The sequence below is a fragment of the Balaenoptera musculus genome, chromosome 16, assembly GCF_009873245.2.
Source record: "Balaenoptera musculus isolate JJ_BM4_2016_0621 chromosome 16, mBalMus1.pri.v3, whole genome shotgun sequence".
Lineage (NCBI taxonomy): Eukaryota > Metazoa > Chordata > Mammalia > Artiodactyla > Balaenopteridae > Balaenoptera > Balaenoptera musculus.
Window position 1 is genome coordinate 56,709,429 of NC_045800.1, and position 144,179 is coordinate 56,853,607.

Genomic DNA, 144,179 nt, shown 5'->3' on the forward strand with positions numbered 1-144,179 from the left:
ATGTGTATTTTATCACAATTTAAAATAATAATTTTTAATTTTAAAAATATTCAACTATTTAAAAAAAGAGTCTACCTCCATTTGGTGCTGAGAAGCAATAAACTGATACTTGGCATAGCAGGGGAGTGGGAACTTGCCCTCTGATAGTCAGAATTGTGTACCTATGCGGGGGAAAAAGTACTTTCTTATGTTTGAGCTGAAATCTGTTTTCATGTAACTTTTCTCCATGGTGGTCTTTGGGGCGCTAAAGAACAAATGAATCAGTAAATATCGTGGGCTCACTGGGCTAATTTAGTGTACTGTTTAGGTTAGGTTAGGCTGTATTATGCTGCAGAAAAAAAACCTTTGGGGCTAACACAGCAAAAATATATTTCTATCCCACACTGTTGAGTCTATGATGTGTGTGTGTGGTGCAGAGGTGGGGGAGCCTATGCAAGACCCACACGCAGGGAGTTTTCACTCTGTGGGCCACCGTTCCCAGTCGTGGCCGTGGGAGAGAGCCTGGGGAGTCCTGCACGGGCCTTTCCCTACTACAGCCAGCAAGGGGCACCTTTCCCTCCAGTGGACTTTTCTTTGGCCAGTCACATGACCTTGCCACTTACAAGGGGACCAGGAAATGTCGGGGAGCAGATGGCCACTCCAGGGAGCATTGCCGTCTCTGTGACTGATAACTGTGGGCTGATCTGGCTGGGATCTTAGACAAGGTGCTGTCCTCAGGCTCTGGTGCTGGCCTGGGTCCTGCAGGCAACCCCCATCCCGTTGCCAGGACTCAGTTTTCCCACCAGAGAACAAAGTTATTAACTACCACCTTGGCTATAGATGGGGGATAGAGCTTGGGTGTTTCACACCCCGTGGTTCTCTAACATGTGCCCCCGTGGGCTTGAGGCATTTGAAAGCACAGCTGGGAAAGACCCCAAAGAATATGGGAACATATGAAAAACAGAAATCTGTCCAAGAAGCCAGGGCCCTTTTTCAAATGTTTGGCCCTAGATCCCCCCGAAGCAAATTATGAGTATGAAGAGAGAACGCATTTCCGTTCCTATTTTACCCCAGCCTGTGATGCCTACAGCTTACAGAATCGCCCCACTTTTAATAGTGCCTGGGGTGGAAGGAAAGGCCTGGTCTGTGGCCACAGAGAGAACTTCTGTCTCCAGGGGTGTCTGACCTGCCTCCATCCTGAGGGTTACTATAACTTTTTTAATTAAGGCAAAGTTTGTAGGGAGTTTGCTCTTTTGATGTGGCAGCTGTAGCTGGAAAACAGGCCTATGTATAAGAGTTTACTGCCTGCCGGTGGCCCAGCAGCCTGCCACCCACATATCAGAGCCCACACCCCATAAACAGCCCAGATCATCTTTCTTTAGAACAGGGTGTGTGAGATGGGCCTGGGACCACCATGGCATGGAAGGACCACCTGTGCTGACAGTCTCATGGGGCCTGGACCACCCAAGGGTCCCCCCCCAAAATGGGGGTAGTGTTTTGAGGTGGCAGAGGAGTGGATAAGGTGACCTCTAGAGGCCCGTGACTAAGTGTTTATTCTTGACCTTGATGTTCTACAAGACCCAGGCAAGAACTGAGTGAGGAGGGGCATGGAGCCAGAACGATATTTCAGCATCATCCAATCAGAGCACACGTTTCTGGCCCTGCTCAACGGCGGGAGGGTAGGGGGGGCTCCTTCGGGCATCTTTATATCCCAGAATCCCACATGCAGTAGGCTGGTAACTTAGATGTGAACAGAACTGACAGCTGTATCTTTGGGGAGAGTGATGAATAGAGTGAATTTTGAGCATGTTGTTCTGTTATATTCAATACCCATTTAGGAGCCCCTACTATGTACCAGGTATTTGTCCTAGGCACTGACAATTCATCAGTAAATAGTAACCCTGTCCAATTAGAGCTCATATGCTGGCGGATCTGAAGTTTATGGCAGCCAGGTCACACAGTTAACCAGTGGCAGACCTGAGACAAGAATGGGTTTGCCAGCTCCCATGAGAGCAGTGCTTCTCAAGCTTTCCCATTAAAGAGACCCCCATGGGGTGTCTGGAGGCAGAGCCCAAAGCAGCCAAATACAGATGTGACATTTCTTTGACTTTCCAATGCTTTACTTTAAAAATTCATACAAATGGTGACGTCTATGCCATTTCATATCCATGTTTGTTTTACTATTAAGTAATGGTGTAGGTTACTTAGTATATACATGTATATATATATATGTATATATATATATTTTAAGTTTCCACCTTGTTGATCCTGCATCTCTGTATTTCCCTTGGCACACAAACGTACACTCCTGGGGATCCACAGGGAGGGAAGTACATTTCCAGCTCACGTGGACTCTTCTAAATGTCTACAGGCCTTATGACCTGGCTCCTCTTTGCTTTTGTTTTTAAAATGAATTGCATCATAAGCAAAGTTAAAAACAAATGACACACTGGGGGAAAAAGTTTTGCAAATTATATTGTCTTGGTCTCCCAAATATATACCCTACAAATCAATGAAGAAAAAAGACCACCAGCTCAATACCATCTATAACCATTTACATAGAAAGATATACAAATGGCTGTTAAACATAGAAGACTGTGCTTAGCCTAATTCATAATAAGTGCAAATTTAAATTATGTTGAGATACTAATTTTTAGCTCTCAGACTGGCAAAAATCCAAATGTTGGCTAACACACTGTATTGGTGAAAGTTGCAGAAATGGTCGTGTTCACCTGCTCCCGCTGTTGGGATGGAGAATGGCTCAGGCCCTGTGGAGGGCAATCTGGCAGTATTATAGAGCAAGCACATTCATGAACAAGATTCTTGTATTAAGTCAACCACTTCCTTCTGAGTGTCAGTTATATTTTTAGCACTGGCTAGAAACTTTATGAGAATAATGAGGTGTACACACCGAGCCTGACCCCAAGGAGCTTGTGACCCTACTTAGAGGCATTGGAGATAGGACATAGTAAAAAATAACAATATTTTAACTCTTGTTTATCAAGAACTTCCACATGTAATATAGGTCATTGAGCATCACAGAAATCCTGCAAGGTAAGTATTTTTCTTTCTATTTTTCAGTACAGAAAACTGAAGTAGAGCATAATTTGCCCAAGGCCACGATAAGGTAATCCCAGAGCTAAATAATCCCAGAGCTAAAGTAACCCCAGAGCTAGAGGAAGATTCTGGGATCCCCATGTTCTTTCCACTGGGCCAATAGCCGGCCCAAAGGACGACATGGCCACCAGCAGTACCCAGTGTGTGAAGCGTCCTGAGAAATGGCAGGGAAGGTGAACCCGTGTAGGGGCATGTTAAGAGATGGCATTTGCATTGCTCTAACCTGAATCTGAGGTTTCTCTCTATTACTTGCTTACGGTTATGATCCTAGATGAGTTGCGAAACCTCTCTGAGCCCTAGAACTTTCCTCCATAACGTGCAGGTGATAAGATTTTTGTGGGGATTAACTGAGAAAATGTCTTTAAGGTACTTCACCTATTGCCTGCCACGCCGTTTGCACTCAATAAATAGTGGTAACGAAGGAGGAGGAGCTAGTGGTGGTGATTACAGGCTTCATGAGCAGGGGCAGACCTGGATGGAATTCAAGTTTGTGGCACACACGTGAGCTTGTGCATCAGGAACGAGAGGCTCTTCTCTGAGTTGAGTCCCTGTTGTTGCCCAAACACAACCCAAGAAGGAACCATTCTGTCACCCTCAGCAATGTTTTAGGAAGGTCATGGCAGTTGGTCCATGAGATCAAGGAATCACAGTGTTTCCAAGCTGGGAGGACCGAGGCTCTCAGTGCTAGTCTGGTCAGACCCCTGCTTGTCACAGATGGACAACGTGAGACTTCGCCCCAAGTGGCATCGTCTCCCCCAGCCAGCCCTCGGCCCGCTTCCCCCAGCTCATCCCAGGGCCCACGGGCTGCAGACGGCCTTGGCCTTGATGCTGGAGGAACAGCTCCGCATTTGGAAAGCTGATTCCCCTTCACCCTCAGGTCTCCTAGAGTCCAGCAGTTGAGCTACTTAGAGGGGAAGTCACATTATTGTTAGGAGAAAGGGGGAAATATCTTTCCTTATGACTTCCCACGGAGGGTTAAGCGCTAATGCGGATTCGAGAGGCTTCTGGTGGAGTCCCCTGAATTGCACTATATCCCTGAACCTCTGCCTCGAGGTGAACTTTTAACTCCCAGAATGATCCCTGAAAGCTCTTTTTTCCTCCCTGTCTCGGCTGCCAAATTGACTCCCCAAGTCTGCCCTCCACGTAAAAACACAATGAAACCTTATACAATCAGGAAGGTATTCAAGGCTCGTAATAAGTAATTGCCCTAGGACCAGCAGTTTGGATCCCCCGGCACACCCTCAGTGGGCCTTTTTCTTTAACAGAACAAGTAAAAGCAACAGACGCAGGGCCTTCCGTGCCAACACCGCAGTGGCCTCGTGCGGGCCTGACCAGGGTCCCTGGGAGAGCATCATTCCCACGCTAACAAACACACATGGGGAACAGCGGCACAGCAACCGCCCCAGAACGCTGCTCTGGGGACACCAACGCACCTTTGGCCAGTGGCAACACTTCCTTCCTGTGTGCTCCTGACCTGTCCTCTTCCCTTGCTGATGGGGGAGCATGTCCACAGAAGAATCACCATGGCCCGAGTGGAATTCCGATATTCCATGACTAACTCCTTTTTCCCCTTAACACCCCCTTTGATATCTTTTATCTCTGTCCCATTTCTGCCCCCTCCTCTTCTTTCTGCCTGCTTCTTCCTCTCTCTCACCCTCGTCAGACTGTAAGCTCTTCCCAGGTGAGGTCCACACCTGATTATACTCGGGACCCTGGCATAGTGCCTGGACGCACTAGGAACCCAGTAAATGTCGGTCAGATCAATACATGAAACGAAAAGCACGGTGTTGTTGAAAAATAGGAAACAGAAGTCTACCTTACCAGACGCCGGGATATTCTTTTCGAGATCAATTTCGCTGCGTTTTGCAGATTTCGAGGTCTTTGCTTCTATTCCCCAAGTGGTTGGTGACAATGTCCGCCAGCCTGGCTCTTCCAAGAGGAGTCCTGTGAGACAGAGGGCAAGGCATTTCTGAATCTGCCGTTAACAGCACGTAATGATTGTGAGAGGACGCATGTTGGCTCTGCCCACCCAGAGCACAGCCCCCTTCTGCTCAGAGCACCTCTGCTTTCCTCTCTGAGGCTGGCCCCCTGCCCCTCACATGCAGGTCTGGAAGCACCTGACCTTTGGCCAGCGTGGGCCCAGCCCAGGGCAGCCAATCAGACTCTCTCTCCCAGGCATCTACATCCCCTTGCTAGTGATGAAAGGGCAGGAACTGGTGAACCTTCAGTGGCACTTGGAGGAGACTGGCCTGAAGTCCCTTCCTGTTCCACACTGGAGAGGCCTCATCCCTACTCTTTGCAAGATCTGGTACATCACCACTTCCCTCTATTCTGTCTACTAACCCTTCCCCTTCCAGTAAGTTCCCTTTTATATTTAGGTTGGCTGGGGTGGTTTCTGTTGCTTGGAACCCCAGCACTCTAATCAGGTTTTCTCAACCTCGACATGATGGACATTTGGGACTGGGTACTTCTTTGCTGTAGGCATCTTGTTGGGAGCCAATGTGGCAGATATCCAGTGGACGGTGGGTCACATTGGTATCCTAATGCAGCCTAAGCCTCTACCCTGGGTTTCTCAATCTCAGCACTACTGATATTTTAGACTGGATAGCTCTTTGTCATGGGCACTGTCCTGGGCACTGTAGGATGTTTATCAGCATCCCTGGCCTCTAGCCACGAGATGCCAATTGCAGCCCCTGGTTGTGACACATGTCTCCAAATACAGCAATACTGTCCCTGGGAGGTAAAACCACTGCTGTAAACTGATTTAGTGGTTGAGAACCAGTTCGATGAGGCATTGAGTCAGAAGTCAGAGGGTCTGGGATTTATCTGGCCCTGAGCCCCTTGCACTGTCCTCCTCCCAGGTCCACAGCCCAGCACCAGCATAAGCTTGAAGAAATCCAAAGAGCTGCACAAAAGATGACGTTGGAAGATACGTTACCACCTCACGGTGGGTCTTTACTTGTCAAAGAAGTTAAAACCTGCTCCTTGGCCAGCTGGCTGAATTTGATGATAACTAAAGAAAGTGAATAAATATCCTGACCAGTGGAGTCTGAAGTATCGACATTTCACTTATCATATTGGGTGGCATTCTACAGACAACAGAGAAATTGTTCTTGCAGGGACAGACCTGTCTTTCTTCCATCAAGTGCTCTTTTTGCTATAATGACTAGCATGGCCGGGGTGGGAGGCAAAACAAGGTGAAATTATAAACCTTGGAGATATGAAGGCTCAGAAGCTGCCCTTTCAAACAAAACCAAGCTCCGACCCTTTCTCACACTTCAAATTGAAACCTCTTTGAGCTTTGATAAAACGTCAACTGACATTTTGTTCCTCCCTTCTCGGGCAAGGTCTGCTCACCTCCATGCTTTCTGAGACCACTAGAGCACAGGTCTGCCAAGGACAGCCTGGCCGGTCCAGCTCCAAACAGGTAACACTTAATATGCTGATCTTTGAGCTCCGTGCTTTACCAGCACTGGAGGAACAGCTCAGGCTAATGTGGGGGACAAGATATAGTGTAAACTGGGAGTCCGGAAACTGGAGAAGGCTTCCAGCTCCACCACTCACATGAAGCTTAGGAACCCTTTTTTCCCGCCTTGGTATCAGTTTCCCCATTTACGAACTGGTGTTGGAATAGATCAGTGAGTCACAAGCTTATTTTGGTTTCTCTTTGTTAATCTGAACCCACCCCCAAGAATAGACCCTTGGCCACACTCCCATAGAAACATCATTTCATAAAATGTATGAAGGTTCTTGGAGTCCTCCACAGCCATGAAGTCCAGGGTGAGGCCATCAGACCAGATGGTCCTTAAGGAGCCAGCCCTTTCTTGACCCTACTTTGCAGTAGCCCAAGCCCACGGTTAGTTTCATGCTAAGACAGACATGAATTCTAAACACATTTGGCTTGGAATCCCAGCTCCTTCTCTCATCAGCTGTGAGATACTGAGCAAGTTTTCTAAACTTTCTGAGTCTATTTTCTTTGTTTACAAAACAGTGAGATAATATCCCCCAGTAGTTAGTTCTAAGCATTAACTACGCATTATATGACACCTAGAAAACGCTCGATTCATTTTTGCTTTCCAATCCTCTCCCTCTTCCTCTCTTGACCCCTTATTGGTATTAAGTTCCTCTTAAAACAGGAGCAGAAAAGCAGTTCATCAGATTATTTTGGTATCTGGGCAGGTCTGGGGGAAGGCATGATTACATATCAATTGTTTATAGAGAAAAGAACTCCACAGTGGTCCCCGCAGAGATGAATTGAGATCGTAGGAAGCAACTCTTTATAGGCTGTGTGGCTTTAGTTAATTGGCTTAACCTCTCTGAGCCTCCCATCTGTAAACAAGGATGAGGATAACACCTCCTTGATTACCATCCACTCCACTCAGAGAATCTCTCCTGGATGCCAGGCAACGTACTGAGCACTTCACATAGAGTCCATCATGAACGTCAGGTCTATTGGAAAATGACGTGAAATAACATACTTGGAAGGGCTTTATAAACAGTGAAACATGAGGCAGACACTTCATTTTCACCATGATCAGGGAGTCTCAAGAGCTTGTTTTCTATTGTGAAAATAGGAGTGGCTTTTCCAACCAGAAAATCAAGCACATAGAGCAGAAAGTGACAAGTGACATGGAGTTAGGCCGTCTCAAAAACAAAAGGTGAGCGCCAGTTGTAAGCTTCTTTCCTGGAACCTTGTTGAGAAATACAAGGAGGACAGAAGGCAATGCGATTTCTTTTCCTGTGTGTTTCACATGACATACGTCTCTCCTCACTGAAGCTCCAATTTGCCCATTTCTCATTTAGCACTTGATTTATTGGATGCTGCAGCAAATGCCGGGTGAAATGGTAAATCTGGTAATAAAATATCTAAATGATTTATAAATATGGTTTAGAGAGGCTTGGGTAGGTAAGGTGGCACACGGCTAGTCTAAGGAAATCCCTGTGCTTCAGAAACCCTCCCCCAGACACCTACATCCAACGCACAGAGTTTTTTGTCTCTATTGAGCGGAGCTGACAACTCCAACGTGTGCAAATACAGACTTAACAGGCAAACGTGCAGCCAAGCCCAGGACTGTAAGTGTTTGAAAAGGCAGATCTGTTTGATGAGCAAATAATGCGTCATCAATAAAGACTTGTCGAGATGAAATGAATGAGAGCAGCTGTCCCTGAACATCTAGTCTGGGGTAGAGAGGATGCAAACTGAAGGAGGAAAAGACAGTGTGGGTGGGGGTGGGGATGGGATGGGGGAGGCCTAAGCAGCATGTTTTAGAAAGATCATGCTGGTATTCTTGACAAATGTGGGCCACCTGGACTGAGTGGGTAGGCTGTACTAGAAGAAGGCCCTACCTGGAGGCACCCGGTGTCTTACTACCAAGGAAAGAAAGATGATCAGGAAGTGCCAAGAGAGCAAGGCCAGGCTTTGCAGAAATTAACATCTTAATTCATATAATATGATATCTCTTATATGTGGAATCTTATAAAATGATACAATTGAACTTACTTACAAAACAGAAATAGACTCACAGACATAGAAAGCAAATTTATGGTTACCAAAGGGGAAAGGGGAGGGGAGGAGTAAATTAGGAGTTTGGGGTTAGCAGGTACACACTACTATATATAAAACAGATAAACAATAAGGACCTACTGTATAGCACAGGGAACTATATTCAATATCTTGTAATACTCTATAATAGAAAAGAATCAAAAAAGAATATAGGGCTCCCCTGGTGGCGCAGTGGTTAAGAATCCTCCTGCCAGTGCAGGGGACACGGGTTCGAGCCCTGGTCTGGGAAGATCCCACATGCCGTTGAGCAACGAAGCCCATGCACCGCAACTACTGAGTCTGTGCTCTAGGGCCCGCGAGCCACAGCTACAGAAGCCCGAGTGCCTGGAGCCTGTGCTCCACAACAGGAAAAGCCACCACAATGAGAAGCCCGTGCACCACAACGAAGAGTAGCCCCCGCTTGCTGCAACTAGAGAAAAGCCCATGCGCAGCAACGAAGACCCAACACAGCCAAAAATAAAAACAAATAAATAAAATAAAAAATAGGAACATGAGGACACGAAGAGAAGGGGGTTGTCTGTAAGCCAAAGAGAGAGATCTCCAAAAAAAAAAAAGAAAAGAATATATATATATATATATATATGTATATATAACTGAATCACTTTGCTGTATAGCTGAAACTAACACACATTGTAAATCAACTATGCTTCAAAAAAAAATTTTTTTTAAATAAAGTCTAGGAAAGAGCTGAAAAAAAATCTTAATTCACAACAGCCAAAAGGTGGAAGCAAGCTAGGTGTCTGTGGATGGATGAATGGATAAACAAACAAGAGGTGGTATAGTCATACATTGGACTATTATTCAGCCCTAAAAAGGAAGGAAATTCTCACTCATGCTACAACATGGGTGACCCTTCAAAACAGTGCTAAGTGAAATAAGTCAGTTACAAAAGGCCATTTATTATATGATTGTACTTATATGAAGTACTTAGAATCATCGAATTCAGAGAGACAGAAAGTAGAATGGTGGTTACCAGGGGTTGGGGGTGGGAGAAGTAAGGAGTTATTGTTTAATGGAGACAGAGTTTCAGCTTGGGAAAATGAAAAATTTCTGTGGATGGATGGTGGTGATGGTTGCACAACACTGGGAATATACTTATGCCACTAAACTATACAATTTAAATGGTTAAAACGGTAAATTTTATGATATGCACATTCTCCCACAATAAAAAAATTAACATCTTTTAGTATTTGTCCCGTTCGGACTTGGATTTCAGTTGCCAGCATTTCAAGCTCCAACAATAGATGATGAATAATTTGATGTCGAGAACTGGATCTGCCTTATCTATGAATCCCCCACTGCATCTAATACAGTGGTTCTCAAAATGCAGTCTGTGGGCCACTGGGGGTCTCCAGGACCCTTTCAGGATGTCCACAAAGTCAAATGCTTTTCATAATGTTACTAAGCCATGGTTTTCTGTTTGCTATGATGGTGTTACAGTTTGCACTGATGCTACAAAAGTAATGGTGGGTAAAATTTCTGGTGCCTTCACGAACCAAGGCAGTGGCACCAAACTGGACCAGCAGTCATGTTATTCTGATGCACTCACAATTAAAAAAGAAACTGTGCTTACGAATGCCCTTGATGAAGCAGTACAAATTATTAATTTAATTAAAGCTCAACCCTTGAACATACATATTTTTAACAGTTTGTATGACAAAATGGGAAGTCTTTAAAAAGCACATCTGTTACATACTGAAGTACAGTGCCCACATCAAGGAAAAGCACTTGTGTGATGGTTTGTGTGTCAAGCAGAAATAGCCGCTTTTTTTTCATGGAACATCATTCTTACTTGAAAGCACAACTGACAGACAAACAAAGGTTATTCAGATGGGGGTATCTGGTAGACATTTCCTCAAAAATGAATGAAGCAAGCCCGTCACTTCAAGGAAAACAACTGACCATATGGTTGCCAAATCTAAAATCCAAGCTGTCGAATGAAACTTAGGAATTTGGACAACGCATCTCCACCACTTTGAGTTCGAACGTTTCCAAATACTTAACGGCTTACCAATACATCATACTCCAAAATCACATGTAGGTAAAAGATCTATTTAAAGCCCAAGACAGATCAATGAATTTTAATGTAGCCAGGTACCAAAAGTTCACTAATATGGTTTCAGATTCCACATCACAACTAAACTTTAAGAGACTTCCACTTGTTAAGTTTTGGTGTAGGATCAAAGAAGACTACCCACAATTATCCGAAAAGGCTCTTCTCTTTTCCAACTACAACTCTGAGTGAGGCACGAGTTTCTCCACACACTTCAACCAAAGCAACATATCACAACAGACTGAATGCAGAAGCAGATACAAGGATACTTTGTCTTATTGCATTTGGCAGATATTGCATTTTTTATAAACTGAAGGTTTGTGGCAACCCTGCATTGTCAAATGATGGTTAGCACTTATGGGCAATAAAGTATTTTTTAATTAAGGTATGTAAATTGGTTTTTTAGACATAGTGCTATTGCACACTTAATAGACTACAGTATAATGTAAACATTAACTTTTATATGCACTGGGAAACCAAAAAATATGTGTGACTTGCTCTATTGCAAAATTTGCTTTATTGCAGTGGTCTGGAACCAAACCCACAATATCTCCAAGGTAAGCCAGTATAAGAATCCAGCTGTCTTCTATTAAGCCAAATATCAAAGAGATTTACAAAGGCATCAATGCCATTCTTTTTTTTCTCAGTTTTTAAAAAAAATTTATTTATTTTATTTATTTATTTTATTTATTTATTTTATTTATTTATTTTATTTATTTATTTTTGGCTGCGTTGGGTCTTCGTTGCTGCACGTGAGCTTCCTCTAGTTGCAGTGAGCGGGGGCTACTCTTCATTGCGGTGCGCGGGCTTCTCATTGCGGTGGCTTCTTGTTGCAGAGCACAGACTCTAGGTGCGCGGGCTGCAGTAGTCGTGGCGCGCGGGCTCTAGAGCGCGGGCTCAGTAGTTGTGGCACACGGGCTTAGCTGCTCCGTGGCATGTGGGATCTTCCCGGACCAGGGCTCGAACCCGCGTCCCCTGCATTGGCAGGCAGATTCTTAACCACTGTGACACCGGGAAGCCCATCAATGCCATTCTTCTCACTAATTTATTTTTTCTGTTTTGGAAAATAGTTGCTTTTAAGAAAAAAATGTTTATGTTAACATGCGATAGATTTTTTTATTGCTATTGTTAAATGCATTCTTAGATAAGTATTATTAACATTTCTCAGTATTCATTTTCCATATCAATAGATATAACCTACATAAGCAAAAGCTCTTTGGGTTCCTTGGTAATTTTTAGGAATGAAAATGGATTCTGAGATCCAAAAGTTTGAGATCCTCTGGTCTAACACAAAGTCTTTAATAAACGTCTTAATAAGAAAATAAATGAACGAATGTACAAGTGAATGAATGAATGAGGATGTTGCTGGCAAAAAAATATGGTTATGAGCGGTGTAAAGGAAAGAGGTGGGTTGATGACCCTTCCAAAGGGTCAACCAAGGTAGGAGAGTTAGTTGTTCTTGATTTGAGCATTTCACAGGTGGATAAAATTTTCAAACCATTTTGGGAACCCACATAGAATGGCCAACTTTTTATTTGGTCAAGTAAAAACATTTGGAAAAATAACTGCAGTTTACCATCACCATTATTTTGTAAAAGTTAAGGCATTTTAACAGGAAAAAAAAGAAAGGAAGGATATAATCTTGGTATAAAGGGCAGTCTCTATATTGAATAAATTGAGCTTTTTTAGAAGCTCACCTTCTGGTCCTTGATTTTCCTGCTTTGCTCTGGACCAGTGGACACTTTTCCCTGCACCAGACTTTGTAAGCATCAACCTAGAGCAGGGGTTGGTACAATTTTTTACAAAGGACCAGACAGGAAAGATTCTAGGTTTTGCAGGCCATTACATTCTCTGCTGTTGCTGCTCAACTCTACTGTTACAGCATGAGAGCAGCCACGGACAGCACATAAATGAATAAGCACGGCTGTGTGCCAAGGTAATTTTATTTACAGAACCCATGGTGGCCGGATTTGGCTCACTGGCTGTTGTTTGCTGACCCTGATCTAGAGAGCTGGGTAGAGATGCGGGGGAGACTAGGGCGAGGCCATTCCTGCCCGTTCACCATGGACTTTAGAACTGTCAAGATGACCAGCATTGCCATTTCCCTGACCAGCAGACCAGGAATATCTGCTCAGAAAGCTGGCTGTCCTACGGGGATACACTGAGCCTGTCCTTTCCGGCATCTAAGCAGTAGGGGGGTTGACAAAGTCATCAAACCTCCCCTGCAAGAGCAGTATTGAAGCACAGTGACACAGCCCACCACACTGGCATCTGGGGACAATAGCCAAATAAAGAAATGGAAGAAAGGCAGGTGAGATGTCCACAGTGACACGGGAAGGGAGGTCAGTGACAGACCGGCACTTGAACCAGAGCTCTCTACCACATGTCACCATAGTTCTAGCAAGGGACACTTTCATCTTGCTCCACAGTGTGGGAAACAAACAGAATCTTAGCTTGATTTAGAGGTGTGTTTAAATGCCCTAATCTCCAGAAAACCCCAAATCCTTTCTTTCAGAATAGAGGGATGCAGTTTTAGAATGGAATCTCCATTGCCCATCTTCTCCCTTCCAAGATGTCAAGATTTGCCAGGCAGCCCTCTGCCAGCCATGGGCACATCCTCCGCCCCCACAGCTGCCGATCTGCCCGTCAGATTAGGGGTGTGCGCATATGGTGGCAAAGGCAGGGAGAATGAGCTCCATCGCTTCTGACATGTGAACACCAGAGCTGTGAGCATATGGCCTGGAAGACTCTCCAGGAATTTCACGGGACATTTCATGCAAGTTGAGACTGAGGCATTCAGGAACCCGGATCCAGAGAGAAAAAGAGAAACTGCAGAAAATATTTTCCTCTGAAATATTTACAACAAATGTGACAGAGAAGAGTTAATTTCTGTAATGTACAAAGCTCATTTGAATCATTTAAGAAAAAGGTGAAAACCCCAAAAGAAAATCGGAAAATGACACGAACCAATCATTCATAAAATAACCACCAATGGCCACTAAACTAAAAATGAAATTTATCTTTACTGGTAATAAACAAATGCAAATTGCAATGTGACACATTTTTACTTATGTTTTACAAGGATAATACTTAATGCTGGTGTGAGTGCAGTGAGAAGGACAGTCTTTGCATATTGCTGGTGGGCATGTAACTGGGTCGGGGACACACCAGCTAGAAATCAATCTGGTAATACAGGCAGAGAATTATAAACACATTCATAATCTTTAACTCAGCAATCCCACTTCTATGAATATGCAAAATAAACTAACGTCATCACTTCCCTCTGATGGAATATCTACCTCTATTAGCAGAATCCATACTGCTGATAACTTTTTCTGACAGTTTCACAAGTCATTCATTTTGAACTACAAATTAAAACTTGAATGCCTCCTTTTTTCCCTCCAAAAATGTTGCTATAAACTCATATACTCATAGCTGCCTTCCTATGCAGGTACAGGTTTGGGAGATTTCCCTGAATAGAACTCGGCCTTTATTCTTGGTTGAGTCAGCCCATCACTCAATCATTGGGATCCACACCTGTCATACAAAACAGCCTCAGCTTCTCCCAGCTAAATGTCACCTGCAAATGACAGCCAGCCCTCCTGCTCCCGCACTGCAGTCCACATTCCCAGGAGGTGGTGTGGCAGGACACGGCTGAGGATGGAGCCTGGTGGCCGGCCACTAGACACCTCCTTCCGTGTTGTTTCTGATCCATTACCAGCAGTTGGAGTTGTTCAACCCGTTACAAATCTGCTTTGTTTAACTGGGATTTGGACACATTCTTCTGTCTTATCCACCCAGTAATCATGAAAGGTAATGTCAAATGTCTTACAGAAGTCTAGGAGAACAACTGCAAAGGGGACGAGGGGATAGTGCTTCCCTGGGAGAAATCTCCCCAGCTCTGCCTGACTCTGCGACACCGGCTTGTCTGTGTCCCCACCGGCCCAGAAGCCCCGCTTCCTCTCTCTCCAGCTATCACCTCCTGGCCTCCCCTCTGGGCCTGGCTCACAGCCCCCTTTGCCATCACCATAATTAGCTCACCCTGGCTAGATGAGCAGAAGCGTGTCTGGAATGGGGGTTCAGGCTCAGGGATGAGAGACCTCGTTTTACGATTTATTACCCATACGACGTGTCACTTCACCTTTCTGATCCTGAAGTTCCTCACCTGTAAAATAGACATAATACACCCTGTGCACCCCACCCCCAAGGGTGCTTGTGGAGCTCAATGAGACAGTGGACGGCAACGTGCCTTGGAAACCAAAGGCCTGCACAGGAAGACGCTAATTTGTCAGGGTACCGCTAGTACTACTAATAAATTGTATTCATCCTATTTGGTGCAGGGAAAGGGCAAAGCTTCTCTAGAATGCTCTAGGACATGTGATGGGATCCGACCAGTGGTGCAGCAGCCGGAGACTTCCTGGGGATTTCCTAAACAAAAGGGGTCAGACACCTGAGAAATGACTGGGCCATGGTTCTGGAATCCTCGAAAATGGGCCCCTCGAGACCCAGCCTAGACCCCAGTCCCTGTAGGTGTCTCAGAAGCGTGAGCCCTAAGGGAGGAGGGGACGTGTCAGAGGACACACCGCCAGTAAGTGGAAGGTGAGGCCGGGTCCTCTCACAGCGCCCAATACTGCTCTCCCTGTCACCCGCCTCCTACAATACTCATTTGAAGGACCTGGAAGGAAGTTCTGGGAGATGAAATTAGAAGCCACTAAAATGCTGATTTAAAATATGTGTGTGTATATATATATATATATATATATATATAAATATAAAATCCAAGGGAACAAAGCCACCCTTGCAGCCTCCACTGGCCACTCATCACTATTCGCCTGGTGGCCTGTCTCAGGAGATGCCATCCTGAAGGTGGAGAAGGGGAGGTCTGTGCGGTGCGTTTCCTGTGAACCCAGCAATCTTGAATTTGCCCGGGAGACCTCCAGCCCTGGTCCTATTTCCAGATGAGGAAGCTTCGGGTCGTCCTATTTCCCCCTTTTTCTCTCACACCACAAGGCAGGGACCTTGGACTGTTGTTTTGACTGTTGTGTTTTCTGAACGAATGAACTAGTCCTAAGGGTGAGCTGACTTTCCCAAGAACGCCGGTACCAGGGGCAAGGGCTGGGATGAACTGCTCCCCGCTCCCTCCTGTCTCCCGCACTCACTTTGTAGAATCACAGGCTACAAACAGACCCAAGGAGAGCACATCCTCCCCCAACAGCCTTTGAACCCTTGCGTTTCCACGGGTACTTTTCTTGGCCGCCACACCCAATATATTCAGCCTCTCATCATTCAACGATGAGGACTGCTTATTTTATACAAAGCAGCGAGTTAAGGACTATCACATCTCTGACCTCCAAATCCCTTCCCACCTCCGATTCTGAGGTGGAAATCCCACTGGACATGGCAACCTGCCCTTGGCAACCAGGCACAATACGGGACTCCCAGCAGGCATGTTGTTCTGTCTCTTGTCAAGCTCCCATTTTCCAGGGAGGATATTTTGACAAGAAATCCCCCCTTGGCCTAAGATGCCAAACCACACATAGGGACGAGGGTGCAGCTGTGTCACAGCTATCGGAGTTTTAGAGAGGAGGAGATGGGATCCGACAGACCTGTCACGGGTTCAGCCTGGGAACACAGCATCCCCCAGGACTTGGGAGTGTCAACATAGGTGCATTGAATTCCTCACAATAACACAGCTCACGCCACAGAGGCACCTCCTCCTGTAGCCTGGCTGGCAAGCCAGGTTTAGCTACCAGCATCCTTCAAAGAGAAAGAACTTCAGCAAGCCTTCCTGTCTTAGAAAGGAGGAAACTGATGCCCGGTGATATTAAACAGCACATGCTGGGTCACAGCTGGAGCAATGACAGTGACAAGAACTTAGACCTCTGGGGCATTTGGGCCACTGCTATATCAAATGCCACCAGGACACACACGTTTCAGAGTTCATCTGCTGTATGGTTTCACCCCAAATTATGTGAGTCACTTCTCTCACATGTGTGGTTGAGAAATCTTGTTCTTCAGTATGGAAAGGATTGAGTCCAAATGGAGACATCCTTAGGATGGAATATTATGTAGCCAGTAAACCTCATATCTTCAGAGCATATTTCAAGGCATGTGGCAATATTCATAATGTAATGTTAAATGAAAGCTGCAGGAGATCGATTATTCATGCACAAAGAACCCTAATATTCTAGCTTTATACTACAGTATTTCCTCTACAATGGTAGTGATTTTAAGATGCACCACTGACTTAAAAATATTTCAAAAAAAGGAAACATTAACTATAAGAAGCACATTGATTTCAGAAACATTAAAGATGAAGAATGTGTATCCAAGAAGAAAGGAAATGTGACATAAATTTAACACACAAATGTCGTGTGTGTGTGTGTGCACGCACACACATGCATATCAGACCAAGAAGTGAATTAAACATTAATACTGGTTATCTCTGAGGGGAGATTTTAATTTTTATTTTACCTATTCTTTTCAGTATTTTTCAATTTTGTCTCTAATGTGGAGATACTAATTTTATAATCCTAAAAAATAAACACTGTATGTAGAACATTAAAAGCAAATGTAAGAAAAATGCACGTTACTTTTTGACTCACACAAGGACTGCAATTTCCATTCCCCAGTCTCGACACATTTTTAGCCCTTCTTTGTTTTGCTATGTTTCTCCCCTCTGGTTTCTAAGCACAGTTTAACATTCCATCTTCCATGAACCATTAGAAGGCTGCCGTCATGCTCTCCCCACTCAGCTGCATTTTAATGGGATGCCCTTGGTCTTCAGGGAACGGCTCTCAGGAAAGTCAGGTACAATTTCTTGGTGCAGGTGCCATAGGCACGTCTAAGATGCCACCCTGCGCTGCAAGCAAAGATCTTTGTAAAAAATGCCTCCTGGGAAAAAACTGTTTAGACTCTAGTGCTAAGAGAATCTTTGCTTTCCTTTGAGATAATGGTATGCTTCGGTTTTTTACTCTAAAAATCATGAATATTATCTTAACTGTATATTATTTCCCTTTTTCCCTACCTGCTAAGAAACTCAACTATGATAACTCTGTTGGTCCCTAGGGTGGGGCTTTGCATGCTCTTTTTTTCCCTTTGGTTCTGATTCTTCAAATAAAATATTTGATTGTACTGTTGGTGTTCTTTTGTAAGAAGTCGCAAATCATTGGTGGCAGCAGCATAGAGTAAATAAATACGTGCACTCAGTGAAATCCTTTTCTGAGTTCACCTTTGACTTCTCCCCACCCTGTACCCACTGTATCCAATCTATCAACAAATCTTGTCAGTGATGCTTCTAAAATATGTCCCACATCTGTCCGCTTCCCCCACCTCCACTGTCACCTTCCTAGCCCAAGGCACTGGTCAGGGACAACAACCTCCTGGCCTTTCTGCAACTTCTCTCATCCCTCCTCTGTTCCATTTACTCCCTCAAAGTGTACTTTTGCCCACTGAATAAAAGCTGCCCTCTCCCACTCATCCTCCATCTCATCACCTTATTTTACTTCCCTTACAGCGCTTAGGATGCTGGAAATAACCTTCGTGTATTCACTTGTTTGTTTTTATCTCTCCCCTTCCCCATCCCCAAAGTGAAAGCCCCATCTTGTTCCCTGCTGCATCGTCAGGGCCTGGGACTGCCTGGCACATTGTAAGTCCTCAAAATATGTTGGAAAAATGAAATCCTGGCTCATCTCCAACATGCTCCTAACTGCTGGTGCTTGCACAGGGCCCTAACTCCCCATGCCGGTGTTTGCATTTTCAAACAATGAACATATGCCATCCTGCAAGCCCCTTCGGCTCTCAGCATGGGGCTCACCTAACCTGTGCGCCAGCGGTGAGGGGGTGGGCAGCTGCCGAGATCCCATCCACCTCCTGGGAGGTGGGAAGGAAGGGCTGGGAGGGAAGAAGACTGCAGGGGTGATGAGAACCTGCCCAGGACGATCGTCAGCAAGATCAAGGGTCACTGCTGAAAGGTCCAGAGAGTCGTGCAGCCCCACAAGTTGTCCCAAGGGTTATTCTCTGTCCGTCCCTTTGGATTACTTCATTTGCCAGACATTCAAATACCACATTAAAATTCTTTGCCCTGAAGGAGCAAAGCTTCCCAAAAAGCCCTCACACGCTCTAAGAGACTTGTTCCTGGAGATGAATTTTCTCCTAGGCAATAAGAAACCACGTTCTTCTTTTCTCTGGCTGTGTCCTCCCTACAAATTAGACACATGGATCCAACTGAGGCCAGAGCTCATGCCTTCACATTCTCTTTTTTCCAAGAAGTCTTGCTGGCTCCCCAGGCTGCAGGAACCCCTCTCTGCTCTTCATGCCTTGGCCCCAGGAAGGTCTCACTGGCCCCAGAAAAACATTTATCGGCATGCCGGGTAGAAGCCCCCACCCCTTTCAGAAGAGACTCTACCCAGTTATCCTAGGCACTGGTGACAATCCCTAATTCCTTGTTCCATCACCATCTAGTCCGGTCACCAATGTAAATCAAGGCCAAGGAATAGCCCCTGGGAACCTATGGTTTTTAAGCTCAATAAGCAAATCGCTCTGGTTTCTCCAGATGGGTAACTTCATTGAGAGTTTGCTGGGGCAGGGATAGGTCTGTGGGGTGCAGGCCCTGGGAAAATGCGCCATCCTCCGTGCTCCAGGAATATCATCACTCAGAGCAAAGCCAGAGCAGCTGGAAGGGGAAGAAAGTGCTAGATGGCAGTCCGGTGAGGGTACAAAGAAGGTGGGGTGGGAGAGGGGCACCTCCTCGTCCTGGTGGGATTAAGGCTTGGAGAATTTGAGTCTCAGAGACTTTGGTTTATGTATCCCAGTCCCACTGGGAGCCCCCCCCCACCCCCTGCCCTCAGGCCCCAAACACTGCCCAGAGCTCCTGGGAATCTGGGAAGGGGACCCCAATCCAGGCTGATATGGGGGGACTTCCAAAAAATTCTAGGAGACTAGTCATAAACACCCTTTTTTCCATTTTACAGCTAAGGAAGCTGAGGCAGAGAAGGTTATGCAGCAGCATGTGAAATCAGCCCATCCTCTGGCCTCCATCTGCCACATTCCAAGGCTACGCTGATTCTGGGTATAAGATTCCCTTTCCCTGCCCGCTTCCTGCAGGGCCCAGGTGAAACCTATGTCATACACACGGATGACATATTCAAGCCTCTCCCGAGGAGCCTCGTGTCACTTCTAAATCAATTTATTCTAATCTAATCTTCATCTTCCATGGTTTTCTGGGCCAGCGCCATCAAGGAAACTTCTTGGCAGGTGAGAGAGACTGAAAACACAGAACGTTTGTTTTTAGCAGTGCCTCCACAGCCAGCAGTTTCCAATACGGCAAAGTCCACGCAAACCATGAAATATGACTGGTCCTTGGAAATGACCCCTGATGCACTCTGAGATCCATGCAGATGGGTGCTAGCCAAACTGCAAGCATAAAGTTGTCAGGAGCCCCCGAAAACTCTAACAGGCACCGAGGTGAAGTCAGGAAGGTCCAAGAGCCAAGGGAAGGCCGGGAGGAATCCTGGCAGGAAGGCAAGTCACGGCCAGCCATCGTGTTCTTAAGTGGACTTTTAATAGCTTCAGCCATAAAAGGCACAGTTTTCTCCATCTCTGCCTGGGCTTCAACAGTATTCACTTTCCCCCAGCTCCTTTTATTTTGATATCAACAGTCCAAAATGCAGAAACTGGCCTTCCCTTGCTTTTCCATCAGGCTCAGCTGTGGAACTCCAGAAGAAAACTCCAGAAGAAGGTGGGCACAGGGCCCAGGAAGCCTCAGGAGTCCTTCTGGTGGCTGCAGTGCCCAGACTGTAATGTGCCAGGAAGGGACGCATGGAAACCTCTCCTATGGGACACAGGAGCCTCCAACCTCTGTCTGATGCTTTCCTGCCATATCGAACTGTCAGCTTCCTGCTTGCTGCCAGGCCCTCCCAGCCAGAATTCCCACCAGGCCCCCTTCCCTGGGCCAGGGCAGGAAGTGCATCCACAGCTCTGCTCCAGGGGGCCTTGGCCTCCAACCTGAGAGCCTGGCAAAAATAAGCTGGGACTTTTGAGTCCGACTTTCCACCCTCGGTCAGTCCTGCCCAAAAGTGGTGGGGTTTCTCCCGCCCTTAATTCTCTACCTCTGGGCTGTGGAGTGAGGTCTCATCTTGAACCCAACCTGAGGGAGTGGCTGTGTCTCCAACATTCACTGTTGCAGGCTCAGGGACTATCACAAACGGTCAGGAACCCGATGCTTCCCATCTGCCTGGGATTTAGTATTGGAGAATGCAGGCTTGAACAGAGTGGAGTAAGGCAGAATAGTGTTCAAATTCATCTCTGGCACATCCTAGCCATGTGACATCAGAAAATCAGTCTACCTCTATGTGCTTTAGTTTGCCTATCTGGAAAATGGGTATAATAATGATAATCCCTACCCGAGAAGTAAATGAGATTGTTCACGTAGAGCATACTGCACACGTCCATATACGGCAGTCGTTGTGGGTATCCCTTCATGGTCCTAGATGTGGTTCTCCTTTTTGTAGGCACAAGGAGGACATTTCTGCCTCTTACCGTCAGTGACTATTGGCCAACTGGCAGTGAGCAGAAGCGTAGGACAGGTAAGAACAGGCTTGCTTTTAACAGTCTCTCCCCTTCTTTGGTGAGCCCTGAAGGCTCCTGTTGCAATGGCAGCTTCGCTAGATGATGGGGCCTTCGCCAGCCTGGGTCTCTGAGAGCATCTGTGGAGCAGAGCCCTCCACCAGCCCCTGCAGTGCCTGACGTGTGAGCCAGAAACAAACCTATATTGTGTTAAGCCACCAAGACTGGTGACCTCAGTATAACTCAGTGCATCTTGACAAATACACCATCCAACTCTCCCCGCCCCTGCATCAGCACCAGGCCTAAGGTCTTCATTCTCCATTTCGGACATGGGGTTTGGATTTGGGATGCCCTGCACCTTCTCTCTCCCGCTCCTGGCAGTGAACGGCAGCCTTCAGCCGCCCCCAACCCCACCGCCTCCCATCCCTCTGGCCCACAGTGCTGAGGACTGTGGCCCAGACCAGGGTGGGGGCAGTAGGAAAAGCCAGGGAGGGAGAGAGCTGTCTGGAGCTCCAGAGGGATCTGCCCCCTTGGGGGCCAAGGTGGCCTGCTTTGACTCAAAGCCCAGGGCAGCAGAGGTGCCCCACACAGACTGGCTGTAGCTGCAGCCCCCCTGACCACTCCCCCAGCTCCATGGCCCTAAACTCCTTTCCAAGGAGATTCGGAGAAAGGGCACCCTAACATTGGGTTTCCTCTGACTCGGCCAGATTTTCAGGCCTCTGGAATGAGAATCTGGAAGCTAAAGCAGGCAAAAATTTCCATAGGGTTGTAGAAAGTCAGAGCTAGAAGGACCATGCACACCAGCTTCATCGTACAGAGCAGGAAACGAGGACTAGTCTTGCACAGCAGCACAGCAAGGCAGTGACAGCGGTGAAACAGAATCCTGCCGTCAGCTTAGATACTGAGCACACATGTCATCACATCTGACTCTTCTCGAATCTAATGTCTCCTGGCCCCAGCTAAGCAGTCTGGCCAAGGAGGCAGCCTCCACCGATCAGGGATGTTCATTCCCAGAGACCAAAGATTCCTCCTAGACAGAGAGAGGACCCAGAGGGGCTGCCTGCGTGGCTGTGCCTGCCTGGGTATCCAGCAGGGGGTGAGATATCTGTGTGTGCAGAAGGGAGGCCTCCTGGCAGGTCCACGGCCCTCCCCTCCCATCAGTCTCCACCCAGGCTCTGACCCTGACCCAAGTGCAGAAATCAAAGACCCCAAGGATCCAAGAGTCTGGGGCAGGGAGGGGCCTTGAAGGCTGTGGATGGATGACCACACCCAGGCCCTCTCCCTGAGGGATCATCCGGCCCCTGGTGAGAGCCCCGTTGTGATGCTGGGATGGGCGGCACACCACCTCCTACGGCAATCGTTTTTCATCTCCAACTTTGTCTCAGTACTTGATGGTACAGTCTCCTTCTACCCCAGACCTGCCCTGTGGGGCCATGCTGAACCTCCCTATCCCACGGTAGCCCTCTACAATGGGAAGTTCCCCTGTGAATCCTCTTCTCTCTGGTACGGACAGTCCAAGGCAATCATGGAGCTTGTGGTCCTATCCCCTCACCTCCCACTCCCTTACTACTCAAAGTGTGCTCCAGCACGTGGACATCACCTGAGAAATGCAGAGAATCAGTTCCACCCCAGACCTGTGAGAGTTCCAAATGAGTTGGCACCTGCATTTTAACAAGATCTGCAGATGCTTCCTGGGCACTTTAAGTTTGGGAAGCTCAGGCCTAGACATACCTCACACTCTCCACATACCTCTTAGAGGAGAGGACTCAGAACTCAGGTGTGTAGGACAGGACTCCCACCTTTCTCCTCCTAAGGCTTCTTTACATCTCGAAGACCCTGATAACACAAAGTATCCTGGGTCCACTCAGATCCCTGAGTCTCCTTCACAGGAACTTCTCTCAAGCCACATCTCCCAGAGTGGGAAGGAGCTGGTGTGTGCCAATTCAGGGACAGAAACTTCCATTTAGCCAACTTAATCATTGTTCTTTCAGCTGTGTCTGGTCTACTACTTAATCCACGAGTTTTCAAACTTGCCTGCACATCAGGATCACCTGGTGGGCTTTTTAAAAAATGCTGATGCCAAGACCACATGGCAGAAGAATTGAATAGACCCTCTGGGGAGAGTTCTGGGTGTCTTAGCTTTGTTATGCTCCCTAGGAAATTCTAATATGCAGTCAGGATAGAGAGCCACTGGTTTAATACATAGAGTAAGGAGTGGATTTTTTTGGTCAACTTGAGGCTCTAGGGTCCATTGGTGTGGGCAGCTCACCTCCCACAGTGACTCTGAGTTCATGGCAATGTATCTGTTAGCTATTGCCACAATACTGTTGTGTAACAAATAATCACAAAGTCAGAGAGGATGCAATAAGAAACACTCATGTAGATGACACATCTGTGGGTCAGCTGAGACAGCTCTGCCTGCCTATGCATTGCCCAATCAAGGCTGTAGTGGCATGGTGGCCCTCTTCAGATTGCAGCTGGGTTGGCCATGCTTCTCTTGGCAAGTGTGTGGGTAGGGTGACTGGCTCGTACTGGTTTTCCCAGGACTGTCTCAATTTTGGTGCTGAAAGTCCCACATTCCAGCATACCTCACAGTCCTGGGAAAACTGGGACTGTTGGACATCCTATCTGTGGTCAGCTTGGGTAGCCCTGCTCTCCATTCTCTCATCCTCCTCAGACCAGCAGAATAACTGGGGCAGGTACCTTTCAAGACTTCGGCAGAGGCTCAAGACAGCCAGCAGAAACAAGGGAGACTCAGGCCCAGACTGGCATGCTGTCACTTTCCATCATGTGTCAGCTTTGTCCACCATGTTGGACAGAAGTCTCCAGTCCCAATTAAACTTCCTCCTATTAGATTTAGCCTCACTCCAGGCCGTCACCATCTTTCTGAATCTTTATTCAGGCATCTGGTACATTGGCCAAAACAAGTTTCACAGCTGAGCCCAAAGTTAAGGGGCATGAAAAAATACTCTTCCCACGATGAGGCCATGGCAGGCGTCTGGCTGCAGAGAGGGGTTCATAATTGGGGCCAATCATCCCACCTCCCACAGGATTCTGGCTTCCAAATGCAGATGACCTAATTCCTTCCTGGCTACTGACTCTCCCCAGGGAGCCCGGTTCCAGGGCCCATGACCCTCTCAACCCCAGTTTGAATCCAGCTCCTAAAGCGCAGATCTGCTCCGGTACCCAATCTTCTGTGGCTTCCCCTCTGTCTCCCCCTTCCCCTCCTTCTGCTCTTCCTCCTACTCCATCAAGCATCTGGAAAGGGAGGGATGATCTCGCATCAGCCTCGTCATCCATCTTGACAAGAAATCTCCTGTGCAAATAAACTTCAGCTTCCCAGGCTCAGTCTCACTTCACCCTGGCAGGATCTCTTAGATCCTGATTCACTATCCAATACATTCCCCAGCCTCCAGCTCTGCATCTTGGGCCATATTTTTTGCGTATCCATAACCCAGATGTCAGCTAGGGCCTCCGAGCCCTGAATATTGAGGCACGCTTGGGTGGAACCCCCAACTCCAGCATCTGTGAGCACACAGATCCCTGCCCTTGGCTTTTTCTGCTCTCTCAACAACTTCATGCAGACATCTGTGAACCAACCTGGTGCCCACACATACACAACCAATGAGTAAGAAGTTAGTGACTTTGATGAAGCCATCAGGGGGCGGGGCGGCTCACATCACAAACCTCACAGTCCGCACGATGCCCTGATGCCTGGCCCCCCACCTGCTCCCTTCCTTCCTCCTCGTCCCCCGCCTCCCCACACACAGCCCTGCCCTGTACCTCTTGTTGGGTCCTTCTGCCTCCACTGGGACCCATAGGGATCTAAGCTTTTGCCTCAACAGGAATGTAGGAGAATGTACCCCCATCTCATTGCATGTTAATCATTTCTGACTCAATTTTAGGTCCCAGGGCTCTTTCTTTCCCCAGCCACCCAGCAAGCATCTGGGCTCTGATCCCAGTTAAGTGCAGTAGAGCACAAAGAATGAGTAGGGCTTCAAGGGACAAAATTTAAAACACCTTCATTGCTTGAAAAATTATGTGGGCTGACTCACCCCGCATCCCTAAATGTATGACTGCAGGCTCCACAAAATAGGAGAAAGAGAACTCCTGACCTTGTACCCAGCCTCGCTCTGCAGCCCACCCACAGTCTGGCCCCCCTAACTGGTCAGCCATGATGGGACTATAGAGCTCCAGGGGCCAGCGTGGGGCTCTGTACCTGCTAATGGGATTCAGCTCCTGGCGCTGACACTTAGAAGTTGACTGTGCCTGGACACCTCCCTTACCTCCTGGGCCCCCGCTTTCTGCTGGGCTGACACCCAGGGAGCAGGGATGCTATGGAAAGTGCATCAAAGGAAAGCATCATTGGGGAGGTGCCTCAAATCCAGAAGACACTGCCCCAAAGTGAAGCGCTGTTCTTATTTGTGGAGCTCAGAAAATGCTGCTGATTTCGACACACGTCTCAGTAAGTCTCTAATTAGAAAGGAGATCCACTGTCACGAAAACCACGTCTCATCCCCAAGCCAAATGGAATGGGTTTCTGCATGGGTCCCACCAGTGGAATATGAAGGGTTGCCTCCCTCTCCGGCAGAGATGACCTCCGGAGGCCCGGCTTTGCCACTCGCTCCCCCAGCTCCCTTTCTCAGCGCGTGAAGGGGGACTGCGGGCGGCAGGCGACAGAACAAGAGGGCTGGAGCAGCTGAGCTTGGGTTAGGTGCAGGGGCTTGGGCTCAGTAGAGACAGCCAAATGCACAGCCCAGCTGCCACCGCCCCATGCTGGGGCCCTACGCTGGGCCAGTCCCTCGCGGCCAGGCTGGCAGGCTCCCCTCTGCAGCTGCGAGGCTGCCTGGACCCCGCCTGCCACCTCCAGCTTGTTTTCCCTCCCCTCCCCTGACCGTCTCTTGCTTTGCCTCTCTGCCTGTATCTCCTCACTCTGTTTTATTTTGTTCCTTTTCTCTGTCTTTCTTTGTCTCTCCATGTCTGTCTGTCTCTGTCTCATCCTATGTCTCTTTTTGGCATTTTTCTCTTCTTTGTTTCTTGGCCTCTCTCCATCTCTCTATCTATCCCTCTGTCTCTGGAGTAAAGGGTCAGGGAGAGGAGATGGGGCAGGGCTCGAGAGGAATCCCAGACAAAATTGAGCAGGAATCTCATTCCCTCCCATTCGAAACTCAGGCAGGAAGGGGGTTGGGGTCCCGGGAGCAGACTGAACTTGAGTTGGAAGGAATATGGGGCCTTGGGTCTTTTAGACATCCTCACAGAATGAGGCCAGAGCCCTGCGCCGTCTTCCAGGGCGGCAAGGGAAGCCCAGCACTCACTTCTCACTGATGTCACAAGGATCTTCCCTGCAGCAAATGTTCTTGGGGCTGGGGCTGGGGAAAAGGAGGACTGAGGCAGGGAGGCTGCTCTGATGGAGCTCCACGCACGCAGGTAAAGGGTTAAATAAGCTACTACACAGTTCTGCACCCTGCAGCCAAGGGGCACCCAGAGGGGAGGACCGTGGGTCCAGCAACTCTGCTCACTGGAGAGGCAAAGGTGGAGCTGCGCCTGGAATAACTTAGAGCTTCCTGGGCTAAGGAGGAGGGAGGATGCCCTAGAGGGTGTGTCTGGGAGCAAAGGGCATGCTCCAGCCTAAGCGCAGGAGGAGCGCGGGGATATGGGGAAGGCGACACTGCACTGGGAAGGGAATCAAAGTCCATCCTGCATTAAGAGTTTCCTGAAACAGCGGCATGGGCGATCCTCCAATGCTGGAAGGCTTTGTCCTTCTGTGAAATTGGGAAGATGACCCTTCCCTCTCCCCTGCCTTCTGTGGAGAAGGGGAACTGGAGGAAGAGGTCATGTGGACAGCGCTGTCTGTCGGCCGAGCAGAAGGGGGAAGGCGTCTGCCTGGCTCTCAGTGCTGGGAAAGGGCATCACGACGAGCTAGTTGTACTCATAAGGGAGGCTGTGGTGGACCACACACTGGGGCTGAGTTTCTAAGAGCAGAACCTTATTTAATGCAATTTCTTCTGTAATGGGGCAGAGGCGGTAGCGGCTGTGAGGCCAGGGGACAGAATATTAGTGGAGAACGAAATAAAGTGGTGCCTTTGGCAACTGGAGTTGACGCTCACTTTGGGGTCATTAGGCCACCCTGCCACGCCTTTCCCAGCTCAGTCACACCCTCAGAGTGCTGTGAGACTGAAGATATCCAGCTGCCACTGTGCAAGTGGGGAAACTGAGGGCAAGGTGGGGAAGGTGCTCACCGAAGGTCACGGCATCTGCTGGAACTGAGTCAGGCTCCTGGCTCTGCAACGCCCATGTGCACCCGTCCACTCCTGGCTTCCCTGGGGGGTTGGAGGTGTGCAGCCCGCAGGTGGATCCCGAGCGTGAGCTGGTGACCTGTACGTCATCCATGCACAGGAGAGGCTGGGAAATCCAATCGCAGGAGAAGAGCAGCTTCTGAAGACCATCTCTCACGCCCACGGCAGGCCCCCTTTGCTACCACTCTCACTGCCACTTTGGTCTGTGAGGATAGTCAACATGTCTGCATCCCCGATGAGGAAACTGAGGCTTAAGGAGGGCAGGGGTCCTGATTAAATGCTGAGGCCCAAACCAGAGTCTCCAAGCTCTAAAGCTAATCCTTTTTCTCCATCCTGTCAGACGTATGTAGATACTTGCACTTGAACACTGCCACATGATGTGGGCGTGGATGGTGTGTATGTATGTGTAGTATATGCTCACACACCTAGGCACACACAGGCACAGGCAACATACACGTACACAATTTTTTTTTAATTTGTACTGCCTCTTCTTGCCCTGTGCTGCATGGAAAATTAGTATATTGCTGCAGTCACTAATCCCTTTCATTTGGATCCAAGCAAATGACAGGATCAGTCTCCATCACTGCCATGGCTAAACCCCAGGGCTCTCCCTGGTGCCTTGAATAAGAGTCAAGATGACCCACTTTCCCCAGCTATCCCCTGTCTCCAGGCTGCTTTGTCTGGGAAACTGTCAGCCTGGTAAATATCACGGGCTTAGCAGGCTGGTTCCAGCTTCCAAGCCTGCCCTCCTTTTGGCTGCCCAGCCTGGCTTATGGGACCAAGCCCCGGGGTCCTGCTCCAAATGCCAGGGTTCAGCTGCCCATACACAGACAGGACCTGTCTGTGCAGCATGCCAGCATCCACAGAGCTGCTGTGCCCAAGCACAGACCAAGGGCACTCACTGCCTCAACCAGCATTTCCTGGGTGCCTGGTCTGCATCAGGCACATGATGAGCCCAGGCTAGGGGCTTACAAAGACGCAAGCTCTGCCCTTGTGAAGATTCCAGTTTGGAAGGAGCTGGTCATGAAAACAAACCCAGAAATAAATAGCAGAACAAGCCAAGTTTTCTCTGAGCTCAGAGAAGGGAACAATTACTTCTGCTGGGAGGATCAAGGAAGGCTTTTAAGAAATCTCTAGAGTTGAGACTAGAATGAAAATTAGAATACACCACATTGAAAAGTGAGGTAGGGCCCTCCAGGTGGCAGGGACAGCATGAGCAAAGGCAATGTAAACAAGAGTGGCAGGAAGGTCAGCTGGAGCCAGACCCCGACTGACCTTGGATCCCAGAGCAGGGGACACCTTTGTCCTTCATGCCAGGGTCAGAGGAAGCAAAGCAGAGTTTTAAGAGAAGGCACTGCAAGATCCAGACAGCCTATCAAGCGGCCTTGCCCTCACTTTGGACCATCGTGCCACCCCATACCTGAGACTTTTCCACCTCCCAGTGATCTCACTCCCTACTGATGGGTGCCCTGCCCCTCTCTTCTCTCTTCCTGGGATTTTCCTTCCCATCGAGTGTAGAACATTTTCTCCAGACAGCAAACACCACTCAGTGTGAATGTTGGTAACTGCAACCTTCCTTGCAGGGCCAGTTGCTGGAGGCGGGAGAGAGGGAAGGATGCTCAGAATCCACAAAGGCTGCCACCGCCAGGGGCACAAAGCCAGCCTTGCAGGGAAGCAGACCCTAAGGCTGACCTTTGACTTTGCCCTCAAACCTCTAGGAGCCAAGGCTGATGGAGGGCTCTGCCTGCCCCTGTGTTGCTGGGGCCCTCTGGAGCAGGGTGCAGCTATACCTAAGAGCCCAGATTATTCAGGGCATGGGCAGCCACCTCTGAGCCTGGAGCCAGAGTAGTCTCAAAGCAGGTGACAGGAAAAGCTGTTGCTTTCTGCAAGGCCTCCTCACCAGGGTGGACACGGGGACGTGGAAGTACAAATGGGAACAGGCTGGGAAGGCAGCCACAGATACAGCCTCAGTGCCTCCCTGGCTCTGAGATCCTCATACACAAGCAAAGCCCTAGAGGTGCTCTGGGTCAGGGCTTCCCACTCCCAGTTAGGTGAGTGGCCATGGGCCCCACTCATCTCCCTGGTTCTGGGGGCCACAGGGAGCCAGGATGAGATGCAGGTGGCCTGGAGGAGGAATCAGTTGATCTCTTACATTGATGTGATGGGGAGATGTACTTTTAGTATAATAAACCACAGCCACCCAAAGGTATACTGTGACAAGTTTGTATAAATGCAACCACTAGCACAATTAGGATTCAGAGCATCTCCATCACCCCCTAAAGCTTCCTCTTCCCCCTTCGCATTTGCTCTCTCTCTACACCTCCAGCTCCAGGCAACCATGTTCTGCTTTCTGTCATTATAGATTAGACTTTTCTAGAGTTTCATATAAATGGAAAAATATGCTATAGTTTCTGTCCTTTCATATCTGGCTTCTTACACTCAGTATTCTGTTTTTGAGATCCATCCTTTTTGCCTGTATCAGTTACTCACTCCTTTTCATTGAGAGACACTTGGGTCGTTTATAGTTTTTTTGGCTTTTATGAATCAAGCAGCTATGAACATTCATGAACAAAATTTTGTGCAAACACATTTTAATTCCTCTTGGGTAAATACTTAGGAGTGGATTTCTGGAGCATATGGAAACTGCCATGCTGTTTTCCAAGTGACTGTGCCATTTTACATACCCACTAGCAGCGTAGGAGAGTTCCCTTTCCTCCACATTCTTGCCAACACTTGTTATGATCAGTCTTTTTAGTTCTAGCCATTCTATTGGGTGTATTTCACTGTAGGTTTGATTTGCATTTCCCTGATAACTAGTTATGTTAAGTGTCTTCTCACATTCTGATTTGAGTCCTGAGTCTGCCACTTGCCAACTCCACCCTTGCATAAGGCACTGCATTCACCTCTCTGGATCTTAATTTCTGAGTCTGGAAAAGCTGAGTACCATCCCTGCCCTGCCCCCATCCCCAGGCCTTTGTAAAGATGGCATCAGATAATGTACCTGTATACCAAAGTGCACTGCAATATTTGCAAGATGTAAAGCTCTAAGTTGCCACTTCTCATGGCCCTCAGCTCATTGGTCTTTCGTTTTACCTTCATCATTTCATTGCAGCAGCCTCCTTACTAGCTCTCCCGACTCTAGTCTTCCCTCCGTCTCATCCTCCACGTGGCAGCCAGGTGGTTCATCTAAAGCACCACCAGAACCTGACCTTTTGTGCTTAAAACCATTCCCAGGTCCTGCCATAGGATCCATTTCATTCTTTCAATTAATAATAACCTTGATCAAAACCTGTTACATGCCAGGCACTGCTTCAGGGCTGGGATTAAGGGCTAAACAGAGCAGACAGTCCCTGCCCTTACAGAAGGAAAACCCATTTTCCTTATTTTATAAAGGCAACAGAGGCCCAGAGAGATGAATAGACTACCCAGAGTCACACAGCAAGCTAGCAACAGAGCAGAGATTAGAACCAGAGAACTTTCTATCACTTCCAGCAGCCTCCCTCTCCTCGGGTTGTTTTCTCAGAGCCTCATTGCCCAGAGCTAAGGGGAGGCAGCCTGCAGGGGACACCACAGACATCCACCCCCCTCCTTGTGGGGAGCCCAGGAGAAAGCTCCACTGGGGCCCTGAGCCCAGCTGCCCCTTTCTTCAGGAGCCTTGTCTTGAAAAACTGCTTCTTGTCAGAGCCCAGACCTGTGACTAGTTGGTAAATGGTGCAGTTTGCTCCTGCCTCCCTTTCCCAAGGCACCTCTTGATTTCCAGCTTGTGAGATGCTCTGTCTGCTAAGAGGAGGAGCAGAGCGGCAATCTTGTTAGGTTGCTTGTGGCTGTCAATCTCCCTTTAAATGGTAAAGCCTTGCACCGTGACATTTAAAGAGGGCTCTGCTGAAAATCCCAGCCTGCGTCCCACCCCCTACAAGCTCCCTCGGTTATTTCAGACCCAATGCCACAGAATGTCAGGGTTAAGAGTAAGACCAATGGAGACGCCTGAGTTCAAGAAAGAGTAACAGACTCACCAAAGTTCACACATCGAGCAAAGAGGAGAGAGGCAGCTAGGGACTCAGATCTTCTACCTTCCAGCTCAGTATCTTTTCTGTATCCCATCGTGGCTCTCAAGAGAAATACTGGCGGCGTTCTCACTGCCCTACCCCCGCAGGACCCCAGATCCCTGCCCACAACCTGCCCCTGGGCTGGGAAGGAACCTCCCCCAGCTGCTTCCCCCCCACCCCCTTGCTCCCCTTCCTTGCCGGGCATGTATCAATCAGCATGCCGCAACAGATCATAGACACCACTCTGGCTGGGTTAAGCAGAGAGGGATTTAACACAGGGATTGGTGCTTACAACATCCTGGAAGGGCTGGAGGAGAGGCTGCAGGCTCAGCTCCCAGGAACGAGTCTCAGACGCCACCACTGACAGAGGAGCTGCGCCCCACGCCATAATCAGAAAGCTGGAGGCCCCAACTGCTGTCTCAGTGAACCACACTCTCTCTGCTGTGACCTGGAGATCACAGGCCACCGTCCCACGTGTCTGCTCCAGGACTGCACTGCCTCAGAGCCCAAGGCTGGGGGGCCTGGGACGGAGGTACATGAGCCCATCTGTGACATCTGTCCCAGGAGCTCACGGTGGCTTCCTCTAGAAAAGGCTCATCCCTTTTGCTACGTTAAACAAATCTCTTTGCTCTACCTAGGTTCAAGCTATGGTGCCGGGCTTTCTTTTATTTATTCTCAGGCTGTATCTTGGGCTGTAAACTTGTAAAAGGAGATGAGGTACAGGGCAGAGCTTAGGAGAGAGTTTAGGACAGAGCCGGAAACCTGGATTCACACCCGAGCCCCTCAGAGAAGTGCAGCCTAGTGGTGGAGAGCGCAGGAGCTGGAGACTCTTGCTTGGTGTATACCCTGGTTGCACCCCCATACCCTTGTCATCCCAGGTAAGTCACTGGCCCTTCCCTTCATCTTGATTTCCATGTCTGTCATGGGGTGATAATAACAGCACCCATAAAGTCCTCAGAACAATGTCCGGCACTGAGAGAGCAATTGATATGGATGGATTTTGTCTCCCCAAAATCCATATGTCGAAGCCCTAACCCCTAATGCAACTGAATTTGGAGACGGGGGCTTTAGGAAGTAATTAAGGTAAAACAAGGTCATAAGTGTGGGGCCCTGGTCCATAGGATGAGTGTCCTTGTAAGAGGAGACACCAGAGCTCTCACATTCATGCTCATGCTCACCATCTCTCTCTCTCCCTCCTCCCCCCAACAAGCACACACAGAAGAAAGGTCATGTGAGGACACGGTGAGAAGGTGGCTGTCTGCGAGCCAGGAAGAGTCCTCACCAGAAACTGGCCGTGTTGGTACCTTGATCTTGGACTTCTAGGCTCCAGACAATGAGAAAGTAATTTTCTGTTGTTTAAACCACCCAGCCTGTGGAATTTTGTTATGGCAGCTCAAGCAGTGTAATACAGCTATTAATCAATGTGAATTATCATTGTTATTCCTAATTGTCCAGCTCTGCAAAGTAACACAGATAATTTGAAGTCTCTAAGCCTCAGTTACCTACCCTAGATCAGGGTTTCTCAACCCTGGTACTATTAACATTTGGGGCTGAATAACTCTTTGCTCTGGGGCCTGTTCTGAGCATCACAGGACGTTTAGCAGCGTCCTTGGCCTCTACACACTAGACACCAGTAACACCCTCCCCCACCCAGGTTGTGACGGTCACAAATGCCTCCGCACATCAGCTTACATCCTCTGGAGGTCAAAATCACCCCTGACTGAGAACCGCTGCTCCAGAGATGAGGACAGTTTTATTTGTTCAGAGCTCTGTCACGTAGATTAAACAAGGCAAGAGATGTGACTAGCTGTGTGTGAACTAGAGGTCACTTCACCCCTAGAGTAGTAAATAAAGTTAGCTCAAACCTTACCTCATGCCCTGTGGGAGCTTCAATGTCCTCCCCAAGATTTCAGAAAATTCTTGGGAGTCGACATTCAGTTTCCTGCTCCAGTTTTCTGTTTCTGAAATATTATTGACGTTGCTACTTTTGTCTTTGCATTTCGGGTGGCCTCTAATGAGAAAGATGGACCCTTTTCCTTAATTTCCTCAAAATACCACTCAAAGAAGGCAGTTGAGCACATCAGTTCCTGGAGGTTCATGGTAACCACAGCCCAGTTGCATGGATGACTGGGGTTTGTGTGTTAGCCGTCCCCAAATCGACCCACCGTGCAGAAGTTCTCATGTCCACTATGTCACTCATCCCTATCCCTTGGAGTCTTCTCCCAGGTTCCCCTTCTCAGGCTCCTCCAGGACGTCTGCATTTAGCACCCTTGCTAGCTGCGCAGGCCCGAGGACCAGCCCCTAGAGCCAGAATCACCACCACCTTCTGCTCTCTATGGAGCACGAAGCTGCTGCGGAAAGCATCCTCACCACCTTCACCAAAACCGTCACACCCCCTACAAACATGAAGAGATGCTGGCTAAAATATAACACGAGCAAATTTACAACCACATCGATGAACTCGAATGCAAGAAGGGAAAATCCTCCCATGCCAGAAACAAAAGAAAATTCAAAGCCAGAGCAGTGAGCAGGAGCTAACACGAAATAGCCCGCAGGGGCGTAAGAACTGGACGGAATTGCTCATGTTTTAATACCCAGGAGGGATGAGGAGGTGAGGCACCAGGCCCTGTGCACAAAAGAGGCTAGGAATGATCTTTCTGCTTAGAGCCAGGAGCCTGGGAGAGCCGTCCCTTCAGTAAAACGAAAACAAGAAAACCACCACCCATCCACTCACAAAAGTGGGCCCACCTCCCCAGGCCATGAATGAGAAAGGAGACACCTGAGGCAAGTCAGAACTCTAAACCTGCTCCATGTGCAGTGTAGGGTCCCAAAGCTGCACCACTCACCAGGTACAAGACCCTGAAGAAAATATTTACATCAAAGCTTGCCCAGGCCCAGGGAAATCCCTAGGCTGGGGTGGAGGCAACTGTGAAACCAGAAATTCCCATATGGGAAACAGCACTTTCTGGAGATGAACTCGGAATAAAACACAACAAAGCAGGTGAGGAAAGTGGAGCCCATGACCAGCATCTCCCACCTGGTCAAACAGGAGTAACAGGAGGAGTAAAGAGGGTGGGGAGAGACAGTATTTGAGGAGAGAGCCGATGGTCCTCGAGAATTGAAGATATCTATTAGGTCGTAGGTCAAAAATGTAGAGTAAGTTCCAAGCAGGATAAATATGAACACATACTCACGTATGAAGAAAAGGGTCAACACATCTGAAGCTGATAAACCAAGCAATTGATGTACTGTAGAAGGATATTATGTAAAGTATAAAAGAACTAATAATAATAATAATAGTAATATACCCAAAGAGAAATGGGAGAAAGTGAAGTAGAGGAAGGAAACTAACTTGCTTGTTTTTTATGGTGGGAAAACCTCTTAAGTTATAATTCGAGAAGTAAGACATAAAAGAATATTGTATATAGTTACAAAGTAACCACTGAAGGAAATAAAAATACTCCACAAACCTTCCAAATTATTAGAGGGAAAACTAATACGCAAAGCAAACCATGGAAATACAGACCATGAAGTAAAAGACTTTTAAAGGAAGCATTAAAATCAGAAAGCATGATATAAAATAATATGACAGAACTGAGACCAAATGTACCCTATAATATCATTAAATATAATGGGATAAACTCATCTATTATTTATTTTAAAAACTCTCATTTTTGGATCAAAGAGTGAAACAACAAATATAAGCTTGTTGAAGATACCTCTGATTCCCCAACTGATATCTTCTCAGCGTCTCGCCTGATTTCAGCCATGCCAGGGTAGACAGTTCTATGGGGCTTGGGCTGACTTCAAGCTCACAGAATCTGGATGTAGCTGGCATGTGCATCTTTTTCCTCTGACCCTGAGCTCCTCCAGTGTAAGTGGGAGCTCTCTGGGTCCACACATATGTGAAGCTTGAAAGTGCAGGAAAATCAACACCTTAGGGAAGCACCCACCCAATTTTAAATGAAGCCCATTTGTGAAAAGGTGTTTAGCCCCATTAAGCCATCAGGGAAATGAAAAGTAAGCCCCACCCAAGATGTGATATCATTTTATACTCATTTTAGGGGCAAAAATCATAGTCCATCAGTGCAAAGGGATGGAGAGAATATACAGCAACAAAGCCTTTTATATGTTACTAATGGATATGTACATTTGTAGAACCACATTAGAAAACAACTTGACATTATCTTATAAAATTGAATATTCCCATAGCAAGTCCATGCCTAGGTGTATTCCCAAGAGAAATTCTTTCAAATTTACCCTAAGAGATATTGATAAGTATAATCATGGCAACGATCTTCATAATAGCAAAACCATGGAAACAATCAAGTTATCCATAGATGGGATAATGGTTAAATAAGTTGTGTCATATTTATACAATGAAATAGTATATAGCAGCCAAAATGAATGAACCACAGCCACATGCAGCAATATGGCATATCTACAAAATAGCACATCAAGAAAAGTAGGTACCAGAGGTGATATACTGCCTGATACCCGTTTTATAAAGTTACTAAAAGCAAATACTGAACAATATAAGTTTTAGAAGAATATAGATACAACAGAACTACATTGAAATAGGTCTGGACAGCTAAAATTATACTTAATGGTGAAAGACTGGATGCTTTTCCTTAAAATCAGGGACAAGACAAGGATTCTCCTTTCAACACTTCATTCAACATTGTACTGAAGGTTCCAGCCAGAGCAATTAAGCAAGAAAAGGAAATAAATGACAGCATATTGGAAAGGAAAAAGTAAAATAATTTCTATTTGCCTATGACATCATCTTGTATTTAGAAAGTCATAAGGAATTCACTAAAAACCTATTCGAATTAATAAATGAGTTCAGAAATGTTGCAGGATACATGACCAATATAAAAATCTATTATATTTCTATAAACTAGCAACAAATGATACAAAAATGAAATTAGGAAAATAATTCCATTTGCAAGAGCATCAAAAAGAACAAAATACTTAAGAATAAATTAAACGGAAGACTGTAAGACTTGTACACTGAAACTTCAAAATACTGTTGAAAGAAATTAAAGATCTAAATAAATGGAGAGATATTTTATGTTCACGGATTCTAAGATTTAATATAGATAAGATGGCAATATTCCCCAAATTGATCTACAGAATCAACACAATCCTTATAAAAATCCTAGCTTTTTTTTGGTAAGGGACTAAGAATAGTCAAAGCAATCTTGATCAACAATTTATTTCTGGACTCTCAATTCTGTTCCACTGATCAAGATTGCTTTGACTATTTTCAGTCTCTTGCATTTCCATATGAATTTTAAGATCAACTTTTCAATTGATTCCCAACAAGTTTACCAAGACAGTAAAGTGGGAAAAAAATAGTCTTTTCAACAAATGGCACTGGGACAATTGGATACGCAAATGTGAAAGAATGAAATTAAGCCACTTGCTGACACCATACACAAACATTAACTCAAAATGGATCACAGACCTAAACGTAAGAGCTAAAACTATTAACCTCTTAGAATAAAACATAGGAGTAAATCTTTATGATCCTGGGTTAGGCAATGGTTTCTTAGATATACTACCAAAAGCACAAGCAACAAAAGAAAAAATAGATAAGCTTTTGTGATACCAATGATAACATCAAGAAAGTAAAAAGACAACCCACAGGATGGGAAGAAATATTTTCAAATCATATACTTGATAAAGGACTTGTATCCAGAAAACAAAGAACTCTCACAACTCAACAATAAAAAAATAATAATAACCCAACTAAAATTGGGCAAAGGGTCTTAATTGACTTTTCTCTAAAGAAGATACACAAATGACCAATAAGCACACGAAAAGATGCTCAATATCATTAGTCATGAAGGAAATGAAAATCAAAAGCACAATAAAATACTTTACATCCACTAAGATGGCTAAAATATAATAGATAGAGAATAATAAGTGCTGACAAGGACATGGAAAAATCGGAACCCTCATACATTGCTAAAGGGAATGTAAAACAGTGCTGCCACTTGGGGACACAGTTTGGCAGTTCCTCAAAATGTTAAACATTGGGTTACTGTATGACCCAGCAATTCCACTCCTAGATGTATATTCAAGCAAAATGAAAACATGTCTCCACAAAAATTTGTATATGAATGTCCATGACAGCATTATTCATAGATGCAAAAAATGAAAGCAACTCAAATGTCCATCAACTCATGAATGAATAAAATGTTACATATCCACACAATGGAGTATTATCCATCCATAAGAAGAAATGAACTTCTGATACATGCTACAATATGACTGAACCTTCAAAACATTATGCTAAGTCAAAGAAGCCAGTTATAATAGGGCACATTTTGTATTATTCCATTTACATGAAATGTTCAAAATAGGCAAATCCTTAGAGACAGAAAGTAAACTAGTTGTTGCCAACTAGTGAAAGGAGGGGAGAACTGGGAGTGACTGATAATGGGTATGGGTGTTCTTTCTAGGGTGACAAAAATATTCTAAAATTAGATTTGAGTATGGTTGCACAATCCTGAATATACAAAAAGTATTGATTTGTACACTTTAAACTGGTGAATTGTATGGTATGTGAATTATATCTCAATAAAGCTTTTTTTAAAAAAAAAAAAACAGGTGGGGAAGCAAGAAAACATCCGCACGAGATTTATAATGATGGATAACTGAGGTGAAAAGAAGAAGGAGGATGTCTATGACAGGACCGCAAAAGTGGATACAAGTTATAAAATTCTAGTTTTTCACTATGTAATAGATCCACAGATCTTTATTATTAAAAGCAAACAAACAAATATCCAACAAAGAAATACAGAATAGAAGAGAGCTATGCATGGACCAATAACGGAGTGTGTAATAAACCAAGGAGGTGACTGATCCACTTCTGAACACCTATAGTCCAAGCAAAAAAATTAAAATGAATATCTAGGAAATAGCAATAGTATACACATTGCCAATCATTACGCATGGGTACAGCTCAAACAGTGCCCATAAGAAACTTTACAGCCTTAATGAAGTTATTTTACTAAATAAGAACAAATGAAAATAAGTCAATGTAAAAGTTATGCAAAGAACAAAATATTGGGCATGAGAAAAGCCGAAGGAAGAAATTAGTAAAGATAAAAGCACAAATTAATCAATTATAAAATAAGACACAGAGTAAATAGCACAGACAAAAGTAGGTCCTTAAAAAAGCAAAATCTAGTTTTTTAAAAAATAAAAGCTAGCCAGACTAATAAGGGGAAAAAAGGAGTGAAATCACAAATACACAAAAGTAGAAATAAAAATGGAGACATAACCACAGGTACAAAGAAATGTAAACAAACCATAGAGATTAATGTCAACCCTGGTCCCTCTTTGCCTGTAATAATTTCCAATGCTCTGGAGCCTCCTTTATCTGATATTAATATATCAATAGCTAGTCCTGATTTTCTTTTTTTTTTTTTAAGTATTTGTTTATTTATTTATTTTTATGGCTGTGTTGGGTCTTCGTTTCTGTGCAAGGGCTTTCTCTAGTTGTGGCAAGCGGGGGCCACTCTTCATCGCGGTGCGCGGGCCTCTCACTATCGCGGCCTCTCTTGTTGCGGAGCACAGGCTCCAGACGCACAGGCTCAGTAATTGTGGCTCACGGGCCCAGCCGCTCCGCAGCACGTGGGATCCTCCCAGACCAGGGCTCGAACCCGCGTCCCCCGCATTGGCAGGCAGACTCTCAACCACTGCACCACCAGGGAAGCCCTCCTGCTTTTTTAAATTAATATTTGTATGGCATAACTTTTCAATTCTTTATTTCCAGGCTATCAGTGTTTTTGTATTTGTGGTCAGTTTCTTCTAGGCAGGATATTATTTGATCATGTTTTTTAATCCACTTGCCAATCTCTGTCTTTAATTGGTATATTTAGACCATTTATATTTAAAGTAATTATTAATACATTAGAGTCCAAGTCTTCCATTTTATTAACTTGTTTCCTGTTTCTCATGTCTCTGTTTTACTTTTATCACCTTCTTGTAGATTATTTAAACATTTTTTAAATTCTATCTTGATTTATTTATAATTTTTTTAGTGTCACTTTGTGTAGTTATTTTAGTGGCTGCTCTAGGGATTACAATATACATGTATAGCTTATCATATACTACTTGGAATGAACTTACAATTAGGCCTATTTACCATCCCCATTTTTAACTATATTTTTGTATTTCTTCTGCATACATTGATCCCCACATCAGATGGAATCATATTTTTTGCTTCAAATGTCAAACATGACTTAAGAAACTCATGAGAAGTAGTATAGCCTATTTTTACCTATCCAACGTTCTTGTTTCTTTTCTGAAGTTCCAAAACTTCCATTATTACTTCCCTTCTGTTTAGAAAAATTCCTCTAGTCATTCTTTATGGGTAGGCTTGCTACCAAAAATTCTTAGTTTTCCTACATCTGAGAATCTTTATTTGCCCCTTCATTTCTAAAGGATACTTTCTGTAGATACAGAAGTTGCTGATGACCATTCTTTTCTTTCAATACTTGAAAAATGCTGTGCTCTTCTGGCCTCCATGATTCAGATGAGAAATTCTCTGTTGTTCATATTGGTGTTCTCTTATACATTGTTTCCCTCTGGATATTTCTGAGATTTTGTTTCTTTGTCTTTAGTTTTCAGAAGTTTAATTATCATGTATCGTGTTATATATTTCTTTCAGCTTCTATTTGGGATCCACTCTGCTTCTTGAATCTATACATTTCTGTTTTTCACCAAATTTAGGAAGTATTTGGCTCTTTACTTCTTTGAGTTTGGTTTTTCTTTTTTTTTTCAGGTCTTATCTCTCTCTCTTTTCTGGGACTCCAATGAAACAAATATTAGTTCTTCTGTTATTGTCACCCAAGTCCCTCAAACCAGACTGTTACTTTTTTTCTCCAGTCTATTTTCTCTCTGTTGATTAGATTGGGTAAATTCTATTGATCTGTTCTCAAGTCCTCTGATTCTATCTTGTGTCATCTCGACTCTACTACTGAGCCCAACTAGTGAGTTTTTACTTGTTATTGTATTTTTCACTTCTATAATTTCCACTTAATTCTTTTTTATATGTTCTATTTCTTTAATGCAATTTTCTATTTTTTCATTTGCTTTAAGAGAATTCTTAATTGCTTGTTGAAGCATGTTTATGACGGCTGCTTCAAAATCCTTGTCAGATAATTCCAACACCTGATCATCTCAGTGTTGACAGTCTATTCTCATTCATAGTGTGGTTTTCCTGGTTCTTGGTATATGAATGATCTTTTCATTGTATCCTGAATATTTTGGACATTATGTTATGAGTCTCTTTATCCTATTAATCTTCTTTGTTCAGCAGGCAATCCCTCTGTTAAGGTGCAGCAGAGGGATGGGTGGGTGTCTAGTTCAGCTTCCTCCTGTGCCCCACAGTCACCAAGGAGCAGGAAAGCGCAGGGCTGACTCATACTGTGTTGTTGCTGCAGGCTGGGGGAGGAAGCTTAGTTACCCCCTCGGGCTGGGCCCTCCTGACACGATGACATCAGGGAGGGGAGGGAGAGAATGGAAGTGCCACGTAGCCCCGCCTACCACTACCTCATTCTCCCTAATGATGCTGAGTGGCCATGGAGGCTCACCTCCTCACCGGACCCCACTGACACCCTCCTGGTGGGAGTTTCAGAGCACTGACTGCTTCTACCAGGCAGGGGATAGAAGACCAGCTCCCTGCTCTGCCCGGCCAGCACGGGAGCATGGGAGTCCCACCTGGTTCTACTGGGGAGAAGTGGAAGATTACCTGTCTACTCGGCATCACGAGGAGGAGGGATCGCGTGCCATCTGCCTCAGTGAAGTGGAGGGGATGCGTGGGTGTGTGTGGAAGTTCAATTCCTGGCTCAGCCCTGCAAAAACCACAGCTGTGGGTGGGTAAGGTTTTTTCACTGGTGTTTAGCTGGAATAAGACAAGTATTGCCAAAAGGGTTTCCTGTTGTTAGGTCATCCCTATCCCGGGCGGGGCTACGTGGCACTTCCATTCTCTCCCTCCCCTCCCTGAGTCCTTTGGCTAGGGATAACAGTTTTTCTTGGAGCTTTTTTTTTTTGGCCTATGTCTGTTGGTGGTTCAGGGTTGGAGGCTTCTGTGGCACCCTGATGGTGATACATGAGAGGCAACAAGGAAACCCAACAAACTCTCTGCCATGTTGTTCCTCAAGTCCCAAGGATCCATCTTCCTTCCACCTTCCAGAGTCTTTCTGTGCTTCTTTGCTATGTTAGGGCAACAGATTTTAGTTGTAAGAGGGAGGACCTGGGAAGAACAGAACTACTCTATCTTGACAGAACTGGAACTAAGGGATTTTTTTTTTTAAATGTGGACTTTGTTTTGAAGAATAATCTACTTATGGAAAAAGGTACAAATCATAACTGTCCAGCTGGATGATATTTTGCACACTGAACACATCTGGGTAACTAACAGCCAGTTCAAATAACAGAGCATGACCGCACCCTCCGAAGTTCATTTTCTGTCCCTATTAATCACTACTCTTCCCCAAAGCTAACTTATCTCTTGACTTCTCATAGACTAGTTTTGCCTGAGAGCTCTCATCCTTTCTTCTAATAAGCAATAGAATAGTGACTGATTATTTATTTCAGTCCAGGGTGAAGGCTGGATATCAGCTCTGGTGTGGCTCAGTCTGCCTCTAGTCTGCCCTTGCTCCTTGGGAATAGTTAGCTCTCTGTATGAGAGGCTTTTCTCCCTGACACCAAATACGTGTTGTCTTTTCCACCATCAGTTCTCTGATTCTCCAACACCAACTGGGTATCCAATGACTCAACTCAATTCTGACGCTATCTGGACTTGGCGCAGGCCCCAGAGGTCAAGGGTTCAGTTGCACAGACTGCCGTCACTACAGAAGCCAGTAGCAAGTCCCAGTACTTCTGACCAAATGCCTGTAAGTGTGGGGATTTCCACAACCTACTCCTTAAGGTTCAATAACTCGCTTGAACAACTCACCGAACTCAGGAAAATGCTTTACTTACATTTTCCTGTTTATTATAAAAGATATATCTCAGGAACAGCCAAATGGAAGAGATGCATAGGGCATAGTATGGGGGTGAGGGCAGTGGTGTGGAGCTTTCGTGTCCTCCCCAGGCATGTCACCCTCTCAGCTCCTCAATATGTGCCACCTGGCCGGATAGAGGTCTGCGGGTGGGTGGAGCTGAAAGTTCCAACCCTCTAATCAAGGCTCGATCTTTCTTGACCAACCCCCATTCTGAAGCTTTTTAGGGGTTCTCAGCCACCAGTCATCTCTTTAGACATAAAAGACACTAATATCACTCAGGAAGTTCCAAGGGTAGTAGGAGCTCTGTGTCAGGAACTGGGGACAAAAACAAAATATATATATATATATTTTTAACACACCACACCATGGTTCCCAACTAAGAGCTGCCTGATGGATCTCAAACGCTCATCTTCGTGTTGCAAGACTGGCAAAGCTCTGCTGCTCTGTATAGCCTTTCTACTTAGGTTCTTAACCTAGTTTTTACTAGCTTAAACCTCCTCCAAAGTCTCTGTCAAACTTTCTTTGCTTTCAGCAGTATCCCTCTACCTAGATTACCAGCCTCCTGTCCATACCCAGAATTAGCAAATGCCCCTGCTGTAAAAAGGATGAAAAGAGTCAGCTCACTTTTCCAAAACCATCCCTTCTCCAGAGCTTCAGCTTCTCTACTTTTGTTGCCTCAATGTCCTCTGACACCTTTCAAAGAAATTATGTCCGTATTTTTCAGCCATTATTGATGTTCTTGGTGAGACAAGAACATGTTCTAGTTTGCCACAAGTTATTTCATCCCACCTGGAAGATAATCCCATTGCTATTTCAACTGCTCCAAAATTCTTCATTCATTATAATAGGACATAACTAAAGCGGCACAAAACAAATACCAGGTAAAACTTATTTATGAATTTTGATGTAAAACTACTACTAATATTTTCAAATAAAATCTAGCAGCACATTAAAAGTACAACACAACATGGCAAAACAAGAATAATGGCAGGAATGCAAAGGTGGTTCAAATTTACCATAATAATAAGTAAGTTAAGGGAGAGGAAAAAAACATATGTTTATCCATACAGATGAAATAATAATGATTATTACAAAGGCAGCATCCAAGCATGAAAAAACTCAGTAAAATAGGAATATTTTAACACTTCCTTTATATAATAAGCCAAAAGTCAGCATTGTACTTAATGTATAAAGTTGTGAAAAAGAAATATTCCCAGGATCATGATATTATTTACTATTCTACCAGAAGTAATTATGCATTGAAATTTTGTTAGAGAGATATATAAAATATAAAACTCAGAAAGAAGAGGTTTAAAAATTAGCCTTTTTGTATATGCTATAATTTTTTATCTGGAGATCTCAAAAGAATGAACTGAAAAACTATTAGAAAGAATAAGAGAATCTGCAAAATGGCTGGTTACAAAGTTAATATGTCAAATCAGTAGGTTTCCTATATATAATCAACAAACACTTAGAAAATATAATGGGATAATAGATCCCATTTACCAAACAGGAAAAATGAACATATAAAGGAATAAACATAACAAGAAATTTTGAAGATCCATATAAAGGAAGCTTTAAAATAGCAGAAGACATGAAAGAATGCTTAACAAATGGGAATATATATCTTTTCAGTTCATCAAAATTGCAGTATTGTAAACATGTCAATCCTCCTATAACCTATAAATTTAACACAATTCTAATAAAAATGACCATGTGATTTTTTTCCTGACTAGACAGTGTGACTTTTTTTTTTTTTTTTTTTTTTTTTTTTTTTTTAAATTTTATTTATTCATTTATTTATGGCTGTGTTGGGTCTTCGTTTCTGTGCGAGGGCTTTTCTCTCTAGTTGCGGCAAGTGGGGGCCACTCTTCATCGCGGTGCGCGGGCCTCTCACTGTCGCGGCCTCTCTTGTCGCGGAGCACAGGCTCCAGACGCGCAGGCTCAGTAGTTGTGGCTCACGGGCCCAGTTGCTCCGCGGCATGTGGGATCTTCCCAGACCAGGGCTCCAACCCGTGTCCCCTGCATTGGCAGGCAGATTCTCAACCACTGCGCCACCAGGGAAGCCCGACAGTGTGACTTTTATTTTGTATTTTTTATTTTTGAAACAATCTCAAATTTTCAAAAAGTGAAAAGTGCCCTGCAAAGAACTCTTATCTTAACCATTTGAAAATAAACTGCTGAACTTATGACCTACCACTCTTGAATACTTTGGTGTGTTTTGTGTGTATGTATTCTTGTAAAAACCACAATAGTGTCACTCTAATCAGGAAATGAACATTTTTCATTACTACCATCAAACCCTCAGATCCCATTCAAGCTTTACCACTTGTCTCAATAATATTCTTTACAGCAAAAGGATATAGTTCAGAATAGCATGTTGCATTTAATTGTCATGTTTTGTTAGTCTCTTTCAATATAGCATTGTTCCTTAGTCTTTCCCTGAGTTTGATGATCTTAAACTCTAAAAGATTACAGGCCATTAATTTTTTTAGAATATTTCTCAACTTTGGTTTGGCTGCTTTTCCTCATAATTAGATTTAGATTATGTATCTTTTATATGAATCTTCCAGATGTAATGCTGTTTTCTTATTGCATCTTATCACATGGCATTTAATTTCAATTTGCCCCATTATTGAAGATATTCACGTTGATCACTTGATTAAGGTGGTGTCTCCAGGCTTTCCCACCATGAAACTACTTTTTTCCTCTTTGTAATTAATACATATTTTGAGGGAAGATACTTTGAAACTATATAAATATTTCATTCCTCATCAAAGCTTATATTTATTCAAGCATTTATATCAGTATATATTCCTATTTTATTTAATGCATTATAATCTGTAACTGTCGTTATTTATTTTGGCCTTTGGGAGTCCCTTCAAGCTGGCCTATGTGTCCTTTAGAAAAGCCCCCATTATTCTTTGAATCCTTTCTTATTTTCTGGCACAAGATGCTCTGACCCTTCAATCAATCATTTCTCCAAGGACCCTAATTCCTTTAGTGGAGAATGGTGTGGTAGGCAGAATACAGTGCCTAAAGATGTCCACATCCTAATCCCCAGAGCCTGTGACTATGTTACCTTACATGGCAAAGGGACTTTGCAGATGTGATTAAGGATAATGAAATGGGGAGTTTATTCTGGACTATCCAGGCAGGCCCTAATTGTCATCATAAGAACGCTTATAAGTGATAGAAGAAAGCAAGAAATTCAGAGTCAGAGAAAGAGGAGTGAAGATGAAAGCAGAGGTCAGAGTGATGCGATTGCTGGCATGAAAGATGAAAGGGGCCGTGAGCCAAGGAAGGCAGGCAGCCTCTGGAAGCAGGACAAGCAAGGAAACGGATTCTTCCCTAGAGCTTCCAGAGTGAACTGATGTCCTCTAGCCCTGCCGACATCTTGGTTTTTAGTTCTATGAGAGCTATTTCAGATTTCTAACCTCCATAATCGTAAAATGATAAACAACAGTTTAAAGCCACTAAGTGTGTGGTAATTTGTTATAGCAGCAGTAGGGCACTAATACCAATGGATGTACTCATGGCTATTGGAGTGTCACTGCTCCCGGGCCCTTTCAGTAAACAGAGCTAGAGTACAGTCCCTATACACACATTTTCATGTATGTTTATTTCCATAGATCGAGATCTAAAAAACCATGAATTCACAGCGATACCTTCAATTCTGTCCAACACCACAAGATCCATTCTAGTTTTCTCCCTTTCTGTATTTGCAACTCCCTGCTCCAACAGACAGAAGCCTGGCTTCCGTTATCCTAAATATTTCACTTCTTTGACCAATCCTCCTGTGTGTAACCGATCTCTTACTTTGGCCACCACCTCCTCCCTGCATGAGCACCTTCCTCGCCCAGCTTGAGCAGTGCTCCCCCATGGCAGGCCAGCCTCCTGCATGGATGTCCTCCTCACATTCCTTGAGCTAAACAATATGATTTGAAAATATATGGGAAAATAAACTTTCAAGAAGAACCACAAAAATTATGAAACTAGGAGTGCTAAGAAGGAACTAATCTAATTATACCATAAAGCTAGGATGATTAAGTATTAGATATGGGTACATTAACAAAGAGACAGATCAATGATAAAAGAATAAAAATTCCAATTTTTAGAAAGCTCCCAAATAGTTTAGTATATAGTAAATGTGACATTCTAAATCAGCAGGAAAAAGAGTAATACAATAAATAATTTTGGGACAATTGACTAAATATAAGAAAACATAAAGTTTCTGGATCTCTACTTCTTAACCCAAAGCAAATTCCAGATAGATTTAATTTAAACTTAAAAATAAAACCATGAAAATTGTATATAAACATTATATTGTTGATAAAACACAAGTGATCTAGATATAGACACAGTATAAAAAGATAGAGATATATCTAGCTAGCTTTAGACTTATAGAACATATGGAAAAGAACTAACATTCTTAATAAGTAAAGATTACTTGCAAATTAATAAGAAAAAGGCCAACTGCCAACAGTAATATGAATGGCTTATGATCACATGGAAAAAATATGCAAAGCTACTTATAATTAAGTAAATAAAAATTTAAATCATGAATAAAATTTTTCATCTACCAGCATAGAAAAAATTTTAAATTTTAATAATATACAATGTTGGCAAGAATGTGAGTATAAATTGATGCAGGTGTAATTTGACAATTTCTCTTTAAATATATATATACATATCACTCTAGCAATGCTACTTTTAGGAATATAACCTACTGATATACATTGTGCAATGATAAATATACAAGAATATCCACTGCACTATTGTTTATAAGAAAAAAGGACATAGTGAACAATCTAAATACCCACCAAAATCTGACTACTAAATATACTATGATATAACTGTAAAATCTAATACTATGTACATGTAATGCTATCCAATGATACAGGCTCAGTGCCTTGGGAAGTCTTCCAAAGGCATAAGAAAATGTCTGAGACCTGGGGGGGGAAAAAAGGTTTTTTAAATGTATAAAGAAAACTGCAAACTCAAAATTAAAGGTTCAGTTGTTTATGAAACATGGCAACAAACAAATCAAGTTTAACTCATATATAAATGTAATGACATTTAAATCAAAGAACAAAATGAATTATTCATCTATTGATTGATTTCTCGCTCCTCAGGGGCAGAGGTTTGAGTTTATCACACTCCTCAGATCAGGACAGACTCTCCCCATTTGCCTGGCCATCAAGCTTCTCTTGTTTTGTTTTCCATCCATAATGGGTTCCCTTCCCATTACCTTTTCCACAGTAGGAGTGCTTCTAACATGTTTGATGTATCACTCTCCAGTAGGTAGAGAATTTTGTGATTGTATGTGTTTTAACTGTACATAAAAGTTAGCATGCTAGATACCTCATTCCTCTTTAATTTTTATTCGCTCAACGCTGTTTGTTTAGGATCTATCCATGTTGCTCTACGTACATTTCGTTCATTGTTTCTAACAGCTGCATAGCATTTCTTAGTAAATCTATTCATTTCCCTGGTGGTGGATCCCTAAAGAGCCTCCACCACCCCACTCCCACAAACATACAGCAATGAACAGCTTCCAGGATGAGTGGGAGCTCTGGAGAGGATTCTAGATAGTGAAGTATCTGAACATTGAATTTCCCTACTACCAGACTGCTCTCCAGTCACATTTCCCAGAACAGTGGATTAGAGGTCTCAGTTTCCTGTGTCTTTGGTCAAACTTAATGATGGCCAACTTTTGACATTTTGGCCAGCTCACGTGGATGAAGTCACACCATGTTCTAATGTGCATTGTGCTGTTAGGAGTGATACACACTTCTTTGTCTCCTTCTTTGTCTCCTGGATTTCTCCTTTTGTGAGTTGCCTACTCATAGTCTGTGCCCATTTATTCTTCTTGGATTTCCTATCTTTTTCGCAATGATATACAAGGATTTTCTTGTACAGCCTTGATATTGATTACTTGTCAGGTGTTGTTAATTTTGTCTATGGTGACCTTTATTGAACAGAAATCCTTAATTTTGATCTTGTCACACCCGTGCATTTTTTTCCCTTGTGGTTGTGATTTTCTGGTCTTGTTTAATACATCCTTCCCCATCTCAAAATATATAAAGATATTTGTCTATATTTTTATTTATATTTTATCTTTCACATTAAGGTCTTTAATCTATTTTGAATTCACCTTTGTTTATGTTGTGAGATAGAAATTCAATTTTATTTTTCTCCACGTAATAAATAATTTTTCCCACAGTCACCTAATAAACAAAAATCTTTCCCCTAATTTGTAGGCACCTTTATCATGTATCATTTCCACATACATGGGTCTGGCTTCTGAGCTCTGGGTTCTGTTCCAATGCTTTGTGATTATTGTCACTAATATACCTTCTTTCCACTTGTTACTACAGCATTGTGACATGCCTAATCTATGGTAGGGGAAATCCCTTCTCTTTGATTTTTAGTGTTCAAAATTGACTTAGTTCTTTGTATACCTATACTCTTACACATAAATTTTTGAAGAAGGTTATCAGTTCCTTAAAATCTGTGATGAGTATTTTTATTTGGAATTGTATTGAATGTACAGATTTATTTGAAGAACACTGACATAATTATAAAGCTGTCCAATCTATGAATAGGGTTCACATATATAATTGTGCATGTTTTCATTTACACCTTCTAATAGAATTTTTACATTTTTTTCTCCATTAAGCCCTTGTACAACATTTTGAGGCCAAATTCTAAATATTTTATAGTTATTATTGTTATAGTGAAAATTATAATATTTTATAACCGGTGATTGTAGGAGAACATTATTTATTAGAGTAAGTTGTGCTATTTATTTTTGTAAGCACATGTATAGACTGTGTCTGAAAGTATACCTAAGAAGTTTATTGGCATTGTTGCCTGTGGGGAGAAAGGTCTGGGGATCGGGTATAAAAGGGAGACCTACTTTTAATTGTATATACTTTGGGACTATTTGAATTACTCTTTCAATGAGAGATTAGAATATATATTATTAACATATTAGTGTATATATTAAGTATAATGAATGTGCATGCACTGTATCTATCTCTCTATGTATGTGATATATCTATATCTGTATCAGTATCAAGAGGGAGAGAGAAAGAGATAAGAGATCCACAATGGGTGAAAGTGAAAGTCTGCATACCCCATAAGTTTTCCCCGTCGGTGCAAAATTCATCACCAGCTACACGAAGATATAGAACTGTGTGCTGTCTGTCATTCGCTTGAATTCGAGAAGCCTGCATCTTATTCTAATCTGAGTGACCCCTTTTGCTACCTACTTCATTTTTTTCCCAATATTTCTGCATCTGGCAAAACAACTGAGAAAATGTATGTGAATAGGAATTACTCTCAAATCTTTTGTCTTAGCAACCGCCAAAGAATTATTTGCATACTTTCCTTCTCTAATTGTCTCCGTGTCAGAGATGAATAGTTTTTTTTAATAAAATTTATATCATACATGCACTTAAGAATTGTCAATCCATCTCACCTGTTAGAGTTTCACACTGGAGAATCTAGAATTCCAGTTCATATATGTTGAGTGATATATATGGTACAAGGGATGAGGGCATGAACTGAGACAAGGTTAGAAAGTGCTCATGGGTCATCTATTCTTTTGGAAATGAGTAATGGAATATCAGTGCTCTTGACTATTTAAAAAAAGGACTGAACAGATATGACACCATAAAGCTTCTAGAGGAGAACATAGACAAAACATTCTCAGACATAAATCGTAGCAATATTTTCTTGGATCAGTCTCCCAAGACAAAAGAAATAAAAGCAAAAATAAACAAATGGGACCTAATCAAACTTAAAAGCTTTTGCACAGCAAAGGAAATCATCAACAAAATGAAACGACAACCTACGGAATAGGGGAAAATATTTGCAAACGATGCTACCGATGATAACGCAGATGTTGACAACATTTGATAACTCAGATGAAATGAGCCAACTCCTTGAAAGACATAAATTACCAAAACCCACACAAAGAGAAATAGATTACCTGAAGAGTCCTATATCTATTTAAAAATTTTAATCTTTCTAAAAAGAAAGCTCCAAAGGGTTTCACTGATGCATGCTTCCAAACCATTAAGGAAAATATAATATTAATTATCCAGAACCTTTTCCAAAAATAAAAGCAGATTATACATTACAAGAAAAGAAAGCTACAGACCCATCAATACGTTAGATGAACATAAGTGGAAAAGCCTCAACAAAATATTAGCAAATTGATTCCAACAATGTATAAAAAAGAAGTATACACCACTACCAAGTGGGACTTACCCAAGATATGCAAGGCTGATTCAACATTTGAAAATCAATCATGTACTCCACTACATCAACAGGCTAAAGAAAAAAATTCATATCATACCAATTGATGCCAAAACATTTTGCAAAACTCAACACCCATTCATGATTTAAGAAGAAAAAAAAAAAACTCTCAGCCAACTAGGAACATTGGCAAAATTTCACAACTTAATAAAGAACATCTACAAAAAACCTATAGCAAACATCACACTTTATGGTGAGAAACTAGATGCTTTCTCCCTTAAATCTGGAACAAGCAAGAATGTCCTTTCTCAGCACTACTATTCAACACTGTACTGGAAGTTCTTGCTGGTTCAATAAGACAAGGAAAAAAAATGTATGTATTGAAAAGGAAGAAATCAAGTTGTCTTTATTACCAGATGACATGATTGTCTAGGTAGAAAACCCCAATGGATCTACCAAAAAACTCCTGGAAAAAATAAGTGGTAAAGAAAAGTCACAGGACTCAAGGTCAATGGACAAAGTCAATTGCTCTTGTATACCAGTACTGAGTGACTGGAATTGAAAATTTTAAAAACACAGCAGGTTCAAGAATCTCTTTGCATCTTTTAGTTTTAATACTCCATAATGCTACATTTTAAATATCCCAGCACTGTATATTCTACGTGTTTGATTTTTTTGGCATCCCAGAAATCAGATAAAGTTGTCTTATATCCTTTGAGATGCAAATAAATTTGGCTGAAACTCCTTTCCACATATAGGGTTCCCTGCAACCTTCTTGATATGTCTAGGAATTCCAAAGAAGGGGTGTACTAATCTTGACTCTTTGGATTGCATGTGAAAGAAACATAACTCAAAGATCAAATACTACGGGGCTTAGGAAAGGACCTTTGGATTTAGCAAGGGCACTGGTGACCTTGACAAAGTGGTGCAAAATGCTGAATGAAATCCTCCAGGACTCAGTCTCTTCTCTTTTGTTTTCAGTCTACTCTCAGTACCTTAGAAATCTCAGAGATGGAATTGAAGAAAGCCTCATCTCAGGGTTTTAAAACCCTCATCTCAGGGTTTTAAATTCCATCAATAGGTTAATGATTCCCAAATTCATATCTACACCCTGGAATTTTCTCCTGAATTCCAGACCTCCACACCCACTGCCTACTTGATATTCCATAATAATAATCTATAACCCTATAATCATGTTACCCCCCTTCCAAGTAGCCTACCCAGGATATAGGAAGCAATAGCTTCCTAATTGGTCCATCTGCTTCCACCCTTATGTCCCTCACAATCCATTATCATGCTAGCATCCAGGCAGATCCAGAACTGCAAGAGCAGCTCCTTCCTTTGCTCAGACCCCTGCAGTGGTTCCTCATTTCACTCAGAACAAAGTCTTAATAAAAGCACAAAAGATGATGTAGGGACACCATCCGCCTGCAACCTCTGTTGCTGCCCTGACCTCATCTATTACCTTCTACAAAGTAGTTGCTCACTAACTATTTCTTGGAAGAATGATTCAATGGTTAGGCAGGCAATTAGCAACAGTGCCTACATCACAGAATTGCTGTAAAGACCCAATGAAATAACAGATGCAAACACTTAGAAAAGTGCCTGGTACACAGTGAATACCCAATAAACAGTAACCATGGTGACCTGTATCAGTTCCTCGGACAGGGTTGGGATAATCATAGAGACTCATCATATTTGGCAAAGGTGAGACATCAGCCCCAGGTCCTCCCACACTAGCTTTGTGCTTTTCTCAATGCCAAGTAGCATATGTAGCTGAAACGCCCTGCCATGTCGTGTTGATTTATCTCTGACACCTCTATATGATCTCGGATGAGCTGCTTTCCTCCTCTGGGCTTCAGTTCCTCCATCTACAAGATGAGCAGTTGGGACTAGATTAGCTCCAAGGGTCCTGCTAGTTTTGACCTTAGGTATGTACAACCTGAAAGAAATAAAAATTGGTCTGTGCAATATCTCTATAGAAGATGTCTCCATGCAGAGCCTCGGGGCTGACGGGATGGCTCTAACACAGGGATTTTGTAGGGCTGGGAAGACTCTTCTGGAAGAGTTGGCATTGAATGCAAGAGTGCATGTTGCAAAGCGTGGTACAGCCTGGTGCTTCTCAATGTAATGTGCACCTGACTCACCTGGGGATCCCAGGTAAGGACTTAGTGTTACCGGGACTTGGCAGCTGAGCCTGAACTGGGAGAGAGGGGGTGTGCTCTAAGCGGCTCCCTGGACTCCTGGACTTCAGAGCCCCTTCTCATAAGGTCCAGGAACTGGACACTCCTCGTAAACCCTGCAGCTCGGGAGCCTACTTCAGGACCAGCGAGGTCCATGCAGCAGACAAGGCTGAGCTGACTGGTGAGAAGTCACTGCTACATCACTGATCCCACCAGGGCAGGCTGAAGGCAGTTAAAAAGCCCTGTGCCCTGAAAAGATTATGGTTCTCCCCTACATAACGTAACATGAAGTTAGTTCTAATCTGTGAAGTATATGCAAGGATGTCCAACAGTGTTACGATTTTTAATTTAAAGACTACTTCAGTGTTTTTTGTGAAATTAACAAACACCAAATTCTTCCCAAAATGGCTTCATATTTTTCTAAATTTGTTTCTTTTGGTTTTGGTGCCCCTGCTTTGCTGAGGCCCTGTTAAGTTCTAAGTCTTCTATTCAGTCAAACAGTTTAAAACAGAATCAAAATGTGCACAACGTATCTTAGAATTTGCACAACGTATCTTAGAATTTAGCGCTCAGAACAGGAGTTCCTATCAGGATTCTTGGGCCTGGGTGAGTTTCACAGGCTCTATGAAGCTACTAAAATCAGATGCAAAATTCTGAGTTTATTTCTGGGAGAAAATTCTTCAGCTTCCATCAGATTATCGAAGGGTCTATAACATCAAAAAGCCCAGGACCACTGACAGAGATTCACGGAATTGAAGGCACTCCTACAGAGACCTGAGTCTCCCAAAAACTAGTGATAGAAATTAGTGCAACCACTTTGGAAAACTGTCTATCAATAGCTCCTAAAGCTGGGCATACACAGATGTGATGTTTCCACTCCAAGGTTTATAGCCATCAGAAATGTGTACATAGGCACAAAAACAACATGTACAAGAACATAGCAGCTTTATTCATGAAAGCCCACAACTTGAAACTGGCCAAATGCTCATCTATGATGAATGGATTCATGAACTGCAGTATCTCCATGCAATGGAATATCATGCACTAGTGAAAACAAACAATCAGCAATCGCATACATGATATTGATAAATATCAGGCATAATACTGAGTGAAAGGAGCCAGACACAAAAGTGTACATGATTCCATTCACATAAAATACAAAAGAGGCAGCACTAGTCCATGTTGTTAGAAGTCAAGGTAGTGGTCACTGAGGGGGAAGGAGGTACAGGGGGCCTTTTGTTTCTTAATCTGGGGGCTGGTTACATGGCTGTGTTCAGTTTGAGAAAATTCATCGAGCTGTGTCCTTACACAGCTTATATAAGGTGCCCTTACACCTTATATGCACACACTTCAACGCACAGTTGAAAGAGATTGTGATATCTGCGATGAAATCCAAACTCATCAAAATGGCATTTCAGACCTTCCCCAAACTAACCTCAACTTTCAAGCTGAGGGCCTCCCAGCCCGCACTGCCTGGGGATGAAATGAGTTGGCTAAGGGCCTGTCTTCACCCTCTGACTTGGAGCCAGGTGAATGTGAAGAGCCCATCTTCTCCCTCTGACATGCCCAGAGCCTGTCCCCAGAAGGTGCCTGGCCACATCTGCTGGAAAAAATGTGTTGCTAATGTTATCCCTTCTTGAGGACATGGGAAAAGCAGAACCTGGGAGTCCCGGGCTGGCCCCTCCACCCCAGCTGGGAGTCACCGGGCCTTTGACCTCCTCGGATTACAGACAAGGACTCAAATGAAAGCACAGCTGGAAAAACACTTTGTGCACCCACTGTAAACCAACCTCCCGTGTGCGGGATTATTGGTATTGTTATTGTTGTGGCTAATGATAATAATAATAATTATTATTATTATAATAAATTAAAACAGCATATTTTGTTCCCCTAACTGTGAAAACTATTTGGAGCCCAAGAGGAATAGCATGCAGATGACTTTCATTTTTTTCCAATTTGCCTTTAGAAAAATTCAGCATGAAGAGATAGATTGGTCTGGGCAGTGGTGTAGACATCACCCCCCAAAAAACAGAGTGGGGGCTGAGGGGAGGGCTGGGATCCCTGCTTGGTTTTCAATCATCCTGCTGCTGCGGGCCCAGAAGCCAGCGCCTGATTTCCAAGGGCTGCAAAACCTGCCCGCTCATTAGCGCAGGCATCCAAGTCTGGCTCCAAGGCTCAGAGTGGACTATTGTTCTCTGCTCTCCGTGCAATAGGTAGAGGAGACTGGTCATTACTGGGCTCAGAAACTGGCCCTGAGTGGCCTCCGATGGATGGGCAGTAAGCTCGTGGTCCCTGGGGTGCTGGGGTGACTCTTGGCTGTTCAAGAGCCATTTGTTTTGGTGATGGACGTCAGTGGAAGGGGACAGGCCTCAGGCTGCCCTGTATGAAGGCCTGGAAGTTGCTTGTCTCAGAAGACAGATCCCAGGCCCTGCTTTCCCTCTTGAATGAGCCAGAGGTGGCTCTGAGTGTGGGGGAAGGGAGGAGGTGATGGGAGGAGAGAGGGACAAATGGGAGGCCCAGACTCAGCCTCAGACCCTGGCACAGGCCAAGAGGCTCAGAATCCAGCAGGTTTACTCAGGCTGCCAGGGCCCCAGTGATGCCGTGAGTCAGATCAGAGCAGTGAGCATTGCACTCAGGCCCAGGCACCAGGAGGGTTTCCTGGGGTCGGCTCAGGGGTGGGACGAGGTTATCAGTGCTAGGAGACAGGGAGGAAAAGAGGGAGGGAAGAAAAGAAGGAAGGAGGAAGAAAAGAGGAGGAAAGGAAGGCAGAGGGGAGGGAAAGAAGGGGGAGAAGAAAAGGAAAGAGGGGAGAGGAGGGATGAAGAGGCTGGACTTTCAGTCTTGTGGACTATATGACTTGAGACAGCTCACTTATTCCCTCTGACCTTCATTTTTTTTTTTTCATCTTTAAAATGAGAGCTGGAGTTTACTGAGCCAGATACTGCCCTACATGTTCTATGAATTACCTCATTTAATGCCATAAACTGGATGCCAGTCATTCCTATTGGACAGGGGAGGAAACTAAGGCACAGCAAGGTGAAGTGATGTGCTCAGGGTCTGGCAGTTAGTAACTTACAGGGCTGGGATCCAGCCTGGGCCCAGGCACCCTGGTCCCAGACCCCTCATCTTCACCACCACACCACACCCTCTGTCAGCACAAGGCTGGGGAACAGCTCCCCGCCTCTGCCCAATTCTCCTCCACGGTGTTTCTGCCACAGAGCACAAGACCAAGGCCCTCTGCCTGGAGCGCCTTCCTCTGGCGCCCACCCCTCCACCTCCTCCTCCAGGACCCAGCTCACCTGACGTCCCCTCTGCAAAGCCTTCCTTGACATCCCAGGCTCAGGCTCTGTGCCCACGTGGCCCTTCCTCACCTTCTAACAGTGCCCTCACACTGCAGGACGGTCATTTGCACATCTGGTCCCCCGGCTGGATTAGGAGATGCCGGAGCAATGGATCCTGTCTTGGCCTCTTTAATATCCCCAGTACTAGCACAGCAGTGAATTAATGACTACACGCCCAAAGTCACAGAGCTAGGATAAGAGCCCCAGGCCTGCAGATGGCCAGTGTCCATCAAGCTGCTCCTCCCTGCCCTCTCCTCTAGAAGCAACAGCAGATTCTAGAAGTGAAAAGGAAGCAGTAGGTCATCGTGTTCAACGCCTCAGGTTTGCAGATGGAGAAACTAAGGCCCAGACAGGGGAAGAGCCATGCCCAAGCCCTCCCGACGGCCTGCCCACCCTTCTGCAATCTTGTGGAGCCAGATCCCGATGCTGCCTGCAGGGGACTAAGGAAGTGCCTGTGTTTGGCTACAGCTGTGTGGTTTTACAGAGGATGCAGCTAGAAGCTGGCCGCTGTGGCCCCCGCTCAGAAGGCTCTTTGCTCGTGGGTAGCTTCGTATGAGAGTGTTATCAAAGCGTTTGACCTGGACTGAACCAGTGGCCAATTACAATTTCCCACGGTGGGCTGGGCTTACTCAAGGCAGACAGGCTGGTGGGAAAACAACAGTGCATGGGCATGCGATCCAATGACTACACCTATTCGTGCCTGGCATGTGTCCAGGGATCCATTAGCCGTGTTACTCGCTGGCTCTCCTTCAACTCTGACAATAACTCTGGGAGGTACACATTATTACCCTGGTTTTAAAGATGAGAACAAATACAATTCAGAGTGGGTCAGTAAGCTACCTGAAGTTACACAGCTGGTCACTGGATAAGGAGGGATGTAAAACCAGGCCTGTCGATTGCAAACCCATACTCTTCCCACTTGACAGAAACCCCCACATTCTGTAAGAGAGACACTGGCCCCCTTCATCTGAGCTTTATAGATCATATTGCCGTGAAGAATGCCATGAGCTTCCTTGTACCAGATCTGATAAGGGTCTCTACTCACTGCACAGATGAGAAAACTGAGGCACAACAGAATGGGAGACAACTCCTTCTGGAGCCAGCAGTCAAAGCTGAGACCCCGACAGGCTGAACAGTGTGCCCCCAACGCTCACCACCCTCTCCTGCCCGCAGCAGTATCAGTAACACGTACCTCCGGTCCATGTAGAACCAAGGCACTGACCTGCCAAGCCCATTCCTGGGGAATCCTCTCCCCCAGGAACTGTTCCCCAAGGCTTCCCCTTCCTCAGGGCACACAATCTCTGATGGGTCCCTACCTCTGTTCCTTCCCTCACCCTCGCCTCCCAGAAAACAGGGCTCAGAGCTCTGTAACCGTAGCTCCTGTTTGTGTAACTCTTCATAGGTGCAAACCACTTGCACACACATTCTCATTTAACCCTCAGAGAGCCAGGTGACAGAAGCCATAACTCCATTTCACAGTTGAGGCTGCCAAGACCAGAGAGGTTAAGTCATGTGCACAGCTGGGAAGTGATAAGTGAAGCTGGGCTTCTCTAAACCCATTCACATCCTTCTCCCATTTCAATCCACTGCCCTGCCCACCTCTTTGGGGGGCCCTCCCTGGATCATACAGCCCCCTCTGACCTTCCTTCTCAGGGAGAAGAACCATGCCAACATACTTCTTCTACCCCACCCTACAGAGTTACCCCTGACGGCAGCCATGGCCCACGAGCCTATGGAATGTGAGCTGCCCTTTCCAAGCAGGGACCTCTCTGAGAGATATGGGTGTTCCCACCACGAGCCCTGGTGCCAGCCCCATAGCCCACTGTAGGAACGGTGGGCCGGACGTTGGGTACCATCCCAGACCCTCTGCGCCTTATTCTGCTGAGAATGTCACAGGTTTCACAACAACCTTCCCCTGTTTGGAAGAGAGCCTCTCCTCGGAGTCACCTGTGAACTGGCTCTTCTATCAACCGGGAAAATACTCCTGGCCAGCCACGGCAAGGCACTAGTGGGGGCTGAAGAGGCGTGAACCCCCATCAGAAGCCCTCCCTTCATCTCCGAGGGGCGCAGTGTCAGCTACCACGCTCAGCGATCATTTGTCCAACTGAAAGCCTGTTCACCAAGGCCCAGTAAGGATCTGGATGCCCAGGGGAAAACCCAGCCTGGATGGAGGAAACGCTGTGTCAGAGAGTCACAGAACCAGTAAGCATGGAATGGCAAGTCAGGTGCGAGGTCCCCCGTCAGCATCGCCAAGAGTGCATGCAGTGGAAATATCCAGTCCTCCAGTGCTAGGTAAAGGGAAATGTAGATGAAATGCAGATTCTGTGGACAGTTGGTTTAGGGAAACCCTGAGCTGAATAAAGCTAAACAGGTGACTGCAGAACTTTTCAGAGCCTTTAAAATGCTAATATGCCTCACAGCTCTCCAAGACAAGGATAATGTGCAATATTTTCTGAACGTGCAGTTTTCCAGAAGATTTCAAAAGAACAATGTGGAATTCCCTTTAGAAAACACTATGCCGTGGGTCCTCTGAGGAGGAATAAAGCAGGACTAGCTACGTGGGAAGGTGGCCTTTAAAGTCTCTACTTAATTGATGGTGCTGGGACAGGTGACTAAGAGGAGGTCATACATTACCAAATGGGGGTTTGGTGTCTGCAAAAATGCAGCATTGAAAATGCACAGGCTGCGTTCAGGCAGTAAGGGTTCCTCCGAACATACCCTCCTACAAGCTGGCATCCCCAGAGCAGCCGCACTTGTTATTTGGTTTGCATGCCTGGCTTCCCAGTAAGATTTTACTTGACCAAAGGGTTCTGCGGCAGAAGGGGACATCTGTTGTTTTTCCTGCCCAACATCCATTCTCCCTGCTTCTGGTAATAGAACTTCCATTTTCTTTGGGGAACGCACCCTCTTCTGCTCCCAGCACATGTGGTTCGGGGGTATTCCAAGCCCCAAGCTTCTGGCGCTGCCAGTCAACGTATTACATCGCTTAACACCATCTGACACCCACCTCGGTGATTGGCTTACAGGTGGGCAGATGATCAGTGGTCCAATGAGACCCAAGCCAGGACTTCTGCTGGGATTATTAGGAAAGAGGTTCGCTTATTGCCCAGGTTCCTAAACCGGGAGCTGCTGGAGGCCGTCTCTGCCACCTCTTAGGGAGAGCTTGCCTGAAAATGAAACCATCATAAAGGCAAACAGAGCCTAGAGATGGACTGAAATGGATTTCTATCAACATCCTATGGGTCCCTGCTCCCAGCCACACCTGAAGCTTGACTGTACCTCTGGGGCCTGGACTTTTTAGTTACAGGCAATAATAAATTACCTTGTTTCTGAAGTCAATTTGAATTAGGATTCTGTCACTTGCAATTCACAGAATTAACAATAGTTGAAACCTGTACAGATTCTTTTGCTATTAAACAAATTATTCTTCATGCATGTTTTTCATTTAGTTATTCAAAATAAGATATATTAGGCATATATCACGTACATGTAAGCTGTACAGGTAAGGCTGCCATGTACAGCCCTTCAGCTTGTGCACTACACAACTCCTCAAGTGGTTCCCTTTCACATGGCAGCGCCCTGGGGTGACACAGTGCAGCAACCTAGGGTCTGTGGGATACAAGAAGATATACATCAGCCCACAACCCAGAAGGGTCCATGTCTCACTCACACCCACTGTCCCTGCCACTCTCTGAATGACAACAATCTTCCTCCTCTCCCTGTGGAATCCTTCCCACTCTTCAAAGCCCAACACGACTGCCACCTCCTCCAAGAAGCCTTGCCCGATTGCCTCACTGATCACAAAGTGGTGACTGTGGAGGAAAACAGAGGGGAGGAAAAGTACATCAAGAATGAAGAAATGGCCTGGGAAGCTGAAATCCGAGCCCAGCTAATGCAGCCTATTTTTCTTAGTATTTTCTCACAGCGGGGTGGAGGTAGGAGGAACAGGTTCTGAGCTCTCTCAAGGGGTGATTTGCATAGTGCCTCCCGACACCCCAGAGCGCTGCCTTGAGTTAGGGAAGGACAGCTGTGCTCTTGTCTACACCTCCAGAGTGACAGGGAGGCCTCTCTGTCACCTGTGCCACCAAAACCCAAGCACTCATCAACTCTGGCGGCAGTGCCTGTATTCGCCACCCAGACAGGAGCTAATTCCCCAGGGCACCAGCCTGCATTCTTCTCATTTTTGCCTGTTTTTCCCATGGCTGGGGGAGGGAGGTGACCTGTGGGGGGCAGAGATGTCACATCTGGCTTGTCATTCTCCCCCAGGTTTCAGGGTAGAGGGACTCCCCCAGTCACCCAACCTGCATTCCCCCTGGGACCCCCTCCCTCCCATCCAGGCTCACCAGCTTGCTTCTGGGCAAGACAGAAAACACCATTCCAGTCCCTGGGATTTGTTCCTTTCCTTCCCCCTCCATCGGGACACAGCATGCCTCCAGTCCAGCTCGTGTTCCAGAGCCTTCCAGACTCCCTGATGTCTGCATTTACATGGAATCCAATCTTCCACACCCCCTCCCTCCCAACCCAGTCCTTTCTTCAAACCCCCAACCTAGGTAAACAGCGAATAACCCTCATTAACATTTCGTAGATGTTGTATTATGCTTTTTTCCCTTGTATAAAACATGATACAAAAGACATTCTAAAAAGAAACAAAATGCCCTTCTTGTGTGTTATTTACAGCAGGGCTGCTTCTAATCTAATCATCTTTCTTCTCTCCCCCTCCACCCAATACCCCCCCCCTCCCAGGGCACTGCAACTTTGCAGGCGTGTTATTAAAATGAACACGTTGTTTCTGCAGCCCAACTCCCTCCCTTTCAGGCCTGGCATAAATAATTTATCTGAAAGCTGATTGGGTTGGCTACGCTTCTGTAATTGAAGGCCGTCCCCCGCAGTTTACTGGCGAGCGCCGGGCCCAGCCACTCAGAGCTCAGGCCCCAGATGGAGCAATTCAAAGGCCCACCGTGGGCCCCTTCAAAGTCTGCTCATTGATGCTGGCTCCCGCCCCGCCTCCCTCTGCAGCCCACTCAGCCCCAGAAGCCCTCAATCTATCAGGAGGTCAGGCTGCCAGGCTCCTCCCCAGCCAAGCATGCTCAGCTGGCCACAGACCGCCCTGCGTCGTGGACTCCCGTGGCCCACAGTGCAGCCCTGCCTCTGCATCATCCAGCCTGCGGGCACCCTCGGTGGCCAGCATGTGCCACGAGTGAGCCCTGGGGCGCAGGACAGGCCTGGAGACACTAAGGAGAGGCAAAGGAAAAGCAATCTAGACTTTGAACTCATGGCCTCGAGTCTTAAGTGGGCCCTGCGCTGCCAGGCAATGCCCCAGTGTTTCCCTCCTGGTCATGGAGCATCTCCCCTGCAAACTGCCAGCAACCCCTCCACCCCCTCACTCAGGGGAGGGCTGTGCTGATCTTAGGAACTGGCACACCAGCCTACAGCATCCTACCCTGTGCCTGCCGGCCTGTGCTCCCAGCTAGGACAACTCCTCCATTTGCCCACCCAGCCCCATCCATCTTGCGTTTCTCAAGGACGACATTCCAGCAAGCCTCCCCTCGCTAGCCTGTGTCATCAATTTTCCCCTCTCTCCTTGAATTCCTATCAGGTGGAAAGATGCACGTAGCAAGGTGGTTAAGGTACAGCCACAGAGTCATATGCCCAGGTTCAAATCCTGGCTCTGCCACTAAACTGTCATGTGACCTTAGGCAAGTTACTTAACCTCTCTGTACCTCGGTTTCCTCATCAGCAAATTGATGAGAAGAAATAGTAACTACCTCATGGTGTTGGTGGTGGATTAAGTGAGTTAATATGTACGAGGTACTTAAGGCAATGTTCGTCCATAGAAAGTGGTCCATAAATGTTTACCATCCACATTATGTCAAAAATAAAACTGCTCTTTACCCCACCTTCCCCTCCAGCTATCACCCCAACTTTCCTGCTATCCATTCATAGCAAAACTCCTAGAAAGAGACATCTGTATGCCTGTGCCCAGCTGCGCTCCCCTCATTCCCTCTTGAAGCCACTCTGATCAGGCTTCCCACCTCCACCACAGCTCCAGAGCACTTCTCCTCACATCCTGGTGACCTTCACCTTGCCCAATGAACCCCAGGCTCACGTGCAAGTCCCCTCCGTTCAGACCTGCAGCAGTTACCTGACACGGTGGGGGGGTCAGTCTCCTCCTCAAACCTCTAAACGTCAGATGCCACAGGGCTCAGTGCTGTGACTTCACTGCCTGGGTCAGCACTGTCCAGTGGAAATACAGTACAAGCCACAGATGCGATTTGAAATTGTCTAGTAGCTACGCTAAAGGAGTAACAAGGAACAGGTGAGATTAATCGTGATAATAGACTTTATCTAATCCAATATAGTCAAAATACTGGCAGTTCCACATGTTAGCAATCTAGTTATTATCAATGAGATATTTTACATTTTTTGTTCTAAGTCTTCCAAATCTGGTGTGTATGCAACCTTTCAGCACATCTCCATTAGGACCAACTATGTTTCATGGGCTCAACGGCCAGGTGTGGCTAGGAGCCACCATAATGGACAGCGCAGCCCTAGGGGATCTGCTCCATCCTCATAGCATGAATGCCATTGGTACTACCAGGACTCAAGGATTTTTTTTTTCACCAGTCTGGACCTCTCCCTCAAGCTCCAGATTCTTGGATCCACTTGGGTGCCTCAAAGACATTTCAAACACGAAGGATCCCCATAGAACTCTTCGAAAGACTTTTGAACCACCCTGACTCCTCTGGTTCTCTCAAAGCCCACATTCCATCCAAATCCTGTGGGCTCCACCTTAAAAACAGACCTGGAATCTAAGCCTTGATGCCTTCCCTCCTCCTCTCCTTTGTCCACGCTCCCGCCATCGTTCCCAGGTTTACTGCAATAGCCTCCAGCCTCATCCCCCAGCTTTCTTCTCAGCCTGTGGTCCATCCCCCATCCTAAGCCAGAGGATCATTTTAGAGAAGTCAGATCCTGTGCTTCCTCCACCCAGACCCCCAGTGGCTTCCTCAGCTCTCTCAGACCAAGAACCAAAGCCTCGCCTGGCTCCCTCCCCCACCCCTCCCCATTCCTCGGACATGGACGGGCCAGACTCACGCCCAACCCAAGGTCATTGCACCTGTCCTTTTATCTGCCTATAATGCTTTCCTCCCAGACATCTGCAGGGCTTCCTCCCTCCCTGCCTTCATGTTGTTGCTCAAATATCATTTTCATCCAGTGTCCTTCCCTGTCCACACTACAGAAAATTACAAACCCAGCCCCACACAGTATTCCCTACTCCCCTTCTCTGCTTTCTTTTTCTTGATGGCATTTAATACCAGCTTATATACTGGAGGTTTGTTTGTTGTCTCTCCCCCTATTAAAACATAAGCCCAGTGGAGGCAGGTCTATTTTGTCCCTGCTGTTTTCTCTTGCACCAGAAGAGTCACTGGCACATAGAGTGTGCTTGATAAATTTTGTTGAATAAATAAATGAGTGAATGCTTGGAATAGTAAGGGAGGAAGGAAGAGGAGTCAGAGGCCTTTTCACCACTGAAAAAAAGATCACAGCTATCTTTGCTCTACCTGTAGGGTGTACCTTCCCCCAAAATGTCTTGGGAGCTCAATCAGCATCTTCAGTAAGATAACCGATGAATACTCCTGCTGAGGTGTCAATCCCTGCCCTGCCCAGTCCACTCCACCTCATGGAATAATGGTGATAATTGTAACCACCAGCACCGAGATGCTTACTGAGGGCTAAGGACTTTCCATGCTTTTTGAGTCTTCACAACAAATCTCTATCATAACCTAGGCCAGTAGCGGGGAGAATCTGAACCACCACCCAATCCCATCCTCCCCCAGAGAGAGGGGTCTGGAGTCATCCTGGGCTCCCCAACACTGGCCTTCTGCCCAGTCTTTGTCCTGTTCCTTGGTTTGCAGCCCTTGGACCAGCCACGTAGAGGGAACAGTAAATGTTAGTTCTCCTTGCTCCTCCCCAGCCCTCCCCAGAATCCCATCCAGCTCGCCTGGAACCCCACTTAGTCTTCGCTACTCCTTGCCCTTCCCTGGAGAGCTGACCCTATCCTTGGCCCTCTGATTGCTGTTTGGAATCTTGTTTGAACTTAAGGAAAGCCCCACCCCTCTCAATTTCATTTCAGAATCAGGACCCAGTTTCCAATCTTGTGATGATATTCATTACACGTGAAGGTGTGCCACCTACATCTCCCTGCAAGGAAGGACTCTGTTCCAGCTGTTGGGAGTGCAGTCCTCAGCTGTCAGCCCCCTCGGGGCTGCCTGAGCTTCAGAGAGCTGCCTTGCCCAAGGTCACCACCTTTCCGGGATGCCCTGTACCAATGACTGATAGAGGTAAGGTGCAGAAAGCTGGCTGTTTGAGCCCACGCGGATGACTCTGGTGGGCATCTGAGCTCAGATGATTCTGGGACTGTCAGGACTGTCACCAAGCCTGCATCACAGCTCAGCTTCTCCCCTGCCCTGGCCTGCCACCTGCTTTCCTTCCCACAGGAATTTGTCACAAGTGCCCCCTGAGATGCATTCCACACAGTAAATCCCTTCTCGGAGACTGCTTCCTGGGGAACCCAACCTACGTCACCCACCCCCCACCAGATCCAATTCACAAATCCTCCTGGACAAAGCAAAGGGGCAGTGGGCCTTTCTCCCTGGCCCCAGCACATGGGCCAGCCAGGCCCTGACACCCACACAGTTGACTCCTGGCTCTGACCCCCTCCTTTTACCAGAGGCCCACATATGCTGAAGGCTTTGGAAGCAATGATCAGTAAAGACTCTTAAAACCTACCACCTTGGCTTTTGTCATTATCAACTAAATTTCAGGGGCCATGATGCCCAAGGCCTATGGACACTGAGGGCCCAGAGATAAGAGGTCCCCTGTCACTGTGCCCCAAGAACAACTGGCCCAAGCCCCAGGCAGCCCCTCTTCCTCCAGCAGAGACTGTTGCTGCCTTTTGCCTTGACAAAGGATATCATCTGACCCACAGAAGTGCAGGAGGCCAGACTGCAGCATGGCCAAGCAGGACCTGGAGACCACAATGAATTTACATTTCTAACGAGTGCTCCCCTCCTGCTGGAGGAGAAGCTTACACTGGGATTGCCAGTAAAAGGGTCTGCTAAGACCAATCCGAGTGAGTAATTGCATCTGGGAATCTGTCCAGTCTTCTAGACTTTCTCAGGAGACAGCACAGGCTTGTGTTGAAGAAAGAACTGAAGACAGAAGAAGTTAGACAGGGCCCTTGCTGGGCAGATGGTGACTTTCTGCCAGCCTTGCAGTCCACAGAGAGGACTTCCATGAGACCAAAGGGCCATAGTCTAGGGGCAACGGGCAGCTAGGCCAGGGAGGGGAGGCCTCAGTGAGTTAACTCACAGATATTCACTGGCCATCTACCCTGGGCCAGCAGCTGCTCATGGGGGAACTGCTGGGGGGAGTGGGGATAAAGGTACCTCTGCAAAGAGCAGGGCAGGGGGCTGGGATTCCAGAAACCATGGCCAATTCCCAGAGCAGAGCTGAGCACAACCTATAAAACACAAAGAGCAAGAGAGCTGGGGCCGGAATGCTGAGTGAGGCAGGCCTGCTGTTCTTGAAAGCCCAGGCCCCTGGGGACCCTATGCCCAGTGATACAAGACCCCTGTCACTCAGGACCAAGAACAACTGAATACAAGCCCTGGGCGGCCCCGGACAGGACAGATACTCTGGGCTTTGGCTATCAAACGAGGAGTGACACAGAGTCCCCAGGAGTACTACGGCATCCTTAGGGTGCCACCTTAAGGAATCCCTGTGCGATCTTTCCCCCTCATCCACCCTCTACACATAGTAGCCCATTTTAAAAAGTGAAAGCATCCAGTAGGCTATAGGACCCAATAATTGGCTCGATTCATGGACCAGGAACCCCTCAAAAGCAAAGAAGTGTCTCCCCCTTTGTAGCTCCAGCAACTAGCAGGGTTCTCTTGCAGTTGAACAAGCATAGCCGGGCTTGCATTCACCTGCTTGTTCCCGAGTTCTCCAGAGACACAATGTTGGACTGGTGGGCACTCGTATATTCTATGCACAAATGCTGGAATAGCGCTATTTCAAACAGCTTAATGATAGTTGTACATGTGCCCTGAGCAAGGCTGCATGAATAACTAAAATGTCACATGTCTTTGTTTTAGCTGCTATTCTATCAACTCTGCAGGTCTCATAAGCATGAGCCACATGCCAGTTAGAAACTCTGATGGTTAAGTATAAATGTCTTTGTTTCATAAAAATGAAAGAATGAGTTCATTATTACTTAAACTCTCTCTCGAAGAAAAAATCTTTTAAAAACTTAAGATCCATGAGTAGTAGGAGGGAGGGTTGTTAAAGGGGGCCCTTCCTAAAGATTATTTCCTTGCATTTGAATAGAACAAATCCAAGGGCAGAGTTCCCTAGGTCTGAACTGGAATTCCCCTCTGGAGCCCAAACCCCAGAGAGCCCTGGACATCTCTCTATTTGTCAAAGCTGCAGACGCAGACACACATCAAGCCTGGAGAAGGGAGGATCTCAAGAGTGATGGTGTCCACAGGGGCTTCTGAGATAAGACGAGGAGTCTTTATGGTTTCCAAAGGGAGGAAGCCCAGCTACAATCTCCCTGGCACCAAGAATTGGAGAGGTCAGCAGTCAAGGGCCCAGGGAGACAGCTGCTCTCTGAAGACCCTTCCCTAATGATCTGTGCCTCAGCTACAAAAAAATACAACCACAAATCCTGTGTTTCTAACACAGTTCCAATTCCAGGAAATTTCATTCTCTTTAATCAATGAAAGTATATATGTTGCACATACATACATGTATGCATTTGATACACATATATGTGTGCATATATGGGTACCATCCTCTTTCACCAAGGGAAGTCTATTATATACATACAAATATATACATGCATATACAGGGATATACTTGTATATACAGACACATATATACATGTGTGTGCATAAAATGATTTGAGTTATAGACTTATACCTGTCTTTTCACCAAACAAATAAATAAGTAAACATGAATTGATCCATCGGGAAAATTCAGTTGTCAGGATCCTTGTTCAGCTTTTACTTGGGAAAATACCACTTGTCATTTTGTGGGAGGGGTGTTGTCTAGAGCTGAGAAGAGGGCTGATGTGGGTCACTGGAGGCATGGCAAGGATGAATCAAGGCTGTTCTACTTTCCCCAGGACTCTGCTCTGTTGCCGGGTATGTGTGTGGGTGAGGGTGGGGAGAGGAGGTGCGGGTCCCAAGACCTGGGTCCCTCAGGGAACTGTGGCGCTCCAGGAAAAGCCTCAGTCCTGCGAATCACTGCCATGTGGTGCCTGTGGGATCAGACCGCCTGCCTTCTAGGCCCATCTCCTCACTCACTAGCTGTGTACCTGGGTCTCAGTATCCCCATCTGTCCATTGAGGACAGTCATACTGACCTCGTGGAATGGTCAGGTGAAGTCAGTGTGAAAATGACCAAAATGCAAGACAATTAGTGGTGATGATCAGATGAAGTCTAGAGGGAGGCACTGACCCACAGAACACAGTTGGTCAACAAAGGACCTACAATTGAAATCTACCCTTGGATTCTCAGAACAGAGCTCTTTTAAATGTACCAGGGATTTCAAAGTGGGATCCACAAACATACCATTAGAGGTTTCTCGGTGGTATGAGAAATTTTTTTAATTTGATGTTTTCATTTCAAAAATGGAACAATGTTAGTGTGACCTTATTGGGGTTGATGTGGATGATCATGTAACCAAATAAAGCCTTGGGAATTCAGAGCTCAAGTTTACATTTGGGTTTACCATCACGTTTTTGCAAAATGAAGGCCAAATAACTTCAAGGGCTGCTGTGCAAACAAAGGTTTAGAGATTGTTCAAATAGAGACAAGTAGAGGGAGGATTGAGTCATCAAACAGTAGAGGGGACGCTGACAGGCCACGTGCAATCAGCTCTGTGTGCTGAAGGGGGCAGAATCATAGTCACCACTTTGCAAGCAGGTGCTGGAGCGAATGCCATCTTAGTTTATAATGACCTGCAAGACAGCACTAGCAGTAAAGGTACACAACTGAAACTGTCTTGCTAAATGGGATATATTTAATATTTTTAAGTTGTTATATTTTCGGGTGCTCTATTAAATTGATGGGCCCACCAAAATCCTAGGTCTGTGGTTAAAAGTTTCTCCACTGTAACATATGAGAAATAATAACATTGATAAAATTTCTATATTAAAATACTAATAATATTGACAATCACTCTAATGACAGCCCAGCATGTTCAAACATAAGACAATCTAGTTGATAACAAGCAGAACTTAAAATGGGAAGACATCCTCCTTCTATTATTAAACCCAACATTGGTTATTTTACTCTCAGCAAAACATCATCTGTCACATTAAATTAATGCCATTAATTTGAATTTTAATAGTTTTGTGGTTTTGTTTGCATTAAATCTGTAATTGTGTTTTGGTTTTATAGCTGGGTAAGAGCTAAAAGCATAAGGAATTTATACTTACTTTTATGTTTATATATATTTAACTAACAATATGATCAAAATAATTTTAGTCAACACTGGGGGTCTGTGATAATGTTTTCCCTTTAAAATGCATATATTAGTCAATTTTAAGAATTACTGAGCCTGCACCATAGCACACTGCTAAATGCACAAGAACGATTTAATTTAAAAAGTCATGGGTGAGTGACTTCCCTGGTAGCGCAGTGGTTAGGAATCCACCTGTCAACGCAGGGGACACGGGTTCGAGCCCTGGTCCGGAAAGATCCCACATGCCGCGGAGCAGCTAAGCCTGTGCACCACAACTACTGATCCTGCGCTCTAGAGCCCGTGAGCCAGAACTACTGAGCCTGCGCTCTAGAGCCTGCGCGCCACAACTACTGAGCCCATGGGCCACAACTACTGAAGCCCGTGTGCCTAGAGCCCGTGCTCCACAACAAGAGAAGCCACCACAGTGAGAAGCCCACACACTGCGATGAAGAGTAGCCCCCGCTCGCCGCAACCAGAGAAAAGCCCACGCGCAGCAACGAAGAACCCAACGCAGCCAAAAATGAATCAATCAATAAATAAATTTATTTAAAAAAAAAAGTCCTGGGTGAGATTGGATTTGGCCCAATGCATTGTGGGACGGGGGTGTGGGGCAAAAATTCCTCAGGAATTTAGACGTGAGCTTTTCAAAGTGCTAAGCAAGTTAGTCCTCATCTCAGATGGCTCAAGGATCCTAATAGGCTACTGATATCTTTTTGGCCTCTTTCTGCTGTTCCTTTCCTAAACAGTTCGGAGCAATTCCATGCAATTTGGTGATCAGCTGTAGAGTGCCCAGAAACTCATAACCTGAATCATATATGACAAACTTTGCATACATGCACTTTGCTGGAGGAGAAGGTCCACAGCACTCGCCAGTGTCAGGTCCACACTTCCAACATCCTTGGAGGTTGGTGACCAACCCCAAACACAGAGGGCAGTGGCTGGGCTCCCCTTGCCTGACTCCACCACAGACCTTTCTTCATTACCCTCCATTCCCACATGAAAGCTGAGGAAACAGAGGTTTGGAAAGGCTGGGTTGCTTACCTGAGACCCAAAGCTGACTAAGTGTGAGCAGGGACTTGAACTTGTGTCCCTATGATTCCAGAGCCTGGGCTCCTAGCCCCTTGGCTTCACTGCCTCCCTCTCTCCCAGTGGCTGTAGGTGAAAGTAGAAAAAAGTAGAGATTGGGGCCCTTGTGCTCAGGAAGGAGCTAATCTCATGCACACACAGTACTTGCTCAACTATGTAAAGGGTGGTAAGAGCAGTCCTTCAGCTGAAACCTCAAAGCCAGGGGCCGATGACAAATACCCCCATATTCCAAACGGAAGTTGCCAGAGTCCCGCCCCCATGTTTGTTGAGAAGTGTCTACCATGTTTTCCTCCTCACTTCCTCAGCCCACATGCAGCCTATTTAAGGGAAGAAAGGGAACTGGTGTGAGCATGTGAGGGCAATTCTATGTTAGGTAAGCTGCCACGACATTACTGCTCCCCGCACCTCCGTAGCTTTCAGCAGGGGCTCTGGAGAACCTCTTGTAGAGATGAGGAGACACAAGTGCATTCCCCAGTTGGAGGCCCACGGCGCTGAGGAAACCCCAGCCCCAGCCCCGGGCACAGATACTTCCCAGAGAGTTTATCACACAGCCCCCCAGGTTGGCGTGGAGGGCACCTCTCTGAGTAGGGACTGAGCCTGTCCTGCTGAGAGCGCCCAGGACAAGAGCTTGTCTGGAGGACGGTAAGGTCAAGGGCAAGCTGCACGGCCCGCAGGCCCCCCTTGGCCTGTGGAATGAGAATGTAAGTTTCTCCAGGACCAAGAAGAGGCTGCAGAAGGTAACCCAGTTCTAACAGTGTGATGGGGACCACCCCAGAGACAGCAGAGGACCACCAAGGGAACACCTGCACCCCACAAAATACCCAGCATTGACAGACACCTTGAAAGCCAGGCAAGAATTTAGGCAGCCCTAGCCATCTGAAAAGATAGGGCCTCCTCTCCTCCATTCCCCCCTCATTTTGCCTGGGCCCTGGAGAAACCAGAAGTAGAAAGATGGGTGTAATCATTTCCTAGAGCTTCCATAAAAAAATACCACAAACTTGGTGGCTTAAAAAAAAAGAAATCAATTGTCTCACAGCTCTGAAGGCTAGAAGTACGAGATCAAGGTATCAGTGGGGCTGTGTTCCCTCTGATGGCTCTCAGGGATAATCCTCCCTTGGCTCTTCCAGCTTCTGGCGGTGAGTGGCAATCCTTGGTGTTCTTTGGCTTGTAAACACATCACTCCAGTCACACAGTCATCTTCTCCCTGTGTGCCTTCAGGTCATCTTCCCTCTGTGTATATGTTTCTGAGTCCAACTTTCCCCATTTTATAAGGAAACAAGTCATATTGGATTAGGGCCCATCCTAATGACCTCATTTTAACTTGCTTACCTCTGTAAAGACTCCATTTTCAAACAAGGTCACACTTTCAGGGAGTAGTTATTAGGGTTTCAACATATCATTTGGGGGGGCCAGCAGGGGGAGGCTACAATTCAACCCATAACAGCAAACAAGGAAGAAGAAAGAAAGAATGGACAACCCATCCCCAGGCCACTGCAGGGCTCCACCCATCCACATGGTCAGGCCTGAGCTGCAGGGAGAGAGAAACTATGAGCTGGATGGAGAGGGAGGCTATGCATGGGCTGGGCTGGACCTTTTTAATACGTGAGAGTAAAATTTGTTCTGTGCCTGAAAATGATTGGGATGCTCCAGTATGTGCCTGCCATATATCAAGGGGATGTAAGGAGATCCAGCCTGGCATGCTGGAAAGCACTGAAGGGAGAAAAATAAAGCCATTTCCTGTTCGTACCCCATCGAGTTCAGCCCATTCAATATATGGTTATATATACAAGAGGCGACTAGGGACCAAGGCAGCACAATATAACACCAAGTGAATTAAATCAAGTGTGGATTAAAAAATGCACAGAGAAAAAGTACTAAGATAAGGAAGAAAGACTCGGTGTGGGTCCTTGCAAGAGACAGGTCTGGATGAGCCTTCAAAGATGGGGTAGATTCTGCCCAGTGGGCAGAGAGACAGGTGAGGGCAGGACCCGTGTGAGCAGAGGCCCAGGAGCCAGCCCCTGTGCCAGAGCTGGAGACGGCCTGGATTCCATCCCAGGAAGGTCTACGACCCTCTTAAAGAACTTTTATGTCCCCCATCCTGGGCGGCGGATGCAGATTTTATGTGTGTCGGCAGCAGGCTAAAACTGTCTTCAAACACAAAATTATAACGATCAGATGTCTGTCTCGGGGATGGGAGCATTTCCTTGAGCTGAAAGAGCACACAGACAGTGCCAGAAGTGGATTATAAATAACCCACTACCACTTCGTTCTTTCCGACCACCGAGTCTCCCGGCCCTGAGTCTCTTTCTCCCACTTGGCAAGAACCCAGATTGATTTTAATTAACAGTTTTGCTTTCTCAGCTGCATGCATCCAGGTTTCTTCGGATCGAAAAGATGTGCTTCTGCCTCCTCTTGTCTCCTGGCTTTCGAGCAAAGCAGAGGCTCTTTGGGGGTCTTAGAACGTTGGAGAGAATAGAAGGGTACCACTCATCCGTTAGGAAGGAGTGTTTAGAGGGAACTACCCTACGAAGAGGAGGCCTGAGGTTTCGCAGAGAGGTTCTCAGCCAGGCGCTCACCTTCATGTCTGAATTCAGTGGGTCACAGGAAATCAATGGCAAGGTGTCTCTAAATGGAGGCTCCCAGGCTAAGCCCCCGAATTCTGCTGTGATCAGACCCAAGCCGGAAGAACTGATCTAGCCTCTTTTTTCAACCCGATGTCTGTTCTCCCTTTTAAGCCTGCTAGGCAGATTCAGCCAAATGGGCCATGTCCTTTTCACACCCACTGTCCTTGAAGGCCCCACCCTCTACAGTTGGCCCTAGCTTTTCTGCAAGACCCTTCTCCCACCCAGGTCCCCACCTCCAACTCTAAGCCTCCCTCCAAGCCCAGGACTCACACAGCCAGAAGCTGCCTCCCTGGACCCAAGACCCCATCTCCTGTGCAGACCCAGCATCTTTATCTGTTGTCCTTCCTAGGGAGTCTTTTCTACCTGCCATCAGAGCCTTGTTTCCCAAAAGGCTACTGCTGCAGACACAGAATGCCCTTTGCATTGCAGAGGGGAGGGGGCAGTTAGGAGGAAGTGAAGTAGAGAGCCCAGATTCTACAGCCCCCTCGGGAGAGTAACAAAGCACAATGCATATCGAAGCCTCTAAAGATTCTTGCATAGGAAACACACTTAACCCCATTTGAGTCAGTATTTCCCAGGTTCTTTTTTTTTTTTTTTTAATTTATTTATTAATTTATTTATTTTTGGCTGCATTGGGTCTTCACTGCTGGGCGCTGGCTTTCTCTAGTTGAGGCGAGCGGGGGCTCCTCTTGTTGCAGAGCACGGGCTCTAGGCACATGGGCTTCAGTAGTCGTGGCACACGGGCTCAGTAGATGTGGCTCGCGGGCTCTAGAGCGCAGGCTCAGTAGTTGGGGCGCACGGGCTTAGTTGCTCCGCGGCATGTGGGATCTTCCCGGACCAGGGATCAAACCTGTGTCCCCTGCATTGGCAGGCAGACTCTTAACCACTGCGCCACCGGGGAAGTCCCTTCCCAGGCTCTCTGATCATGGAAATTTGTGTTCCCATAACGTCTACCAAAGGCCCCCAGGTGTGGCATGTGGTATGTCACAGACCCCACTTTCAGAAGAGCCACATGAGGGTCTGTGGTACAGCACAGCCCACCCTCCCCGGGCAGGTCCCTGAAGGCAGTGGGGTCCAGGGGTACGAATCCATGCCCCGTGTCTGATAGGCTTTTCTCCTGACACCATGCCCTGCACCCAGGCAGCAAGCAGACACAGGGAGATGTCAGCTTGGGTGCTGAGGTAGAAAGAAGGCACGGGCTCCCCTTTTGCCTTTTAAGCCCACTCCGCAGTACCTTGTCATGTGTCCCCTCTCTTCTCCACAATCAGAAGGACACTGAACTTCGCCAAAAGGTGGCCAGTTTTTAGTAACACATAAAACCTCTCAGATGATGAGGTGTAGTGGGAAAACCATGGGCTCTGGCACCACACAGACCAGACCCTGCTCTTCTCATTTGGACAAATTACTTCACCCCTCTGAGCCTCAGTTTCCTGATCTGTAAAAGAACCACTGTCACACCAGCTGCACCAGGTCAGCATGAGGTCTACCAAGATACTCTACAGGTGGGAATGGGCACCAAGTCTGGCACAGGGGGGAGGTGGGGCCCACAACATGCTGTGATTCTGGATCCTGTCTGCTGGCAGACTCCCTTTTGCTGACACACAGGGTGTACATTTGGGTCTTCAATACACTCCCCTTAGAGTCTCACTTAAATTAGTAACAGATTTGGTGGCTCCAGAGCTGATTTGGGGCCCTGGTGACGTTGTGGGGAGCTCCTTCTGCTTGCCAGGCCCGCTGGAATGGAACAGATCAGAGGTGCCATGGGAGCACATCTGAGCCCTGGATGAGGGGGCCATGGCCCTGGGATGGAGATCTGGAGAAGACGTTGGTTCGGCAGCTCTGTCTCCATGGGCCCGGCATGGTTCCTCCCTCAAGCCTCTGCCTCTGTCTACATACGCAGTGTTCTCCAGGTAGAAGCTCTTTCACCTAAGCCCTGGAGGTCTGTCTAACTGCCTCGGGGAGAGGATGGAGCTGGAGGAAACAGAGACTGGACATCTCTTTCTAGTGTGGAACTCCAGAGAGCCATCCCATCAGAAACCAGGAAGACTAATGGTCTCTGATAAAGGCTGTGGAGGATACACAGTGAATCAGAGCCAGAGTTCCCAGGTCCCATGTCTGGGTCTCCCTGGACACAGAGGGGAAGGGGAAACTGTAGCGAGTGATATCAGAAGAGTCGTCACTAGGTCCCAGAGAGATGAGCCCTACACACCCCCATTCCCCCACCAGGAAGGCAGCAAAATTCCCACATCGATTCATGGGATCAAGAAGACGAAAGCCTGGGCCCCATGGCCAGAAAGACCTGGGGAGGAGGAAAGGTTCTGGAAAATAAATGGCTATAGGATATGTCTAGGCAGATGGGGCATCAGGCAGCCTCACAGGTTTTCATGCCCCAATGGATATCAGAAAGAGCACATTGGTTCTGTGAGTGCCCAAGCCTGGTGAGAAAGCAGCAGAGGACACTGCCAGGTTGCAGGTGGCTTACAGACCATGCAGCCACATCTCAGCACCACCTACAGCGAACACACCTGAGGCCCCGTTGCCTGAAGGACATGTCCAGGAAGCCAGGCGTCCCACCCACCCCATCACCTTCATAGGCTCCCAGGACTCACACATCCCAAGGAAGGAAAGGGCCGCAAATGCACAGGGCCCTGTGTGTATCCCCTTGGTGGAATGGGAACCAGACACAGAAATTGAATTGTTACAGGAAATTTGAGGAAATTCCATTTCTGGCACACCTGAGCATTTGACTGACGTTCCCAGCCACTGAACCTGCTCCGGTTTCAGAACCATCCCCCCATGACCATCAAAGACACACAGATCCAGAAGGGGATGGGCCGGGGGCTAGCTGGGAGCACGGAGCACTCTCTCCAACACTGTCTACCTCCTGGGGGCCTGGAGAAGAGCAGCGGCCGGTTTCTTCAGGGCCTTGCACTGCAGCCTCACTCCAGCTTCTGACTCCCTGAGCCTTGGGTCAGAGGTCCTTGGTGTTGTGGATGAAACGAAATGCTGTGTAATGTTAAGTCCTTAGTACTGTGCCTGGTGCAGATTAAGAGGCCCTTGGTCAGCGGTGCCTATTGTTCTTATGATCACAGAAGATACCCCTGTGCCTCTCCCTCTCCTTGGCATTTTGCTCACCTCCCCACCCCACCCTCCGAAAATGGGCCACCACTAGTCGGTTCAATTTGTGCTTGGTGGGTGATTGCTAACGTTTCTCTTCTCTCCTGGCTGTCATTTTCCACTGAGGACAAGTCATGGTCATCACAGCCCCCATCCACAGCACCTGTCGGCAGGGAGGGAGAGGGGACCTGAGCGGATGTGGAAGCGAGCCCCAGCTGGCCCATTTGGGGGCAGAACCGGTCGCCTCTGGTCCCTCACTGTCACCTGTTGGAGGATGGGACCTGGAAGGACCCCCGGATAGAAGGGCGCTCACACTGGTTCTACAGATGGGAAGGCAGCCAGGAGGACGCAGGGCGTGTCCCTGGCCACACTCGGGGCAAAAGCAGAGCCCGGGCTGGAAGCCAGAGCTGCAGGCCCAGCCCACCGCCTTTCACCCGGGCTCACGGAGGAGAAGGAGGGAAGGACTGCTGACGCCTCACATCTAATGACGGCATCACTCACTTCCTTGGATCGGGTCCCAAAGGGGTGGTCTTGGGAAGTCAGCAGGTGGCAATGCAGCCAGCTAATCCCCCCGCCTGCCCTCCAGAGACCAGCACCGAGCTAATGGGCTCAAGTCTGCCTCCTTCCCCATGCCCTGCCAAGCAACAGCCCAGACCCTGCAGCTGCCTGGCAGCTTGTACGACCCAGAGGCCCCATCAGTGGGCAGGTGGGAGAGACACTGTCCCCACCTGCTCTGCAGGCCCTGCCATGGAAATTCCACCTGGGAGGGATGTCACCTGTTTTCATGAACACTGCCAGTGGGACTGCCCTGTGCCAGGCACGGAAGGGCTAAGAGGGAAGGAGAGGGGGCCCTGATTGGGAGACCCCCACCGGGAGCCCCCGTTTCTGTAGATGGCTGCACCTCCGCTACGCCCTTTCTCATTCCTCTCTTTGTTTTCCCATCCTGTCCCCACACTGGTCCTAACCATCTGACTGCTTCAGTATCCTGCAGCCATCTGCACACTCAGGGCCACAATATGAGAGCCCACCTCGCCCTCCTCTCTACTCATCCTGGCCCGCACACACCTTCCTTTGCAGGGTGGCCAGAAGTCTGACATCCAGGTGATGTCTCCCCTTACACGATCATAGGCACTCCAAGGAGCCCTAGCCACCAACCTCTGTGGCAGTGATGGAGCCCAGATCAGCTTATTCCAGACCTGAGGGGGGCCACATTCTCCTCCAACCCTCTGCTCCATTCCCCACCCCCAAAGGGTGTTACTAATTTGGTTTTAGCGCATCAAGCTCATGGCTCTGGCCTTCGCCTCCTCCCTCTAATAGTTTTGCTGCCTGTGATAGATCATGCTCAGGCCTCCTGTGAGCTTGAGGATCCAGTTAGAGGTAGGATGAAGAAGAGCGTAACTACAGGGCAACAAGGCATTGCCTTACAGGTGATAGGTAGACCTTGGACCACTGATATCAGCCTAAGGTATAAAAGGCAGTGACACGCAAGGGAGCACCAACAACAGTGAGAAGGAGTCAAGTACAACCAGACTCAACAACCTAGAGACATCTCACAATATTGAGACAGAAGCCAGACACAAAGGAGCACCGCGATCCCTGGGATGCTGGCCGCAATCTGTTTCCGTTCTGTTTCGCGTTCTGGATCTCAGTACCGGTTACACGGGTGCATTCACTCTGTGAAATTCCATCAAGGTGGACATTTGCTATTCATGACCTGTTCTGGAAGTATACTGTACTTGAGTAATAAGTCTATAGAAAAGGCAGTGAACCTGCATTTCTGGGCTCCTAGGGCCTGGCAGATCCCCTACTTCGTGCAGGATGTGCTGAGTTCTGTACTTTGGGCACACTTCCAAAGTAAGGATGCACAGGGACCCATGCTCACCTCTGCAGCCTGCTCTGGGTCCAGCCTCGGCACTGCTTGCTTGCTGTTCAGCAGCAAACCCAGGTGAGAGCATCCAGGAACCGAGTGCAAGTGATTCTCACCAATCTTTTCATCTAGACCCGGCAGCCTGGCTTAGATCACCAGCAGGCCAACCTCAAAATCTCAAAGGCAGGACCATTTCCTGTGTATGAGGACAAAAGTCATGCCACTCAGCTCCCCTCTAACTATCAAACCAATTAACTATATTAATCACTCAGTATCTCATGCCCACTCTTGTATAAAATACGATCTGTCCAAACTCCTTCCCTATTACAGGTGGGGAAACTAAGGCAAAGAGGGAGAAAGGAGCTTGCCTAAGGTCATCCTGTAACTCTTCTGCAGGCATGTCCAGGGTCCTCGTCAAGGGCTCAGACTGGTCTCTCACCCCAGCAGCCGCCACGTGCCCCGCATATGATTGCCCTTCAGTGATTGGGAGTGGGGTTAGTTAGAGGCTTCCTTCTTTTAAAAGAAGACTTCTTAGAGGGCGAGGCTTAAGCCACAAAGGGAACCTCACTGGGTGGATTCCAGGCATCGGGGAGATAGTGGTGGGGAAAGGGCATTTCCGGGGCATCTAAGGGGGCCCACAGCAGGCTGGCAGCCTTCATCCCTCCCTGCAAGAGGCAGGCACAGACATGATCAGCCCCAGACTATGATTTGCAAGGTTGTTCAACACTGCAGGCTGCTGTCCGAGGGAAGGAAAGGCAGTCCCTCCCCAGCCTGTGCTCCAGGCCCCAGTGGCCCTGGAGAGGACGCTCCTGCAGCAACCACCCAGCGGCTGCTCGGTGCAATTCTTGGGATAAATGTAGCCTGATTGGAGGTGGTGAGGGGAAGAAAAGGAGAGAAACTTTGCTTGCTGCCCTTCCAAAGCAAATGAGGACCAATGCCCTCCCTTCTCTGCTTCTCCATTCTCACTTCTGCTCATCCATTCACCCCTCACCCACTCTTGGCTCCATCCTTTAGGCCACACTCATCCATTATTAGTCCTTCATTCACTCATTCAGTCACTGGTTCATTCACTCCTTCATTTCTCCTTTCACTCCTTGATCGCCCTCTCCTCATTCTCCCCTCCCTTCCTTCAGTCGTGCCCTTGACCCATCTCTTCTTCCCATCCCTCTTCTTCATATCCTATGATGGGCATCACTACATTCAGATATGCCCAGCTCTCCCACTTCCAGACAGGCAGTGGACTTTCACTTGCTGGGTCCCTTATGGTAGATGATCAGCTCTGGCCGATGGGTTACCAGTGGAGTTGACATGCATCTCCTCTGAACTAGAGCCTTCAGTTGCCAGTGGAAGGCCCCCCCGCCCCAGGGTATCTTTTTAACTCTGTCCCAGTGACCAACGACACTCCAGACAGTGGCTTCTCCAAAGAGCCTGGGTTCAGAGTGTGGAGTGCATGGATACTTGCTAGTATCCATGTCTGGGATACTAGAACTGGGCCATTCCTGCCCAATGTGGGATTCCACTGATGGGCACCTTGGGGTTTGGGGCTCCCCATCAGCCTGCTCCAGACTTTCTTGGCCCTGCCCCGTAGTCAGGCTCTTCCTGCCCAATCCTTCCTTACCTCTCCTTTCACAGGTCTCGGACCTGCATCATAGTTGCCGGTTCTCTCCGCCTTCTCCTGCCCCCTCCACCTTCATCTTCCATAGGCACGACCCTCAGTAAAGTCCTATCCAGTCCCATCCTGGAGTTCCAACCGAAACAGGCACCCAAGCTCACAAAGGACACGTAGCGCAAGCGAGAACTAACCCTCACTCTTTGTCACTGCGGCATGATATAGCCTTACTCACTCCTCGTTCTCTCCTCCAGCCACTCAGCCTACACTCCTCAGCTGGCGTTTCCCAGCTCCACCCAACCCCCCGCCCCCTCCCCGTTCACTGACTCCCCTCTCACATCCACATGCATCTGTCATGGGTGCAGCTCTGGCTCTTGGTGTGGAGGCTCCAGTGGTAGCCCAGGCTCCTGATAAATGTGAGCCCTCTGTCTGCCCCACTCCCAGCCCTTTCTAACGTCTATGGGACATGGTCAGGGTGAAGCCAGTGCTTGACTCCACTGAGTGGAGCACAGGACATCAATCCTCCTAGACATAACCACCCAGGAGAAAACTTAAACCATGTCAACCCCATCCCAAGCAGCGAAGGGACCTTGCCTCATGTTGGAGATGGAGCAAGCAGATGTCGGCGCAGACAGCTGAGCCGAGATTTGGAAATGAGACACAGCAGCAATTACTGCCATTAAATCATCCCCTCATTCCCCGACCCCTTCCTCCCTCCAAGTGATAGATATCTATGGCCCCGCCACACACATCACAGGCTCTGTGCCCTTCATCAGCCTGTGAGGTGAGTTTTTGTAGGGTGAGTATTTGGGAATCCAGCCACCTTTCCAAGGCCCTTGGGACCTGGATCCCCTCTTTTTTGCCACCCTTTCCTGGGGGTGATAACTGGGGTCAGGGGATCAAACAGATGAGTGACTACTGACCCTTCTTGCCCTGATCCATCCTCCAGATGCCTCCAGAGCATTCCCCTAAAGATCCATTCATATCCCATTAAGCACCCTAAAGAGCTCCCCTCACCTTAAGCAGTTCCCCTCCCCGAACTGCTTAGAAGGATGGTTCACAGCCCTCCTCCTGCCGGCTCCCCTCCTGCCCCTTCCCCTGCACACACTATGCGTGTCCCATCGCCCCGGCTGCCTCCCTTTGCTGAGGGAACATGGATTTGGTGGACCTCTGCCCTTCTGACTTTGCTCCTTCCTTCCCTCTGCCTGAAGTATCTTTCCCACTGCTTCTCCACCTGGCACAGTCCACATTGTTCCTAAGGACACCATTGAAGGATGAGCTTCTTTGTGACCCTTGACTCAGCTGCCCTGAAGTGAGTGCACTGGTCTGGCCCCTGTCGGGTGTGGTTAAGTGCTGGAACAATCCCTTGCTTCCCCGCCCGGCTCCCTCCTAGACATCAACGTTGAGAAAGAGCTCTGGACTTGCTATCAACTTGGCTTGGTGTTGCATCACAGTCCTACGACCTTGAGAAAGTTACCCCACCTCTTTTGAGTCTCTATTTTTCCATCTCTAAGGTGAAAATAATGACACTAACAACCTCATAGAGTGGTTGCAAAGACTGAGAAAGATAAATAGTATATACGATCCTGTTTTAGTTCTATGTTTAAGTATGCATAACTGTAGTCACAGGAAATGGTCTGGAAGAGTATATACCATAACACGAAACTTGGTTGTCTCTGGGTGGATGAGATTTATGGGGATCATTTCTGCCTTTGTTTTCCTTAGCTGAGTCTTCTGTATATATTTTTAAGATAATAAGCATGAACTGCTTTCATAACGAGAAAAATATAAAAGAAATATATTTCAGGGGGTAAAATTAGTAAGTGAACGTGCCTGGCTTGCAGCAGGTTACCTGCCTGCAGGAAGGCTGTGGGCTCATCTTCCTGTCTTTGACCCTCAGCACCTCCCTTAGTGGCTGGTACCTAGTGGGCACTGATGAACTCATCTGGTCCACCTCCCTCATTTAGACGATGGGGAGTCTGAGGTCCAGAGAAAGAAGAGATTCACCCAAAGCCACGTGTGAAATGAGTCTCTGAGGAGGGGCTGAACCCCAGACCTTAAGTCCCCCAGCCTAGGCTCTTCTTCCACTGACAGAAACCAAGCTGAGGGGGTTGACTGATAGAAGCCCATTAGCCCCTTTCCTCCTGCACCACCTGCTCTCCGGTTGAGTCATCAGGCCCCGTCTGGCCAAGGTTGGGCTGATTCTAGCTCTGGAATGATAACAGCCTATGTCCTAAATCTGACGGCAAGATCATAAGACCCACCAAGGTGCTGGAGCACATCCATGGGGGCAAAATCACTGAGACATGCCAAGGCTCGTGTCAGGATTGGAGACCCCAGAGGAGGCAAAGCCACCACACCACAGGGCAGGACAAAAGGGAATCTAACTCAGAGATCCAGCCTTGCCTTGTCCTGCCCCCACTGCTACCTCCCCTTCCCCTCCTCCTCCTCCTCCCCCCTTCCTCCTCCTCCTCTCCCTTCTCCACTTCCTCCTCCTCTCCCTCCTCTTCCTCCTCCTCCTCCTTCTCTTTCTCCTCTTCCTCATTTTTAAATTAACTTCAGGAAGACCCATTTAAAATGAAGGCCAATTTTACAAAGTTCACATAAATACCCACACTTGAAAGTAGCACTTAATTTTCAAGGGCAGCAGAATAGCTCTCCGGTGACACTGAAACAGGAGTGGGTGGGCGCTCTCGCCCTGAGTCTCTAATTCCCCTTTCATGATAAAATCCTAGTAAAACATCAAGGATTCCCAGCATTTGGGAGACTAAGATCTGCTTGGATCTGCTACTTTTTCAATCCTAAGGAAATGGAGCCATTTTAATATCAAGACCCCCATTCTGGTCTACCCCATATAGTTGAAGGTGGCTGGGATGGGGTGGAGAGCGCTGGAGCTGGTGGGGAAGAGTTCTCTAATATCTGGGTCTTGTTGTGGAAGAGGAAGCCCACATATGTGGATATTATACATACATGATCATCTCCCAATAATCCCAGAATTCCAATACTGCCCACCTTGAATGTAGTTGGATCAAACCCTGGCATCCAAAGGTAGAGGAAGCACCAGTGTCCACTCTATAGCACTAGTGCCCTTTGTATTCCTTCTAGCAGCTTAAACCTGCCCAGAGCCCAGCACTGGACAGCACCAGTACCACAGCTCTGCAGAGGGAACAGAGGACTAGGAAGGGCTCCACGTGAGAGCAGGTGTCTTTTAAGCAGGGCATGTTCCATTTAGAGCCCTTCTCTTTTTGAAAGAGAGTGAGAGTGAGGAAAGAAAGGAGGGAGGGAGGGAAGAAGGAGGGAGGGAGGGAAGAGGGAGGGAGGGAAGGAGGAGGGAGGGAGGGAGGAAGGGAGGGAGGGAGGGAAGGAGGACAGGCAGTTGCAAGGAAAAGAGCATGAACTCAAGTGAGAAGATTGTTAAGGACTGAATCGTGTCCCCCCAAGTTTATAGGTGAAGTCCTAATCCCCAGTACTTCATAACAGACCGTATTTGTACATAGGATATTTAAAGAGGTAAGTTAGTTAAAATGTGGTCATTAGGGTGGGCCCTAATCCTAACCAGTATAACTGATGCCCTTACAAGAAGAGATGATTAGGACAGAGACTGGTACAGAGGGAAGACCATGTGAAAACACAGGGAGAAGGCAGACACCTGCAAGACAAGGAGAGGGGCATCAGAAGAACCCACCCTGCCCACACCTTGATCTCAGACTTCCAGCTTCCAGAACTGGGAGAAAATAAGTTTCTGTTATTTAAGCCACCCAGTCAGTGGTATCTGTTATGGCAGCCCTAGCAACTAAGCAAGATCTGAAGACCACTATCACTTACCCAGGAACACACCATGACGTCATCATAACTTTGGTGGGCATTTTTTCTCTTCATGGGCCCCTTCATATGTGTATATATATAAATATTAATTATAATACTGATTATATACTTATATATAATTAATATTAATGTATTAATAATAAATATTGATATTATATCATTATTTTGCAATGCATTGCTATAAAGATTTCATATATTAATACGATATACTGAAAGATTTTCTTCAGCCTAAAAGTTTTTCTTTTCTTCTGATTTTAAAAGAAATTTAAGCATTTTTGTGAGCACCTGAGAGTACCATGGGCCCCAAGCACCGTGCCCACTTGCCTGTTGGAGCAGTGGTCCTGCACAGCCCTCTTTGAAGCGCCTGGTGCTAAATCCATACCACTGGCTGGGCTGAGGCCCAGCTCGGGCAGCTAGGAGGAGAGAGAGCTGAGCTCTTGCGCGAAGGTGGCCCAGTGCGGGTGGCCGGAGCCGGGCCTGCGCCTCGGCAGAGCGCACAGAACACGTTCCACCTCCCAGGCAGGCTGCCTGCCTCCTGGTTCCTCGCCAGTGAGCTGACCCAGAGTTAGAGAAGCACACTTTGTGTGGCTCCTGGCTGCATCGTTGACTGTTTCCAGGACTTTTTCTCCCGGGTCACAGCAGGCAAAGCCAACAGGGAGAATGAACCGCTGCCTCTCGGCAGGCTGCCCTTGCACTCCCCAACCCTGACCCAGCCCCTCTTGCTCTGGTCCAGTTCTCCCTCCAATGATCCCAGAGCAGTGTTGGGAGGAGAGGTCCCAGTCCCCTCCTCTGCAAAATGCACGGCTGGACAACATCAGTGGTTTTAGACTTTTTTTCCTGCCACAAAGCCTTTTCTCCCAGTGAATTCCTATGTGGGAACCCAGTGGATAAAAAGAGTAAATAGAGAGCTGTCCTGGTTGAATCAGGGGCACACTCCCTAAGGGGCTCCCTCAGAACCCCAAAGGCCCTAAGGGACACTTTTTGAAAACCACTGCGCTGGATAATCTCTGGGCCCCAGAGTGGGGAGGGAATGGCCTAAGTCTCACACCTAGTGGCCAGCAGAGTCCTCCTACTTCTGGGCCAGGGAGACCAAGGCTGCGGCAGGAGTGGGAACAGGAGGCCAAGGCAAGTTGATAGGGGTGGGGCCCCAGAGGGCTGAGCAGGGGAACTAGAGCGAGAGTGGGACCTTGTTCTGGGGAGTCCAGAGGGTCTGAGCCTCTGTACACAGCGGTCATGGGTACAGTGGTCATGGACACAGACGTCACAGACATAGCAGTCACTGGCACAACAGTCATGGACACAGTGGTCATGGGTACAGGGGTCACTGACACAGTGGTTATGGACAGAGCAGTCATGGACACTGGGTTCATGGTCACTGCAGTCAAGAGCACAGGGGTCATGGGACAGCAGTCATGGACACAGTGGTCATGCACACAGCAGTCATGGACACAGAGGTCATGGGCCAGAGGTCATGGCCACAGTGGTCATGGGCACAGTTTTCGTGCACACAGCAGTCACGGACGCAGAAGTCATGCACACAGAGGTCAGGGGCACAGCGGTCTTGCAAACAGCGGTTGTGGGCACTGCACTCACTCATGCACACTGCAGTCATGCACACGGCAGTCATGCACAGCCCACAGGGGCACTTCTGCAGAATCCATTAGCAGACTGGCGGCAAGTCCCCACCCCTCCTTGGGAGATTTCTGGCAAGCTAATCCCCACATAGCTGGGACGTTAAATCATTGCTTCTTCGGCCTGTGGGCTGGCCAGGTACATCTGGCTTCATTTAGTCTCCCCCATCGAACAGAAACACATGTGGGTCCTGGCGCGCCTCTGAGGGGAGTCTGTGTGTCAGGGCTCCCGGGGTAGGCGGGGCGGTGGAGCTATGAGGAGGGATCCAAGGCATCCCTTTCAAAAGTGTGGGTTTTGGCACACAAGTGTCCTGCCAGATGTTAATTAGGTACTATGGAGAAAAGGTTTCCTCGGTCAAGTAAATTTGGCAAACTCTGCATTGAACAAAAGTAAGCAGAGAATTGTGGGATTTCTCAGAGACTTTGATAGGTGACCCTAAGCAGAGGAGAGAAAGTACAGTGTTTCCCAAGCATCTTCTGCTGGGGTATCAGGTAGGATGCTTTCTGGCTGCAGGTAATAGGAAATCCAGTTCTAAACAGGTTAAACTCTCTGAGAAGGTATTCGTTCGTGCAACAGTAAATCCGAGGCAGGCACCAAACAATATCCCCAAAGCCAGAGCCCCTGCATCTTCCCCCTCTGCCACCCTCAGAGCGTTCTCCTTGGGGTGGTCACCCTCATGGGACCAAGATGGCAGCTGCAAGTCCAGAACTCCCACCGCGTGGACACTATAACCACCAGCAGTAGAGGGAGATGTCTCCTTCCCTAACGTGTTTATGAGTGAGGTAAGCCTTTCCCACAAACCTCCCAAGACCTTCCTTCCCATTTCATTGGCCAGAGTCGTGACACATGCTCCTGCCCAAACCAATGGCTGATTGCTTTAGAGCCATCGTTCCCAAACTGTGGGCTGAGGCACCCCAGACCACCACAAAAAACTCAGGGGTGCTGCAGGATATTTAAAATTTTCAAGGGAAACACAGCAATACTGGCCACCATGTGAGCTACTAGTTCACGTCACTTCATAGTTTCCACGTTAGCTCACGCTGCATTCCTCTGATGATACTATAGCCTTGAGAAGCAGTTTTTGGTGGTTGCTGTGATAAAAATCAAGCCCTGTATGAAAACCAATGTGGAACGGAAAATGGTGGTGATGTCCAATCCAAATCCAAAGTTTGAGACGTTGTGCAGTGCCCAACAGGTGCACCCATCCCCTTAGCACGTAACTGTAGTTTTAAAAATAAATTTAAATGATTACTTTTTCTTTCCATTAATGTACTTTGTTTTTTCAGTTGGCTAATAAGTTGTTCCAGCATAAATATTAAGTTGTTTGAGCCTAGCTAAGCAGGCACACTGTGAAAAAAAAATCACCGAGACAACGGACCAATGAACAAAGTTTGGGAACTTACAGCTTAAACTTATCATGGTTTATTCCTTGTGACGGGGCTGGGGCTCAAACCTGCCTCACCTGAAACCCATGAAAGGTTTATATCCACGCAAACCCTCATAAAGAAAGAGGAGGGGTATGTGTTAGGAATGCAACCGCCAAGGGCTACTAAGCTAGGGCATTGTTCCTGCCCCGTGCAGGGAACTGGTGTTCAGCAGAGCACACTTTCAGAATTGCTGATCCAAGCAAGCAACTCTGTTCTGTAGGTTTCTCTCTTCCCTCTGCAATGTCACTCCTGGGACTTGGTGTTCCCCGCCACCCCAAGAATGCCTGTGACGTGTTGGGAGCTCCAGGGGCAGCTGACTGCAGCAATTCTCATCCCTCCATCCTTCAGCCTCACCAGCTCTGCTCTAGCCCCCTTAATCCTTCCCTCCATCCACCAGAGGCAGACTGAGACCTCACAGCCCCCCAGACATACTCAAACACCAGCTCCCATCTTCCCTCCAGGCCTGGACCGGACCCCTGTGCTCTGACAGAGGCTACACACCAGCCTGTGCTGCCCACACTCCTGCCTGAGCTTGCAAAGTGTGGGGTACCCACGGTGGCTCCCCTTAGCCTCCTCCTATGTCAGATCGAGCCTGAGCACATTTGAGCATCCACTACTGGCCGGGCCCGGCTCAGCCCTCATAACTGGCCCCAATACTTCTCCACCGCATCCCTCCCCACCCCCAGTGCACACCAGCTGCTGGCCTCGTTCCTGCCCCAGGATCTTGACACTTGCAATTTCCACAACCTGGGATGCACTATACATCCCTGCCTCCCTCTCATCCCAAAATGACTCCTAACCCACCCAGGAAATTCGCTTGTGTTCACATTGCTCTGTTATATCATAAGCTCAGTGTGAAGGGATCCTCTTTATTCCTTTTTTGCTTGTCTTTTGGCTGCCTGCTCTACTAGAGAGGGAGCCTCGTGAGGATGGATCCCCGATCTAGATCACACCAGTTCCCCTTTCTGGAGCAGCACCTGGCACTAGACGATACCTCTCCAATCTCTGTTCGATGAATGTCTGATGCACACAACAGCCCTAGGAGGTCAGAGTCATGCTCCCATTTCACAGATGAGGCAGGTAAAGCCCAGGAAGTAAAGCCACATGAGCCACGCCACAGCCTAGACAGGCGAAGCTGGGTCTCTTCCTCCTCTCCCAGGTAATCTGGGAGCCCCCTCTCCGCTGTCCAGTTGACCCCAGTGCCTGTGGTCACTTTTATAGGGAAATGCAGAGGACAGGCCAAGGGGGCAAAACATTCTGGACTCCTACAGCCATCTGTAGGCCAAGTGCCCTCACAGGCGGAGTCCAGGAAACCGGCAGGTCAGGCCTGACTCGGCCACTTCCCTTTCTGTGGCCTTGAACAGACACGTACAAACCCCCCCCCGCCCCCTGCACGGTGGGCCTTGGTCTCCCGATCTTAGCAAGAAGGGTGCTAGCTTGACTTCGTGCATCACTGGCTTCCCCTCCTGATACCAGACCCCCAAGTCCAGGAGAACACAGTGGATTGGCAGCAGGAGGAAATGAGAAGAATCTGCCCCTCCCAGCCCCTTGACACTCCACTCTCTTTTCTTTTCCCAGGGCCATTCCTTCACTCTGCCTAAGATCCAAGAACCAGCTGTGCTTTGTTCCTACCCACTCAACTATACCTTCTTGAGGACAAGGTCATACATGACCAGCCCCATTTGCCAACAAGGACCTCAAAGCCCAGGGGGGACGCAGCTTTCCTAAGGTCATACGGCAGTAGGTGGCAGAGCCAGAGTTTGAACCCAGATCCGGGGACGGCACCCGTGAGCTCTGACTGCCGCCGTCTGTGTCTGCTACCAACTCCTAGGCATCCCCGCATCCTGCATGCCACGCTGCCCTCTTTGAGCTTCTCCGGATGCCAAACTGCCTGACGTATGGACTATTTTCTCTGTAGGTGGCAAGTATCAGGCAGAAATGTTTCCCAGCAAGTTATTTATAGAGCTTCTCGCAAAGGCAGAGCTCTGAAGAGTTTTCTTAAAAAAAAAAAAAAAAAAAAAGTACTTCCAGGAGGGGCTATAATGAAAGAGGACATGGAGCTCACTGGGCCACGTTCCTCACTTGAACCCAGAAGGGACAGCCGGCCCCTCCCGCAGGCACCTCTGCCAGTCCCCAGGCCACTAGGCCAGGCTGATATAATTTTGGAAACATTGCTGGCAATTCAGATGGTCTCTGCATCTGCTTTGCTGAGTGATCTGGGCTTCCTCTGTGGGTAGGGGGATTGCTGAGCTGTGTCTGCTTTTTCTCTCCTTCTCAGACATGCTTTGCTGGGCTGCAGGGCCTTCAGGGGCTGCTGTAAGCCGATTTTCATATCCGCTTTAGATCCTGGCCAGGTGGACAAAGGCCCAGTGTGTCTGTGGCCCAGGGAAGCCCCAGTGGTCCTGCTGCAATTTCTGTGTTCTCAACAAGGACACCCCACAATGGACACAGCACTAAGTCATCAATCATGTCAGCCACGGGTCCTTTCCCCACCTGATGAGCCAGCTGGTCACCACAGAGGTTCTCAGGGAAGGAATTAGGGCCAGAGGCCGGAGTCTGGATTTCCAAGACTGGCCTGACTACAAAGTGCTGTGTGACCTTACACATGTTACTTGAACTCTCTGTGTCTCCAAGATCATTTCCTGGTTTTACTGGAGAGGAAATATATGTACCTTCCTACTTTAAAAAATACAGTTGCTCCACAGTAGTCTGGGAATGGGGAAGTGGGGTCAGGGAAATGACATTGTTTGTGTGTTTTCTCCTGGATTGGGCAATCCTGGGGCATGGCTGGGCTTCAGCATGGGTTTCCCACCAAGGAAGGGGGTCCTTTGTCATGTGCTGAGTCCTGGAACAGAAGCCAGAGACAGGTAAGGAAATGGGGAGAGGCACATACAGACCCTCCAACAAGGGCCACGAGGGAGCAGGGCAGCAGGACCAGGGCAGGAAGAACGCTGGGCCTGTCTTCAAACCTCTGGTGGCCCATCCCCAAGCAGGGGGACCCACAGGCCACAAACAAGATAAATGTGCAGAAGCTAAAAGGAGGCAGATGCTCTGCTCCACGGAAGGAAGACCTTTCTAGCGCCTGCACAGTGCAGAGTCGGGGGAAGTGGACTCGGGGATTGTGCCCCACGCCACCCCATCCTTCATATGTGCACACGAGGTCCGCAGCAAATGTGCCCCACGCCACCCCATCCTTCATATGTGCACACGAGGTCCGCAGCACATGGCAGCCGCCGTGGCAGAGGGCCCCGTGGCTGTTGCTGCTGCTGCTGTAGGACACCGCGGAGCAGAGCGAGTCACCCTGAAGCTTCTCCCCGAGACCAGAGAGTTTGCGTGCGCCTGGCCCAGGCTGATAGTGCTGCACTCCCTCTCCAAACTGCTAAGTGACGGCGCTCAGGCCCAGGCAAGTGAGCCACAGACGCCTGGAACAAAACACCCGGCACCCCCAACTCTCAGGAGCCTCTTCCTGGTAACATGCCCTGCCCAGGCCATCGGAAGACATTCAGCAAGTACATTTTATGCTGCCACTTGGGTTCTAGGTACCTGGCTTTGTCAGGAGTTAGAGATACCCTGTCCCTGTCCCTGTCCCTGTCCTGGGGAAGCTCCCCCAGCATGGTACCCTGGATAGTTACAGGTGGGGGCGGGGACTCCATCCCACTGGGGCGGAGAAGCAGAGCAAATGAGGTCAGAGTCAGCAGGGCCCACTCCCAGCCTAGTGAGCCCTTTGATGCCGGTTGGAGAGGGGGGTGCCGAGGCTGGCAGGGCTGGGCTCCTCACTCCATGTCCCCCAGCTGAGAAGTAGAGTAACCAGCCCCCGAGCCCTAGGCTGTCAGACTCCAAAGCCTTCCAATGGCCAGGCTGCCTCGTGTCAGAGACAAAGCCCCATCGGCTGTGGGCTGGATGGGGAGGGAAGAGGGGGCAGGTGGGCATATGCCTCGCCCATCACCTGGGGACAGGAAACCCCCAGGCTTTCTCTACAGGGGTCCTCTGCGTCACACCTCTAGGACCGGGAAGTGCACCCCTGCCCCGTCTCCTACAGCGTGCTCAAATCCCCCACATCATCTCCACGGAGCAGGCTCTGCCCAGGCAGCAGCTTGTCCCACAAAGAGCGATGATTTGCGTTCTGGCTCTGCCAGTCATTCAAGGTTTACCCAGCCTGACCTCTACCTCAGCCTCCCGTCTAGAATACAAACGCGCGAAAACCCATGTGGATGAACTGGAGGCTTACAGGAGGGTCCAGCCATGCCAAGGACAGGCCCAGAACCCAGAACACATTCGGCGGGTGCACCATAAACACACACTCGCACACTCCCTGCCACCTGTCCAATGACGGGGAACTCGTTCCATTTACAGGGCCACCCTTCCAACTTTTCGCCTGATTCTGATGGATAGCGACGTCAACTGAGCATAGAAAGAGGCCTCTCTTTTCCATCTTTGGTACAACATACACTCCTTAAGGACACTCTTTCCCCCCTGCTCCACGACGACCCTGCAAATGTGCCAAGATGAGACAGGGCTTGGCTCCCCCTGTGTCAGTACTCCCCCACGCACTGCCTCAGGCTAAGCGCCCCTGGATCCTACCATCCACCTTCTGAACATGTGGTTTTTAGGACCTGCACCAGCCTGAGCACCTTCTTTTGGACTTCACATCACATACCCCCTCCACCCTGCGCCCCCAGTGTGCATGAGGCTCTCATCCGTGACGCCCTGCTCCACGCACAGCCTGCCCAGGGCCGAGGAGAGGGCAGGGGTGCCCTGAGCAGGACCGGGGAGAAGCTGGGGGGCTCCACTGCAGCCCCAGCTGCTGGGAAGAGGGACCCTCCGTCTGCTCTGAGAGCCTGCACATGCTCCCTGAGTCTGGAGCCAGGGCCCCAATTCTCCACACAGCCATCTTTCTGAGAAGCCAGATGCTCCTCTGCCTGCCTGCCTGTCTGTGCTTCATCAGAATTCAGAAAAAGGGACGTAAATAAATAAAGGAAACTCTGCTTAGTTCTTTCCTCCTAATGATCACCAACATGCAGACGCTTAAAGAGACAACTTTTTTCCAAAGGAACAATGGGTGAAAAGCATCCAGACCGGGGAAGAATTTGCTGTCAGATATTATTGTTAGCTGCATTTTTTTTTAACAACAGGACGAAGCAGGGGGTGGGGGGACATCACTGACTGAGATTTCCATCAGACCCAGGAGGCCTCCTGCATTTCAACTTTTGTTTATTTGTTTGTTTTTGTCAATACGTTAGCGTCTGAAATTTGTAACACACTCGCTCGCAGCTAGAAAAATTCCCTAGTCAGAGGGCAGTGTTTGAAAACACCATCTTTTTAATTTCTTTCAGCTGGGCCTCTGTCGCTGGCTCTTTGGTTAATACGGATTCTTTATTCATGATCTTTCCCCCTCCCCATCTCTGTGCGGCTAATCAGCCGTTGGACATATGGGATTGTTCATGCTCAAAGCGGTTCTCAACACCCCAGGCCAGAATGGCTTCAGACCAATGTGTCACTCACCTTTGGGCAGAGGCCCTCAGACCCTGTTAGGCCTTCTTGGGCAGGAACCCCCATAGCCGCAAACAGAACCCTCAGAGAAGACTGTGCAGGGCCGGGAGCGTGTTTTCCCAGGGGGCACAGGGCAGGGCATTGGGTGGCTGGAGGGCTGCTTCTGGCTCCCCACTGCATGCTGTGTGACCATGGCAATACTCTTTCCCTCTCTGGCCTCCTTCTGCAGCAGTCAAGGGCAAGGCTGAACTAGAAGCAGGGAAAACATTGAGAGGGACAGACAGCCCAGGATTTCTTTGTAGGGGGACCTCTGGTGACCTAGGACTATCCCTGTGCAGGCTCTCTCATGTAATGACAGCCAGTGGCTCACTCAGGCTGACCTGTTCCATCGGGGAGAGACAAAAATGGGGGTCTCACAAGAGCAGGTCTGACTCATCGAACACCCAGACTTTTCTCCATACACTTTGAAGGCATCAATCCTGCCCATCAGGTGGTACTGAGCCAGGGGCTAGTATGAAACAGGCAGTCTGCCCTCCATGGAGGTGGAGGGTCCTTGGCTCTCACTGGCCCCCCTCCTCACCTTAGTGGTGCTGATGAAGCAACAGACTCCCAGAGAGGGTCTGCCATACACTTGCCCAGACCATAGGATTGCCAGACAAAACACGGGGTGCCCAGTTAAGTCTTAATTTCAGATACAGAACAAATAATTTTTTAGTATAAGTATGTCCCAAATATTGCAAGGGACAAACTTATTCTAAATAATTTTCACTGTTTATCTGACACATAAATTTACTTGGGAGTCCCGTTTTTGTTCTGTTTTTGCCAAATCTGGCAACCTACCGGGACATAGAGTGTGTAGGCACCAGACCTGGGGCCAGAACTCAGGCCCCACCCCCAGCTCCTACCTCTTTCCCCAGCACCTCCCACCCCCTCCCTTCTTATAGCCTCTGCCCCCAAAGCTCTGCAGGGAGAAGGTCACTATAATGATGCTTGGGAGGAATCGTCCCCATCCTCCCCAGCAGTCAATTCTTAAAACTCTGGAGCCAGAATTGGGTTCTGAACAAATCCAATGGCTCTTTATTCATCTTGAATAAATGATGGGGCCCTGCCAGGGCCTAGAACAGGTTCTAGGATACTATAAGCATCAAGAGAGGTTTATGGAATGAATGAGGGGTATGTATGGACAGAGGGAGGGGCTGAGTTGCAGTACCTCTGACTGGCTCTTGGGAATGGAGTTTATAGAGCCAAGGAGGATGCTCACATCAGTGGAATCTTCTCACTAGGCACAGCATCAGCCTCCCCCATCCTGTGACCCTCCTGCCTCCCAGGCCTTAGGACCTGGGCAGCACAGACATGAGTTCTCTTCAATGAGAGTCTGATCGTGGTGAGGGGGCAAAGCTCTACCATGGCCCAGTCCTGTGCCTGAGGCCCCTGCCTGTCACCCCTAATGCTTCTCCATCCTGGCCCAGCACTCCTTTCAGAGTCCATAGAGCCAGTGAAGCAGAGAAGGAGGGGAAGAGAAGGTTGGGAGTGAGCACTGGGCCGTGTCCTAAAGTGCCAGCCAGATGGCCATCTGTGCAGCTTGGCCTCCCCAGGCCTGCAGGGGAAGGAAGTATGAAACCAGAGCCAGACGAGGGTGGGGATCCAGCCAAGTGCCTCTCTGCAGGCTCCTCCAAGCACATGCCACTTCCTCGCCCTGCAGACGTGCACACACACGCGTGCACACACGCCACTCGGTCATCTAGCTGTTCGACACTGATGGGTCTGGAGGAGGGCCCCTCCTCTGCCCAACCCACCCAAGATCATGGTCCACCCTGCAGGAGCATGGGGAATGCTCGAGGGCTTTCCAGAGCACCTACTGAGTCTTAGGCACTGTTCACCATGGCTGGAGATGAGTCAGATATGGGAGGACAGGCCCCAAAGACAGGATGGTGTCATGGAATAGCCCAGAACTCAGGAGTGGGAAAGCCTGATTCTTTCTGGAATCATTTGCACTCCCCAGAGAAGGCCATAACCCCTTTCTCTTTCAGGCCTCAGCTGCAGCATCTGTAAAATGGAGACCTCCCCCCAACCCCTATTCTCCCCTCCTCTGTAGAAAGGAAACTCCCTGTAGACTAGAAAGGACCAGCAGAACTCACAATCTCTGCTTTCTGCGTGTGCTTCCAGGACTGAAAGGAGGCTTTTCTATTTTCATTGGGTGTGGTATGTCTCCATTCAGCCCAGGGCCTAGTGTTTGTACAAACAGTCAGGGCCAGAAGAGCTCAGATACTGAAGTTGCTATAGGCTGGTCTCGTGTGTCACACCAGCCTATCCCTCCTTCTGCCCACTGGACCTCTATTAATGTAGCCCCTGACTCTCACAGAACTTATTGTCAGCTCCAACCCTATGCCTGTTTCCCATGCTCTGCTGCTAGCATTCCAGCTCTGGCTTGGGTGGGCCTGGGGCTGCATGGAGCTCTGTTCCCAGGCCTGCACAAATCCTCTCTGGGGGCACCTCCAGTAGGCCTGGGCTGAACCACGTTCCTGGGCCAGGAGGGGATTAGAGGCCCCCACTGAGCCGGAGCTGGGGATTTGGCAACGAAAACCCCTCCCTTTCAGCTGGGCAGAAAGGAGAGGGAAGCAGCGCCAATAGCCCCAGGGCTTCCTGAAGAGACTGCACCAGAAGCCTCCTGTTTCCTGAGTTTCTGCTGATGGAGCTCACTTCCCTCAGACCTTAGCTGCCCGGCTCCTGAAACAGGCTGCCCTGCAAACAGGTACCGCATGGGGGCCCAGGGCCAGGCTAGGATGGCAGGGACAGGGTTCCGGCTCAGGTCACCCCTCCCACCTCACCACCCACCCAGCTTTTTGCTCAGTGGCCCCCAACAGCCCCTTCCCTTCCTGAGGCCTTGATTTGCTCAGCTGTAGAATGGAGCAGGGAAATAGGGCTGTCCAGTGAAATTCCAGAATTGAATGGGTCTTAGAGAAGCAGATTCTATATGGGGAAGGGGTCTCGGGTGCCACCATCTCCCCTCTCACCTCCACTCCCCTTCAAGTTGCCCCCTCTCACAGCCTGGCCCTTGCTGCCCCGAGGTGAACTCTGGGATTTCATAAACCCTGGCCACAGGTCCAAAGGACAGAGAAAACAACCTGAAAGGCCAAGGCTGGGACAATGTGAGCAATAAAATAAATAATGAGAATACCAAATTATAACTCATTCATCAACTAAATACCCACAAGTCCATATGGTTATAAATAAATAACTGAATCGATAAGTAAATGGGGGCAGCTCTTTCTTATGGAAGAATTCCAATTAATAAATGTAGAATGGATGAGGGAAAGTTAAGTATTCACCATTGCAACACCACAGTAATAATTATTACAGACAAGGTGCTAAAATTAATGGGTGAAAATTTGAGGAAAAATAGAATATTTGAATTATCTCAAAGTATCTCCTCCAAGATATTTATCAATACAAAGGCCAAAACACACACAGTAATCTGCAGTGGAGAAACCCAGCTGACCCCACTTTTACCATGATGATCAAGGTTAACATCACCAGTAATGGGATATATAGACACCACCTGGCCCCTGATATGATGCACTAAGAAAGGTGCATCACATATGTGGTATTCTTGCCAAAAAAATATAACCTCAATCTAATCATGAGGAGAAAATCAGACAAATGCAAATTGAGGGGCATCCTATAAAATAACTGCTCAGTACCCTTCTAAAAGGTCAAGGTCATGAACAGCAAGGGCACACTGAGGCACTGTCACAGATTGGAAGGAACTAAGGAGACATGACAACTAAATACAACATGGGGTCTTGGACTGAATCCTGGAATAGGGAAAGGACATGAATGAAAAAAAACAGTGATATCTGAAAGAAATCTATAGTTTAGTATTAGTGTTTCCCAATACTAATTTATTGGTTTTAGTAATTATAAATTATGTAAGATGCTAACATTGGGAAAAGCTAGGAGGGTACACAGAAACTTTCTGTACTATATTTGCAAATTTGTATTTCAAATAAAAAGTTAAAAATAAAACATCTGCCCATATTCCATTCTCTGGGGCTCTTCACTGATGCCAATCAGCAGATCACAGTGTTTCCTCCCGTGGTTCCATCCCTTAATAAATGGTGGGTCCTCTGTGCCAGGTGTTTTACATACACAATTTCACTGAATCCTTACGATGATCCTCTGAAGGAGGTATTAGCAGCCCCATTTTACAGATAAGGAAGCTGAGGTCCAAGGCCACAAATTAGAAAGTAGAGGACTTCCGCATTCAGAGTCCATCTGAATGCAGAAACTATAAGTGATGCCTTATTCAAACGCAGGAGCTCATAGAGGAGGTTGTAGACATATGACAGGGCATCAGGGACAATGCCTTTTGGTCCTTCGAAGCATGGCATTCAGATGCCACCTACTTAATCCAAACACAGGGCTGTCCTCTGACAGTCAGGTAGTGGTTTAGATCAAGTCTCTAAGCTTTAGTTAAGAACTGTTTCGGTACAAATCCCAGGTCTGCTACTTATCTGTCATGTTCTTTCAAAAGTTACTTAATCCCTCTGTGCCTGAGTCTCCTCCTGTATAAAATGAGGGTAATGTTTAGTGCCTGTCTATAGCCTGGCTCTGAGGGTCAAGCATTTAAAACAGTTACACACACTTCATAAGTGTTAACCATCACTTTTTGTTTTCACTCTCTGCATCTGTCTTCAGCCACCTGTAAAATGCCAGCTTGATGAGTGGGTTTGTCTAAGCCAAACAGTGAGTCAAAGCCCAAGCAAAAGCTAAGAGTGTGCTGTGGAGAGAGGAGCAGAGAGGGGAGTCATCTGGCTGCTATTATCAGCCTAAAATCTGAAACTGGGTATCAGCCAAGAATCATCTAGGGGCATTACGGAATTAGAAAAAATGTCAAGGCAGGAAAGGAGCACTGGAATAATCCAGTTCCCTACTAACTTGCATGTGGTCCCCAGGCAGAGGCGTCTCACCACTCCAGGTGTGACCAACCTAGGGTTAACTTTAAAAAGAGAAAGAAGAAAGAGAGGGAAGCGGAGAGAGAAAGAGAAAAATGGGGGAAAGGAGGGGAGAGGAGGGGAAGAAGGAGGGAAAAAGGGAAAGAAAAAATTCTCACCTAAGGATCTCACCAAAGAATCCTATATAGAATCCCTGAAATTTTGAACATGAATCAATAAATCTCAGAATGCTACTCAGTATCAAAATCTAGATAATATTTGCCTCCTGCTGGTTCAGTGAAAGCACTATTTTTTTAATGCATAGAATGACTGAAACCAAGCTGAGAACATCTTTGCTGATGTAAACCTGGAGATGGAATTGATAGGAACACTGGCAGAATATGCCCTGGGGTTCTCCAGAGTGCTGAAGTCTGTTAAATAGCAGAATTCTCATCAACTTGATCAAAACCAATCAATGACTCATACCAGGTCTATATGTGGGCACTGTAGTGGTAATAGGCTGATTTAAATGATTTGGGGACTGCAGAAATCCATAGTTTTGTATAGCTAATGGGTTGGCCTTAGCTACTATGTTTGGAGGATGTACATCTTGAATTCAAATGCACTGCAGACCTCCTGACACAATTGCAAATACCTGGATGTCAAGAGACAGTCTCCTGGGAGGATATAAGGTATTATACATATCCTGTACTCCGTTTTAGGTGGGCTTTGCAACAGACTGTGATCTCATCTACATTTGCTTCTAACCATTCTTTGCTTCAGTGGCCTCAGCTCTAACTTGGGAAGGTTGGATGAGGTCAGTGGCTTTCAACCCTGTGTGCACATTAGAACTAACTGGGAAAATTTTTTAAATACTAATGCTCCTACTCTGACCAATTAAGTCAGAATATTTGGAGTGGGTCACACTCCAGTATTAAGTTTTCTACCAAATGTGTAATTTGGAGTCCCCAAAGAAAAAGCACACAAAAATTATTTGAAGAAGTAATAGCTGAAAGTTTTCTAAATTTCATTAAAAATATAAATTGACATATCCAAAAACTTCAACAAACCCCAAGGTAGGATAAGTACAAAGAAAATCACATCAAGGCGTATCATAATCAAATTTAAGAACACCAATGTTAAAGAGAAAATCTTCAGAGAAAAAATACTCATTGCTTACAGGGAAACATAACTAAAAATTACAAAGACTACTCAAGTGAAACTATGCAAGCCAGAAGACAATGGAATGACATTTCTAATGTATAAAGAGCAAAGGGACTTCCCTGGTGGTTCAGTGGTTGAGAATCCGCCTGCCAATGCAGGGCACATGGTTTCAAGCCCTGGTCCAGGAAGATCCCACATGCCGCAGAGCAACTAAGCCCGTGCGCCACCACTACTGAGCCTGTGCTCTAGAGCCCATGAGCCACAACTACTGAGCCCACGTGCCACAACTACTGAAGCCCGCGTGCCTAGAGTCCGTGCTCCGCAACAAGAGAAGCCACCTCAATGAGAAGCCTGTGCACTGCATCGAAGAGTAGACCCCGCTCACCTCAACTAGAGAAAGCCCACGCACAGCAACGAAGACCCAATGCAGCCATAAATAAATAAATAAATATTTTAAAAAATGTATAAAGAGGAAGGAAAAATGACTATCAACCTAGAATTCTATATCAAGTGACAGAATCCTTCAAAAGTAAAGGCAAGGGGCTTCCCTGGTGGCGCAGTGGTTGAGAATCTGCCTGCCAATGCAGGGGACACAGGTTCGAGCCCTGGTCTGGGAAGATCCCACATGCCGCGGAGCAACTAGGCCCGTGAGCCACAATTACTGAGCCTGCGCGTCTGGAGCCTGTGCTCCACAACAAGAGAGGCCGCGATAGTGAGAGGCCCGCACACTGCAATGAAGAGTGGCCCCCGCTTGTCGCAACTAGAGAAAGCCCTCGCACAGAAACGAAGACACAACACAGCCAAAAAATAAATAAATAAATAAATAAATTTAAAATAAAAAAGTAAAGGCAAAATAAAGAATTTTCAGATTAAAAAAAACACTGAGAGAATTCATTACCACTAGCAGACCTGCATTATAAGAATTATTAACTAAAGCTCTTCTGGCTAAAGGAAAATATCAGATGGAAATCGGGTCTACACAAGCAAATGAAGAGTCTTGGAAATTCTAAATATGTGGGTAGATAAAAATGTACATGTTTTCTCATTTCTCATTTTTTTAAAGGTAGCTGACTAAATATAAAAATAACAGTATACTGTGGGGTTTATAATGTATGTATAAGTAAAATATATAACAACACTGGCACAAAGGACAGGAAGGGAAGAGGAATTATACTGTCGTAAGATTCTCACATCAAACGTAAATTTGTATAATATTAATGGAAAGTAGACTTGGTAAGTTAAATGTATATTACAAACACTAGAGCAATCACTGAAAACATAAAACGAAGAGGTACAGCTACTAAACTTACAGAGAAGATAGAATGGAATTCTAAAAAGTACTGAACTCATACACAATAAGGCAGGGAAAAAGTGAAACAAGGAACAGATGGAAAAAATAGAAAATAAATAGCAAGATGATATATTTGAACCCAATCTACCAATGACCATTCCAATTCAAAGGTCCAAGATTGATAGACTAGATAAAATTCAAGACCAAAATACATGCTGTCTACAAGATATACACTTTAAATACACAGACACAGATAGATTAAAAATAAAGGATGGAATAAAATATACCACCCAAACACTAATTATAAGAAAGTTCTATTCAGCATGGGGTATATAGTCAATAATACTGTAATAACTTTGTATGGTGACAGGTGGTAACTAGGCTTATCATGATGACCATTTTGTAATGTACATAAATACCAAATCACTGTGTTGTACACCTGGAACTGACATAGGTAAATTATACTTAAATTTGTTTAAAGTAGCAGCAAAAAAAAAGTTCTATTGTCAATATAGCTTAATAAAATAACAAAATAATTGTTTTAATTTTTATAAAGGAAGTTCTATTGACTATATTGATATCAAGTAAAATAGACTTCATAAAAAGGGGTAAAAAGGAACATTACATAATGATAAGGGGTATGGTGAAGATAAACAGTATAAACAATTTTACACCATAAATTCAAGAGCTTAGAGAAAAATACACAAATTCCTTGAAGGGTACAAACTACCAAAATTCACTCAAGAAGAAACAGAAGGACTGAATAATCCTATATCTACAAAGTAAACTGAATTTATAGTTATAATTTTCCTTCAAAGAAAGTATCAGTTCCAATAGCTTCACTGGTAGATTCTATTTTTAAAAATTAGAAATTTTTAAATTGGAAAAAAAATACCAACTCTGTCAAACGCTTTCAGAAAACAGAGAAAGAGAAAACCCTTTACAATTCATTTTATGAAGCCAACTTATCTTGATGCCAAAACCAGAAAAAAAAAATTATTAAAATAGAAAACTACAGACCAATACTCTTCATGGGACAAAAATACTTTTAAAATATGAGCAAACTGCATTCAATGATATATAAAAAGGATAATATACCATGACTCACAGGAATTTATCCTAGGAACAAAAAGTTAGTTTAATATTCCAATATCTGTGAAATCATATGATTATCTCAAAATAAAATTTTTTAAACTCATTTGACACAATTCAACATCATTTATGGTAAAAACTCACCATATAGCAGGAATATATGCATTCACTTGCAGGACACTTGTCTTTGCATGAGGCCCAGGACCTTGCTTTCCTCGCTGAACTGGCCCTTCTCCCCAGGTTTCAGTCATGCTGAGGCCCAGCAGTCCAACGTCAGCCCTGGGGGAAGAAAAAGGGCAGTTGAACGCTTAACTGGGATCATTTTCCGAGTCAGAGGCTGAGTCTTAGAACAGCTCAGAAGTGGCCCAACAGGCCCTAACCTAAGGCTCCGGGGTGGGAAGAGCAGACTGGGAGTTCCAAAGCTCTTTCTATGGATATTCTAGAATTTCCAGTGCACTTCAGAAACTGTTCACTGACCCAGAGCCTCTGAGTGTGGCAGATCTCAGAAATCTGAAACAAGGCTGTCTTTCATTTACAAGCAGAGAAACTGAGGCCCTGACAGTTTTGCAAAGTCACACACAATTTGGAGGCAAGGCCAGAGCTCCAGCCAGGGACAGAGAGAAGTAGCCACCACCCAGTCACCAAACACAAACAGATCCCAGCATCACCCTGGGTTTTCTTTTTGATTATGAACATTTTCAAACTTACCAAAAGCTAGAAATAACATAATTAACACCCACAGATATATATCTGTCATCTAGATTGAACAACTGCTAACATTTTGTACTATTTGCTTCATCCTTTTTTTTTTGCTAAAATATTTTACATTACAAATATCACTACCTTTCACGCTTAAATTCTTCATAACCCATTTCTTTAAAAAATAAGAGCATATTCCTATGTTAATTACAATGTCATTAAGGTGCCTAGCGAAATTTTTTTAAATTCCTTAATAATGCCCAGTCTCAGTTTGTAGCAGATCCTGCTGGTGTCCATCCCACCTCTCCCGGCCCCTCCTCTCTGGAAAGCAGCTGCTGCTGCAGTGGGGTGCACCCTTACACACTGACACTTCCAGCTCAAGCACCTGCATGTCCATCTGAGGGCAAGCTAGCGCTGCAAGACTTTTCACCATAATGGGGCAGGCTCAGAGTGCTAGGCAGTTAAACCCCAGGAGGGACAGGACTTGGTCATTAGATAGCCAAGCTTCCTTGCCCCTTGGAACCCTTCTGAGTGTGCAGTCACTAAGGGGGTCCCAAAGCAACTGAATTCCCATGGCCCACAGCAGGAACCCACCCACTAGCTCAGCCTGCACTAGTTTTCCTCCGGAGCTTCCCTGTGTCACTCTGCAGCCCTTACTGTGCTTCGTGGGGTAACTTCCCAGGTAAACATCTCACACCCTGATCCTAGCCTCAGCATCCACTTTTAGGGACCCCAAACTAAGACAATGTTCAAGTTTCCAATCGTCTTAATCATCCTGTGTTTTCAATAGGTCAAAACCAAGAGCCTAAGCAATGTGGGGTTTGGAGGGGGCAGGGGTGCGGTCAGGGAAGATAAGAAGCCACCCTAAGTTCTGTCACTGGGCCTGCGCTCCTTGACCAGTGGGACTGGACATGTCTTGGTTTTGCCCACTCAGCTTCTGAGCCCCCTTCCTACAGAAACCACCTCTCCCTGACTCTCTACTCCTGGCCCTGGGGTGGGCAAGTGAGCCAGGCCTGGACAGTCGGGGTTCCCCACTCCCCAGACCACAGGCATTTGTTCAGGGAGGAGCAACGACCCTGGTGAACCAAGGAGAGTCAGTACTAGGCTTTGGTTGCCACTGGGGAAGAGAGGTTTACTGCCTATCAGGCAGGATGTGAGCCTGGAGCTGCTGGGGCCATTTGTGCCACCCTGTGGGGACAGCTAGCCTGAGGATGAAGTCGACACAGAGGAACAAAGGCTGAGAGATGGAGCTGACAATTCCATACAAAACCTGGGCCCAGTCATGCCTGACTCCTGGCCTGTGAGTCAATCACCTCCCCTTCTGCTTAAGCCAGGCTGAGCTGGATTTCTCTCCCTCCCCGACAAAAAGCGAGTGCTGACTGCTACACAATCAAAGAGTTCTCCATTCGCTGGGAACCCCTGATTCCCGAGCTCAGTGGCTGCGCCTGTGTCATGCACCAGGTGTTCACCAAGGTGGTAAAGAAGACTGCTTTGAATGGACAAGGACCCGCAAAAAAGCCAGGTCAAATTCTCTCCATCATTGTCCCTTGCCTCCTTCCAGCCTGTTGTCTGCACTGCCTACGAGAATGGCCTGTGTGTGCCCACCACTGTGCTTTACAGGAAAGCAAAACCTTGATGCTGGAAGGTATTATAATTTCAATAATTTGTGAATTCCCTGAAGGCCCATAACAGATACTAGTTTATACTATGCTGAAGCCCAATTTGTTTTAAATACAATAATAGCTGGTGAAAGGAGCAAGTCACTTCCCTGGGGAGTGAGCCTAGCCTACCGCCTACATCCACGTCTCCTGAAGGGGAAATTACACGCTCTGGGAATGGCCAGCTGCTTGGGGACTCACAGAAGCCCAGGAACTGTCCCCATAGGGCTGCTGTGGGTTTCCTCTGGCAGGAACAGGCTACTGCTGGTTGAGCACCTACTTCTGTGCCAGGCATTGTACCAAGTGTTCCACGTACACACCATGTATGTCTCCTCAAGACAGTCTGGAGAGAGGGACCACTGTCCTCATGGGACAATTGAGGGAACGCAGGGCCAGAGAGGTAAGTGACTTCCCAAGGTCACGAAGCATTTGTGATGGAGCTGGTATTCATTTCTAGGTCTAGAAAACATGCTTTTCCCGTATGTCCTCTATCTTTTCCCACTAACTTTAGTAGGGGTTCAATAAGCACGTATAGGGCCGTGAACAGAATTTCGATTGTCTGCACACTGACCCTCTGGCCAGTGAATTGGGAGATGAGACCACACAGATGTTGTCCACATACAGAGAGCGTGTTTAGAGAAACAGGGCTTCCCGAACTGTCTGGGCTTCTTTTCAGTAAGTCTGGAGCAGGTACTGAGCATCCCTACTTTTTTAACGAGAGTCCTAGGTGGTTCTTGTGATTAAGCACTGTTGACAGCTGTGCCATGGGGAGCTATGACAGACAGAAAGGACAGACAGAAAGTGGCTGTGACACTCCTCTTACTCAGATTGAAGTGGAGGGAGTAGCAGTGCCTAGTTACCGACCAAGGTGAGTGCAACTGGGGGCGAGTGAGGGCGGGACCAGAAATCAAGGAATTTTACTCCTGCCCGTGACAGCGAACAGAGTGGTTTTTTTCTCCTCCAACCCTGAGGGTTTTAGAGGGTTTTTATCTGTACTGAGACTACAGCCAGGACCATGGGTATGGGGCTGTTGAGCGGCTCACACTATTCAGGAAAATAAGACATTTGCATTTTTTATTACTATTTCACTCTCCAAGTCACCTCTGCTGCAAAGCTGATGAACAGAGCCTTCAAGACATCAGCTCAAAGCTCAGAGAAGAGAAAGCCCAGGAATGCCTTAAATGTCTGCTGCCAACTTCCACACCCTGGTCCCCTGGTCGGGCCAGGGAGCCATGTGGTAGCGTGTGACTCTTCCAGAACCAGTGAGGGCCCTGGGAGAACCCTGGGCTGGGCAGGTCAGGGCAGCCTTACCTGGAGTTATTCACCCGGAAAGGAGGGAAAGTCTGTGGACTGGGAATTATGGCACCATGGAAGGTCATAAGCCTCCATTTCTACAACTGAAAATGGGGATAACTGTATTGTTAGTATTCTCACCTCATCTAAATGCAGATTCTACCTTCAAAGATCCATTCATTTTTCACCTGACTCTGAGCACATAATTATATAGTGTCAGGACTGGAAGAGCCATCTAGAGATCCCCCATCTAGTCAAACCCATTTATGCCACAGATGGAGAAAAAAAACAGAGAGGTTCAAACACTTAAGAAGGTCACACAGAAGTTGGTCTAGAGCCAAGACAAGCCCCAGCCCACCCAGCTCCCGGTTCCTCACCACCCCACCAGCAGGCTTGGCAGTTTCTCATACTGCAGACATGGTGAGTCTAACAAAAATTTTGGTGTATCTAAAAAAAAAAAAAAAAGGATTGATTTTGATGTTTTGAGGCTTCGTGAAACCAGCAATTTTAATCAATTTTTCAAAATTGCTAATTCCATCCATCCAAGGAACTCACACACAAACAGAAGGGCTGATTAAAATTTAAATGGTGGCTGGCTTGTTAGCTGCAGGCACCAGGCTGGGTATCTTCATATGCAAGTCTGCAACTGTGTCCCGGCCTGGCAGCAAGAAGAAGCAATCTCCCTGAGACACTCGAAGGCATTAAGAATTCAGGCAGCCAAAACGAGAAGCAACAACATGAAATGATAAAACAAAGACAGATCATTATTAGCGCCAACATAATGTGTTCCCATGTCCTCCGATCTCATTTAGAGCCCTGCCCGTCGTCTATTGAAACTATAATTAGGCTGATAGGAACCAGAGGATTAAAGTAACTTTCTCCCCTGAATTGCGAGGATTTCAAACAAGCAAAGAGGGGGAGGAGATAAACCTGAGAACGATTTTAATATTCTGGGCTGCTGCTCCCACAACAGCACAGGCTGACAAACAATGGCCGGTTCCCTCCCGAGGTGGCCTGGGGAGGGATGTTACATCGCTGTCCAGCCCACCTCAGGGATGGCAAGCCCACCTCCCTCCCCAGCCAAACCTTCGCCTTTGTCCTTGACACCTCGCGCTTAGTGACCCCTTCTAGGGTCTGACTCAGAAACCCTTTGCCAGTCCGTCCTCCTCTCACTTCTCACAGCCTCTGCTGGTGTGACCTCGTCCTAACACACCTGCCGCAGCTACTGCATCAAACTCCTGTCTGGCCTGCAAGATCCAGAGGGCAGGGACCCCTGATCTCTTACTTCAGTCTCTGGTGCCTTTAGTTAGATGCCACTTTCCCGCCTTAGTCGGGCTCCTCATGGCCACCAAGGTCACCTTTCTCATCCCTTCCATCTATAAACCAATTACGGGACCCACTCCCCCACCCACGAAATAGCACCAACCCCAGCAAACATTGAAGCCCCTTCCCATCTGTCCCCACGCTGCCTCTCTGGCCCCTCCTATCCCTGGCTCTGGTGGCACGGGACCACTTGCCCACCAGAATATGCTGCACACTTTGCCCCTCAGGCCGGCGCACACACACAGCTCCAGCCCACCGCTCCTTTATGTGGCAAAATTCTACATGTCCTTCCCTATTCCCTTCTCTTCACCAGAGCCCCTTGGGAGTCTATCATTCCCTCCTCAGAGCACCCACGGGACTGTCCTCACCCTCCTCCCAGATGTGGCCCTCAGTGTCGGTGACTCCGTGGCGACCCTCCAGTGGACTTTAGCTCTGCAAGGGGAAGGACCAGACCATGCTCAGGCTCACATTGGTGGAATCTAGTGCTTGGCCAGAATCATGGGATCAAAGTTCATTTTAACACTGACCAACCTGGACATGCTATGTGGGACCCCAGCAGCACTCAGCCTGGAAAACTCTTACTGCCCCTCCCTGTATCCTCTTTTCCCTGCAGGTCTCATCAACTGGAGAGTGTTTCCTGTGTGAGTGTGAATGCGTGTGCAAGAGAGTATGCGGGAGTATGTGTGCATGTGTGTGTACCTGGGGTGGGTGCACAAACATGCACATGGAGAGTCCGGACGAGCTGGGTGAAGAGGAACTCTCACTTCCTGACTGAGGCGTCTGTACAAGGGAGGAAGAGTGACTGTCCTCACCTGGGATCAGAGGAGCAGGTCAGCATCCAAATTTCCCACAATCACTTGCACAAAATGTAACATTGCCTCATCCAGGCCTTCACATTCCAAGTTCTCAGATGCCTCAAGAGCTGATTCGAAAGTGGTAAAACAGCAGCGTCTGACAGTCCTTCACCAAGTGTCCACTGAGCAACTAGGAAGTGCCAGTCATGGTGCTAAGCGCCCAGCCCTTCCCTTCCCAGCCTCAGTTCCCCCACCTGTGAAATAAGGGGGAATCTAAATAGCTAGGGGCCTGTGCAGCCAGGAAAATCTGACCTCTACTTACTGCCCCTTGAGGGTGTGACTGCTGCATTCCATCACCTGGGCCAGCAGAGGAAAAGCTTTGCGGCCCATCAGGGAGAACTGGGCCTTTCTAAATGGCCGCCACATGCCTGCACTTAGAGGGGCCGAATAAAGGGGGTGGAAGTGCTTCATCCCCACTTGAGTGATGTGGCAACTGAAATCCAGGGAGGTAAAGGCGAGGACCAGCTCATCCCTGGAGAGGTCCAACCAGGCCCTCAGGCCCCTCCCACCTGCCCTTTTTCTTTTGTTCCCCGGCATAAAACTACTCATTGTCTCTGAGAGTTGTGGGGAGGGCAGAAAGCAGCTGAGAACTGTTGGCTCACTTTCCTCATCCCCTCATTTAAAAGATTAGATTTCTTTGCTCAGAGAAAAAGCATGTGCAAATGTGAGTTTTCCATCTATGCTTGATGTGTATGCGGCTGAGCGTGTCCACGAGAGGGAATGTGTGTGTGTGAAGGCAATTTGATGTGGGTTGTGTGCATGAAATCAAGTCACATGGGTACACGTGTGTGCGTGTGAGTACACCAGCAGGTGCATGTGGGCATGTCATTGTGTGAGCAGCATTGTGACTGTGTATTTCAGATGTAGAAGTACGAATATGTGTACCTACGTAGGTGTATGCGTGTGTGTGCTGTGTTACACAAATATGTTGTAGTTTGGATTGAGGAGAATAAAAGGCCATAAAACGCACATGCTTCCAGAGATGAAAACCACATAGCCTGATCCCAATGACAAGTGTCGATGGCTTTTCCCAAGACCTCTGTCAAATAAAATCATCCTCATTTAGGCTAACTTACGATTCCCACATGACCCCAAAGATCAGACAAGTAGCATCAGCTAATGTCACATGCAGGCTCCCACTTCCTGGATGGGTTCATTAGATTCAGGGTACCAAGGAAATCATAATGCGGTCTCCTTAGAGTTTTATTAGAGGTAGATTTCCTTACAGTCAGGCTGATCCAGAGGCAGCTTCTTCATCTGCAAACTGGATGGATGGTGCCTGCCTGGTGGGGGTGTTGTGAGGGTGAAGTGGGGTAGCAGATGTGTGAGGCCCAAGGCCAGCACCTGGCACGTAGTAGGTGCTCAGCCCACGTCACCTGTACTTCATTCTGACAGCTAAGGGGCCTGCGCTTTGGCTGCCAGGCATCATTAATGCCCACTCCTCTTGTGCTGGACCAAACAGGCTTTGGCAGTGTCAACCCCGCCCAGCAGCCCCTCATTGTACATGCCCCATTAGTTGCACAGTGCCCCAAAGTACAACGGGAACGCTTCCTACACTGTTTCCTCTGCTAAATACCTCTGTGACAGCTTCTTGGCAGGAGCAGAGTGCCAGGGTTAACATATGTTAAGAATATGTGCTGCAGGCATCCCACCTCAACGTGGAAGCAAGAGGGATCCACACCTCATCAGGGCCATCCCTGAGCCCGCAGCCTGGAAATCTGGTTTCCCCGGTGCCCCATGCAGCCTCACCCAGGAGCCCCCAGGGGAATCTCAGCCTGGGACAAATCTTCTTGGTTATCTCATCTGCCCTTCTCAGAGTTCAGAACACCCTCTCCTGCATCCCTGCCTAGTGACCAACCAGGCTCAGCTTACACAACCACCAACAGAACACTCACCACCCCCAGGGGAAGCCGAGTACCCTTCCAATACTTCCTCTGGGTCAGGCTCTGAATAGGACACTGGGGTGAGATTGTGAAAAAGTTACAGCCATGCCCCCAAAGGGCTTACAGTCAAATGGAAATTTCTAACCAATATCATTGTGAGGGTAGGGATTGCTGGTATACTCTCCCTTCGGGGGTCCTGCCCCACCTTTCCAGCATGTCCTCCAATCCCAGAAAAGACAGTGACTAGACATATGGCAGGCCACAGTCTGAAGCTTCATGGCCCCAAGAAGGGCCTCTCCCTGCTACAGCACAATGTTACCTTCTTTACATCTAATATCCAGGAGCTGGGGGAAGCTGGGTATCACACCTACACAGCCACAGTAGCGTTTGGCCCCAGAAGCCCCCGTCTTCTGGGGAACATGCTGGTCTTCCTAGAAGGGCAGAACTGGGGAGTTCCAGGTCCCTGGAGCAGACATAATTTGGTCATTTTGTGGGTGATTAACTCAAGGCTTTGAGAGGACATGTGATTATTCCAAAGTCATACAGCTATGGGGATCCCACCTCTGGTTTTACATCTAGGTCAGCATGCTACGGGGTTCCAGGCTTTGGTCAGTGAGGTCAGTGGATGGTGGCCTTTCCAGGAGGCTAAGTTCAAGGGTGGTTTTTACTGGGCATGGTGCTGCTGAGAGCATCCTCTTAAGTTGTTCCATTTATGAGTTCCATGTCTCAGTTACCATCCCATGAAATTCATCATTTAGACTAAAAACCCTCACTGACTGAATCTATACTAGGTGACGTCTGTGCTCAGAGCTTCCAGGAAGAGGGACGTGAAGATGGTTGGGAAGCGGAACAACAAAGGAGATGTAGTGTTAATGTTAAACAATGCTAGCTGCTGCATCAGAAAAATCCCCAAATCTCAGAGACTTAACAGGATAAAGTCTGTTTCTTGATCATATCACATGTCTAATGCAGGGCAGCAGGAAGCTCTGATCCATGCAGTCATGCAGGGAACCAGGCTGCCAGAGGATCTGTCATCATGTAGCTGTGCCACCTGGATCACACAGCATCTGTGGTTGCTGCAGAAGGGGAAGAAAGGGATGGAGGACTCCTGCCAGCTCTTAACTGCCTCCGCCAGGAAGTGACACATGTCACTTCTGCTCACAGTCTAGAACTAGTCACATGGCCCCACTTTCCAGCCAGGGAGGCTGGAAATGTAAGGGATGACATGGGATCTTTGATGAACACTCACTGTCTCTGACACAGACATTTTGGCCTCACTCCTCCAGGGGCTTACAAATTGGCCAGGGAGAAAAGAAACGTCTTCTGGGGAACAGAAACTGGTCCATGGGTTTGTGTGACACTGGAGGCCAGAGAAGAGAGAAGTCCATGAAGAGGATAAAGATAATCAAGGAAGGCTTCCTGCAGGAGGTTGACCTAGAAAGAAGTATTTATTCAACACCAAGGTGGGAACAGATAGAATGTTTCACTAGTCTCAGAAGAAGGAAGGTGGAGGCCCTGGAGAGAGGGAGTTTGGTCAAACCTTTGGGGCCAAAGAGGCCCTTGAGGAACAGCCTGGGGAACTGGATTGGGAGGGGGTGGGCAATTAGTATGAAATAGGCATCAAGGGAAGGAGAGGCTTCCTAGGGAAGGATTAGAAGCAAGGGACATTTAAAGGGCTCTTCTGGGAATCCTGGAGAGGGGAAATGAAGACAGAGAGGATGGCATTGAGCAGGGATCAGGACAATCACCCAGCTGGTGATGGAAATGCCTCTGAGCCTATAAAATCCTGACCTCCATCCCACACAAGGAGCTTCTGGAAAAGCTGCAGCATTAACCCCATGAGAATGTCTGTTCAACAACTGTGCTGAAAATGAGATGATTTGATTTCGGGTGGTAAAGCACATCTTGAAGTTAAACTCTTGGCTCTACTTTTAAACCTTCTCAAGTGGGTTAGAATAGCTGGCTCATCCTTAATGGATGGAGCTAGGCACTCCCTTCCCCTACCAGCCACTCAAGAGGGTGTGAAGACACACAAGGTCTCCCTTTTGATAGCACATTTCTCCCCTGCATGGGGGTCACATTGCACTAGGGCTTGTAGGCAGGGAGGGGAAATGCTTGAGGACCTGGATTCTGGAAGGCAAGAGGGAGCAGGCCCATCTCCTCTGCATAGGAGTCTCTCATACCTCAAGTTAAGCTTCTGTTCTGGAGCCAATGACCCTCCTCTACCAGCACCTGGACTATGTCCTGAGGTCACAGGTGGGAAAGGAGGGTGAGAGGACGTGAAGTCATGACCAGCGACGACCTGGGAGGTTGCTTGGAGGGTAAGTGGTCAGGCTTCAGTGGTCTGATTAGCTGATCAATATCATATGCTTGGCTCCGCAGGGTAAAATTCCAACTGACAAGTGGTTCATGGGATTTACAGGGAGGCCCAATTTTCTAACAGTCAAACTTACCAATGAAATGTGCCACCTCAAGGAAAAGACTGTGGTCTCTATCACTGGAAAGCCCAGACAACCACCAGTTTCTCAGCTGGTATAAAAAGGGGTCAGACAGGAGCGAAGCTAATGCCCTGGCAATTCTGACGTACTAAGGGGCTTATTCACAATCCCGGTTACCTGACAAGTCTGCACATTGTCGTAGGGTGGTTAGTTTGACTCAGTTTGCCCAGAACATTCCCAACTTTAGTACTGAAAACCCTTAGTCCCAGGCAAACTGAGACAACTGATCACCCTACTTTGTAGGCCCCATAGGTGACAGCCTTGAAACTCACATTTAATCCTTTAGGACCGGGTAATTCAATGGTTCAAGGTTGTGACGTGCCATGCGTCACCATCATTTGTTATGCATGCTAAGGTTGAAAAAAGGATCAAAGTTTGCAAAGATTTTTTTTTAATGAGTGGATTCAAGGTTGTTCATAGACGAACACCATTCTAACCTACACACATCCTGACACGCTTTCTTGTATGGGATGAAAAGAAGCAAAACTCTGGGTAGTTAGCGTGCCAGAGCGCTGCTTTATCAGCAGCTGAAGTGAGCAGCCGATCCTGATATGAGCCGGTTGGGAAATCACTACAGACCGTTACTACCTTGAAAATAAGAAAGGAAGCACCACCCGTGAAGCGTTCTTGGCAAAAGAAATGAACCTGAATCTGGAGAAGCCTTTAGATCTAGCCTCTAGTGTAACAGATATCAAGGAGAGAGGAACCAGTTCTGCCACCACAAGAAAGAAGGCAACCAAATCCTGAATGTGGGACATTCTATTCTTCATCAAGCCAAAAGCAGGAGAAATAAGGGGGTGGGAGAAGGGGGCAGAGAAGCTGCTCTGTTTAGAGCCATGAAAACCAAATACAAAGAGAGGGTTGAGTTTGGACAGGAGTCAGACAAACTGACTGAAAACAAGGACATATTTTCTGGACTTAGCAGAAATATTTGAATACGGATGGGACATTAGAGTAGTAAACTCAGTGCCTTCTGAGCTGTGAGTTTTCCAGGCTGGCTGGTGGGAACAGAAACTATAGTTATCCCTGTGCAAGCTCCATGCTCTATTCCCGATAATCTGCTGGGTGTTCCCCCTCACCCCCCCAGGTAAGTGCCTCACATGCATATGCTGATGAGAACTCTGCCAGTACTGGAGGGGGACCTGGTGCAGCTCTATCAACTGCAGTCTCCCTGCACCCTCGGCTCCATCCCCTCCAATCAGGGAGTCCACCAGGCTCCTTGGGCCCCCCTCTCTGTGCTGCAGGCTGAGATTCACTCCAGGCAGGTAACCGGGGACAGTCATAGGGCTCACCTCACTTGTCTCCCATCTCTCGTAGATCACAGCACTTTGCTCCTGATGCCCACCGTCTTGAAAACCGTGGTTCTTATGTTCTATTTTTTCTTCAGACAGGAGGCTAAATCCAGTGCCTGTTATTCCATGTGGGCCAGAAATGAAGTCCTCCCAACAGCTTCGACAGGTGGACAGAGCAGGAAGGACCATGTCCATTTCACAGACCGGGACCCCGGGGCTCTGAGAAGCGGACCAGCCTGCCAGCTCTAACTTGCTATGGACTCTAACTCTAACTCTAACTGCCCTGGGCTCTAATTTCAGGGCACTTTCAGCAGGCTCCTCAGGTAGGCTATCCTGGCAGGCCTCAAGCACCCAAGTTTGGGCCTGGCCTGCTGGGGGGAGGCACTTTCTAGCTCTTTCCACTGGGGTCTGAAGAGCTGGCGCTAGCCTGTGCTAGTTGTGAGTTTCCGTCAGCATTTTTTCCCCTGTTATCAACATTATATAAAATAAACATTTGTCTGACTTGAGGTTTTTGGCTTTCATGGACTGTTTCCCATCTGTTTCTTTTTTTCCTTCCCTCTGCCCCACTCCCTAACTCTCATTCTCACCTCCTGGCCCCGCAGGCCCAGCAACGCCATTCCCATTCACCCCTAACACAACACACACTCACACACACACTCTCACACACTCACACACACTCACACTCTCTCTCACTGGACTATGTTCGTTTTGGGAAGCACGGTAGTCTCTTTCCTTTCTTCGCATTGCTTTGCTTTCTTTTGCCCTTTCTCCCATACCCCAGCTCTTCTCTGAGCATCTTTCTATATTCTGGTGTGAAGCACCACCGTTCTACTTCCAGCTCTGCTCCTTGCTGTGTGACCTTGAGCGAATCACAAAACCCTCTAAGCTCTTACTCTCTCTGAGCCGTAAATCCCCACCAGGTCCCGAGGGTGTGAGTCCCAGAGCACCTTCTGCTGACCGCCAGAGGCGGCATGGCATGAGGCACGCTGGGGCTGGAGGTCCGAGGACCTGGGCTTGAGCCCAGGTTCTGCTGCTCCTGACCATGTGGCCCTGCAGAGATGCCCAGGCTCCCCAAGTCTCCGGTTCTAACCTGTAAAGTGGAGACAAGGATCCTGCACAGCTGGCATTGTGGGCGGGGTGTGAGGGCTCTCTGCTTCCCTGGGGCGACTCTCACATTTGACACAAATGGTTCATGGGGTTCTGGCGGCACGCGGACACATATGGCAATGAGATGACCCCAATCAAGCATGCTCAGAGAATGGAGGGGACTCTCTGGCGACACAGACCCTGGCCTAAAGCCTTGCTGTTACCCAGCACACATCACCTACTGGCCCAATTTCCCTGACATGAAGAACATAGTTCATAGCTAAGAAAGAATACAGATATATAATTATTTTATCTTTTTGATCATCTTCACTTGAGAAAATGAGAAAGATACAGTAGAGTATATTAAGGAAAATTTTTTAAATAGCTCATAGCCCCTTCACCCAGAGATAACCAATAAACTGATCTATTTTTTCTTTCAATTTTTATATATATAAACGTAAAGTACACATATTTTGAAATTATAGACAGGAAGGAAAACATGTAGATGCATGCCGTGGTAAGAATTTCATAAGCCACATAGGCATGCATGCAAAAAATATCATTTTCATGATATTTTTCTACATGTGAAGTTCATTTCTTCCTTGAGTCCCATTTTCCCTGACAGAAGAAGTGATAACCCAGTCAGTCCTGGGTGAATTCAGTCACTTCAGGTTTTCTCCTCAGTAAATGCAGATTTCAATGCAGTCAGCTCAGAACTTTTCTCCCTCCGTCTCACCATTCCTAAAAGGCTGGTCTAAGGTACCCATGAGGCTAGGATGGGGGCTTTGGACAGGGGTCCAGAGAAGGCACCTGGTCAGCTGTCCTGCACTGGTGCTCGGCTGTGGACATCCATGAGGCCATCCACACATCCCCTCTGACCCGGGCCACTTGGTCCCTCAGCTCAGTCACAAGTCCCCTTCATGGCTGCTGCCTCCTTCTCCTCGTGTCACCTCTCAACGAATATACACTACACACCTTGCTCGAAGGAACAGGAAAATTCAGCGGCCCTTGGGTGTCCCACTGGGCTGTGGGAGAGGCCATGGAGCCGAGGTGCACAGAAAGAAGACAATGCACTGCTCCTTGCTTTACAAGGCCAATTCGTCACGTACCCTTAACGACATACCTATCCATCTATCCAGCTCCCTCCATCTCTGTTTACTAATTACAACAGCAAACACTTATCTAGTGCTCACTAGGGCAGGTGCTGTACTACGTAGTTTATGTGTACTAACTCATTTCATCCCCACAACCACCCTGTCAAACAGATATTGTTATTATCCCTCTGTTACAGGAAAGGAAACTTAGCCCTCGAGAATTTAGGCATCTCACCCCAAATCACACAGCTGGAAAGATGCAGAACTAGGATTCCCCCCAAAATAGCAGGACCCAGAGCTCACACTCATGGCCAACATGTCACTGTGTCCATGACTCCCCTGCACAGACACACGTGCACACACACACACACACACACACTTTAGGTTCTACTTTCTCATTTAAGATTATAACAGTAGAGCAAGTGTCCTCAAATTAGGCCGATGCGAAGTGTCAGAGTCCCAGAGACTCCCTCATCCTCCCTTTGTTCGGTCAACCAGCATGGAGCACCCACCAGGGGCCGCAGTACAGAGTAGAACCAGGCATGGTCCCTGCCTGCCCAGGCAGCTCCAAGCCCCCAGTGAGGGAGCCAGACGTGGAGACAAATGAGATTTCCCCCGGTAAGACAGGGAGGGTGATCGCCGTGCCTCTCTCAAAGGGCTGGTGTGCAGACAAGATTAGATAATTTGCCTAAGTGTGCACTGCACTGCCTGCATGTGCCACTGGATAAATGTCAGCTATTAACAGTATTTTAAAATGTCACCACCCCATGATCCAGGGCAAAGGAGAAGGGCATGCTTCCCTAAATGGGCCCAGTTGAGGGATAACCTAGGGAGGGCCTCGTGGGAACCAGCGCTCCTGCCCGGGAGCCGCCCAGGGCTCGCGCTGGCCTCCATGCTGTGATGTGATGTGAGCAAGGCAGGTCAGACAGTGCTCCAGCCACGGGTCTGCCGCAGCAGCGGGAATCCCGTGGTCACTCAAGGGTTCCTCCTCAAGGCCTTGCACAGTACCAGGCAGGCAGGTGACCTTGGTTCCTGGGCATCCCCTCCTGTGTCTGCATAGCATGAACCGAGCGAACACACAGGAGTGCCTCCTAAAAGTTAAAAGCTCTGTGCAGGTTCCCTCCCTGGGGGCAGCTAGCTGGGCATTGGTGGAGAGGAGTTCTGGCCTGTCCCACAGGACGTGGAGCAGCCAGTCCTGTGTGCGGATCTGGAAGCACCAACCACGCACCCCGTTTCACAGCTGGGGCGAAGCAGACAGAGGCCGGTTGCTGGGTCTCTTCCAGCCCCCATGAAGTCGGTCTTCCGGCTGCTGCTGAGAAGTGCTCAACACAGAACGCCTGGAGGCCCTCCAGAGGCTGAGGCGGAGCCTGCTTGGCACCAGCTCCTGGGAAAGAAAGCTGCAGATAGCAGCCGATTCCCAGAAACTGGAGACTGGGGTCTTCTGCGAGGGCCAGACTGCTTTCCCGAGCTGCAGGCCTGGGAGACAGGGTGCTGTGAGTGGCACATCCAGGCCTGAGAGTGGCTGTGCCAGAGCCCCCCAGGGGAACAGCGCTCCTGCCACCTGGCACAAGCCCGGCTCCCTGCCCGTCCCCAAGTCCTAGCAGCTTGCAGGCCACGCAGGGCTTTGGCCCTGGGGCACTGGCCGAGGCTGACCTCCGCACAGGGGCTTCGTATCAGGAAAGAAAATCTGCCCCTGCCCATCTGCAGAGCTGGTCCCACACTACGTCTTTGTCCTCAAGGAGAGCTGGTCACAGATTCCTGTCCCCAACTGACACCTAAGGAAGTAGAGGCTCAGAGGGTGGAGGTGAATTGCCCAAGTTCACAGTAACAGGACGGGCCACGAAGCTCAGCCTCCTGCCTCACCCCTCACTGCCCTCTTCTCCCGTGGTCCATCCACACTAGTTCTCTGGACCAGGTGTTAAGGCCACATGGAAAGCTTTATGAGATTAGCTAGAAGTGGCACAGAGTGGAATGAGCACCTGAAATGGACTCAGAGAACCTGGCTTCCAATCCTGGTTCTACCACCCAGCTGCTGTGTGGCCCCGGGAAAGTTTATTTACCTCTCTGATCCGTCTCGTCATCTATTATAGGAGAACGATACTTGGGACCGGCCACACAGACGAGGCTGTGGTGGAGAGTGAAGGAGCCCAGGCATAGAACAGTCTTGGCCAAAATCACTCTTTCGTGTTCCATGATCCTAAAGAGAGGCAGGACCTCCCAGCCAGAGCCAGCTGGGGCCTAAGCCATAAAAACACAGGCAAGCTCTCCACTTCCTCAGCAGGAGATGATGAGCCCAGCCACTCACCTTTCTGGACATCAGTTTTGTAAATGGAGACAATAACACTCAGAAGGTCACTTATGATTAAAGAGCACGTATAAAACAGCCTCAAGAAGGGGAGCTATTAGCATCAATATTATCCCATTTGAGATAGCTCAGTAGCCCCATTTGACTTCTTGAGGCTGTGAATATAACAAACATCTTGTGACACTGAGTTTAATATTTAAAAGGTTGTCCTAGGCCAAGGCCACCCAATTCCCACCCTGTGAGGCAGGTAGATGAACCCGATCATCTTCAGTTTCCTCAGTTTCCAAAATTGAAGATTGAGGCCCAAACTCTGGGGGATGACTAAGCAAGCCCGGAGACTAGGATTCCCTTGTCTCAGGTGAGAGGAGTGCACCGACTTCATACAAGACAGGGAGACCTGGGGTACACTGGCCCCATGCACACAGGGAAGGGGACCCAGGCTCACACTGGCCCCATGCACACAGGGAGGGGGACCCAGGGGTGCACTGGCCTGATGAACACAGGGAAGGGGACCCAGGGGTGCACTGGCCCCGTGCACATAGGGGAGGGGACCCAGGGGTGCACTGGCCCTGTGCAGACAGGGAGGGGGACCCAGGGGTGCACTGGCTTCAGGTAGATTGGTTGCAGGGGAGAGGAGCTTTTCAGAGCAGCTTCACAATGAGCTAAGTTGGAGATAGAGAACCACCCAATCCCCCACGTGGCACAGGCAGGCCCAGCCAAAGCCCCTCCCCCCACCCCCTGTGGCTCAAGCCCATCTGGCAATCCCCTAAATGGGGCAGGAATGTTTACAGGCCAAAGGCCCTGGCCCAGAAGCCTGAAACTCCCCTGCCTCCTCAAGGCATCGGGCAGCCAGGTGGGGTGGATCCAGGGCGGCGGGATGCGGTGAGAAGACCCAGCTGGGCCCAGGCCCTCCCTAGGTAGAAATCAGGCCCGCTATTGCCCCTAGTTGGTTCTTATATTGTGACACTCTGAGAGGTCATGGGGGAGGGGAGCAGTAGAGAGCTGGGTAGGGATGCAGAAAACCTAGGGTGGCAGGCGGAGCTAAGCAGCTCATTGGCCTGCGGGTGTGTCGATCATCACTGCTCTGCAAGGAGGTGAAGAGGAGCCACAGGAAGGAGGGCAGGCACCTGGGAAGCTTTGCAGGAAAAAGGCTTCTGGGAGCTGTTGGGAGGAGCAGAAGAGCAGCTGGACCCAGGTCCTAGGCCTGCCCGGGAAGACACACGGGTGCAGAAGGCTTCACTCAAGTATGGGGGCAGCTTTGCCAGCCCTGCTGTGAGGTGCTCCAGGACTGGCACCCTCACCCAGTGCTCGAACCAGCCACCTAGGGGTCCACCTTTGTCACCTTCCTCTCCCTCGCCTACTTGCCACAGCCAAGCTTGCCGACATTTCCTACTACCTGCTCTTTGGATCCGTCTACTTTTCCTGGCCCCATTGCCACCTTCCCTGCCCACCCCCCCATCATCTCCAACCTGGACACTGCCCTGACTTCCCAGCGTTTCCTCCCACCCCCTACAATCCATCCATCCCTCCCCTCTTCCACCCTGCGGGGGCTCCCCACTGCATTTATTTTGCTCACCCCCGGGTCCTCCAAGACTTAGCACATTGCCCAGCATAGTAGGTACTCAATAAACATTTGTTGACTGAATGGAAGGAAGAAGGAAAGGGAGGGAGGGAAGAGCAGCAAGGCCTCTTGCCCAAGAGAAGTCAGACACCGAAGGGGCAGAGTAGAGGAAAGCTGGGAGGTTGGCATGAGCACCAGGTCAGCCAGAATATCTTAATCCCCTCATTTTAACCCAGGTGGCAAACTGTGCTGGGCCAGGCTGGGCTTGTTCCTTCTCAGAGCCTGTGAACCAAGCATTATAAGGGGCCCCTGCAGTTTCCTGGTCCCTTCTCCTTCTGTGACAGGCCACTCCACAGAGCCACATGGGCAGTCAGGTCTTCTGCTCAGACACCTCCAGTGGCAGCGTGCTCACTACCCATCAGGACGGCCCATGCTGAGGGTTATTAAGATCACTGGGCAAAGGGCAGTGACGCGCTCAAGCTGACCGGCACTCTCACGGTAGAGGCCGGCTCTCCAGCCCCCCGGCCTCCTCGCCCCACAGACCCGGGCCTCTGCTTTGCCATGGTCAGCGCCCCTCCCCACACACCCTGGCTGCCCGCTCTGGCCTCGCGCCAGTTGGTTAACGCCACTGCTTGAGTTTGGAGCCCAGAACTAAACACAGCTCTCCCAGGAGCCCCGGAGGGAAGCTGGACAAACGTGGGGAAGCTGATGAGGAGAATGAACGCACCCACATCCGTGCCAGGGGTGGACGCCATCGGCTGGGGATTTAGATGTTCTCTAGAGCTGCCCCTGGGTGTGGGGAAGCTCGACCTCAGGCAGGGGTTGGGGCTTGTCCCATGCCAGGGCTAAGGATCTGTCTTCACTGTTTTCCAACCCCACCATCGGCTCCATCTGGAAAGAATGGAGAGGGACCCAGGCTACAGCCCTCTTCTGGTCCCACCTCTTCTCTTCGCACCTGCAGGCAGTGCCTTGCCCCACACTTCCTCCTATCAAAAGAGACTCCCAGGGGAGAAACTGGACCTCACTGCAACCAGGGTGAGCGGTTAATAACATCTTAATGCATCTTCCTTCCAGAGGGATTAGCATTGGCAGGATCCAGGATTTAACCCAAAGCAGCAAAGCAACAGTGAGGGGATTTCAGGCTCTGGCCAACAGATCGGGACTGAAGAGAGGACCTGGGAACCCTCCCAGCACGCGCGAGACCATTCCAACATTATCAGCAGGACAGACGCAGGCCTGGGCTTTGTCAGCTTTACTATTTGCTTGCTGTGTGGACCCATCACTGAACATTTCTGACCCAGTTTCCTCATCTGTACAATGGGGGTAACGCTCCCACTTTTATCAAATTGTTGTGAAGGGCAAGAAAATAATGAGGTCAGCCCCCTGGCACAGAGTGGGCACTCCATCACCATTTTCCTTCCTCCTGCCACGTTTCAAGCATCTAGGCCATTTTCCTGGAGCAGTGGACAGAGAACAGGCTGGGGCAGGATGTGGGCAAAAGCATTGTATCCGTGCACTTGAATCGTGGTTATTTCCTACAGCCTAAGGTAATCCCAACCCTCCCTCTACCTTCTGCCCCAGGGCAGTCTGCAGAGGCTAAGGGGGCCTTGGAGATCAAAGGTGTCCCACCCCTAGTCCCTTCTTCCACATCCTGAAAACTCAAAGGCCAGAGGCCCTCTGGAGTCGTCCCCAGAGACAGGGCTCAGCAGTCATGTGCTCGTCCTCCTCCAGTCAGCACCGAGTCCAACGTTCCGTTAATCTAACCGCCACCCCAAAGCTCGGTGACTGAAAACAAGCATGTATCATCACCTCTCATGTTCCTGTGGATTGACTGGGCTCAGCTGGGCAGTTCCCACCCCAGGTCCCAGATGGGACTGCAGTCAGATGTCCTCTGGGGCTGAAGTCATCTGAAGGTTTGACTGCTTGGACGTCCCAGAAGGCTCCCTCACATGGCCGGGCTGTCATCTGGGAGCTCAGCTGAGGCCGTCTGCCAAAGCACCCGCACATGGCCTCTCCATGTGGCTTGGCCATCTCATAGCATGGCAACTGGCTTCCCAGAGGGTGCATCACATCCGAGGAAGCCAGGCAGAAGCTGCAAGGCTTCTTGTTGCCTATTCTTGGAAGTCTTGGTACATCACTTTCGTCACATCCTATTGGTCAAGCAGGCCAAGCCCAGCCCAGATTCAAAGCAAGCAGGATAGGAGTCCACCTCCTGATGGGGGATGGGCAAGGTCACACAGCAGAAGAGCATGTGGCATGGAGATAGTGTGATGGGCATCTCTGGAAAATACAGTTGTTGCGCCCCAGCAAAGGAACTTGTGCTAATGGGGGAGGAGAATCAGCACTGTCCCAGGGGTCAGAGGGAGCTGGGCCTTACTTGCAGTCCCCCCAGAGGCCAGCCAGCTGTCACTCACACTGCCAAGGCAGCAGGTCTGTCCCAGCTAGCTTCGAGTGTTTCCCCATCTGGGTTAGGGGTGGTTGTAAAGATGAAATGAGATCTCCTGCTTCTTCATTCTAGTCTAACAGGTGTTCATCAAGTGCCTTGTTTATTCATTCATTCAACAACCATTTGCTGAGGGTCGACTTGTACCAGCCCAGAAAGGAAGCCAGCATGGCCAGGGTTCGATGGAAGACACGCGCTTGCTCAGACAACTACAAAACACTGCTCAACGCAGCAGAGCCAGGGTGGACAGAGTTGATGGGGTGCAGGCAAGAGAAAGGCTGTCTTTGGTTGGGGAGGGAGAAATCGGGGAGGGCTCCTACCTTCAAACACAGACCTGAACCTCTTCATGACAAACCCATGCAGGTCTCCCAGGAGGTAAGGAGCGAAGAGGAAAGGTCCCCAGATGGAGCAGGGTATGAGAAAGTATAGCAGGTTTAGCAAGTGGCAGGCCACCTGGATGGCTGTAACGCAGGGAGGGGAGAGGAGTGGGTGTGGGGATGCAGTTGGGAAATGTGATGGGGGTGGGGATAGAAAAGCAGGGGTCTGATGGTCATGCAAAAGTTTAGACTTTAAACCAAGGGGAAATCCATGAATGACTTTATCATAATCAGACCTATCTTCTAGAAAGTTCAAAAGGATATGTTGCATAGAATGGATTAGAAGAGAGTGACACAAAAAGTAGCACGATGATGTTACTTACTATTCGATTATTTAATTACCAGGTTCCAGGCCCTGCTCCAAGCTCTTTATACTCACTAGTCTAACAAACTTCATGACAACTGCATAATCTAGGTAATACGATAATCCCCATCTTACAGATGAGAACACTGAGGCACAGAGAGGGAAAGTTTCCTGCCCAAAGTCACCAGGCAGGGAAGCGGCAGAGCTGAGAGCTAACCCAGGTGTCTGGCTCCGGGGTCTGCCTGTTTCAACACGGGCTTGCTCTGCTTTCCCATAATCCAGGTGAGAAACACAGCAGGGCCTCAGCAAAGGGGATGGAAGGGGCAGGGCAGGTGTTTCCTGCCTACCACTGAGCCCCCGGGGCTGGCCCAGAGCCTGGCAGGGAATAGGTGCTCAATGACTACATGGACACAGAATAAGTGAAAGGAAGGAACCCCACAGCCCATTCTGAATCTCCATATCACAAGGATTACTAGCCTTCCGTTCATGAGGCAACATGACCATCACACCCACCACCAGCCCAGTCCACTGGGCACCGGAGATGCTGATTGAGAAATAGGATGCTGAGCCGGCCTGCAGACTGACAGGCAAGGCCCCTCGGAGACCCGGGCAGACAGATGCGGGCTCGTTTTGCACTGTCTGCCGCAGCATCCAGGGACCCCAGAACCAAGCAGCACCTCCTCCACAGGGAGCCCTGGCCCCCTCCTCCATCCCCCCCACCCACCTCTGTCCCCTCCCGTCCCCTGTGGAGAATGCTAACAAAAGCACTGAAATGAAGCCCATTTTAGGCTTAGAAAGAGTCCCCTGCTGGAAGGCTGTTTGCAGCCGCGCCGGGGAGGCTTCGCTCTGCGGCACACACAGAGGGTCTGCTGGGAATTTCCTGAGGGGCTGGTGCTGAGGGAAGCAAAACAGATGCTCAGTGGGGACAAATTGCACTTCGCAAATACTTAGCACTGTCTGGGTACAGAGACGGGCTCTCACTGGCGCCGGGAATTGGAGGCACCTGACTGGTCGTCTCATGAAATCCTCAGTGGCTGTCCCGCCCCATCAGGGCTCCAGCAACTGCTCAGCTCTCTGGCTCCGGCTCTTCTGTCCTCCTTCTTGCAAGAAGTGCCAGTGGGCCCCAGCCCATCAGGCCTCATCACCTGCTCTGTGCCCGGAGCCTTTGCACACTGTCTTGCCCCTTACATCTAGCTTCCCAACAAGCCAGGGTGAGAGAGGTATAATTGGCTCCATGCAACAGGTCAGAGAAGCCAAGGAGGTGAAGCAACCTGGCTCAGTGAATACATGGCCAAATCAGGATTTCCAACCCATCTTCTGACTCCAAGTGCAGTGCCCTGTCCCCCTCGCCCCTTTCTTTCTCGTGGTGTGGGACCTTCACATGAACCATGTCTTATTATACACCTCTAGAGAGACACCACTTCTGGCTGAAGCTCTCACAGAGGGCCAGGCCATGGGCATGCGGGAATGGAGGAGGATGTACTGCAGAGAAAGGCTCAAAAGGGGAAGGTACAGGCACAGTGCCTGGGGTTGGTGAGCAGAGAATGCCTGGGCGGGTCAGAGCGTCCTTCCATTCTGAGGTCAGCAGAATGGAGGAGTGATGGAGGGAGGGAAGGGGAGGACTTTTTCATCCTTGACCAGCTACCTACAAGAGTGATCAGAACCTCACAAAGCATGGCCCAGCAGAGGGTCTATTAAAAAGCCTCTAGTTTATTCCTTTGGCCCTGGGGGGAATTTACTGCATGGACCATTCATATATTTTTTTCTTTGAAGCAAGTTCTGTATCTACAACAAAGGAGGTCTAGGAGAGCAGACAGACCTGGATTTTATAGCTGAGCTCGTGAAGCAGAGTATAAATATTCAAAAATGCAAGAAGCAAGTTCCAGAATCTCCTCCAAAGATGCATGTCACCAAATCTAACCCTTTTATATTTTTAAATACACTTAGATAAGATGCCACAGAGGAATATCCATCAGACCTATGGATCCCCCCTGTCATATAGGTCTGACCCTGGGACACCATTTAGCTCCTGGGACGCTGTCCAAGGTCACTTGCCGAGGACACTGATGAACCAGCAGGAAGCAGCGTGACTGCTAGGAGCAGCTGTGGGAGCTCCTGAGCCTGGATTTCCTGAGTGTTACCATGGCCAGGACACAGCAGCTACATGGCTGTGAGATCATGGCCAAGTGTCTTCATCTCATACACTCATCTCCACTCTAGGTCTCAAAGATTCCTCTAGACACTAACATTCAATGATTCTTATCACATAGCCCTGGTCAACCCTAAATCTCCAGAGAGATGTCCAGAAAAGAGACTGTGAGCTGGACCCCAGGGCATCAGTTTGGCCCAGAGATCAGGGTGGGGCATTTCTGGGCCTGACTAAGAAAGGAGTTCAAGTGCTGGAGGCTGGTCCAGGTGCCAGCCAGGGATGGGACTCATCTCATCCAGCTGGCCATTCGGGCTTATACGCTGCCCCCCCCCCCAGAGCCTTAAGGAGCCAAGTTAACATGGCCTTGATGTTCTAATCTGTAAAATAGAGTTTTATTTCTTTGTTTTATCATAAAACAGAGTTACTGTGCCTGTCAGGCTCCACCAGTTATGTGTTCCTAAGCTTCCTGTCCTTTCTGGGTTACCTATTTTTCCACATGGTGGGTGGAAAGGCTTCCAGACAGGAGTCAGAGTTGGGGGGAGCCTTCTCGAAGGTCTAGCCCGGGCTGACTGTGGACCACAGCAGGTCATTGGATTCTCACAACCCAGAAGGAGACCAAGCAAGGATTATCAGCCCCATCGCTTAGTCAGAGCCCCTTCAGCTGCTATAAAAACTCAAGAGAACCTACTTTTTCAAAAAGAGGAGAGATCTGGCTGGCCACAGGAACAGTGGGATCCAGGCACTCAAATGCCCCAGGATACTCTCTCTCCTTTCTCCATCTCCATCCTCTGTGCTTCTCTGAGTATTCACTTTATTCTCCCATTTTCAGGTTTTCAGGAGGATGAAATACTGGCCACAGGCATCTCTGGCTTATATCTAAGCAAACTGGTATCAAAAAAGGATTAAACATTCTTCTAGGCCAGCTCGAGTAGCAAAAATCCTGGGGAAGGGCTCTGATTGGCCTGGCTTGTAGCACACAGCCACCACAGAGCCCAGGAGGAGTAGACGGGCAGTGACCAGGAGAAGGCAAGGTTAGGGGCCAGGGCAAAGGCAGTAGCCACCGTACCCCAATCGGCAAAGGAGGCTAAAGAGGGTAAGGAAGGAGGAAATACTCTGAAAAGTGGCAAATGCTGCTCAGATGCCAGCAGGCTGTGCCAGCAGGTGCCACACTTGGCCTGGAGGAGTCTACTGTCTTTTAAGCGCTGGGCCAGTCCGTTAGAGGGTGCAATTCACCTCCTCTCTCAAGTGTCCCCAATATTATATTCCCAAAGTGGTGACCAATATGAGGGTAACTTATTTTCTCAATTTCAGCATCCATAAGGTCCCCCCAGGATCTGAACAGAGCAGCCCAGGGGAGAGGCTGCCCTCAGCCCTGCAAATGAGCAAAAGAAAGATTCCTGGCCAACAAGGACACTCTGGGGATCATGCAGGCAGAGGGAATGGCAGGTGCAGAGGCAGGACACAGCAAGTACTCTCAGGCTAGCTCCCCAGGATTTTTCAGCATTCTCTGCTGCTGGCCCCAGGCAAGCAGAGCCGGATCCCAGCCCCGCCACGGGTCTGTGCCTCTGTGCTGATGGGTCCTTATCAGATAGAAATGTGATTGCCACTAGCATGCTCACTTCTTGCTTCTCCTACCATCCACCCAACATTCACACAAATTCTTCTCTCTGCTTCATGTTAATTCTTTCTCCTGGTCCTCATTGGTCCCAACTCATCAGAGGCAGTGGGGTATAGTGGAAAGACTACGGGTAGAGGATCCAGGAGTCTCCAATTTACTGTGTATCCTAAGACAGGAGTCACACCCTCTCTGGGCCCTACCTACTTCCTCTGCAAACCAATGGAGTTGAACCATTCAGTGTTAGAGGCCCTTCCGGCTCTTTCTGGAAGAACGTGGCATAGCTGGGCCTGGCATTGCCACTTTTAACCCCTCTCCATCTCACTTCATCCCCACATGTCAACTCAGCCACACTTAACTCCAGCCAATTAGCCCCTTACAAGTTGGGCCACTGACAGACGAGCCACAGGCAAGGACATTACCAAGGCAGTGGGGAAAGGGAGAGATATAGCAACGCTCTAGTTCATCCATACCAAACCTCTGGGCAGGAAGCATCTCGACTTAGGGCAGCTGTAGAGCAGGTTGGTCACCAGAAGAGGGTACCTCTCTCCCATCAAGGGTTCTCTCCCAGGGTTTGGTACATTAAGCAATCCCCAAGGATACCATCAAAGGGCCTACATACTTGGAGCTGTTTTTGCTCTAAGTTATCCATTGTACAACTACAGCATTGAGCCTCAAGGAAAGTGACATGACCAAGATCACACAGCACATTGATGTCAGAGCCAGGCTCAATCTTAGGGTTCTCAAGCCTTGATTTCAATTCTGGGCTAAAACCCAAGAGGCCTTTTAGATGGACTGTGATATAACCAGAGAGCAAGCCAGCCCATCCCTGGAATCGGCTCCCTCTCTTCTTCTGTCTTGCTCCACAACACACCCATTTGCTCTGTAGAGCCAGCCCCGACGCTGGTGCCTTTTTCCTGCTGCTGCTCCCACGCGGCTTGCTTCCCTCTACGGTCTCAGTTTATGCAGATTCTCCCTGCAGGATTCCACTCAATTCCTGGACTTTCAAGACACCTTCTGTGTCTCCTCCAGCTCTCAATAACCTTTTTATTTCCACTCTCTGAGCCCTCCAGCGACTTGCATCACACTCAGGATAAAAGCCATGGTTCTTCCTGTGGCCACTGAACCCCATGGCCTGGGCTCTTTCCAACTCTGCAGCTTTCCCACCCCTCTCTGCGTCCATCTCCTGTTCCAGCCACACTGGCCTGCCTGCAGTTCCCCAAACCCTGGAGACTCTTCCCACCCATGGCCTTGCACCTGTTGTCGTCCTCCTCTGGCTCTCCACTCAGCCCATCCCACACTTCACTCTGTCCCCAAGCCACCTCATTAGAGAGGCCTTCCCCACCACCCCATTTCATCTGCCTTCGTGCCCTTCAACTCCCTAACCTAAGGCTAATTCATTTTCTTTCAAAGCACTTGTGATCGCCTGAGATTATATTAAATACTTAGCTACTTGGTTTATTATCTGCCTTCCCCATTAGAATACAAGCTCCATAAGGGCAAACAGATGCTTTGTCCACTGATATACCCCTCGCTCTTAATACAGTGTCTTGCCCATGGGGGCCCTTAACTAATAAATCAGTGAATGAATAAATGAACTGTTGTAATAAAATAACAACTCAGAATTAGAAAGAGCTAGGATGCCTCTCGTGTGTTCAAGGTAAATCTTTTTCAGGAAGTCCTTGTCTATATAAATAATTTGAGTCATTCAAAATCAGTGTGTCAGCACCATTCTGATGACCCAATCATCATGTAATCCCACAAAAGAAATACCGTGTAATGAAGAATCTGAAGATGAAACTAAGAAAACAATTCCATGTGACACTATTCTGCAATAGTGTCAAAAGGAATACTTAGGAATACATTTAACAAAAGAAATACAAAACTTATACTCCCAAAACTACAAAACATTGTTGAAGGAAATTAAAGCTCTAAATAAATGGAAAGACATCACATGTTCATAGATCAGAACACTTAATATTGTTAACGTGGAAACATTCCTCAAATTGATCTACAGATTCAATGAGATTCCTATCGAAATTCAAACTGGCTCCTTTGCAGAAATGGATAAGCTGATTCTCAAATTCATATGGAAATTCAAGGGACCCAGCATAGCGAAAACAATCTTGAAAAAGAAGAAGAAAGTTGGAGGAATCATTCTTCCCAATTTCAAAACTTACTTCAAAATTACAATAATCAAGATAGTATGGTACTGCTATAGGATAATTATATAAATTAGTGGATTAGAATTGAGAATCCAGAAATAAACCCTCACATTTATAGTTAACTCATTTTTAACAAGCAAGCCAAAATAACTCAAAGGAGAAAGAACAGTCTTTTCAACAAAATGGTGCTGGGACAACATGCAGAAGAATGGAATTGGATCCCTACCTCACACCATAAACAAAAATTAACTAAAAGTGGACCAAAACCCCAAATGTAAGAGCTAATACTATAAAACTCTTAGAAGAAAACATATGGATAAATTTTTGTGATCTTGGATTGGACAATGGTTTCTTAGATGTGACCCTAAAAGCACAAATGACAATAGAAAAAATTAAAAATTGGACTTCATCAAAATTGAAAACTTTTCTGCTTTAAATGATACCATCAAGAAACCGAAAAGACAACCCACCCAATAGGAGGAAGTATTTGCAAATCATATATCTGATAATGGACTTGTATGTAGAATACATAAAGAACTCTTATAACTCAATAATAAAATGAAAAATAATTAAAAATGAGCAAAGGATCTGAATAGACATTCCTCCAAAGAAGGCATAAAATGGCCAAGAAACATATGAAGAGATACTCAATATCATTAGCCATTAGGGAAATGTAGATCAAAACCACAATGAAAGAGATCTTCACACCCACTAGGATGGCTAGAATCAAAAAGTCAGATAATAACAAGTGTTGGTGAGTATGTAGAAAATTAGAACCCTAACACACTACTGGCAAGAAAGGAAAATGGGACATTTTCCAAATGGCCACTTCGGAAAAGAGTCTGACAGTTCCTCAAACAATTAAACATAGAGTTACCATATGACCCAACAATTCCACTCCTAGGTATATACACAAGAGAAATAAAAATATATGTCCATAGACATATGCACACAAGTGTTCATAGAAATATTGTTCATAATAGCCAAAAGGTGAAAACAACACAAAGGTCCATCTATGGAGGAATGGGTAAACAAAATGTGACATTTCCCCACAATGGAATATTATTTAGCCATAAAAAAGAATGGATTACTGATACATACTACCACATGGATGAACCTTGAAAATATTATGCTAAGTGACAAGTAAGTCACAAAAGACCCCATGTTATATGATTCCCTTCATATGAAATGTCCAGAACAGGCAACTCTACAGACAGAACATAGATTAGTGGTTGCTTAGGGCTGGGGGAGATAGGAGAAATTGGAGGATAACAGCTAAATGGTACAGGATTTCATTTGGGGCGATGGAAACGTCCTAAAATTTATTCTGGTGATGGTTGCACAACTCTGAATTAATACTAAAAACCATTGAATTACACACTTTAAATGGGTGACTATATGGTATGTGAACTATATCTTAATAATACTGCTATTAAAAAATTAAAATAGAAAAGAAATACCATACTGGCCAATGTAAGTAATCCACTCGACAGATGGCCCTCCCAGAATTAGGCTCTGGTCAGCCTCATAGGCCTGAGTCCTGCAGCCTATCTAACCTACCTGACGTGGGGAGAGTCCCAAGTGGAGAAATTGGGACCAGGGTCACTGTACATTTCCTGAAAACTTCAAGGAAGACACTGCAGAGCATGGGGCCTGGGCAGGAGCCAAGCTTGTCCAGGTCTAAGGACAGGAGTATCCCAGGGTATTCTGAGCATTTTCAAAATACTAGATTATTTCTTCCCCACAATAACCCTGGGGTGGTATACTAGAGCCAACTCATATCAGCTCCTAAGAGCCAGTTGTTACATTTCCAGGAATTCTACAGGATGTGTATTAAATACAGCTATTATTTAAAAATTAAATTACACAAATTCAAAACCCATCATTTCCCAATTATCTTACTACATTTTATTGTTATCTATGCTTTTCGAGGTTATTGTATTACATCTGTGGGGTGGAAATACTATATAATGGTGGCTATCAAGTCTCTCTTCCCAATTCTGCTTTAGGTGATGTCACACAGAAATCGTTAAGGGCTGCAAATCAGGACTTGATTATTTTCTTTGTTGATTTCCTAGACTTAAGAAAGTGATAGAGAAAATATTAATCATGCAAATGAAACTTAAAGGTGTACCTGAGTCTGCAGCTGTTGCTTTGTGACTAGCACCCAAAAACAGAGAAATATTTTTCTATATTCAAAAACGATCATCCGATTCATCAAAGAGGTCCCTCAGGTCTTTGAAGGATGAGTGAAGTTTGTATATACCTTTCACTGTTTCACTTTCACCTTACCCATTACTGTAAACAAAAGTGCCAACCAACTTTCGGGCTGGAACTACACCTGGAGAGTCGGCTGTTAAGTGTTTACCGGCACACAGTGCCTCCGAGGTAGGTGCTATCTGTAAGCCCACTTTACAGACGAGAAACTGGTTGGGGGTGGGGGCAGAGCAGGACTCCTACCAGGCAGCCTAGGCTCAGAGTCTGACCTCTGAAGCACACGGAAGGGGAAGGGGCATCCCAGACAGTCCCAGGCAAGGCCCAGAGAGAGCCTGCTTCTGATCCAGGCTGCCTGACTCCCCCACCCCAGACAAGGAGCGCAGGACAGACACAGGGATGGGCAGGACACGCCAAGGGCAGCGAGGGTGTCTTGAGAGCCAGAGGAAAAAAGGAAGCTGAGTCAAGCAGCACCAGGCCTGGGCTGAGATGGCACTTGCTGGAACGAAGCCGTGGGTGCGCATTCAGGAAAGCAGGGAGTGGGAGTTGGGGCTGCCTGAGACTCCCAGAGCAGAGGCCAAGGGCCTCAGTCACTTTTCTGGGGCCTGTGGTCATGAACAGGAGGGTCCTGCCATGATGCCAACCAGGTTCAGAAACTCTCCCATCTCCTGAGCCATTTCAGGTGCCTGTGACGTGCCCTCCACAAAGAGCAGCCTCCCCGCAGGACCGTGAGCAGACAAAGATAAAGGGAGCAGATTCGGGGCCATTGCAGGGGTAAGCAGGGCTGGCCCTGGCACCTCGTTCTCACCACAACGATGGAGCCAAACTTGCCGGGCCTCTGAGGCCTATCCCCCACCACTCAGCTCCCTTTCCAGCCTCTCCCCATAGTGCATTCGACACCCTGGCCACACAAACTTCCTACTGTCTCCCAATGAGCAGGGCCCTTTCCTGCCTCTGCGCCCTTACACGGGTGGATGCCTCTGTTGGGGAAGTCAAGGGAGGCTTCATGGAGGAGGGGTTTCTAAACTGGATACTGAAGGAGTGAGCTAAGGTTTGGGGGAAAGGTATTTAAAATAGCCCGTGGCTCCCTCTTCCACGTGCACACAGCACCTATAGTATGAACAGCCCCGCTGTGATGCTGTAAGTGCTGTAACGGAGGTGCAGTCTCTCCAGCACACAGTAGGCGCTCAGTAAATGTGCAGGCTGCACAGCTCAGGCAGGTTGCCCAGCTGTGAGACCCGCAGTCGTACTAGCTGGGAGCCACATGCATTTGCTGATACAGAACAATGTTTGGCCTACAAAAGTAGCAATTTCATGTTTTCCAACCTAATAGCCTCTCTGTGACTCTGTAAGTGGGGTTAATTGCAGTACCACTCTCATAGGATTGATGGAGGGATGAAATGAATTAACACCTGTGCATACACCTGGCCGGTGCCTGGACCAGAAAAGGAGGTGCTCACAGCAACCACTCACACTTCGTGGCTCCCACTCTATGCTGGGCAGGGTCCTAAGTGTGCTGCCTTGTTAACCCATGAGCTCCTCCAACACTCAGGGCCAAGTCCTGTTTTTAGCCCCATTCACAGAGGGGCTTACCCAGTCGTGGGTGCAGCTGGACACGTGAAAATCTGGGAGAGGACCCGAGGGAGGCTTCCGTAGCCCAAAGCACTGGCACAAGTGGGTGCCACAGTGGGAAACCACAGCGCATCTGGCTACTGAACGGGGAGCTCACAGAGAGGCTGCCGCCTCTGGGGGATCTTCTGTCTAGCACTTGGTGGGGGGCTTGGGGCCGCCAATGATCCCACTGGTAAGGCCGGGTGTCAGACAAATGAACTGGAATTTGACGTATCTGGGTCTGTCTGTCATCATATCTGATCACCACAACCTGCTGAGAAGGATGAATTCTTCTTCGCTTCCACCTTCCAAATCTCACACAATTCTACTTTTGGCCAATCCTAACTCAGAACCCCACAGAGAAGGGGATTCTGGGAAATGCAGGTCCCCTCCTTGGCCAAGCCGGCAGAACCCAACCCAGCGCAGATGGCGATTCCAGGAATAGCATTATGGAGTGAATGGAGGTGGGGTGGTGTGGACCTGCCCCGCACGCTTCCCATTTCCCCTTCTCCTGGTAACAGAAACCCACCGTCCAGGGGAGAGCCCGCTCCCCACAGGGCCAGGGCGTTCAGACTCTGCCACCATTGGGCGGCTGCCGCTCAGCCCCCTCTCTAGCTACCCCCCACCCACCTGGCTCCTGCCACCCCCAAACACACGATGCCCATTCCCAACACCACAACTTGGCATCGATGGTTTCCCCAGCCAAAAAGGCCTGCCCATGCATCTTCCCCTCCCAACCCCCCACCCCGTGTGGGCTCTCTTCATTGCCTGCCTATCTCCCATTCCTCCTAGCCTCAATTTGGTGCTGGTATCCTGTCCTTTTCACAAAGTCCAGTGGCTCAAGGGACGTGGAGCTCATTCTCCCCAGGCATGGTTCCTAGTAGTCTAAGCCAGTTAACACAGGGGATCGCCATGGTGACTCACTGGTCCAGGGCAGGTTCATCTCTGAAGTTGCCCCAATTGAGTTACAACCCATGCTTGGGGGAATTATTTCTCCCTCTCCCACTAGACCAGAACAAGAACACACACAGCCTCCGAAGTTGCTCACAGCCATCTTTTGACTATGGACTGAAACCAACACAGTGGATGACAGTGTGGAGAGAGAGAAATAACCTGAGTCCCTGGTGACACGACAGAGATGCTGAATTAACCAGCCCTGAAGCCTGAACTGCCTCTGTTTAAGATAACAAATTTTTTTTCTGTCGCTTGTAAATCTAAAAGCATCCTGACAGATATACCTGCTTCTTGACCAGATGTCCTCTTATTCACCCCCTCCAAGCCCAGTACAAAGGTACTTCTCCTTCTGGAAAGTCTCTTCCAGCCTCTGAGTGGAGTCCCTCCCTGGAGTGCCCACGGCACCCTGAGCCTCCATCTATTCCAGCGCTTTGATACATCCTTCATTCCAGTCCCTGAGCTGTCGTCTCCCCTATGAGTTGCTGAGCTCTTTAAAAGTGAATCGTCTCACTGAGACTAGAGCAAGATAAGCGTATCCATTTAATCTCATTCACTCCACATTCACTCAGCAAACATTTGCTGAGAGCCTGGAAGACAGTATCGGTTTTGCATATACTTTGGGGGTGGGAGGATGGAGTATATTCATTGCTGGAGAGAGGGAAACAGACAGACAGACAGACTAAAGGGCAGGATTAAGATACCAGCAGAGACTTCACTTGAACCATGGACTTGGCTCAGTGGTAGGGAGGAGTCACCCTTGGGACTTGGGGTCTTGACCCTCCTCCTATGTGTCTCCTCCTGAGTGTGTGTGTGTGTGTGTGTGTGTGTGTAGGTGGGGGGCTTGGGGGAGAGGGGGTTGAGAAAGCTTTGGGAAGAAACACAGCACCGAAGCCAAGATCGCTAGGACGCCTGTGAGAGGCGGCATCCTTCCCCACAGCTTTGAGCCAAGAGTGAGCTCAGAGGATTCAAGCATTCACGCATTCAGCTCACATTATAGTGTCTCCTGTGTGCCAGGCACTGTACTCAGTACTTGGGATTAATCCATGAACACGGAGTTCGTTGACCCTGCTCTGGCTCAGGGGGTCAGAAACTCCCTTCCCTGAGATCTGGAGATATACCTGTTCATCCTCCAAGGTAAAGACAGAGATGCTGGAATCAGAATCAGCTTTTGGGGTCCAACCCCAGACACAGAGCTAGGTGACATCTGGGGGTCCCTTCACATCTCTGAGAGTCTATGATAAGCTCGTACAAACCTATCCTCTCCAGATGGCTCCTGTCTGCACCCCAAATCTCTGAACAGAGCCTCCCTGCCCCCCTGCCCCATGCCCTTGCAGCTGTGAGGAATGCCAGGAACACAGAGCAAGCCCTGTAAATATTTCATTCCTGTATGATGGCAAATGCTCCCTCATGAACCACATGTCAGTCAGGACTCGTGCTGCCAGTGACAGAAACCCAACCTGAACCAGCTGAAGCCAGAAGGGGAATTAACTCTCTCACGGAATCCAAAAGAAGACTGATGACAAAATTGAGAAAAGGCAGGACCCAGCCGGACCTCAGAACAACGGGAACCCAAACTGGGCCAGAACCTTCTCTCTCCATCTCTCACCTCTACCTCTCTCTGCACAAGGCTTCATTCTCTCTCCTCAACATGGCTCAAAACCCCGAGGCTGAGTGCTCCTGGCTTTTACCATCCAAGAGACTTCACTGGAGACTTCTTTCCAGTTCCATCCTGAAAAATCCCAGGCAGAGACTCTGATAGGCCCAGTGTGGGTGCAATGCCCACGCCAGAGAAACTGAGTCCTCTAAAAACACAGCAGCATCTACAGGAGTCTAGTGGCGGGAGCAAAGAGAATAGAAACTTCCAGAAGTTGGAGAATGCTTACAAGAAGGGAGGTGTCCCAAATAAAGGGAGCAGACACTGGTGGATGACGCAGTAGTTGTCCACTGTAGTCCAGAAGCTGAATCAGAGAAAAGATTTCTAGGGAGTCACTTGCACCTCCCTTGCAGTCTCCCGGTCTCCAGTATCTAATAACAGAATTAGCTGGTTACGTTAAAAAGTTCATTGAACCTAGAGCCAAAGAACTAAGCTTAAAACAGAACTCTGCCACTTACTAGCTAGGGCAGGTCACTTAACTTCTCTCCACCTTGATATCCTCATCCGTTAAACAAGTACAGGTTCATGTGGGTCATGTGCAAGAATGTTATCAGCAGCTGCTTCCCTCATCAATGGTGGTGAAAGACCCCAATCAGAACCTCAGTTCCGGGTCAGCCACATGGACTCCAAGGCTCCTAGATCAGTTTAGCTCCACGGAGCTACACGTATCAGCCCCAACAAGGAAACCTGGGAACCCTCTGCTCACTGCATCTGGGACATCCATCCCCCTTCTCCTAAGTGTACTCCAGCTCCCAGAAGTCTTTGTTCTCCTTGCTCCCACCACTAGACTCCTGCAGATGCTTCCAGGTTTTTCAAGGACTCCATTGCTCTGGACTTGAATGACTGCTTGGTAAGTGGGAGTAGGAAGGTAAGTGATCAGCTTCCCCTACCCCCTGGGCCAGGGTGTGCACCTGGAGAGGGTCCCCTTTCTTGCAGTTACCAGGCTGCCACAAATAGCAACACTGCCTCCTTTGTCCTGCTCAACTTGGCTGACTAAAATACAGATTTTTCCCATGTCATTCTCCTGCTCGGGGACAACAATGGCTCCCACTGCTACCGGCTCTACCCAGATTCCCAGGCCCTCCAGGGTCAGGTACCAGACTCGGCACTCAGCTCCACGTCCTCACTCTCCTCAATCACACACTTATGCCCCACTCGACACTCTGCTTCCTGATATGCCCTCCCCTCTGCCCTCCACCCGCCCCATCCTGCCTATCCCCCAGGCACCTGATGGGCCCTCCCCACCTCAGGAAGCTGCTCACTGCACGCTCTCGCCGCCTTCTGATGCCCCACCTTCTTTCCTCCTGAACTCTGCACGTAATTAAAGGCTAGACTGGGCCATGCTCCTGAGAGTCCTCACCTCTGAGTCCTTACACACAGTGACTAGAATACCTACTCTCCTGAAACTTAAAATCTGGCCAGGAAAATAAGTTTCTTCTTACTGGATCCTTTTCTTCCACCTTCTCCTCCAGCAGTTAGTGTAAGCTGATCTTAGCATAGACCCTTGGAGAAGTTATGTACCTTGATCACAGGTTAGAGGGCAAAATTCAAAAAGATAAGAAGATCCTAATTGGAAAACAGATGCCAGATAAAGAGATCTCCCTTCCTTAGGAATCGCCAGTACGTAGCACACATGCTACTGAGGCCTCCTATATCACCTGCAGCAGACATCACCAATGGATGTCTTTTCCAGTGAACTTGGACCCAGCCTCAGTATCTACAACATTGCTCTCAGAGTAGGTATGACCAATCAATGGGATTTGGGAAATGAATTGAAACTCATTTGCCAATTGTTGTATAATTAAAAAAAAAAAAAAAATATATATATATATATATATATATATATATTTGGTCTTTGTCCCCCATTCTCGACTCAGAGCTTCAAAAGCTCTTAGATTTTCTGAATGAGAGGAGTATCTTTTGTTACTCACGATGAGCACCTTTTGGTGATACCTGAGTTTATGTGAATGAGATGACTCCTTGTGGGCTCCTAGATCATTTCCAAGGAGGGACTGGCCACACCAGAAATACCAAGCATGTAACTACAGGGATGGAACTTTCAGCCCTACCGCCCAACCTCCAGGGAGGAGAGAGGGGGGGCTGGACATTGTGTTCAATCACCTAGCCAATGATGGAATCAATCATGGTGACCTAATAAAACCCCAGATAAAAACAAAAACAACAGAAGACATACAGATGGCCAAAAAGCACATGAAAAGATGCTCAACATCACTAACTGTTAGATAAATGCAAGTCAAAACTACAGTGAGGTATCACCTCACACCAGTCAGAATGGCCATCAGCAAAAAAATCTACAAACAGTAAATACTAGAGAGGGTGTGGAGAAAAGGGAACTCTCCTACACTGTTGGTGGGAATGTAAATTGGTATAGCCACTATGGAGAACAATATGGAGGTTTCTTAAAAAACTAAAAATAGAGTTACCATATGATCCAGCAACCCCATTCCTGGGCATATACTTGGAGAAAACCGTAATTCGAAAAGATGCATGCACCCCAATGTTCATTGCAGCACTATATACAATAGTCAGGACATGGAAGCAACCTAAATCTCCACTGACAGAAGAATGGATAAAGAAGATGTGGTACATATATACAATGGAATATTACTCAGCCATAAAAAAAAGAATGAAATAATGCCATTTGCAGCAACATGGATAGACCTAGATTGTCATACTGAGTGAAGTAAGTCAGACAGAGAAAGACAAATATCATATGATATGGCAAATGAACTTATTTACAAAACAGACTCAACAGACATAGAAAACAAACTTATAGTTACCAGGGGATAAGCAGCAGGAGGGATAAATTGGGAGATTGGGATTGACATATACACACTACTATACATAAAATAGGTAACTAATAAGGACCTACTGTATAGCACAGGGAACTCTACTCAATACTCTGTAATGGCCTATATGGGAAAAGAATCTAAAAAAGAGTGGATATATGTATATGTATAACTGATTCACTCTGCTGTACACCTGAAACTAACACAACATTGTAAATCAACTATACTTCAATAAATATTTTTTAAATAAATTAAATAAATAAACAAACAAACATTTATGGAAATGAAAATTTAAAGAAACAAAAACAGGCACTTCCCTGGTGGCGCAGTGGTTAAGAATCCTCCTGCCAATGCAGGGGACATGGGTTCAATCCCTGGTCCCGGAAGATCCCACATGCCACGGAGCAACTAAGTCCATGTGCCACAACTACTGAGCCTGCGCTCTAGAGCCCGCGAGCCACAGCTACTGAGCCCACGTGCCGCAACTACTGAAGCCCACGCGCCTAGAGCCCGTACTCCATAACAAGAGAAACCACCGCAATGAGAAGCCTGTGCACCACAACGAAGAGTAGTCCCCACTCACCACAACTAGAGAAAGCCCGCGCGCAGCTATGAAGAGCCAACGCAGGCAAAATATAAATAAATTAATTAATTTAAAAATAAAAATAAAAAAACAAAAACAACAAGGCTCAGGGAGCTTCCAGATTGGTGAACACATCGATGTGCTGGGAGGGTGGTGCACTGGGATTCCTGGAAGAAAGGGTATAAAAGCCTGCAAACCCCCCACCGAAGACCTTGCTCCTGTGACTCTTTATCTCGCTGTTCATTTATATCCTTTATAATAAAATTATAAGTATAGGGCTCTCCTGAGTTCTCTGAATCATTCTAGCAAACTTGAATGGGGTGGGGGGGGGGCAGTCTTGTGAGACTCTAAGCCTTTAACTTCTGGAGTCTGTGCTAACTCTAGACAGTTTGTATCAAAATTGAATTGAATTATGATATACCCAGTTGGCCTCAGAGAGTTGGTGTTGGAAAGTTCCACCTTCACCCCCCACACACTGCTCTCAGACTTGTTTACTAAGGAACCTCTAAGACAAAGCAGAGTGCCCACACAGACTGAGAGCAGGGCTCAGCAACTCTGGCCCCTGAACCAGGTCCAGCCCACCTCCTATTTTTTTAAAAAAAAGTTTTATTGGAACACAGCCATACCCATTCCTTTCCATGTTGTCTATGGCTGCTTTCAAGTTACAAAAGCAGTGTTGAGCAGTTGCAACAGAGACTAGACAGCCTGCTGAGCCTGAAATAGCTACCTCTTCCTTTATAGAAAAAGTTTGATGACCCCTGACCCAGAACACCAGGAGATGTTATCCAAGCCAACATTATAACCCCCAAATCCCTTTCAAGTCTCATGTTTTATGGTGAAGACTCGGGTTAATGTTGCATTCTTTCTGTTTTATATGTCTATATGTACACATTTCACATGAAAGTAATTTTTTAATTACCACCAGGTATATAAACATGCCAGGAAGATGCTCCACATTTTAAAGATGCTCCAAATTTGGGTCAAACCACAGTTTAGGAGGCACCATCCACAGCAACAAGCTCTGTTTGCTTGGTGAGTGGGAGTCAGTCTTCAATTTCCAAAAAGTTTGTGATTCCAAGATGGGAGATAGAGGGCTGAGTGAGGCTGAGGCTCAGGGTGTTGCCTGGACACACATCAGAAGCTTCACACTTTGGGTTCTTCTAGGAAAAAATGTAGAAGGGACGAGAAGATGCAAACCACGGGCTTAAGCACTGACTCAGATACTCATTTTCTATGTGAGCATGAGCAAGTCAGTTGTCCTCTCTAGGCTTCCCCTGGAGCCTCTAAGGGCTTCTCAAACTTTGCTGGTCTTGACCTCCAAGGTGTTGGTTCCAGGCAAGGCATCTTCTGTTGAATTTCTGGGGTCCATAGGATGTTGCCACTTATTTGTTCTCCGTGAAAACCATTTGTAAACCATGTTCTGTGGGCTTTCCACAAATTTCAAAGGACTACTGGGATGGGAGGTAGAGTCCAAGTGAGGGGAATCCCAAGTCCACACCAACCTTAACCATGAGATTCCCTATCACCTGCTTTATAGTTTGAGAAAAAGGATCTGCTGATAAAATAAGATTTGAAAATCACAAATCTAAATGACAAACTCAAACACTTATGGGGACAGACAGATAATATAAATTAGCAAATTAGGCAAAGTGTGGGACAATAGGGAGCAGTGAGGCTTGTGGCAAACTATCTAAAAAAAGCAAGTGGCCCTGAGATCTAGCCGTGTGGGGCAACAAATTTAGTGTGTCCGGGTTCTTCAAATTTTCAGTAAATCTGAAATTTTATGTGGATATTTTATAGTTATTAAGACATGTGTGGGCCAAACAGATTCATAGCTGTGAACCACATAAGGCCAGTGGACAGTAAGACTGCAGCTCTTGGCTTGGGCATTGTCTTTGAGAAAAGCCAGCCAGGAAGAGTTGCTATTTCCTTGAATTCATTCCTGACATTATGGGGCAGCAGGAAGACACACCAAAAAGACAGAAATTACAGTCCTGGCACTGGCCCTTATGGCTGTGTGAACTTGGATAAGGTCCTGGAACTTTAGCAGGTTTCTGCGCAAATGTGATGATAATAGCAACCAAGGCAAGTGGTAGGGAGGGAAGAACAGAGAACACGGTAGGTAAAGGCACCTCCTGGCACATGTGGTACAGGGAGGGTACCCAACTAAGGGTGTGCTCCCTGTTTTCCTTTACTGGGTGGAGCAGGGTTGCTCAGTATGAATGGAACAGGGGCATGGGTGGGGGTTCTCCAGATCAGCCCCAGGGGTGCTGCCGGCCCAGAAAGCCCCAGTCCACCTACTAAGAGGGATGAGAAATGGCCATCTTCCGTCTCTGCTCATCAGTAAACAGATGAGATGCGAGAGCCCCATTGGAGTGGAGCTGGGCGCCTGGGCCCGCGGCTGTCTGGAGGGATCATTAATAAGATAGATGCTCCTAATGGCTCCAAGAAGGATCATGGAGCTACTCATTATCAGGGACTGAAATTGCTAATTATTCGTTTCTCTGCAGCTGTCACTGGCCGCACCCACCCAAACCATGAGGCCCCAGCAAAGGTCCTTTCTCCCGTGGCCAACAGGGGGCTGTGAGCACGCACGGCTGCCTCAGGGCTAGGGGCAAAGTCTTCTTCCTGCATTAAATACTTATTAAAGTTGATTAGAACTCAATGCACCATAAAATCTCTTTCAAGTCAGTGAAATGCCTTTGGCTACAGATTTTTTTTCCCCCAATTCTATCCAAAAGAAAACTCTCAAGCACTCAGAGAGTATTGGAAAAATTCGATGAGGGTTGAGGAGGGGGAGTGTGGCATTCCAGATGGGGAGGAGGGGAGGTGATTTAGAAGAGTTATGGGAGAAGATAGCAATGCCTGGAATGAGGGGCATCCAGGACCAAAAAGGGAGTGTGGATTCAGGCGGGGTGGGAAGGCTGCCGGATGCATGTATTTTTAGGAATGATATTACCCTGGACCTAAAAATATGAGACATAGCTTTCTTTAAAAGCGATCTAGGCCCTATTTACATTTCAGAGCAAACAGCATATTGTTTTCATCAGGGGGAAATAAGCACTCATGTTTACCTTATGTTTCCTTCAAAATATTTGCATTTCAAAGCCTTCTGAGCTTTAAGTTTCAGAGCTGTTCAAAACGTGGCACCTGGGCTTCTCCCAGATGGGCCATGTTTACGGCAGAAATCCATACCACCCAGCCAGGATGGCACCCCAGAAAAGGGCAGCGCCCCCGTTAAGACCCATGGTGCATGCCCAGGGGCACCGCAGCTGTGACCAAAGGTGGTGGCCAGATGAGGGGTGGGAGGGCCAGGCAGCCCAGGCACAAAGCTGCTGTGTGTCCGCAAGTCTTCCTTTGTGGACTGTGAAGGAGAGAGGAGGCTTGGGGGCCTGAGCTAGAGAAGGAGGAAAGGGGACGTCCTGGAGCCCTCGGGAGACGTTACAAGTGAGGCCGTACCGAATGAACAGAGTAGCCACCCCACTGCCAGTGGGTTGGGCCAAATGACCTCAACCACCTCCTCTTCCCCCAAACTTTCATTCATTCACTCAACAAACAATTAGTGAGGGCCCACTGTGCTGCGCCTCACGCTAGGGACTGGAGTCACAATGATAAACAAAGTAATCAGAGGTAATGACATTTATTAGAAGTTACTCTGTGCCAGGCACTGTCCTCTGCTATACATTAAAATCAACTAGAGGGCTTTTAAAAATCCCAATACCCGAGCCACACCCCAGACCAGTTAGATTTGAGTCTCTGCAGGTGGGCCCAGGCATCAGTAATTTTTAAAACTGACCACGTGACTCCAGTGCACAGCCAAATTTGAGAACCAGCGTTCTAAGCATTCCACACACAGGAACTCATTCAATCCTCAAACAACCTTCTGAGGCAGGTAAGAATTACCATCCCCTGTTTAACGACGGAGCACAGAGATACTAATTCAGCCATGGCAGAGGAGAAGAGCCAGAATTTGAACCCAGTAGCTGGGTTCCAGACGCTGCCATCCTAACAGCTCTGCTGTAATATCTCCTGGTATCACTCGCTGTCTTCACAGAGCTCCTGCTTTGGAGAGAAGCCAACAGACAGTTGATCCCAGTGTCAGAAAAGCAGTGCCCAGAGGGGCAATGTGGAAGGCACCGTGGGTTGTCCAGCCATCAGCCATTTCCACCTGCCTCCCACTATAGAGGCTGAAACTCCAGACTCCCTGTCCCAGCTTCCCTTGCATCTAGGGTTCTGGCCAATGAGATACCATGGGAAGTCAGCTTGGGTGCTTCTGGGAAGGGTTTTCCTCCAAGGTAACGGGACAGGTGTGTGAGGAACACTCCTATCACCTTTTAACCCAACCTCATACTTCTGCCTGGGACGTTGCTGCTGTGTGAGGACACCAGGTTTGGAGCTGCTGAAGCCGTCCTGTGACCAAGAGAATCGCAGAGACAGTGATCCAGGCTGCAGAAGCAACCATGGAAGCTCCTCCCTCCAGATTTCTTGTTAAAGGAGATAACTAAAAAGGCTTCCTCACTTTCAGGTATTCAGTTACTTGCACCTGCATCAATTAGAATGAGCCCTGATAGAAGCTTTTCTCTTTCATGTAAAAGAAATCTGAAGATAAGCAGTCCAGAGTGATAGACAAGCATTAAAGTTATCAGAGAGTCAAGCAACTTTTCTCTTGTTCCCCTGACATTCTTAGCCTGTGACTACAACTCACGTGGATCAAAGATAGCTGCCCAAGCTCCAGGCATCACATTTGCATTCCAGCTAGCAGGAAGGAAGAGGAGAGGTGGAAGAAGGGGGTGCACCCATCCTTTAAAAAACACTTCCCAGAGCTCTTCTGTTTATATCCCATTGGCTAGAATTTAGTGACATGGCTACATCTGAGGTTGGGGACCATGTTTATTCTAGGTAACCATCAGCTTAACCAAAATGAGAGATTCCACTGGTGAGCAAGAAAGGAAGGATATTTGGGAGCAGTAAACAGTCCCTGCCATCCAGCCGACGCCAACTAATTAATCCAGGTGGTTGGCTGACACTTGGGTGAGGAAGGGCTCAGAGATCCTTCTCTGATGAGGAAGGAAGAGGACTTGGGAGTTAGCCAGGCCAAAGGTAGGGAGAAGAGGGTTCCAGATGGGAGCAACAGTTGAGGCAGAGGCCAAGAAGTGAGAGAAAACTTAGTACATTTGGAGAACTGAAAGAAATCCCATCACTCGATGATAAAGTCAAGGTGGGTGAGAGGCAAGGAGGGAGAGGCAGCAGGGGACCAGGTTGTGCAGGAGCCTTTTCCTACATGGAGGAACTTGGGCTTGACCCTAAGGGTAACAGAGACCCACTGGAAAGTATCTGGCAGGAAAGTGACGTGACCAAGGCTGCACTTTGGAAAACTCATTCTAGCTTCAGGGTGGAGGATGCATGGGGGTGGAGGAGGGTAAATCTAGAGGCAGGAGACCCACTGGGAGGCTCCTGGAGGCCAATATGCAGGTGATACTGGCTTGAAACAGCACTGGGGCAGGTCCTGTCTCACACTGGGAGGCAGATGAGGGATGGTGTCAAGAGTGCTGCTCAGAGGGCTTGTCTGCAGTGAGATTCCCACCTTGCACTAGAACATAAGTCAACACACTGCTTCCTTCATTGAGAAAGTCTTACTTCAAATATTTCACAAATATTTTATATACGTGTGCTTTGTGTTGTATTTGCTTTACACTCTGGTGCAAGCTCCTTCCTTCTTTGTGAACCATTAACACTTTGCAGACCAGCACTGATCTCTGCAACCAGACCACACTTCGAACATCACTGGTTTCAGGCGAGAGGACCCTGAATTCTTCATGTAAGGCTGCCCTCCTCGACCAGGGGAAAGACTGGTTTCTCTGTGTCACACACAAACCATACTAATTCTTAATTGCTCCAGTGTCCGATGCCAACCCACGAGCCTAGACTAAAGGCAACCAGGTCCTCGTGTAGAGATTCATCCTCATGTCAGCACAGACTTCCCTGCAATATCCTGGCTACCAATGTATCAGTCAAGGTACCTGGGAGAGGGGCTCTGGAACCTCTAAGCAGGACTCCAAGGAGAGGTGGGGTATGGAACCCCACCAGAGTGTAAGGGACAGATTCTCAGAGCAGGATCTTCCAAGAGCATCCAGCCTGACCTGCTCATTGGACAGATGGCATATCTGAGGCCAAGAGGGGGAAGTAGCACAAGGTGACAAGTAGAACCCAAGGTGACTCCAAGGATGGCACGTCTGAGGCCAGGTATTGTCCCCAACAAACTTCGCATCTTCATGCACTGGCTCCCCCTCAATGCCCAGAACAGTGCTACACAGGGAAGAAGCCCACACAGTTCTGCTGAACACATGGGGTGATCCAAAGGGGACACCAACCCCTCGCTGAGGCCCTTTGGTAGCACTGACCAAGGAGGAGGGCTGGAATGTCCATGATCTTGACTTCTAAACGCTACCCTGAGAAACCAGGTCAGTGACTGGGAAGCAAGCCAAGGAACATCAGAGGACAGACCAGCCACCCTCCCTGCTGGCTGACTTCTCAGTCAGAGGCCAAGGCACCCACCCCTGACCTGGCCTCCTAGTCCCTCTGCTGTAGGGGAAAGCCAGCTCTGCACACTTCCACCCTGGCCAGTTGAGCCCTGCCCTCCCCGCAGCTCCTGGTCTCCAGCTTCATGTTTTATGTAAAGGAGACTGGGACTTGGGAGGGGTGGGTAGCCAGTGGCAGGCCAGAGAGGCAGGAGAGAGGCAGTGAATGAAATTCTTTGTTTAAGAAAGGCATGAGCCACACGTCGGCAAGCCCGGGAGAAGCATGTCATTTTGCTGGAAATGCGATCTTCCCTAACAAGTACAGAATTCTACATGACATGTTGAAAAGTGTATCTCTTTGAGAAGCTGCTCTGTATCTCAGAGGCATCGCCAGTACAGAACCATGTAATGTGGCAGTTGCCATGGCAACGCCTCGTTTCCCATAGACAGGAAAATCAGAGTGGCTAAGTCGATTGAGAGGCCCCAAATAATGCCTTGAGAGCAGGCTGAGATGTGGTGCAGGCTTTCATGGCGTCTGGGGTGCTATTTGGCGGTCTCACGGCCACCTTATATATGCTTCATGGAGAATCCCCAGGATAATGCTGAGCGCCTCCTCCTCTTTTGTCGGGGGCTTGGAGATTGTAGAAGAGGTTGCCTAAGGCCACCAGGCAAGGTGGTGACAGGGCCAGGATGACCAGGCCCCTGCCTCCTCGGGCAGGCAATGCTCACAGCGAGGGGACACTGGCTTCCACCCTCCCTCCCACCAGTGTCCCCTTCGACCACTGGCTCAGCAGAACTTTCCTCTGTTGCCCTGAAGACAGTCATTGCCCCTTGACACCAGCTGAGTTCGATGAAAACATGTCCCCAGCATCTCACTCATGCATGCCCATGGACACACGTGCTCCCAGTGTGAGCTCTCCGAGCACAGGGACGGGCCACAGCACAGGTCATATGTACCCAAATACACCCTGGGGAGACCTTAAGCTCAGGGGCCACAGCTCCATCACCCCAGGACCTGGCACAGTGTCTTACAAGGGGTGGACATGCATGAATGTGACACCTTGAACTCCACAAACACACACACACACTGCTGCCCTGCCCACTAGTGTCA

General features: G+C 47.8%; 1 long non-coding RNA gene across 1 annotated transcript; it reads right to left on the reverse strand.

The window, feature by feature from the left end:
* Nucleotides 1-4,919: 4,919 nt before the first annotated feature.
* LOC118882748 lies at nt 4,920-111,757 on the reverse strand. The gene is made up of 3 exons (XR_005016839.1): nt 111,626-111,757; nt 100,270-100,404; nt 4,920-5,040 (listed from the first exon to the last, which is right to left on the reverse strand). It is a non-coding gene; the product is annotated as an uncharacterized LOC118882748 (long non-coding RNA).
* Nucleotides 111,758-144,179: the final 32,422 nt, after the last annotated feature.